The 121,896-nt window shown below is 49.4% G+C and overlaps 3 protein-coding genes and 1 long non-coding RNA gene across 8 annotated transcripts; 3 read left to right on the top strand and 1 right to left on the bottom strand.

The window, feature by feature from the left end:
• Positions 1 to 1,624: 1,624 nt before the first annotated feature.
• Positions 1,625 to 47,399, bottom strand: SAFB (scaffold attachment factor B). Of its 4 annotated transcripts, none has more exons than XM_009252634.3 (21): positions 46,976 to 47,399; positions 43,902 to 43,986; positions 28,753 to 28,817; positions 28,465 to 28,671; positions 24,710 to 24,772; positions 22,092 to 22,119; positions 20,636 to 21,146; positions 20,161 to 20,210; positions 19,059 to 19,153; positions 16,870 to 17,019; positions 16,709 to 16,791; positions 15,960 to 16,099; positions 15,704 to 15,792; positions 12,837 to 12,943; positions 8,346 to 8,633; positions 5,953 to 6,090; positions 5,674 to 5,716; positions 2,944 to 3,062; positions 2,659 to 2,762; positions 2,219 to 2,285; positions 1,625 to 1,943 (listed from the first exon to the last, which is right to left on the bottom strand). In XM_009252634.3, exons 1-21 carry the CDS (start codon positions 47,162 to 47,164, stop codon positions 1,814 to 1,816), a joined length of 2,751 nt encoding a protein of 916 aa, XP_009250909.1. In that variant the 5' UTR covers positions 47,165 to 47,399; the 3' UTR covers positions 1,625 to 1,813.
• On the top strand, positions 20,826 to 21,742 carry LOC129051852 (uncharacterized). Its single transcript, XR_008516355.1, has 2 exons — positions 20,826 to 21,332; positions 21,540 to 21,742. It is a non-coding gene; the product is annotated as an uncharacterized LOC129051852 (long non-coding RNA).
• SAFB2 (scaffold attachment factor B2) lies at positions 47,392 to 83,460 on the top strand. The gene is made up of 21 exons (XM_002828497.4): positions 47,392 to 47,833; positions 48,967 to 49,054; positions 54,187 to 54,251; positions 54,338 to 54,541; positions 57,154 to 57,216; positions 58,114 to 58,141; positions 59,049 to 59,559; positions 59,988 to 60,037; positions 60,581 to 60,681; positions 65,761 to 65,910; positions 66,002 to 66,114; positions 70,186 to 70,316; positions 71,560 to 71,651; positions 74,936 to 75,072; positions 76,258 to 76,545; positions 77,556 to 77,696; positions 78,671 to 78,716; positions 80,064 to 80,194; positions 82,494 to 82,606; positions 82,707 to 82,773; positions 83,058 to 83,460. Exons 1-21 carry the CDS (start codon positions 47,648 to 47,650, stop codon positions 83,212 to 83,214), a joined length of 2,862 nt encoding a protein of 953 aa, XP_002828543.1. The 5' UTR covers positions 47,392 to 47,647; the 3' UTR covers positions 83,215 to 83,460.
• Positions 83,461 to 101,368: 17,908 nt separating this feature from the next.
• Positions 101,369 to 111,461, top strand: TINCR (TINCR ubiquitin domain containing). 2 transcript variants are annotated; one of them, NM_001396449.1, is made up of 3 exons: positions 101,370 to 101,657; positions 107,427 to 107,556; positions 108,245 to 111,461. In NM_001396449.1, exons 1-2 carry the CDS (start codon positions 101,398 to 101,400, stop codon positions 107,428 to 107,430), a joined length of 264 nt encoding a protein of 87 aa, NP_001383378.1. In that variant the 5' UTR covers positions 101,370 to 101,397; the 3' UTR covers positions 107,431 to 107,556; positions 108,245 to 111,461. The 2 variants fall into 2 exon arrangements, with proteins under 2 accessions (XP_054394482.1, NP_001383378.1); XM_054538507.2 differs by lacking the exons at positions 107,427 to 107,556; positions 108,245 to 111,461 and adding an exon at positions 106,705 to 107,019 and having other exon boundaries at positions 101,369 to 101,657.
• Positions 111,462 to 121,896: the final 10,435 nt, after the last annotated feature.

Here is a 121,896-nt window from a genome sequence, read left to right as displayed (position 1 = left end):
GGTTGCTGGGGTTTACCACTGGGTTCCTTCCTGGATGTCACATCCCTTCTGAAGAGAAACATTCCGTCTTCGCCAGGGACGGGTTGCAAGAAAGGCGAGCACAGGACCGAGTTCTGGCTAAGGAGCCTCAGGGGTAAGTTTGCCAAGAGGCCTGTGAGTTCAAGTCCCTGTTCCTGCCCTTCCTTCTCCTGTTGGATAGCCCCGATGATGCCCACACTGTGGATGGATAGGATTTTTGGAGCTGTTTCAGCCATCCATCATCCATGAGAGCCCCAAAATCCTCAGAGAAACGGAGCCTGAGGTGGGCTGTAGTGAGCCCCGGGAACTACCTACCTACAAACTTCCCGTTAAGGCAGGGAAGGGCCCCCCCTTTACCATCTAAGCCACCACCAGTATTGGTGGGGTCATCTGTCCTTTGCAGCTGAAGGGACCCTAGAGCGTCACTGGGGCTCCGCCATCTTCCTCTCTGCTGGACACTGCTTCCTCCCCGCTCTCCACTACAGTGAGGCTTACAAAATGGGGGAGGCACTCGCTTCACAGTTTGAGGTATGTCCCAAGTCTGGCCTGGCTTCCTGGATTAGGACAGGTGCTGGATCCCAGATGCCATGGCTCCAGCCTGCTGTTGGTGTGTGGAGGGTTGGCGTTGGGCTTGTCCCTTCCGGCTGACGCAGAGGCCAGCCCTGGGCTGATCAGAGCCCCATCCTGGCACGAGGGGTCAGAGCCCCATCCTGGCACGAGGGGGCTGAGCCTGCGCACAAGCACACCTCAGGCCTGAGATGCTGCTGCTGACCTTCAGCCTTCACTGCTTCCACCCGACTCTGCCATGAAAATAGTTTGTCCTCTGAGTAAAAAGGTAATGCGGAAGCATCCACATGATGATGGGGGCTGGGCTTTGGCAAGTCAGTGTGGAGACTGGCAGCTGGAAATCTTCGCAGGCTTGGTTCGAGTGTGATCCACAGGGGAAGCATCCGCCAGTGTCCATCAACAGGGTTTGAGACCCCCACACCCTGACAGGGATGCCACCCAGTACCCAAGAACAAAGCAGCCCCATCTGTGCTAACATTAAAGGAGAGCTCGCTGACTGACAAGCCAGGAAAAACCTGCACCGCACAGGCCCATTATGCGAAAACCAATCATTGTCTCACTGGAAAGCCTCTTCCACACTCGGATGCCTTCCCAAAGGTTTTCTGTCACATGCGTTTCATACATATTTAGAAATAAACAGAGTTGGCCTGGCGTGGTGGTTCATGCCTGTAATCCTACCACTTTGGGAGGCCGAGGCGGGCAGATCATGAGGTCAGGAGTTCAAGACCAGCCTGACCAATATGGCGAAACCCCGTCTCTACTAAAAATATAAAAATTAGCCGGGTATGGTGGCAGGCGTGTGTAGTCCCAGCTACTCGGGAGGCTGAGGCAGGAGAATCACTTGAACCCTGGAGGTGGAGGTTGCAGTGAGCCAAGATCGCGCCACTGCCCTCCAGGCCTGGGTGGCGGAGCGAGACTCCATCTCAAAAATAATAATAATAATTTAAAAAAGAAACAATCAGTGTGTATCGATACAACTAAAAGACAGTCTAATTTCGTTTCATTTAAAGAGGTGGAAATAAAGAAATGACACTTTAAATAAAGGGTATGTGAACGGAAACACATTTATTACAAAAAAAAAAAAAACCCCAAAACGAAAAACAAATTCACATTGTATTGAGCTACAATATGGCAGCAGATTAAAAAAAAATATTTTTACACAGTTTAAGGTAACTCCTAACAGAACATAGCCTTGTTGCCACGTAACAGGACACAGGATTCCAAGTACTCAGTAGCGGCGAGTGAAACGGGCGTCGCTGGGCCTGCTCCCCCGGCTCTGGCCTCCAAACCCGCCCTGCATGCCACCGTGTGGGATGGGGTGGCCCCGGGAGGCCCCGCCTGGGGCAAAGCTGCCGCGCCTAGGAACAAATTCACACTGGTTTGACTGCGAAGTACTCCTGCTCCCCGGCCCATCCCAGCCTGCATAGCTTCCCTGGGTGTTGCCTGCAGGCAGGGCCCCTTCCTGATGCCCTCCCCTCCTGAGTGGCAGCAGCCTCCACAGTACCCCATGCCTGGCCTCACGTCACCCTTGGGGGAGGGGGCGTTAGCTGGAAGGACTTGGTTGTTAAGCCTCCTGCAAGGTAGGCCAATATGCAAAGCAGAGGGAAGTGGCGCCGCCCCCAGCATGCCTTACCCTGACATTCCTCCTCGGTTCATCATGTGGCCAGGCCCAGAGTGACCGGACATGCTTCTTTCGCCACCTGGAAGACAGACGTGCTTTCACACAGGGAACCTGCGCACATGGCGTGGAACCCACAGCACATTTAGCCCACTCCACTCCCTTTGGTGAGGCCCCCAGGTACCCGGAACTAGCAGGTCCCAGGAGGACACTTGGGCACAGGGACCATAGACATCCAGCTTCCTCCCAGCAGAGAGGACTCGGGAACGCCCACTGTCCAACTCCTGGGCCAGACCACCAGAGAGCAGGCGGTGTCTGGAGTGCTCTTCATTCCTCATTCCAGCACTGAGGGCAGAGCACCTCCTGTGCTCCCCCGAGGAGCGAGAGAAGGCGCGGCCTCCATCTTTCCACCACTCCCCAGCACATCCTGGTCCCAGCCCAGAGCTGCTCCTCACCTTGCCACCTCTTGTGATCCCTGTCCATCATGCCCCCGTCAGCCGTGCCCTGCCATGCCCGGTCATCCTCTCTTCGGCCATGGTCCCCCCAGTCACGTCTGCCCCTTGAAAAAGAGACATCTCTGATTTGGATTGCCCCCATCTCTGGCTCTTGTGCTAATAAATGTGGTGGCTTCTGGAGGGTGAATCCCTCTGTGTTTCCCACCCTGTACCCACATCCCAGCGACTTAGGGGCCCCCTTGTGGGGGGGTGGGGGACAGGTACTGTGGGGTGTGGGACACAAACCTGGGGGGAGGAGGCAGCCCCCGGCCCTCACTCATCCTCTTGTCAGAGCCATAGCCCCCCCAGCCATCGCGGGAGTCCCGGCCGTGGCGCTCTGGTCCTCCATGCCGTTCTGGGTAATGCTGGACATCACAGAGCCAGAAGGGAAAAAAAAGCTTCAGTGTCAGCCCCCAGACCCCAAGGCTTTTCAGGCAACATGCTAACGATGACAACGACAGTCACTCGGGACAGAAGTGCTGGCAGGCTGTATTGGTTCACACAACACAGCTGCCTCCCTGAAATCTGCAGCCCAGAGGCCCTGTGCCCTAGGCTCATGGCCTGGTACACAAAAGGTACTAGTACCAAGGCATCTCCAAGGCAGGTCCCCACAGCACCACCAGAGCTGGGAGGGCCACCAGGAGTCACCCACTAAAGATGATGCTTACGAGAGAGATTCTCTGGGTCCCACAGCTCAAATGGTTAGTGCCCAGAGCCAATAGTATTCTTACTGTCCTCTACTAAGGAAAGGTCAGGTTTATAAACCTTTAATGTGTGCATATTCTGGAAATAATTTTTACAAATTTCTTCCTTCCACAGTGAAGGAAGTATCAAACGGAGCCCTTCATCCGACCAATTGCTAGGCAAGCATCCTTCCTCACAGTCAAGTTTCTCGGAAGTTTCTGCTGGGTGCCCAGTCCAGGGCCTTGCACCTTGCTCTGCTCAAGATATAAGACACAGGACACTGAGAGATAAACGGCTGGCCGTCCGCTTGACCAGTCCCACCTTTCCCTCTTCCGTGTCATTGTTTTTGTAAACCACGTGGCTAACACAGACCAGAAGTTCTTGACCCTGCTATTTCAGAGAAGACCAAGAGAGAGCAAGTCACACTCTATGCCTCCTGATTTGATGGCCAAGGTTAATATTTACACCCACAGCCTATTTCTGTGGCTGGAAGCACTTTCCAGCCTGACTTTCACAAAAGCTAGTGAGGTAGCTTTGGCTCCACAGTCCTGTTCTTTCTCTTTCCACCAATACATATGTGGCCTCTGGGGTTTTTGCCCCATGACCACACTGTAGGTGAAAGGAAACTAGAAAGGAGTCCTGGTAAGGAAACCCCCTTGACGCAGGCTGGTCGTTGTCCATGTCCAAGTTCACCTCCCCGTTCAATGGAGAGCTCTGCCAGGGTGAAGGCAAAGATGGCAGCATGCTCCACCACGTGCAAGGTGTCCCATGTTACCACTGCCTGCTTCTCTGGCCTATTCTCTCAGCATGTGCTCTGATGCCTCCCCTCAACGAAGTAAGAAAAGGGACTCCTGAAATAAGCTCTCCTTAGTATTTGAAAATTGAACCAACATTTTTCTGTCCAACCAACCCACCTAACTGTTCAGTGAGGCCCATAAATTCTGTGCTAGTTTTCTCTACAGGGAGGTGTCACCATTTCCCTTTGGGTTAACTCTGATGACTCATTTATGACTGTGTATGTGAGGAGAAAGGATCAAACCACCTTCCACTGTTAGGAGAGCATATCTGACACCTGCAGGAAAGTAGCTGGTGGCCAGGTGTGCTGGCTCACGTCTGTAATCCTAGCACTTTGGGAGGCCGAGGTAGGAGGATCACTTGAGCTCAGGAGTTCAAAACTGGCCTGGGCAACATAGTGAGATCCCGTCTCTATTAAAAAAAAAAAAAAAAAAAAGTAGCTGGCAATGATAAACACGTTTGTACAGACGCTCCCACCTCATGTAAACCCCCCACCACCCCACCCTTTATAGGAGGAATATTACCCTCATTTCACTCTTGGGGAGACAGGCTCAGCAGGAAGGGGTGACACCAAGGTGTGACTCCAGGTCTGATTCTGGAGCCTGTACATGGAACCATTGGTGTATGCTCCTCCACCAAAGAAACCACAAGACTAGTTCTACGTTTTGCTGCATATAATTTGCCTCCAGGAGCAGGGAAAAAGGAACCCCACGAGGCTGATGGAATTCCTGAGGAGCCCGAGACAGAGCCAAGTACTTGGCTATGCTCAGCCACATTAAGGAACCAAGGGGGACAGAAGCGGGAAGCTTATGGTGGAGTCCAGAAAATGCTGGCAGGAGGAGGAAGGGCTCATGAGTGGAGTCCCCAGAGAGGAGGCATCTTCCACACAGCAACATGCTGCCCCCAAGTTTATAGGGAAAGCCACTAGAGGTCTAAGGCTCTCCTGGGAAGTATCAGTCTCAATGTAAGATGGAAGGAGAAAATGGAGCTTAGTGTTCTAACGTGCTAGCCCCCCGAAGACAATGAGCACAGACCACAGACCTAGTTGTTTTCCAAGGCTAAGCGGGGCCCTGGGGTGATGAAGGATGTCCTTACTTTCCAAAGAGGGCAGGCACTCGAGGACAGACACAGCAACCACAGCCTCCCCAGATGCACCTGTCTGAGTCAGCTGTGCGGCTCACTAGACACTTCCCAGCAGAGCCAGGTCACACCTTAAGGTTCCCTGGCACTGTTGCACGTGTGTGGTGAGTGTGGCACACACAACCCCGGGGTCAAGGCTAAAAACAGCTTCAGAGTAACTGTTCGGACTGACAGCCAAGACTAACCCCAAATAATCCCAAATTTCCATCCCACAAACCTAGACTTTTCTAGTGCTATACTTTTCTCTTTCCTCATTTTGCCTCTTGCTCAAGGAAAGGGCAGGAAGAAGGCACGCTGAAGGGAAAAGAACCCATTCTACGGGAAATTCTGTGCCTACCACTGTAGCTTCAGACTTACCTGTCCTTCTCGTTCTCCCATCATTGACCTTGAACCTTCTCTCCTGAAAAGGAATTTAAATCAAACCGTAAGGGGAAGAAGAGGCTTGTTCACAAAGAGAGGACCATCAGGCCCCCAGTGAAAAGCATGATTTCCCTAACTGAAGGCAGGAGACCTGCAGGTCTGACTCAGCATACACCTGATGAACGGAGTGGGTTCAGAGAGCCCAGGAGTCCTTGTTCTCAGTCAGAATGAGCCAGGAAAAAGGAAACCCGCATGCCCAGCAGGGGCCCAACTGACCTGTCCACCGAGTGGTCGGGGTAGCGGCCACGGTCCCTGTGGTCAAAGTCATGGAAGCGGTCCTGGCGGTTAAAGTCGGAATGGTAGCGCTCATCCAGGGCGGCCCGCTTGGCTTCCGGCCAATAGGCATCATCTCGCCTGTGAGGGGACATGAGACAGAGATAGAGGGATCCCCCACCCCAAATGTATCTATCACCTTTGTGGGAGCTGGCCCCTGCACTTCACAGAACCAGGATGACTTTCACCAAGAGTGTTCTCTGCTATAGGAGGCAAGATCTGATTTAACCCCAGTGACTGCACAGCTGTTTTGTTTTGTCCCACGCACCCACCTCCCCTGATGCAAAGCGGCCTCGGTTTTCCAAAGAGGGAGCCATTAGTTAAGCAGTCAGTCCTATGGGCTGCCTGCAGATGGCTTCTGGAGCCCTACACAGCCACCTCCGCTCAGGAAGGCCACGTGAGCCTCCACCCCTAGGGTCTCTGTCAAGTGCACCTGAAATCTCTCTCGCCCCAAGGCTGACCTCTTGCCCTGCCAGCAGCACCAGCCATGTACTGCTGCAATACACAGATGACCATAATGAACTATCATCAGAAGGATTTCGTACCAAGGCATAATAGATCCTAGAACAGTTTACAAGGCCCTTTATAGAAGTTGCATTGTATATGACCTGGGCTCCTCTTCAACCCATGCAATAGAAAGAAACAACAAACAGCAATTTTTGCCAGGTTGCAGTGCACGTGTAAAGCCTGACACAATCACTGCTGGAATTACGCACCTGACTCCTCATAGCAGCCATGCTCAGCATTTTGTGTTCATATCTCCTCTTCAGTATGTTTGAGAAATTAAAATTAATCTTACTGCCGGGTGCAGTGGCTCATGCCTGTAATCCCAGCACTTTGGGAGGCCAAGGTGGGTGGATCACCTGAGGCCAGGAGTTTGACAGCCTGGCCAACATGGTGAAACCCGGTATCTACTAAAAATGCAAAAAATTAGCTGGGTGTGGTAGCACATGCCTATAATCCTAGCTACTTGGGAGGCTGAAGCAGGAGAATTGCTTGAACCCAGGAGGCGGAAGTTGCAGTGAGCTGAGATCACACCATTGCACTCCAGCCTGGGCAACAAAAGCAAAACTCCATCTCAAAAAAAATATATTTTTAAAATTCTTTCTTTTATTTCTAGAATAAGCAAAAACAAATTACAATGTGATTTAAAAAGCCAGGACAAGGCCGGGAGCGGTGGCTTACGCCTATAATCCCAGCATTTTGGGAGTCTGAGGTGGGTGGATCACCTGAGGTCAGGAGTTCGAGATCAGCCTGACCAACACGGCAAAACCCCATCTCTACTAAAAAAACAAAAATTAGCCGGGTGTGGTGGTGGGTGCCTGTAATCCCAACTACTAGGGAGGCTGAGGCAGGAGAATCGCTTGAACCCAGGAGGTGGAGGTTGCAGTGAGCAGCGATTGCGCCACTGCACTCCAGCCTGGGTAACAGAGCGAGACTATATCTCAAAAAAAAAAAAAAAAAAAAAAAAAAAGGAAAGGGCCTTAAAGGAGGTGCAATTAGGCACTTGTGATGCTCTACATGCCTGAGCTTCCCTCCTCAGGAGGTCTGTGCCACCCTTGAACCTGATTAGTTAACCAGCACTATTTTATCCAGCCTCCTGTCTCTAATTTTTTTTTTTTTTTTTGAGACAGATTCTCACTCTATTGCCCAGGCTGGAGTGCAGTGGCACGATCTTGGCTCACTGCAACCTCTGCCTCCTGGGTAACAAGCGATTTTCCCGCCTCAATCTCCCGAGTAGCTGGGATTACAGGCGCCTGTAACCACGACTAATTTTTTGTATTTTAGTACAGACGGGGTTCTGCCATGTCGGCCAGGCTGATCTTCAACTCCTGAGCTAAGGCAATCCGCCCACCTTGGTCTCCCAAAATGTTAGGATTACAAGCGTGAACTAGCGGACCCGGCCTATGCTTCCTTTGAATGAAAGATCTCAAGCTGGCCGGTAGCGGTGGCTCACACCTGTAATCCCAGCACTTTCCAGCACTTTGGGAGGCCGAGGCAGGCGGATCACGAAGTCAGGAGATTGAGACCATCCCGGCTAACACAGTGAAACCCCGTCTGTACTGAAAATACAAAAAAATTAGCCGGGAGTGGTGGCGAATGCCTCTAGTCCCAGCTACTCGGGAGGCTGAGGCGGGAGAATGGCGCGAACCCGGAAGGCAGAGCTTGCAGGGAGCCAAGACTGGGCCACTGCACTCCAGCCTCGGCGACAGAGCAAGACTCCATCTCAAAAAAAAAAAAAAAAAAAAGAAAAAAAAATCTCGAGCTAGCTCGACTGTGAGGTCCCTAACACGATTCTGAACGCCATGTGCTAAGGGCAGCGTGGATCTGCTTACCGGTCCAGGTCGTAGGGTCGCCGTACCGCGGGCCGCCGCTCCTGCTCGTAGCGCAGTTCCTGCTGGCGCCGCAGCTCCTCGCGCTCACGATGGATGCGCTCCTGCTCGCGCCTGCGCTCGTGCTCCACGTGCATGCGTTCGCGCTCCAGCCGCTCCCGCTCCATGCGCTCCCGCTCCAGCCGCTGGCGCTGGAAGGCCAGCCTCTCTCGGGCAATCTCCAGCCGCTCACGCTCCTCGCGCTCCCACTGCGCCTGCATGCGTTGTTCGCGTTCACTGCGTTCACGCACCCTGCTGCACAACAGTAGCGCTGTAGAAGAGGACTTAGACACCCCCAGCCAGGTCCCAGGGCTGACTTTAAGTAAGACGCTGGGTCGCACAGACTCCAGGGCTGTGCGTCCACTACGTGGTCTGCAGAACCGTACACTCCAGCGGGGAGAAGGCTCTCGGGCCCATGGGAGGAGCCCATGAAGATCTCAGGAGTGAGGCCCAGGCTGTGTGTGTGTGATCAGAACTAGGCCTCCTTTCTCCAACATTTCCTGGAGCTTGACAAGTAAGTGATTTCAGGAAACAGCCAGTCAAAAATAAGCAACAGGCTGGGCGCGGTGGTTCACACCTGTAATGCCAGCACTTTGGGAGGCTGAGGTGGGTGGATCATGAGGTCAAGAGATCGAGACCAGCCTGGCCAACATGGTGAAACTCTCTCTCTACTAAAAATACAAAAATTAGCTGGGCGTGCTGGCACGCATGCACCTGTAGTCCCAGCTACTCAGGAGGCTGAGGCAGGAAAATCACTGGGGCCCGTGACGCAGAGGTTGCAGTGAGCCACTGCACTCCAGCCCGGCAACAGGAAAAAAAAAAAAAAAAGCCACAGAGTATATGCTTCATAGCGAGTGAGTGTGAATTGGAACCTTCACTCACTAGACCACAGGATGAAATGAGTCTGTGAGGTGGGGCTAGCAGGCCCCCCAAGTGTGAGGACATTAGCAGCTGTATCTTTTGGATACAGATGACATAGATGACATTTTAGTGCATTACTCCAGTCTTTTCATATAGAACAGAACAGACAGGAGCCAGACTTTTTTTTTTTTTTTTTCTGGTAGAGATGGTTGCCCAGGCTGTTCTCGAACTCCTGAGCTCAAAACAATCCGCCAGCCTCCACCTCCCAAAGTGATGGGATTACAGGCATGAGCCACTGTGCCCAGGCTCAGATTTTCTTCTTTTGATCCTTTACCTACACAGTTATAGATATACAGCCTGGGCAATATAGTGAGACCCCGTCTCCAGAAAAAATAATATTAGCCAGGTGTGGTAGTACTTGGGAGGCAGAGGTGGGAGGATCAATCACTTGAAACCAGGAGGTAGAGGCTGTAGTGAACTATGATTGCACCACTTAACTCCAGCCTGGGTGAAAGAGTGAGACACTGTCTCAAAAAAAAAAAAAAAAAAAAAAAAAAAAAAAAAAAAAAGGTGTGTGCAGGGAGCTACTTAAAAAAAAAGCACCTCAGTGCAGTATACCAACTACTGACACAGCATTTTCATTGTATTAGAAGTTATCTAGAAGTGATTTAAAGTGTACAGGAGAATGTACATGGGTTATATGCAGAAATACCACACGGTTTTATATCAGAAACTTGATCCTCTGCAAATTTTGGTATCCACAAGGGTACTGAGGCCAGTCGTCTCTGGGACAACTGTGTGTTTCTGTCCCAGCAGAAATGTATAATCTTGCCTCATAGTGTTCTGGACCCAAATGACTACAACTTCCTTAGTTCACCCAACATGTCTTGGATCCTCCCACGCCTGCCTCTGTGGATCTCAGCACTTCCCGGAAGAGCCCCTAGTATGAAAGGGCTGTGGTTTATGGGAACTTTTCAGTTGTGTCCAAATGCTCACAACCTGACGGGACACCCAAGCCCACACTTCCTTGTTCATAGGTTCCTCTAGGCCAGATATGGAGAGGGGCCTAGGGTCTGGAACACTCTAGTGTTTAGCACGGCAGGCTCCTGTGGGGGCCCCCCAGGCTGCCCGTGTTCATTACTCCCCCAGCAGAAATGCCACCTGCCAATGCCTGCATTCACAGGACTATGGGAGACTTTTTTTTTTTTTTTTCTTTTTAAAGGAATAGGCCGGGCGCAGTGGCTCACGCCTGTAATCCCAGCACTTTGGGAGGCTGAGGAGGGTGGATCACAAGGTCAGGAGATCAAGACCATTCTGGCTAACACGGTGAAACCCCGTCTCTACTAAAAATACAAAAAATTAGCCGGGCGTGGTGGCAGGTGCCTGTAGTCCCAAGCTACTAGGGAAGCTCAGGCAGGAGAATGGCGTGAACCCGGTAGGCGGAGCTTGCAGTGAGCCGAGATCGTGCCATTGCACTCCAACCTGGGAGACAGAGCAAGACTCCGTCTCAAAACAAAAACAAAAACAAAAACAAACAAACAAAACGGGAATAAAAGGGTGATTACTTTATAGGCAGAGCAGTGCCCTCCCCCCCTCCTTTTAAACTAATCGTCCTTATTTTTTATTTGCGACGGCGTTTTGCTCTTGTTGCCCAGACCCAGGCTGGAGTGCAATGGTGGGATCTTGGCTCACTGCAACCTCCACCTCCCGGGTTCAAACGATTCTCCCGCCTCAGCCTCCCAAGTATATGGGATTACAGACATGCACTACCACGCTCAGCTAATTTTTTTTTTTTTTTTTTCCGAGACGGAGTCTTGCTCTGTCGCCCAGGTTGGAGTGCAGTGGTGCAATCTCGGCTCACTGCAACCTCCGTCTCCTGGGTTCAAGTGGTTCTCCTGCCTCAGCCTCCCAAGTAGCTGGCATTACAGGCACGCACCACCATACCCAGCTAATTTTTGTATTTTTGGTAGAGATGGGGTTTCACCACGTTGGCCAGGCTGGTCTTGAACTCCTGACCTTGTGATCTGCCCACCTCGGCCTCCCAAAGTGCTGGGATTACAGGCTCACCACCGTGCCCGGCCCCCCGCCCCTCCCTTTTTTTTTTGAGACGGAGTCTTGCTCTGTCGCCCAGGCTGGAGTGCAGTGGCGCGATCTTGGTTCACTGCAAGCTCCGCCTCCCGGGTTCACGCCATTCTCCTGCCTCAGCCTCCTGAGTAGCTAGGACTACAGGCGCCCGCCACCACACCCAGTTAATTTTTTGTATTTTTAGTAGAGACGGGGTTTCACTGTGTTAGCCAGGATGGTCTCGATCTCCTGACCTCGTGATCCGCCCGCCTTGGTCGGCCTCCCAAAGTGCTGGGATTACAGGCTTGAGCCACCGCGCCTGGCCTACACGCCCAGCTTATTTTGTATTTTTAGTAGAGACTGCGTTTCACTATGTTCGTCAGGCTGGTCTCGAACTCCTGACCTCAGGTGATCCGCCAGCCTCCGCCTCCCAAAGTGCTGAGATGTGAGACACTGCGCCCAGGGGGTCCTTACTTTTAAAACTAAAGTTAGCAAAGTATTTCTTCATAGAAAAGATAAATTAGCTGTAATTCGCCAATAACGTTTGTGTTTAGTTCTTTCTTGACTTATTTAAGAATGAGGCCCTGTTGGTCCTGGAGCAGTGGCTCACGCCTGTCATCCCTGCACTTTGGGAGGCTGAGGCAGGCAGATCACTTGAGGTCAGGAGTTCGAAACCAGCCTGGGCAACATGGCCAAACCCCATCTCTACTAAAAATACAAAAATGAGCCGGGTGTGGTGGCTTGCGCCTGTAGTCCCAGCTACTCGGGAGGCTGAGGCAGGAGAACTGCTTGAACAGGGGAGGTGGAGGCTGCGGTGAGCTGAGATCATGCCACTGCACTCCACCCTGGGTGACACAGACTCCATCTCAAAAAAAAGGAAGCCCTCTCAGTGCCCTCGCTGGGTCTACCTCACTGTCTCTTTTCACGCTTTCACACCTTCTGGAGCAAATTTGGTATTTTTTTGTTGACGAGCACTACTGACGCTGGAAGGCATTCCATCTCCCTGCCTTTGTTACCTTCTACAATCTTTGGGAAGAGACTTATTTGAAAAGAGCTGTAGGTAGGCCGGGCGCAGTGGCTCATGTCTGTAATCCCGGCACTTTCGGAGGCTAAGGCAGGTGGATCACCTGAGGTCAGGAGTTTCAGACCAGCCTAGCCAACATGGTGAAACCCCGTCTCTACTAAAAATACAAAAATTAGCCAGGTGTGGTGGCGCACGCCTATAGTCCCAGCTACTCAGGAGGCTGAGGCTGGAGAATTGCTTGGAGGCGGAGGTTGCAATGAGCCGAGGTCACACCACTGCACTCTCCAGCCTAGGCGCGACACAGCAAGACTGTCTCCAAAAAGAAAAGAAAAGAAAAGAGCTGTAGGATGAAAGTTAAAACATAACAAGTCTATGAACTGAAAGCTGAAGGAGCAAAAAGGTTCACAGCTCTATCCCACCCCAGGGAACTCTGCAAACGTCCTTCCAGAACAGTCATGACCACCATTCTAGGAAAAACACCAAACCGTTCCTGGATCCCTACTCACCTATGAGACTCTGAGTCTCTCGACTTCCGAGGCTCCTTGACCTTATCAAAGGACACAACAGACCGCTTCTCTCTGCTGGCTGATTTGCGATCCTGGCTTTTGGAAGCCTAGTTCACCAAAGAACATTAAAAAGTTAAAGCAGAGGCCGGGCACGGAGGCTTATGCCTGTAATCCAAGCACTTTCAAAGTTCAAGGCGGGTGGATCACTTGAGATTGAGAATTTGAGACCAGCCTGGCTAACATGGTGAAACCTTGACTCTACTAAAAATATAAAAATTGCCGGGCGCCATGGCTCACGCCTGTAATCCCAACACTTTGGGAGGCTGCAACGGGCAGATCACGAGGTCAGGAGATTGAGACCATCCTGGCTAACACGGTGAAACCCCGTCTCTACTAAAAATACAAAAAAATTAGCCAGGTGTACTGGTGGGAGCCTGTAGTCCCAGCTACTTGGGAGGCTGAAGCAGGAGAATGGCGTGAACCCGGGAGGCGGAGCTTGTAGTGAGCCGAGATCGTGCCACTTGACTCCAGCCTGAGTGACTGAGTGAGACTCTGTCTCAAAAAATAAATAAATAAATAAGAAATAAAAATTAGCTGGGCATGGTGGCGCATGCTTGTAATCTCAGCTACTCTGGAGGCTGAGGTGGGAGGATCCCTTGAACCTGGGAGGCGGAGGTTGCAGTGAACTGAGGACACGCCACTACACTCCAGTCTGGGCGACAGAGCAATACTCTGACTTAAAAAAAAAAAAAAAAATTGCTGGCGCAGTGGCTCACGCCTATAATCCTACCACTTTGGGAGGCCGGGCGGGGCAGGTGGATCACTTCAAGTCAGGAGTTTGAGACCAGCCTGACCAACATGGTGAAATCCTGTCTCTACTAGAAGTACAAAAATTAGCCGGGCATAGAGGCAGGTGCCTGTAATCCCAGCTACTCAAGAGGGTGAGACAGGAGAATCACTTAAAAACCCCCGGGAGGTGGAGGCTGCAGTGAGCTGAGATTGTGCCACTGTATTCCAGCCTGGGCCACAGAGTGAGACTGTCTAAAAAATAATAATAAAAAATAAAAAATAAGTAATAAAATAAAAAAATGAAAAAAGTTAAAGTAGGTGTGATAGGGGAACAGGAAGAATCAGGTATATATATCCATGCCTAACCATCAGATGTGGAGGTCCTACGTGATGAATAACTTTCAGTGAAAAACAGATAATGAGCTGTTTAATCCAAACAAGCCTTACATCTTGCTTATCATAATTGAAAGACACAGAATTTCATCAACATTTAATGCTAAAATATGATCTAACAGTACATTTAATAGAGAAAAAAATGGAAATGAGTATTGCCCCCAAAAACTTCATATAAGATCAAAACACCACTTTTTTATGTCTTTTGCTTCAAAAATAAATTTCTTAATTTTCCTTTTTCCTTCATAATTAAACACACAATGAGTTCCCAAATGAAGCACTTCTGGTACACTTGACAAGTACCTTATTTGTGCCGACGACATTTTTAAGAGACCTACTCATCTTATCCCTAGAACCCACACTTTCCTTTTTCCATTTTGCAAAGGTGTTTTATAGAACAAGGGTAAAAGTCTATGACATATTATAATACTGGCACACAGAGACTGAAAGCTCCTAAGCAATCCGCTCCATTCACCAAGTGAAATGGTTCCTCCTCCGTGCAGCTCAGGGTTGACCAGGCAGGTCCAAGGTCCCTCTGCTTCCTTAAGGAGGGGCTGCTGGCAACATTGGTCCTTGGCTGGCAACTGGAAAGTTGGCTCTCAGAGTGTCCCCAGTTGACAGTTAACCAGTAAGGGTGGCTCAGTGTGCACAGACCATGCAAATAATGGGTGTTTTTTTTTTTTTGAGATGGGGTCTTGCTCCTCTCCCAGGCTAGAGTGCAGTGCAATGAACGTGGCTCATGGCAGCCTTGACCTCCCAGGTTTAAGTGGCATTCTCCCACCTCAGCCTTCTGAGTAGCTGGGACCACAGATGCATACCATCGAGCCTGCCTAATTTTTAAATTTCTTGTGAAGATGGGGTCTTACTATGTTGCCCAAAGTGGTCTCCAACTCCTGGGCTCAAGTATCCTCCCAGCTCAGCCTACCAAACTGCTGGTATTACAGGCATGAGCCACCATGCCCAGTTCACACTGCAGCCCAGCAAGAAGACAAGAGTACAGGAAGGGGTCAAGGTGGAGAGCAGGCTAGAGGGAGGCTGGCAAGACGGACCAGGTCACCATGGCATGCTCCACACTGCTGGGTGTAGGAATACATCATGGGGAGGTGCTGACACTTTCAGGGTAGACAGGGAACGCGGACCGCCACACACCAACTCAGGGAAAAGCCAACACTCCCATATGTAAATTTTAAAGTTAGCTTTAGAAAATAAGTTAACAGTTATCAGAGCAAAAGTAAGGATAAAGGAAAGCTTTCTGCATTTCTTAAAATAATTTGAGGCCAGGCGCAGTGGCTCATGCCTGTAATCCCAGCACTTTTGGGAGGCCGAGGCGGGCGGATCACCTGAGGTGAGGAGTTCGAGGCCAGCCTGGCCAACATGGTGAACCCTCTTTCTACTAAAAAGATAATGGCGGGCGCCTGTAATCCCAGCTACTCGGGAGGCTAAGGCAGGAGAATCGCTTAAGCCTGGGAGGCGGAGGTTGGAGTGAACCAAGATCGCACCACTGCACTCTAGTCTGGGCAACAGAGTGAGAACCTGTCTCAAAAAAAAAAGTTTGAGATTTCTACATTTTCGAAACAGCAGACAAAAGCTTTTTTCAAATGAAGCTTAGTAATTCCCTAAGACGCACACAGAAATACAAACTGAAAAGAAAAGCAAAATACCCTCGTTAGAAAATTAATACTCACTCTCTCTTTGGACCCGGATGTTTTTACACTAATCACAGGCACCCCTTTGGATTTATCCATTACTACAGTCCGTTCAGTCCCTCGACTTCCTACAGAAAAGACGGGGAAAGTGTAAGTGGAAAACCATGAATACCCAGATGAGAAAAACCCTCTGCAACATGAATCCAGTTTCCGTTGCCAGCTAATGACAGCAAACTAACAAACCCCACCAGGCACAGAAACAAGACAGAATCTCCTGGGCTCATCAGCTGCCCACCTGACTTTGTGGCTCGAGATCGCTCTGAGGGGCCAGGTTTCTGATCATCTTGGTCCTTACTCTTTTCTCCACTTCCGTCGTCACCCTTCTTAGCATCGTCTTTTCTGTCACATTTATCATCCCTCTTAAGGTTTGCAGATCTATAAAAAACAGACGTGTTGGCTGGGCGTGGTGGCTCATGCCTGTATTCCCACCACTTTGCGGGGATGAGGCGGGCAGATCACATGAGACCAGGAATTCAAGACCAGCCTGGCCAACATGGCGAAACCCCATCTCTACTAAAACCACAAATGGGCATGGCTATAATCCCAGCAAATCGGGAGGCTGAGGCACGAGAATTGGTTGAGCCAGGGAGGTGGAGGTTCAATGAGCAGAGATCTTGCCACTGCACACCAGCCTGGGCAACAGAGTGAGATTCTGTTTAAAACACCCTGCCCCGGCCAGGCACGGTGGCTTACGCCTGTAATCCCAGCACTTTGGGAGGCCAAGGCAGGCGGATCACAAGGTCAGGAGTTCAAGACCAGCCTGGCCAATATGGTGAAACCCCATCTCCACTGAAAATACAAAAATTAGCCGGGTGTGGTGGTGCACACCTTACTCCCAGATACTCAGGAGGCTGAGGCAGGAGAAGCGCTTGAGATCACACCACTGCACTTCAGTCTGGGCGACAGAGCGAGACTCCCTCAAAAACAAAACAACAACAACAAAAAACGCCCTGCCCCTTTAGTTTAGCCAGGGAGGAGGGGTACCTGTCACTGTTGCTCGACTTCTCCTTTTTCCCGTCACTGTCTCTTTTGTCAGAGGTTTTCTTTCCCACAGGTTCATTTTTGGCCTGAAAAAGAGAATCAAGTGCGAGTATTACCTCATTTCCTAACGTGGACTATATCCTGGGAAGAAAACGGCCACTCACTTTCTCCACAGAGATCATCTTTCCGTGGAGCTCCGTCTTGTGCAGGTGGTTAATGCATTTTGTGGCCTCTTCTGCTGTGGACATCGTGACAAAACCGTAACAGCGAGCTCCAGGACTCCGGGCATTTGTCACAACCTTGGCGCCCACCACCTCAAAGGAAAGCAAGCAAATATGACTCAGACATGAAGCCCACTGAGCGGGGCATGGGGATATGAACACCCCACAGGGAAGTCTGCTCATCAGGGGTCTGACAAATGTTAGACTGGGGAGGACAATGCTACTAATGCTTCTGTTTCACTGTTGTTCCTCCAAGGACCTCTGGCCAGTTCTAATCGCTCATCTAGTTCCTCAAGGGGGCCAGGAGGGCAGTGTAGGGGAACAGACAAAAGGGAAATCAAACAAGGTTCTGCCAGTGTTCCTTTAATATGGTCTAAAACTTGTGAAGAAATGATTCCAAATATACAGTCATGCTACGTAGGTGGTAAATTACGAAGTGATGTGGGCAAAAAACAAAAACAAAAACAAAAAAAAACAAAACCAAAAACGGCACAGACTGATGCAAGGAAAGGTCTGTAAGCCGCGCTCTGGAACTCAGATCTGCCCTATCGACTGTAACAAAACTCAGTGACGTGTTTCAGTTACTGTAGACAAGTTCTTTCCAGTCTACTTGGTTCTCTCAACTCCAGCAGGATGCAGTAAGGGTCGCCCTTTGACGGCAGAAGACACCACGGCTCAGGAAAAGCCCCGCAGCAGCCAGTGGCCGAGGCTGGTAATCACGCTCATCATGCCACATGGAATTCTAGTCCCAGAGGACATTCCCAGAAAGGCCCGGTCCTCTAATTAACCCAAATCAGGCCTGCTGCGCTCAAGACACTACAGTCTCCAGGGCAACACTTCCCTACTGAGCACACCCACCCGCTGGGGGAGTCAGGAAAGGGGTTCTAGTAGGGGAGACTTGGCACAGGTGTTGCCAGCCACACACCTTTTATCACTGAGGCCCAAGAAGCCGTTAGTTATGTCCGTAATAATGACAGAATTAGTTTTATCCTTTTTTTTTTTTTTTTTTCCTTTTTTTGAGATGGAGTCTTGCTCTGTCCCAGGCTGGAGTGCAGTGGCACGGTCTTGGGTCACTGCAACCTCCACCTCCTGGGTTCAAGTTGTTATTCTGCCTCAGCGTCCCAAGTAGCTGGGATTACAGGCATGCGCCACCACGCCCGGCTAATTTTTGTACTTTTAGCAGAGACAGGTTTCACCATACTGGCCAAGCTGGTCTCAAACTCCTGACCTCGTGAGCCACCCACCTCGGCCTCCCAAAGTGCTAGAATTACAGGCATGAGCCACCACGCCCAGCCTGTTTTACCCTCTTTTAAGTTCTTCGAAGTCAGTATCAGGGAAAACACTTGGTTTTCTATATTGCAATGTGTTGAACCCTCACTGTGTAACACAAAGGATTGGACTCCTTCCTTTGGCGGTCCCCGAAACTGACTCTGAGAGAGACGAGGAGCCCTGGATGCAGGAGGCTGTTTGGGAGGCGAGTCTGGGAAACACCAGGGAGGAGGGGAGTGAGAAAGCACAGGGAGGAGGGCCAGGCAGTTGCGCTGGGAACTGCAGGTAGGGGGCTGGTGCCATCAGCCCCACCTTCACGGGCTCAGGAAAGGCAGGTGCTGCAGACAAGAGGCGGCTAGAACTGCCCCCAGTGGTGAACTGAGGCAGCAACTTTGAGAGCCCCCAGCTGCTGAGGTGAGGTTCAATGGACGCAAGACACCCGTGGTGAGGACCCCTATCATCAGACTCCAGGGTCCCTGTTCTGAGTTCTGAGTTCCAGCATCACGAACGCTGTTCTAAGAACACTGCTGCCTCCCAGACATGCTGACCAGCACCCCCACCAGCCAACCCTGGCAGCCCAGCCTGAGTGCGACGTCCTGAGGACACAGAAATGGATCCACGAGCCATCCCAGGGAAGGGGGCAAGCTTGCAGAGAAGGGGGGGAAATACAGCGGTGATGTGGGCTCTGGAAGCTTCCACACCACTCTCACCTCTACCTGTGGAGGGGCAGACCCTCCCCAGCCATTAGCAAGTGTAAGCTCCTGGTATCTCTCAAAGAACTCACTGAGGGGAGAAGATCTGCATGTAAAGGTCACACAATGCTGGTTTCAAAGTATCTTCTCCAGAAAAGCTCTGGCACTTACCTTCCCATATTTGCTGAAAAGATTCTTCAAATCTGTAGCTCTGGTTGTAGAAGAGAGTCCACTAACCCAGAAATTTCTACCACAACTGCTGCGACCTATTTCAAAAGAAAATTCTAGTAAAAACCCAAATACCCACAAGATCTCAAGTCTTACAGACAACCTTTCCAAACCAGACATGGTTCCCACTTTTCCTGAGGCAGTGGCAGCACTAAAAGCCAAATGGGGCTGTGGGCCTGACCACTGTCCTCACCAAGACCCCCCAGTGCAACACCAGGCCCAGCAGCACTACCACAGGGCCCATCACAATACTGAGTGGGCCTATTGGGACAATGTGAGGTTTCCTAAGAAAGTTAGCAATCGCGGGCCGGGTGTGGTGGCTCATGCCTGTAATCCCAGCACTTTGGGAGGCTGAGGTGGGCGAATCACGAGGTCAAGAGTTCGAGACCAGCCTGGCCAACATGGTGAAGCCCCGTGTCTACTAAAAATACAAAAAATCAGCCAGGTGTGGTGGCGGGCGCCTATAATTCCAGCTACTCGGGAGGCTGAGGCGGGAGAATCTCTTGAACCCAGGAGTCGGAGGTTGCAGTGAGCTGAGATCACGCCACTGCACTCCAGCCTGGGCAACAGAACAAGACTCCATCTCAAAAAAAGTTAGCGATCGCTTAATTACTGGAGGAAGTGCAGTGTGCAGCGACCATGTAGCAAAACAGCCAACCCTGGTGTCAACAATGCACCGTTTCTCTTTCCACCTATAGCTCTGTATCTATCCCATGTTTTTACTCCTTTAGAACACTGATTAAAGAAGGAATTTGGTAAGGTAAAATTATTTCTCAGTTAATGCATTTAATGAAGCGTTACAGGATGAATGTGCTCCCAACACAAGGATCTGCACCAAATCAGCCTGTTAACTCTTAGGACCTGGTATGCTTCCTACAACCCAGAACCTGTAGAGGTAACAGCAGAGAAGGAGAAAGACTGCACAAAAGTCTCAGGAGTCTCCTGTGTAAGGAGCATAGCACGCGATGAACCAGAATCAAATACCCGCCACTGCCCAGGCCATACATGCTCCAAGGGACAGACTGGTGTCGCCGAGGTGACCTACCCTTTTCCTCTTTGGAAAGCCTTTTTGTATCCGAGTCATCTTCGGGAGAACTAGAGACAAAAGACAATGTCACTCCACAAGGAAGCAGCATGGAGGAAACAAACTCAAAACCATAAAATTCGTGCTGAGGTTGCATACCTACCCGAAATTTAGTTCTGAAAAAATGATACCCCGACAAACTTGTATTGAAAATCTGACCTAACCATAAGATTTCAGACCCACAGGAGTTAATTAATTCTGCTGGGCTAAAGGTAATTAGGAAGAATTAAAGAACACAACCATGGTAGGTTGAGAAAAGAAAAAAGATTATGTAATCAGTGTAAAATACACAAAGAGAAACGAAACATTCTTTAGAAGCACAACTACAATTTCGTCAGTCTGGCTGGCCAATTGCAGAAAAAAACAGCTTATGTGTGTCATTAAATGACCAATGAAAAGGAGATAGCGTCTGGTCTAAAACTGAGAAAAAACAAACCTCATTTTCTGATCAGCGCCCTCACTGGTTGAGGACTCTTTAGGAGCCGGAGGGACTTCATTACAAGCGTCAAAATCAAACTTCCTCCCGTCTTCTTTGCTATCTCTGGCTTCTGGGCTTGGGGCTTCCGTGGGTGCTTCCGCGAGCTCCTCGCTAGAGGCCTCCGCGAGCTCGGAGGCCGCACTACTCTGCTCAACTGCCGGCTCTAGCCCTACAGGCTCACAGTCCGTCCTCTCGCCATCGCCTGGCTGCTCCGCGGGCTCCCTTTTCACTACCGCTAACAGGCTGTCTGCCTTGCTCGACTGAGCGTGTGCTGTTGACTCGCTGGCCAAATCTAAATCACCCTCTTCCGGATGGGCGCTGTCAAATAGGTCCTCTTCCTCCGCAAGCTTTCTGTCTGGCCCCACGCTACTTGTGTCCTGTGCAAATGGCTGCTCCAGCTCGGAACTTTCTTCTTTTACTGGCTCAGATTTACAAGTTTCCCCCAAAATGTCGAGTATTTTCTCATTTTCTACGGATTTAACAGGAATAGAATGGCACAAGGTTTAATTACCAGGGAAATAAAGCAATCACAAATGTGGAACTGGCACGGTTGCCACACTAACACGAAGAGAACTGCTAGCTACACAGAGATTGGAAAACCCGCGGGTACACAAAGTTATACTGGTTACACTACCTGCGCTGCGACCGCCTCTAGGTAAGCCTCTACGCTACACGGAAGAGAAAAGCATCCCAGAGATTTAACCCCCAAAACCTTCTGGCTGATTCTTGACAGTCTTCATTCTGTCGTCGTTTAGATATGACTCTTCCAAATTTAGCTTCCAAAGTCCAAGTTGCTTAACTGAACGTATCACCATTCACTGAACAGCTCAATTTCCAAATTTCTTTGAATTTCTTTTAACAGAACAGTCCAACATGAAAACCAGAATCTCTTCCATCCGTGCTCTGAGATATTTGCAGTCCAGAAAGTGAACAGTGTTTGGAATTCTCATGAAGACACTCTTTCCTCTTCTGGAATCCAGTTATGTCTCAAATTTATGTTTTAAAATGTATCTCCCTACCACTACCTGAGCTGCCTCAATTAAAAACCACAAAATTAAGCTACTGCCCAATATCACAAGATCTGTTTTGTGGGTGCAGAGGTATTAGCTCTCAAGAGAGGCATCTAGAACTCTTTCTCTATGTATGATTCAATGCTGTTGATATTCAAAAAAGCATGAGATACTTTCATCTCACCAATACATTTTGTAAAATAAGAAGTGAGCCACTTTCACAGATCTGGTGATATGGCTGGGTTTCCAATCTCTATGATCCTGGTAGGTTTTGGATTGTAAACCTTTAGAACAATGTATACTATAGTAAGGTAACTTTTAAAAATCAAAGAATTCAAATTAGAGAAGGTGGAAAACTAGAATGGTTCCAAACCCCCGCTGGTAAGTTTTTCATTTAACAGTACCTGGCTCCAGGGATGGCTCTTCAATTTCCTGCAAGAAAAAACGTAAATAAGACTGTGCCAGGTGAATGACACCTATAGTTTATTCAAATGAAAACCCAGAATAACTAAAGAGGGAATTTTAAAAATCCAGGGCGGGAAACTCACAAACGCAAGAGGTGGAGAACCTGCTTGTTCTAGGAATGGCTCCATAAGAGTGGCATCCACTTCACTCAGCCCACCCTCCATTCAGTTCCCCCAACAGGGGCCTGGAACTGGTCTCACTTCATGGTGAGGCACTCATCATAAGGATGCCTGACCCTCTAGATTGAACTCTCAAATTCAAGGAGAGTAGTGTTTTCATTTTTCTACTGTTAGCATCTAGAGGAATGCATGGCACATTAACAGTCACTTTTTCACTCAATGAAGCTACGATAACTTTCTGATATTCAAAAGACTGAGGGAATATGGGCCCAGGTGGTATGACTCCTGCTCTTACTTGGCATGGTGGTGCCAGCATGAATACCTTTGTAAATACCCTCCCTCCTTCATCTCCTTTTCCAATCAATGTCCCCACCAGGCCAGTTCTAGAAGTCATTCAGACTCTTCCCAGGAAGCCCTGTCCACTCAGGCTGGTGCCATCCTTGCCTATTGTGGCATCTGGTTGTATTATCTCCATCCCATCTCTCTGCATCGTGTCCACCGTAAGCTCATGTCCCTCTGTGGCCTTCAGCCTTCAGCCAATGGATCCCTATGCCATCTCCCTCCCTGACAGGCCCAGCCCTCCCCTGCCCCGTCCAGCCAAGTCATCCACATCCCTCAGTATCCAGCTCAGTGGCATCTCCTTTCAGGAAGGCTTTCCCTATTTCCCTCTAACCCAACTCCAGCTGTGCCCCACTAAGCAAAGGAGCTTTTCCCACATGATGTGATCCCCCAGCCTTTTTATGTTTCCTGTGCACACAAGGTTCACTCCTTTGGAATTCCAGTCAACTGATGGGCACTGACTAGGTTCCAGGCACAAATGTAAGCACCTTACATACACACAGACTCGTCATCAGTCGCAGGAGGTCGGTCCTAATGGTAGCACCCTTCTTTTTACAGAGTAACAGACTGTGACCAGACAGACTGAGTAACTTGCCCAAGGACACACAGCAGGTGGGAAGCAGAGACAGGCTCTGAGCAAACGCCGTGTATGAGTGTGAGTCTGCACTGTTAACCATCAGGCCAGGCCCCACGAGCATGGGGACCACCCTTCCTTCTATCTATGTAATGCTGGTAGTTAATGCCTCACCTGACACATCACAGGGGATTCACATATACCCAATAAGCAGGTGTGACTGAATTATAACTTCCCCTGGGAACTGCCCTGCCATTCCAGGATGCTCTATGAAACTGTACACTTTCCTCATGGTTTCACTTATTTTTAATCAGTTTTTTCCCCACGTACCCTACCCCATGCTGGGAATTCAGACCATATGACTGAAACCAATCATCAATGTTGGCAGAATAATTCTTCCTCATTTTCTCTAAAGAGAAGCAAATACATTCCTATTTGTTTAGGAGAGACTGTAGGTTTCCCATTTTAACATGGCCGACTGTGACCAAGAAAGACCCAGGGGAAAGTGACAAGATCTGGCTCCTCCTCTCCTTTCTGAGTCGGGAATGGCTGTGTCAATTCGCAGGTGGAGAGACGGCAGCTCTAAAAGCGAACTGGGTTTCACCACGTTTTCTTGAGATTTGTGCCCTCCTCAAGGCTGGAGCTCTGGCTTTCCAGTATCTCCCTTGCCCTTGCTTGGCAGAAGCAAATGGAGATCTTTTCCGAAAGGTGATTTCTAATTACAATAGCATAGATGACATTTAAAAAGAAGACGGGGGGAAGAAAAAGGCCGGGCAAAAGCTGGCTCTATCTTCATTTCTCCACAAAAAGTTCTCCTAAGAATTAGACAGCTACCTAGGTAAGTGTGTTCTAACAATTTATATCTATGTAGGCTGGAAAAAAAAAAGGAAACTCAAGACCCACAAATATAAAAATCATACCTGGAAATTCTCAACTCATCTGTTCTCATCTAAGATTTAATATTTACAGAGATGCCAATGAAACAGGTAGGATGACACAGTCATTAAACGAAATCTGGGTGATTTCAGAAAAAACAAAAACAAAAACAAAACAAAAAAAACTTCCCAAAGACAAGACCAGAACCCCTGAGACCCCACCTTCCCCAACAGGGCTCTGTCAACCCTCAATCCCCATCTGGGCCCTATTCATCTTTCCCAGGCAGTCATGCCCTCTTGCTGTCTCATCAAATCATCTTTCTGCAGGGGATGCCACCCAGAGTAGATGAGACAGGCTGCCTTCCCCCAACAAGCAATGAAATTAAGAATGCCACAAAACATGTCTCTAATGACTGCTGGTAAGCCACAGCGCTTGGAGGCCACTCGTTGAAGCCTAGAGTTAAGTCCCTGGCAATGCGTACATTATATTTGGAGGAAAGCAGAAAGCAAACACCCACTAACGATCCTGACAAAGGAAACAACCCTTGTGGTGATTATTCGCTGGGACTGGCGTATGGTGTCTGAAATGGTTTCCAGAAATTGTGGTCTGACCTTTCATTCTAAAAGTACTGAGACATACAACAGTTTACCTGTAATATAGTGAAGTCAGATGATGAAGTATCTAAATTGTTTATAGTTTCTTTGTCCTCTATCTGTAAAATAAATGGAGAAAATACAGTTCATCACACCAATAATAATGTAACATAATGGTACATCTGTACAATGAAAAGTGAACAGCTATGAAAATAATTCACAACAGAATTTTAAACCCAGGGCAGAAATCAAAACACTATTATAGTATAATTGCAGCTAAACTGAAAAAAAGTTGTATGTAAATGTCCACCTGCACACAGACTAGGAAATCTACTAATATGGTATCTATGTAGGTTTTAAGATGCAAACCAAAGAAAAAAAGTCTAAGTCAAGCAGAAAAGAGATGAAAATGAGTGCACAGACTCTAAGTGGATCTGAGCACAGGGTGAGGGCTGTTCTTCCAGGAGCAATGGCTAGAGTCCTGCTGAAGTGGAGCCTTCAGCCACCGCTGCTCACCCAGCCTGGATGCTGATGATGTGGGACCTGCTGCCCCTGGGGTAGGTACCTCCCTCAACGGAACAGCATCTCCCAGCATGAGGGTGGGGACAGGAGCTCGAGACTGGCAATATCCTATGCCCTACTTGCAGGGGAAGAATAGCTTTTATTCTAAGAAGTAGGCTCTGCCCAATAAGGCAAAGGATTCTCCAAACAAAGAAAGGGGGTTCAGATTATTTGTGACTGAAACCAATTTTGGCTGTCTGCTCTAAAGCCCTGAAGTTTGAGATATACTTAGGGGGAGACGTTTTCAGATATTTTATAACCAGCATGTATTTTTATCATAATATTTCACTAGGAAAGACACACACATGATCAAAAGATTCAAAAGGTACAAAAGCCCATTCACTGAAAACCACTCTCCACTACTCCTTTCTTCCTGCCATGCAGCTGTCATCGCATATGCTACACACGTGTTTCAGCACCAAAGACCATCTCCCCTTCGACACCTGCACGAGGGGCAGCACATCATTCTGAACCCTCCCCAAGTGTCACTTCTCTTTTGGAGATTGTTTGAGTTCACACAGATGTGCTTAGTTCATTTTGATGGTTACACAACAGTAAGAACTGTATTCGTGGTGGTACATTTCATAATAACTCTACGGTGCTTTCTAGATGCTAGGCATTGAACTAGGCTAGGGAAACACTTTGTTGGAGCTGCATAGTAAATTCTTCAGGAATTGCAGAACAGATGAGTCAGGACTCCTCTCTGACACTAAAGCACAAAAGCAGCCATAGACAACAGTATCAATAGGTGTGGCTGTGTTCTCAGAAAACTTCATTTACACAATGAGACCCTGTCTTGAAAAAAAGCAAAACAAAGCAAAAACAAAAAAACCCCAAAACAAAACAAAAAAAATCCAGGTGACAGCCAACTTGACGACTTCTGCTTTAAGTGTATAATAAACATCCATCCATTGAATCTTCCGAAAACCTCTTGCAAGTGAGGAGCAGAGGTTAAGGAGTTTGTCCAGGGACACACAGAAATTGATCCATCTCCAGAATCTACCTCTGAACTCTTGTTTTTTTTTTTTTTTTTTTGAGAGTCTCACTCTGCTGCCCAGGCTGGAGTGCAGTGGCACAATCCTGGCTCACTGCAACCTCCGCCTCCCTGGTTCAAGTGATTCTCCTGCCTCAGCCTCCTAAGTAAATGGGATTACAGGTGTGAGCCACTGTGCCCAGCCAAGCCACCGCACCTGGCCTCAACTCTTAAAACTATACTGCTTCCAGGCATTTAGGATGTTTCCAGCTTTTGTTACAGAATGTATTATTTTCTACTTAGGAGGGAAAAAAAAACAGCCTTAAGAAGATGCAGCCATTCAGGAAGGGTAAGTAACTCCTGCTGCTGTGCAAGTGTTTCTGCTACTCCTGTTTAGAAGCTGATGAATGGGACTCACCAAAAATTGCACAACCCATTTGTATCAGAATAACTCTCAGCCACTTCTCAGACTCAAATCCTCCATTCAAATATGACAATCTGCTACCTCTAAGGATACTTGGAATCAGTTCCAAGAGGAAATGCAAAAGTATTCTGAAGAAATGCAGAAGCGGATTGACTGGCATACAATAAGGCTTCTGTCCACCAAGACTGCTTGAGAAGCGCTCACTGCGGAAGACCTGAGGACCAGGACAAGAACAGGGCCCCCCCACGAGCCAATACAGAAAGGGCCCCACAGAGATGCCCCACAGCTTCTCATATGCATCACTTTTTCTGTCTGACAAACATTAATCACCAGGTAAATGAAATTAATATCAAATTAATGGCACCAAGACAACGTCATATATAAGTTAAGTACATGGCCTCTGGAATTAGCCTGATCTTAGTTCTTATTCTGTTATGAGCTGTGTGTCATCTGGAGATATTTTTTAGTTCTTGCCTTCCCAATTTCCTCAACTGAAAATGGGGACAACAGCACCTCATGCTGCTATTAAAAGAATTAAAGGGCACATGCTGGGTGCGGTGGTTCACACCTGTAATCTCAGCACTTTGGGAGTCTGAGGCAGGCGGATCACCTGAGGTCAAGAGTTCAAAACCAGCCTGGCCAACATGGTGAAAACCATCTCTACTAAAGATACAAGAGGCCGGGCGCGGTGGCTGAAGCCTGTAATCCTAGCACTTTGGGAGGCCGAGGTGGGCGGATCACGAGGTCAGGAGTTCGAGACCATCCTGGCCAACATGGTGAAACCCCGTCTCTACTAAAAATACAAAAAAATTAGCTGGGCGTGGTGGCGGACGCCTGTAGTCCCAGCTACTCAGGAGGCGGAGGTAGGAGAATGGCATGAACCCGGGAGGCGGGGCTCGCAGTGAGCCGAGATGGTGGCACTGCACTCCAGCCTGGGGGACAGAGCCAGACTCTGTCTCCAAAAAAAAAAAAAAAAAGATACAAGAAAATTAGTCGGGCTTGGTGGTGGGCGCCTATAATCCCAGCTACTCACTCGGGAGGCCAAGGGAGGAGAATCACTTGAACCCAGGGGGCAGAGGTTGCAGTGAGCTGAGATCATGCCACTGTACTCCAGCCTGGGCAACAACAGCAAAACTCTGTCTCAAAAAAAAGAAAGAAAGAAAGAAAGGGCATAATGCCAATGCCTGGTAGGTAGTATTTAGGAAATACTACCCACTATAATCTTACTATCCATTTGATATGTTTCTAACAGGAAAAAAGTTTAGGTTTAAAAACAACATCCAGGTTAATACTTGAGGTTAACTCTTAAGATAGGTATCAATTGGCTGTTTTTTTTTTTTTTTTAAACAAGAGATAGGGTTCTGTCAGACTCTGCCACCCAGGCTGGAGTTCAACTGCACAATCATAGCTTAGTACAGCCTTGAACTCCTGGGCTGCTCCTTCCACCTCAGCTTTCTGAGTTACCGGATTACAGGAGTGCATCAAGGCACCCAGTTCAACAATTGCTTCCTAACAGGAAAACACCAACTTCTAACCTCTTCCTAGTTCAATGCTTTCAAGGTACCTAGGCCATAACACCACAGATCAAGTCCTGCAACAGGAAGGGTCTGAATGGTTGTCCTCAAAATGTCTCATACTGTATGTCGCAAATGGATGGCAGGTACGTGTGAATGTTATAAGACATCACCTTTCAACAAAACAAACTGGTTCAGAATCATCTGAACCAACTGACCCTTATTCTACTGAACTGGCATTACAGAACAACTTACTTCCCAATATGAAACTGATCACCTATTTTAATTGTGGAACTGATACATTCAGGGCACATTCTAGAGACATTGCCGGTTACCTACAGCATGTTCCTGAAGCTGCTCCGGAAGCTCTTTCATTTCCCCCTCGACTAGCTCTCTACTATCCGACAGGGACTCCTGAAGGTTATCAGCATCATCGTCTTCGACACAATCTGCAACGCTTCCATTATCAATTTCTGCTTCATCCAACACACTGATATCCATGATGTCGATGTCCTGCAAGTTCTCCAAACTGGTCTCAACATCCTCCTGTGACACAACCAGACCAAACCATCATGTGACCGCCACTGGTCCATCCACCACGCTACTCACTCGCAAGGCTGCACATACCTGTCCATCCCCAGAGTTTTCCTCCAGCCCGTTATCTTCCACACCCTCTTCTTCTGGTTTGCGCCCTGAAGACAGAATCATTTACAGCATGAGATCAAATGATACGCACTTTACAGAAGCAACAATGCCCTGAGCACTACACAGGTGGTCACTTTATAAACATCTGAGACACCTCACTACTTAGGGACACTTCCTAATCCAGGAATGAGGCCATTCCGGACAAGACAGCCCTGCCCCACCCCCAAGCAGAAGAGGTTCTGTTCTTGTCTGAGCTGTGCAAGTAGAAGTGCAGGAAACAGGTTCTTAGTAAAATTGAACAGGATCAGACCTGTCCTCAGCTCTGCCCTTCTTCCTATCCCAAGTGTCCTCGTTTGAGGGAAAAAGTATTTGTTGCAAATGTGCTGCCTTTTAGTTAAGGAACGTTTTCCCACTGAAACTGCGCATGCCCGAGTATGCACATTTTTAATGCTTAAAAAGAAAAAAGAAGGGCCGGGTGCGATGGCTCACGCCTGTAATCCCAGCACTTTGGGAGGCCGAGGCGGGCAGATCACCTGAGGTCAGGAGTTTGAGACCAGCCTGGAAAACATGGTGAAACCCCGTCTCTACTAAAAATACAGGACAATCACTTGAACCCAGGAGGCGGAGGTTGCACTGAGCCGAGACTGCGCCACTGCACTCCAGCCTGGGCCACAAGAGCGAAACTCGGTTTAAAAAAAAAAGAAAAACAAAAAACCCACATACTATCAAGATACTCCAGAGGGGCTGGGCACGGTGGCTTATGCCTGTTAAGTCCAGCACATTGGGACGCCGAGACAGGTGGATCACTTGAGGTCAGGAGTTTGACACCAGCCTGGCCAACCTGACGAAACCCTGTCTCAATTAAAAATACAAAAAACTAGCTGGTTGTGGTGGCGGTTGCCAGTAATCTCAGCTACTCAGGAGGCAGAGGCAGGAGAATCGCTTGAACTCTGGAGGTTTAGGTTGCAGTGAGCTGAGATCGTGCTGCTGCACTCCAGCCTGGGTGATAGAGCAAGACTCTGTCTCGAAAACAAAACAAAACAAAACAAAACAAAAATTGCAGAGGAAGGTTTTTTTTTTTTAACTTATACATTTCCATCAACAGCGAATTAAAAAGTGCCAATCTCGTGCGCTTGTAGTCCCAGCCACTCGGGAGGCTGAGGCAGGAGAATCGCTTGAACCCGGGAGGCAGAAGTTACGGTAAGCCAAGATCACGCCACTGCACTCCAGTCTGGCAACAGAGCGAGACTCCGTCTCCAGGGAAAAAAAAAAAAAAAGGCCAATCTTTCTTGAATCTCTGTTAAAAATCTGCTATTTTTCTTTATCTTTGCCAATATGCTAGGTAAGAAAAGGAATACTGTTTTAACACGAATTTATCTCCTGACTACTCAAATTGCTTTGAGTCATTTGCTTTTTGTTGTTGATCACCTGTACTTTTCTAAAAATTTCTGATTTACACCCCACTATTTAAAAACTTCGGCTCTGGCCGGGCGCGGTGGCTCACGCCTGTCATCCCAGCACTTGGGAGGCCGAGGCAGGTGGATCACCTGAGGTCAGGATTTCGGGACTAGCCTGACGGACATGGAGAAACTCTGTCTCTACTTAAAAAAAAAAAATTAGCCAGGTGTGGTGGTGCATGACTGTAATCCCAGCTACTTGGGAGGCTGAGGCAGGAGAATCGCTTGAACCCAGGGGGCGGAGATTGTGGTGAGCCGAGATCGTGTCGTTGCACTCCAGCCTGGGCAACAAGAGCAAAACTCCATCTCAAAACAAAACAAAACAAACAAACAAACACTTCAGCTCTATCCCCCATCATTTGAAGTTTATATATCATATGTACAAAACATATTTTCCCAGTTCTTTAATTTTGTTTACAGGTTTTGAGTACACTTCACTTTTTTTTTTTTTTTTTTTGGGACGGAGTCTTGCTCTGTCACCCAGGCTGGAGTGCAGTGGCCTGATCTCAGCTCACTGCAACCTCTGCCTCCTGGGTTCAAGTGAGTCTCCTGCCTCAGCCGCCTGAGTAGCTGGGATTACAGGCGCCTGCCACTACACCCAGTTAATTTTTGTATTTTTAGTAGAGAAGGGGTTTCACCATGTTGGCCACGCTGGTCTCAAACTCCTGACCTCAGGTGATCTACCCGCCTCAGCCTCCCAAAGTACTGGGATTACAGGCATGAGCCACCGCTCCCCGGCCCATTTCACTCTTATGTGGCCAAGCTATTAATTGTTTTTAAAATATAAGTGGTTTATACCTTCATGTTTGGATGTCCTCCTCCATACTGAAGGCTAAATAATATACACCTGTATTCAGTTCTTTTGAAGTTTTAAACATTTATTCTCTCAGTTTCATGTTAAGTGAGACTATTTTCCCAATAGTTGTCCCATTTGGAAACTGATTTCCCAGCACCACTGACTAAATAGTACTTGCCCCCGACCAATTTGAAATGTTGGCTTCCTCAATATTATATTTGTATTTATGTCTGGGATTACTTGTTTCCATTCTCTTCCACTGATCTGTTATTCTTGTTCCAGTTTTAGATATGTGGCATTACCATGTTTTTCTAAATAGAAAATACTTGCTGGGCGTGGTGGCTCATGCCTATAATCCCACCACTTTGGGAGGCCAAGGCGGTTGGATCATCTGAGGTCAAGAGAAGAGTTTGAGAACAGCCTGGCCAACATGGCAAAACCGCGTCTCTACTAAAAATACAAAAAAATTAGCCAGGCGTGGTGGCAGGCGCCTGTAATCCCAGCTTGGGAGGTTGAGGCAGGAGAATCACTTGAACCTGAGAAGTGGAGATTGCAATGAGGCGAGAACACACTACTGCACTTGTGACAGAGCAAGACAGACTGTCTTTAAAAAAAAAAAAAAGAAAAGAAAAAGAAAAGACTAAGATTAACTATAAAAAAAAGAAACTAAAAAACGATTGGAAGGTATGGCTTAACCCCAGGTTTTTCTTCAAGAGTTTAGTAATTTTAGGCTGGGTGTGGTGGCTCACACCTGTAATCTCAGCACTTTGGGAGGTCAAGGTGGGCGGGTCACCTGAGGTTAGGAGTTTGAGACCAGCCTGGCCAACATGTTTCTGAAACCCCATCTCTACTAAAAATACAAAAATTAGAAGGACATGGTGGCAGGTGCCTGTAATCCCAGCTACTCGGGGGTAGGGGGGAGGTTGAGGCAGGAGAATCGCTTGAACCCAGGAGGCAGAGGTTGCAGTGAGATGAGATTGTGCCACTGCACTCTGTTGTGGGTGACAGAGACAGACTCCATCTCAAATAAAATAAAAAGAGTTTAGTAATTTTAAAAAATGTGAAAAACATCAAGAGGCTGCATACCTTCTTAGGTTCATATTTCTCCTGTCAGCCAACAATGCTAAGAACAGGGAAGTCATTTCCCCAACTCCCCTTGCGCAACCTCCCAATTTTTCTTACTAATTGATGATTTATAACATTTGCAACAGTTCACAGGGGCAGGCATGCTGGCACCTTCATCCAAACAGCAGTATTTATATAGTCATTTGCTTTTTCATACAAATGATAAAATGAGTAGAGAATAGAAAAATGTAAACGATGATAACAGAAATAACAGAACTGAAGCAAAAATGGAAGTCATTAGGCATGGCAAAAATGAAATTTCTGGTGTCAAGAATAGGCGTGCTCAAATTAAACTCTTTGACTGTCTTCCATGTGAAGCATAAAATCACATGCATGAAATCCATGAAATAGACTCTGGAAGACCACATCTCAAAGGCAAGGCATAACGTAGCATCGTTTCGTGTTTTAGAGCTACTGTCAGCACAGCTTCGTAGCGTTCCTTATAGAATGAGGTGCTCAGCTTTTTGAAGAACATGGGAGAAAAGCTGATCAAACACACAACTTTGGGAAAACTACTTCCTACCAGGCCTCTTTCCCAATGTGAAGAACAGTCTCTTTTTTTTGGAGACAGGGTCTGACCCCGTCACCAAGGCTGGAGTGCAGTGGCATGTCTTGGCTCACTGCAGCCTCTGCCTCCCAGCATCAAGGGATCCTCAAGGGATCCTCCCACCTCAGTCTCCCGAGTAGCTGGGACTACAGGCACATGCCACCATGCTCAGCTAATTTTTGTATTTTGTGTAGCAGTGGGGTCTCACTATGTTGCCCAGGCTGGTCTTGAACTCCTAGGCTCTCAAGTGAGTCTCCTGCTTGGGCCTCTCAAAGTGCTGGGATTACAGGCACGAGTCACCACATCCAGCCTGAAAATCAATTTTTTTTTTTTTTTTTGAGATGGAGTCTGGCTCTGTAGCCCAGGCTGGAGTGCAGTGGCATGATCTTGGCTCACTGCAAGCTCCGCCTCCCGGGTTCACACCATTCTTCTGCCTCAGCCTCCCGAGTAGCTGGGACTACAGGCGCCCGCCATCACGCCTGGCTTATTTTTTGTGTTTTTAGTAGAGATGGGGTTTCACCGTGTTAGCCAGGATGGTCTCGATCTCCTGACCTCGTGATCCACCCGCCTTGGCCTCCTGAAGTGCTAGGATTACAGGCGTGAGCCACCACACCCGGCCGAAAATCAATTTTTTTAAGGCTAAGTGTTGTTTCAAGCAGTATTAAGGAAACAAGGTCTGACACCGTGGCTCACACCTATAATCCCAGCACTTTGGGAGGCCGAAGTGGGTGGATCACTTGAGGTCAGGAGTTTGAGACCAGCCTGGTCAACACGATGAGACCGTGTCTCTACTAAAAACATAAAAATTAGCCAGGTGTGGTGTCAGGCACCTGTAATCCCAGCTACGTGGGAGGCTGAGACAGGAAAATCACTTGAACCCAGGAGGCGGAGGTTGCGGTGAGCCGAGATTGTGCCACTGCACTCAGCCTGGGTGACAGAGTCAGATCCTGTCTCAAAGAAAAAAGAAAAAACATTAATTTGTCTACACTAGAAACTATTCTTGTAACTGGATAAATATGTAACATCCTGGGGGGAGAGAAAAAAAAAAAACCAAAGACAAAAATTCCAAACCTAATTATTTGTACTGTAATTGAGGTTTAAATATTCTAATTTCATTCATATTTTTAGAATTACCTTATTTACAAAGATAGGGGACTATCAAACTGATAACAGAATTCAATACATGATGTTTTGGTCAGCTGGCTGGGAAATCCATCCCCATTTTATACCATTATTTCTTTGGCAAAACATACCTCGAGGTCTAAAAAACAGCTGGAACTCAACACAGTGGTCTCTGTAAACATGCTGGGAAGAGATACCAGAGCACTGCCACAGAATGATTATATTTGATAAAGTTGCTACAATTCTATGATACATACGTTGGTTTCTGTCCAATCGTATTCCAGATAATAGGAAAAATCTACTAACTTATCAGAAACTTGCTGCCCTACATACAGTGTTCTCTCTTCCTCAGGAGGGGTACTAGATTTTCATCAAACAGAATCAGGGTTTTCCACTTCTATGACCACTTTTCTCCCAAGCAGATGTACAGGTACACTGCAGCCAAATCCTTCTCAGGGGAAAGCTCCCCCGAGGTAAAAAGTGACTGGAAATGTCGAGAACATGCAATCTTCAAAATGTTTAATCTTCAACGTATAAAGCACATCCCTGACTGGAATGTTTATTAATCATCACTACTTGAGGAAAGACAGTATTCTCCAGAGAAGAAAAACAACGTCTAAAAAAACCAAAAATGAATGCAAATGGGAAAAGTATAACCCTCTGGCAAAAACTGAAGAGCCATTGATTTGTCTTTAGTATCAAGGCCAATGTGCCCCTCGAATCCTTCTACCTCAGCTCTTCACCCTAGTTTGTGGTCTCAGCTATGGGCATGACCGTCGTCGCCTCTATCGCCTGCTCGTAGCTCCCTGCCTGGGATTCCATCTCTTCCCTTCTGTTAAGCTTCTGCCTCAGAGACTGTCCAATCTCACCGCTGACTCTGCTGCCCTGGACTTCTGCTGGGATGCTCCCATAGTACCCAGGGCTGCATGTGGGTGGTTCATTACTTTCTGATTTGATTACACAAACACACTTCCCTAATTATGCAAATATGCCCATTAAACTTTACTGCAGTAACAGAAGATTCATCCTCCTAAGTATAGGAAGTATAAAGCTATAATACCTTCCCTTTTCCCTACTGTCCTCTTAAGAGGTTACCAACGTTCCCAGCTTGGTGGTGCTTCAGGACATCGTCTTGCGTCTACATACATTATATGATACATATGGAAATAAGCTTGTGATGAGATGAAATCTTATTGTTAGTGAGCAATGACACAAGTTACAGAAACTACTAACAGGCCTTGGACATTTTTATGTACTACATATTGATCCACCTCCATCTTTGACTCCATGCTACGGCAGTTCTCCACGTTAGCTGCCTTCTCAAAAAGGCTGTAGCAATTTATTGTCTCCAACACCTACACCTTCCCCAATACCCTTGCCAATGTGGGAGAACAGGAACTGAGTAAAAAAAATTTTTTTTCTGAGATGGAGTTTCGCTCTTGTTGCCCAGGCTGGAGTGCAATGGCGTGATCTCGGCTCAACGGAACCTCCGCCTCCTGGGTTCAAGCGATTCTCCTGCCTCAGCCTCCTGAGTAGCTGGGATTACTGGTACATGCCACCACGCCCGGCTAATTTTGTATTTTTTTGCAGAGATGAGGTTTCTCCATGTTAGCCAGGCTGGTCTCAAACTCTTTATCTCAAGTGACCCACCCACCTCAGCCTCCCAAAGTGCTGGGATTACAGGTGTGAGTCACCGCACCTTGCGCAACTATGTAAATTTTTACCAGTCTGATAGGCAAAAATCTTATGTCATTTCAAAATTTGCTATTCTGCAACTACCAGCAAGGGAATCTTTTGGTCTCTAGGCCACATCTGCTTTTTCATTTATCTGTGAATTGCCTGTTCATAGTCTCTGCTCCTTGTTGACTGGGTTGCCTGTTTTCCTTACTGATTTGTCAGAACATTCAATGCTTTCTGGATATTAGTTTCTTCCTTATTCTGTGCTATAATATTTTCTCCCAGACTGTTGCATACCTTATGGGTACCTTTCTTAACAGAGGCTTAAAACTTTTATGTAGCCAAATTTCTCTTTCTTTGTTGTTTCTCAGTTTTATTCTTACTTCAGGTCTTTCTTATTACTATATTATAAAAAGTACTAAACTAGCTGGAATTTCTATTTTACACAAGAAGGGATAAGATTAGAGCTTTCCCCCACCATCAAATGAACAAACCCTCAAACGTTCTGTTGTGTGCAATATCGTATCATCAAAATTAGAGGAAATCCCTGTATTTCCGCCCCCAGAATTTTAGTTATTCTTGTACATTTTCTTTTTAGACTATTATGGAACACATTATAAAATTTCCTTTTAGGTTACTCTGGAGAAAATTGACAATTTTCTGATAAAAAGTCATCATATCTAGGAAAATTTTCTCTAATAAAAAGTCATCACATCTAGGAAATTTTTCTCCAATTAGTGATTCTGCAGGACTTGAAAATTTCCTGTTAATTGTATTTACTATTTAAGAATGTTATGTACATTTCAATGTCAATCTGGCAACATGCTTAATTCTTTGATTCACTAATGATATAACTGTCACCTAAAAAATCCTGGAGAAGTGATTAACAATTTTAACCAGCTAGCAAGTTTGCCAAACTGTTCATGAGGGCTTTGTCACCTTTCTTAAGCTGTTTTTGGCTTGCTTCGGATTGCTTTAACAGTACTTAATTTCCTGAGGTACAATCAGCCCAGCAGATCTCACAAACCAAGTACTGGCCCAGGAGTTGACATCCTAGTAACAAAAGTACATCTAAGTTCCAAGACCCTGGTTTCTTTTTTTTTTTTTTTTTTGAGATGGAGTCTCGCTCTGTCGCCCAGGCTGGAGTACAGTGGCGCAATCTTGGCTCACTGCAAGCTCCACCTCCCGGGTTCACGCCATTCTCCTGCCTCAGCCTCCTGAGTAGCTGGGACTACAGGCGCCCGCCACCACGCCTGCCTAATTTTTTGTATTTTTAGTAGAGACGGGGTTTCACCGTGTTAGCTAGGATGGTCTTGATCTCCTGACCTCATGATCCGCCTGCCTCGGCCTCCCAAAGTGCTGGGATTACAGGCGTGAGCCACCGCGCCTGGCTCCAGACCCTGGTTTCTAATAGCTCTTCTCTAAAAGGCCCAGGGCACCTGGAAGAAATGGCTGACTCCGGGGAAAGGGTAGGAAAAGCATAAGATGAGACTCAAGTACCCTGCCATTCCAGAAGGTAAAAAAGTGTCCAAAGAATGGCATGAACATGTGGAAATGACAGGGGAGCCTGTCTGACAGGGTTCCCAATGGAACGTTTTGCATGTTGTAGTAAATAAGCATAAAGGCTTTCAACCTATGGAATAAAATAATCTAAGTTCACACAGATAAATGAGGGCGAAGGGCAAGCTATTCCTTATGTCAGTAAACCAAGTAATAAACAAACAATAACAAAATTAAAAAATCACCATTTGGCAACCACCAGAATAAATGAACAGACAGGAACTGGTGGTTGCTGAAACTAATGGAGGATGAGCAGGATATTTACAAAGTCTCAGAGTATCTTCCCCACAAATGTAACTGTGAAAAGGAAAACAGTAACTTTCCAGTGGAGAAACCTGGCCAATAGCATTTGAAGTCAGCTAACATGGCCAGTAATGGCTCAAACTGACACCATGTGCCTCTGGATAGTATACTCTGTTGACAATATAGGCTGGGCGTGGTGGCTCATGTCTGTAATCCCAACTCTTTGGGAGGCCAAGGTGGGAGGATCGCTTGAGCACAGAAACTCAGGGTTGCAGTGACCTACGATTGCACCACTGCGCTCTGGCCTGGGCAACAGGGCAAGACCCGGTTTCAAACCAAAACAAAACAAAAAACAGGAATACAACATGTCTGGTGTATTTCTAACTTGATCCTTATTATGGGGCAGGGAGAACCCAAACCAATTCAAATAGAAAAACAAACTACAAAATAAGTGTAAGTGTTCAAGATTAAAGAAAACTAAGGAAACATGACAACCTGATGCAATGCGTGACTCTGGACATTTTTTGTCTGAGTTATAGAGAATATTATCGGAACAAACTACTGCATCTAAATGAGGACTAAGACGAGATGGCAGTATTGTATCAATGTTAACTTCCCGATCTGGACATCTACAGTTAGGTAATATCCTTACTTTACCGCAGTATGTAGGGCAAAGGGGCATATGCGCCTTGCAACTTACCAAGCGGCGTAGTAAAAATATACGTACAAGGAGAGAAAAGGACAAGGCAAATGTAGTCAGATGGCAATATTTAGGGACTCTGGGTAAAGGGTATATGGGAATTCCTTGCATAAACTTAAGTATGAAATTGCCAAAATGAACAAAAACTAAACAAAACAAGCCAGCAGCACAGGATTGGGTAATACTTAACCAAGCAAACAGGCCAACTTTGCATCTCCAGTTACAAAAACATTCTCAAACACCATAAAACAACCTATTAATTTGTACTTTGTGATGACACTACAAATAAATTTAGTTTCCTGGTAATTATTTTTTCAAGACAGAGTCTTGCCCTGTTACCAGGTTGGAGAGCAATCACAGCCCAATCATGGTTCACTGCAAGCTCAAATTCCCGGACTCACGCGATCCTCCCACCTCAGTCACCTGAGTAGCTGGGACTACAGATGCATGCCATCATACCTGACTAATTTTTCTAATTTTTTGGAGAGATGGGGTCTCACTATGTCACCCAGGCTGCTCTCCAACTCCTGGGCTCAAGTGATTCTTCCGCCTCGGTGTCCCAAACTGTTGGGCTTACAGACGAGAGCCATCTCGCACAGCCCCTGATAATTATTTCGAGAGTCTGCTAAGATGGTGAGAGTCATGTCATGTGGAATGTGACTTTTGCTGTATAAGCAGTTTTTAAAAGAAATGTTAAAGTGACAATTCTGTTTTGGCCAAGTGCTGTTTAAAAGGGATGTTATTTTCTCCAAGTCCAAGCAATAGGAGGAGTACTGAGATTACTTGACATATGCTTTCTGGAATTTTAAAGCATTTTGAATTCACACATTACAGCAGTCCCTCTATTTTCGGTTAAAATCTTGATAAAACCCACTGATAAAGTAGTTGAAAATAATTCAAGAAAATTTATAGACCTGCCCTATCAGATATCAAAATGTACTGTAAATTCCTAGAATAAAACTGATTACAAGAAGCAAAACAAAACAACAAATGAGACACAAAAGAGCTAGTATTGCATGGCTCCATTTTACATGAAGTTCTAGAATGGGTAAAACTAATATCTGGTGAAAGTAATCACAACAGCGACTTTTATTTTTGCAGGGGCTGGGAGGGGAGACGCACTGGGAGGGGCAGAAGTGATCTTTCTGATGACAAATGTTTCTTTTTTTTTTTTTGAGACACAGTCTTGCACTGTTGCCCAGGCTGGAGTGCAGCGGCATGATCTCAGCTCACTGCAACCTCCGCCTCCCAGACTCAAGTGATTCTCCTGCCTCAGTCTCCCGAGTAGCTGGGATTACAGGCATCCGCCACCATGCCCAGCTAATTTTTATATTTTTAGTAGACGGGGTTTCACCATGTTGGCCAGGCTGGTCTCGAACTCCTGATCTCAGGTGATCTGCCCACCTCAGCCTCCCAAAGTGCTGGGATTACAGGTGTGAGCCACCATACCCAGGCTAAATGTTTCATATTTTGATCCCTACCTACCTCACACCACATGCAAAACACATTCTAAATTAATTAAACCTTCAAATGTAAAATGTAAAAATAAAACCATAAATATTATTCTTTCTATATATAACATAGAGTTATATATACAGTTTTTTAATTTTTTTTGAGACGAAGCTTCACTCGTCGCCCAGGCTGGAGTGCAGTGGCGTGATCTCGGCTCACTGCAACCTCTGCTTCCTGGGTTCAAGAGATTTTCCTGCCTCAGCCTCCCAAGTAGCTAGGATTACGGGCGCCCGCTACGACACCCAGCTAATTTTTGTATTTTTAGTAGAGACGGGGTTTCACCATGTTGGCCAGGCTGGCATTGAACTCCTGACCTCAGGTGATCCACCTGCATCATGGGATTACGGGCGTGTGCCACCGCACCTGGCCTTACAGTCATATTTTTTATAATTTAAAAGCAAAGAAGTCCTTTTAAAGCATAACATAAAATCTAGAAGCCTAGTGATCAAAATATCACAAGTTGAATCAAATGACAAATTAAAACAATAGAAACATTTTATATGAGTCCTTATAACTCAATAAGACAAACAACTCAGCACAGAAATCGGCAAAGGGCATGAAAAGGCCATTCAGACAACACAAATGTCCAATTATCAGAAGAGTATAATCTGTGAAGAAATGCAAATGAAAATCTCACCTGCAGAAAAATGCAGATAAATACAATGAAATACTTTTCTTCTATATAACAGGCAACAAGGTAACAGGCAAACAAGGTAAGTTTGATGTTGAGTTTAGTGAAATAGGCACTCTCACCCATTGTTGGTAGGGTACAACCTGTTGGGACAGCTTTTTGTTTTTGTTTTTGAGACAGCCTCACTCTGTCGCCAAGGCTGGAGCACACTGGCACTATCTTGGCTCAATGCAACCTCAGCCTCCCAGGTTCAAGCTATCTTCTTGCCTCAGCCACCTGAGTAGCTGGGATTACAGGCACCCGCCACCACACCTGCAAAATTTCTGTATTTTTAGTAGACGTGGGGTTTCGCCATGTTGGCCAGGCTGATCTTTTGATCTGCCCACCTCAGCCTCCCAAAGTGCTAGGATTACAGGCGTGAGCCACTGAACTTGGCCAGGACAGCTATTTGTAAACTAGCTATGTGAAAATAAAAGGCCATATCCTTGGAGTCTAAAATTCTCCTTTCACTAAGTTATCAAAAATTATATTACTTTGACCACACAAAGGTATTTATTTATCTCTGGTTCGTGCAAACACTGAACATTGGAAGTACCGAGTGATAATTGGAAACAAAAATCTCCAGACGTCTAGTAATAAAAAGACTGATGGGCTAAATTGCGGTATATTTATTCATACAGAAGATTATCAGCCGGTTAAAAAACAATGAGATTTTGTATAGCAAGATCACAGGTTTTTTTAATGAAAAAAATATATGCATACAGGTGTGTGCACATACCTACATATTTACCTTTTTCCCCCCTCACTCTGTGCCCAAGCTGGAGTGTAGAAACACACTCATGGCTCACCGCAGCCTTGACCTCTTGGGCTTAAGCAATCCTCCTACCTTGGCCTCCCTAGTAGGTGGGACTACAGGTGTGTGCCACCATGCCCAGCTCATTGACTTTTATTTAACTTTTTGTTTTTCTAGACACAGGGTCTTGCTCTGTAACCCAGGCCTAAGTTTACTTTTAAACATTGTACATACACACACAGTCTGGAAAAGTATGCCTAACTTTTAGTAGTGGGCTGTCCCGACTGTGAACAACTTCTGCTTTTTACTCCCATGCACGTATTTTAAAACCTGCCGGGCGCAGTGGCTCACACCTGAAATCTAAACGCTTTGGGGGGGCTAAGGTGAAAGTACTGCTTGAGGCCAGGGGTTCAAGGCTGCAGTGAACTATGACTGCGCTACTACCCCCCATCTGAGTGACAGAGAACTCATCTCAAAAACAAAACAAAAACGGCAACAAAAGCCTGTAGTACAAGTATTTGCTTTTATCAGAAGAAAAAGGAAAACAAAAAAGGAGATCCACAGGCTCTGTTTTTTGCTTTTATTATTTTTCTCCATTGATTTTCCAGGACTCTTTGCCTTGGCAGAAGTTTACTTGAGTAAAGGCAAAAACACACAATGTATCATGAGCCACAGAAGTGACTTCATTCTGCTGTTCTCCCAGCACTTACCCCAAACACTGTGGCTGACACTGGGGCCTGACTCTCAGATATTTAAACCCAATACTTCACCACCAAGTATTAGTTATTATCTCATTTAGTTTTGGGCCCTGAGAACCAGGCCTTCAATGACAGGTTGGGCAACCCTATCGGAAACTCTGACATCTTCTGAGCACTGACATATTGCAACAAGTAGAAAATTCCACACCTGATGTGTGGTGGGTTACAGTCAAAATATTAGTGAAAGTTTTGTTTCATGCACAAAATTATAAAAAATATGGTATTAAATTATCTTCAGGTGTATAAGAAACAAATTTCTTGTTTAGGTTTGGGCCCCAATCCCAAGATTATCTCATTATGCGTATGAAAATACCGCACAAAATCCAAAAAACGAAACCCTTCTGGTCCAAAGCATTTCAGATAGGGAAAACTCTACATGAACCAAGAGAACATTCGTTCTACAAGCCCAGCTTCAGCTGATTCTTTTTTTTGGAGGGATGGAGTCTTGCTGTTGCCCAGGCTGGAGTGCAGTGGTACGATCTGGGCTCACTGCAACCTCCATCTCCCAGGTTCAAGCAATTCTCCTGCCTCAGCCTCCCGAGTAGCTGGGATTACAGGAGCCCACTACCATGCCCAGCTAATTTTTATATTTTTAGTAGAGACGGGGTTTCATCATGTTGGCCAGGCTGGTCTCGAACTCCTGATCTCAGGTGATCAGTCCGCCTCAACCTCCCAAAATGCTGGGATTACAGTTGTGAGCCACAGCGCCCTGCCTCAGCTGATTCTTTCTGAAGCCAATAGTTGAGTATTACCAAGTTAAACCATTGAAGGGGAAAGAAAGATAAACAAAACACAGCCCTAGTCCTCATCAATCTGGTCTTGACAGAAGGCAAGATGACATAAATATTAAACCAAGGTATAAGGAACTATGCCACGGGACGACAGAGGACCCAAGGAGACGAGCTGCTATTGGTGGGATGGATCAGTTGTCTTTTGAGGAACTAGGTCTCTAAGGCAGACAGATGGGGAAGGGTGGGCGGAGCGAAGTCACAGAGAACCAGGAGAGTAAATCACGTGTTTGGGGCGTGACTAAAGCACAGGGTGTGGGGGATGGGCAAGAGAGATTTCGGTAAGATGGTGAGAGTCAAGTCATGTGGAATGTGACTTTTACTGTATAAGCAGTTTTTAAAAGAAATGTTAAAATGACAATTCTGTTTTGGCCAAGTGCTGTTTAAAAGGGATGTTATTTTCTCCAAGTCCAAGCAATAGAAGGCTCAGGCAGTCCTAAATACTTTTTGGACTCCATGTTGGAGTTCAGTGGTGCCATGATAGCTCAATGCAACCTTGAACTCCTGGGTTCAAATGATCCTCCCGCCTTAGCCTCCCAAGTAGCTAGGAAAACAGGCATGCCTCGATGCCTAGGTACTTTTTTTTTGGCGGTGGATAGAGGCAGCCCAGGCTGGTCTCAAACTCCTAGATTGAGACTATTCTCCTGCCTTGGGTTCCCAAAGTGCTGGGATTACAGGTGTGAGACACTGTGCCCTGCCTCCCCCCGCCCTTTTTTTTTTTTTTTTTTTTTAAAGAGAGACTGGGTCTTGCTCTGTCACCCAGGCTGGAGTGCAGTGGTGCAATCGTTAGGCCATAGCAGGCTTGAGCTCCTGGGCTCAAGTGATCCCCCTCCTGAAACTCCCAAGTAGCTGGGACCACAGGTGCATGCCACCATGCCTGGCTAATTTCTTTTTGGTGGAGATGGGGGTGTCCCTATGTTGCCCAAGCTGATCTCAACCTCCTGGGGTCAAGTAATCCTCCCGGTTCAGCCTCCCAAGCAGCTGGGACCACAGATGCATGCCACCACACCTGGCCTTTAAAAGTTTTTTTGTAGAGCTGGGTTTTGCTATGTTGCCCAGGCTGGTCTTGAACTCCCAGGCTCATGTGATCCTCCTACCACAGCCCCGAGTCGCCTGGGATTACAGGCACACGCCACTGTGACTGACTCCCGAAAGACTCCTTATTTAAGGACCGCTGACAATCTACAGAGGAAAATGAATAAAGGACAAATACTCCTTCCATCCTTCGTTGGAATTCCCAGATACCAAGAAAACAAAACACAGTAGAGAGATCTTGAAAGAAAATGCAAAGCCTCACTGAAGGCTCCCAGTTCAGAGTGCTTCACAAGTCCAACACACAGACAAGTAAACGAGGCACATTAGCAATGTATTCGTTTTGAAGAAAGCACTTAACACGAAACTTGCTTATGAAATCCTCCATACCTTTGCTAGACCTCTTTGATGTTTTCTTGTTTCCCTCGGAGGTAATTTCAATTTCGTCAGGATTACCACCTTCATCTTCAATTGCCTAAAAAGAAGGGAAAAGTAAAGTTGATCCAAAAAGCCAGCACACACACTGCTTTCAGAGAGCCTTCAGGTGACAAGGAAACTGTATTTTTAAGATCAAAAAGCTGCTGCCGCCCTCACCACCCAAGGCCTGTGGCCCATCCACTCATCTGTTATCTTGTCTACACTGGAGACCGACTGACGCCACCAGTTCTTAGCTGGGTGGTCCCAGGCGGGTTTACTTAGGTGCTCAGTTTTTGCTTCTTCCTCCGGAACATGCGGCTAATAATAATATAGTACTTACCCTGGAAGGCTGTTGTGAGGACTCTACTAGCCATGAAAAGGAAGCACTCAACAAACAGTAGGCTTATCTGGTTCATCTTCTTCCTAAGCCCAGAAGAACTCAAAAAGGGAAAGGCACACTCTCCATTTCCTCTGACTTTACTCACAAAATACTCTTTAACCCTCCAGGGACTCCTTCTACGCCGTGCCTGTACTCAGTACTGTGTGGACAGAATACTAATGCTCGCTGGCTGGGATCCTACTGTGTGTTACGCACCAGACCCATCACGACATGCATGACCTCATCCGATCCCCATCACGTACATTCACGACCGACTCCAATACCTCATTCTCAACCACTACATGATTGTGCCTCATCAGATATTGAATTATAAGAATTTCTTGGCACGCCCAGCCTCCCACCCCAGGACTCTGTCATTCACTTCAACTATGCCCATCCGCAGCACAGTGCCTGGCATCAACTAAGCCATCAGTACCGAACACGTCAATCACGATGACATCCCTAGAAACTTAGCTTCAGGTTAAGTTTTACTGATAACTTTTCCAGTCTTTACTCTCCTGTCCCATGAGCACAAGTTTTGTTTACATCATTTCACATACTGTGTTTTATTTGCAGAGGTTTGGAAGCCTCAAAGTTTCCCAGGTGGGTAAGTCTGAATTGAGATAGGGCCTGGGGGTTCCACACCTCATCTTTACCATCAGCAACAAAAATCTCTCCTCTCAGAAGCCAAAAAAGGGACTGAAGTTCTTTCCTGGGATCAAGGAAAAGTACAATCACCAAGTCCCTCACCCTTTTCCCAGGGACAGGCAATTCTGAAACACCACCAGAAGAGAAGCAATGCCCTAGGCAGGTGTCCTGTTTCCCCTTTTTGCTCTTTTGCCCTTCCTGGAAAAATAAACCAAGAAAGGGACACCAACAGGATGACAGAAACGGGAAGAGAATGAGATCAGGAACTCCAGACTGGCTTGGGTGAGTAGCAGACAGGGATACGGGCTGGTGGTATTCTTGTTTTGGGACCAGATCTTGAAGCAAATAAAAAGGAGAAGGAAGAAGGAACAAATCTGTGCTCTCAGAGATGACAGTGAGTGATGGGAAGCCTCAGTCACCAGCTTGACAGGAAGATCACAGCAGCTTTTCAGGCCTATGGACCGTCCAGGGAGAAAAAAAGGATAAAGCCTCTTAATTTGGCTTAGCTGATGGGAGGCCCTGGTGGCGGGGCACCACACCTGACCAGCCGCCAATCTCCACTCTCTGCATTTTGTCTGGGTAAATATGTAGATCAATGGACTTCCTGCCTTATCTGAATAAAGAGAGAATCCATAGTGAAAAGAAACACAAGCTGGAGCTTTTAAAAGGCCTATGTGACTCTGGCCGAGACAACTATCCACCGTTGAGCCCAGGGTTTCTCATCAGGAAAAAAAAATAATCCCTACTTCTTCTCATCACTAATTAATAATAAAGTCCTGTGATCTCCGTAGTTCCGGAGCCAGGATGGTGGGATGTGTCACCAGCCCCACTGCCTGCAGGGGCTGGGGGGGTGGGCGGCCAGGCAGAGCAACTACAGGGGAGCGGTCCCGGAGTAGCCAGGTGGAAGAAAGGCAGAGAAAGAAACCGACAGGAATAAGGAAACCGCAGGTGGCTAACCTTTACTTGCCTCTCTGCTTTTCCTAGGGATCCCTTTGAATCCCCCAAGGTAGGCGTTAGAGCCCCCGATCTGCGAATGAGGACTCGCGGTGACATAGAGACGAAAAGCGAATCGTGATGGCAACCACACACCGAGTGTTTACATGCGCCAGGCAGCACGCCAAGCCTGCTCCACGCAACCTTATTTAATCCCCAAACCAAAGTCCTATTGCTTTTTTTCTTCTTACAGGAGGAAAAAAAAAAAGAGGACTCAGAAGGGGTTCAAGGTCTCCTATGGCCAAGATCCGGCCACTGAGAGCTGGCACGGTCCCCGAGTCCAGAGACACTGACCGAGCTGGGGGAGCCCAGGCTCTGCCCGCCTCCCAGGCAGTTCTGAGGCCGGTTTTAAAGTCCACCCCGGGTCTCCCCTCATTTCACATTTCGGATCGCTACCGTCAACACCACTTTTCCTTCCTGCCATGTTACTTCACCGGGCGAGTACCGGCAAACCGTGAAAACTGGGTTGTGGTCGTTTTTTTTCTACTTTTCCCTTTGAGTATGTCCTACGGGTGTTTCCTTTGTAAATCAGCCCCGATTCAGGCTGGTCGGTCCCCTGTGGGTCACAAGGCATCTTCCCTGGGGAAACCAAGCAGCCGGCTCAGGAATCCCAGGGCCTGGGTTCAAATCCCGACGCTGCCCGTCCTCGGCCGTGTGACCTTGGCCGAGTCCCTTCCCCTCGCCTACGAAGTGAGGGTTTCAGGGTCTCGCCTCCAGGTACGGAGGCGGGGACGAGACGAGGGGAGAACCCTCCTCTCAGTGGACGATGTCACCCGTCACCGTTTCTCCTGCACGCGTGCCGTTTTTCTGGTTCTCCTGGCCCCAATGCGGCGTTAGGATTTGAACCGAGGCCCAGCCGGCCAAGGAACTCTCGCCGGGGCCTCGGAGGAGCCGGGAGACGCGAGAGCGCCAGGTCCGGGGAGGCCGCGAACGGGGCCGGGGGCGGACGCCAGGGCCCGCGAGCCACCGTCGCGGCCAAGAGGACCCCAGACTCACCCAGTACCCGCCCTCGGGGCCCCAAATGCACCTTCTTCAGCCGCTCCATCAAAACGCTCTTGTTGCCGCTCGAGTCCACATTCCGTTTCCTCAGCTCCGCCCGCAGATCGATCACTCGCAGGTCGCTGAGGCGCCGCGTCCCGGTCTCTGACGAGGCGGAGCTCAGAGCCGCCGCGCCCGCCGCTCCAGAATCGCCCAGGCCTGACAGAGTCTCCGCCATTCCAGGGACCCTGGCTCCGCCGCCCACTTTCCACAGAACCGGGCCGGTTTTATCAGGCTCCTAGCACAAAATGGCGCCGCCTGCGAGGGAACCGCTCCAGTCGCCCCGGCGCGCCTCGCTTCTGCGCAGGCGCACCAAGCGCAGGGTCTACTATCCCGGTTGCAACTGCACATGCGCAGTGAGAACAACGCGGGGATGTGCGCAGACGCGTTGCATCTCGTCAGCCTCCCGCCGGGAACTGCCGGGACGCATGCGAGCTGCAGAGTCAGCGCCTGCGCGTTGTGCCGGGGAACGGGCGGTTGGTCGACGCGCGAGCGTCCTTGCTGCTAAGTACGCTGGTGGGGCGGTGCGCGTGCGCGGCCGCAAAGCGGGGCGGGGGGAAACGAGTGCGTTTTCCTCTTAGACGGCGCCATTTTGTGTTCAGAGCCGCTACAGCTGCCGGCGGTGTGCGACTGAGTCGGTGGCGAAGACGGGAACGCGACGATGGCGGAGACTCTGCCCGGGTCGGGCGACTCGGGCCTTGGCACGGCTTCTCTCGGCCCGGGCGTTGCGGAGACTGGGACGAGGCGGCTCAGCGAGCTGCGGGTCATCGATCTGCGGGCGGAGCTGAAGAAACGGAACCTGGACACGGGCGGCAACAAGAGCGTCCTGATGGAGCGGCTCAAGAAGGTGAGGCGGCGCGGGGCTCGGGGGTGGCGCAGGAGGCCCGGGCACGCCCCCGCCAGCACCTGTCACCGTGGTTCCCGGACCCGGGGCGCCCTGGGTTCGCCACGCGTCTTGGCCGACCCCGGCTCGAGGTGTCGGGCACCCACGGGGCCGGCTGTGTGACCTTGGCCCGTCACTGCCACTCTCTGTGCCTCCCTTTCTATCTTCCTTCCACCTTTTCTCCTCAAGCGCGCTCAGCGTCCGGTCTTCTCGGCTACCATGTGGCCCCAGGACCCCTCCTGGGGCTCCCGATCGAGCCTTGGCTCTGTGACCTTGGGCAGGTGCCTTTCTCTCTGTGCCTCAGTTTCCTCCTCCGGAGAATGGGTGTCTGGTGGACTCCAGAGCATTTACAGGAAAGGGGGCGGTGCTTGTTCTTGCCCCAGGGCGTTGGCCTTTATGAAGCTGTCCACCCGGGTCCCCCAGATCTTCTCGTGGCCGGCCCCTTGTTGTCATTTTGGGTCTGCCTGAGACATCACCTTCCTGAGCGCCCTCCCTAATGCGCTGCCCCACCTCCTTGCCAGCTCACCCTGCGTTTGTGTCGCGTCTCGCTGAAAGCAGGGGCTAAATGCAAAATATTAAGGGGTTGGGAATTGTCTGTCTCCGCAACTGGAACAAACAACTTGAGCATAGGGAGGGAGCTTGTGGGTGCCCAGTCCTGGACCCGGCAGGTGGCAGGCACTGAGGGACCTGTTGAATCTCCCCAGGCTGGCTGCTGTTCCTCCTCACCAGCGGGGTGGCCAGCCCTTCGCCGAGGCCGGCCAAGTGCAGCCTCTCTGTTCTAATTTGTCCCATCATATAACTTTAAAGTCGAAGGTTGGGCAGTGTCGAGTTGAGTTGCCATTTTGGAACTGGTCCTTGACCCCAATTCTGGAGCTCCTGCTCACAGCCTCCCTCTCCTTTGTCATTTGGACCCAGAGAGACCCAAGTTGTGCGGGGTTCCTCCTCCGCCTTTTGGGCTTGCGGCCCAGATAGCTGACCCGGAGTTGCTCTTTGCAAGGACGGGTTTGCCTTTGTTTCATGGGAGGTTGTTACTTGTAAGGAACAGTGTGTGCCCTGCAGCTCTTAATGATGTTGTAAAACTCATCTCTGCCTAATAGGCGGTTAAAGAAGAGGGGCAAGATCCTGATGAAATTGGCATCGAGTTAGAAGCCACCAGCAAGAAGTCAGCCAAGAGATGTGTTAAAGGTATTGTACATATGCTGCTTGGGGCTTGAGTGTTCAGAGAATGTAGAGAAATGGTGTGTAGTGCTCTTCCCGCCCTCTAGGCTGGGAGAATTTCTCTGGTCCTCGGTGTCCCCCCACTAAGAGTTAGCTTTGGTCGTCACAACCTAACAAGTAGCTCTGTCAAGGGCACAGGGAGGAGGAAAGATATAGGTGCCAGGTGCAATTAAAATACATGAAAAACGTTTCAGCTTCTGCCATTGGGATTAAAAGTCAACTAGAGAAAGACAAGCTCTTAAAGCTACTTCTACGGGTCTGAGGAACCAAATGTACCTACTTGGCTTCCTTCCTGGTTCAAAAAATAGGTCTTAACCCAAAGAAAAGGACACCAACCCGAGACCGAATAGAACTCAGCTTTGCTAGGGTCCAAAGTAGATTGTTGTAGTATTTGCACTCAGCCTATTTTTTACTATTACGGTTTTTGAATGCGAAGATTTAATTCACAGACCGTTAAATTCATCAGGTTAAGGTGTACAATTCAGTGCTTCCTAGTGTATACACAAGGCTCTGCCACCACCACCACCGTCTCCTGGATTTTCATCACCCAAAAAGGAAACCCGGTCCTCATTAGAAGTTAGTCGCCTTACTTTTCTCCCTCCAGCCCCTGGCAACTACTAATCCACGTTCTGTCCGCATAGATTTGCCTATTGTGGACGTTTCATGTAGATGGAATTGTACAACATATGGCCATTTGCATCAGCTTTCACTTAGCATAATGCTTAAAGTTCATCTGTGTTGTAACATGTATCGATATTTCATTCCTGTTTATGGCTGATACCAGTTATTTTTGGAAGCATTGAATTCCATAAAACTTTGAAGCTTTGACTACCCCAGTTGGTATTGTTCTCATTGTTAGGTTTTATGGTGATAAGGATAATATAATTTAGGTTTCCTGTGCAGGGGGCCTGTTTTCTTGGAAAAGTGCTAAATTCAGGCAGTGGAGGATCATTGCTTAGAAAGTAGAAAGAAATTGTAGCATTTTTAACAATTTCATTTTGTTTTTTAATAGCTTTTTCTTCTTAATGTGTTTCATAACACATTCACTGTTTAAAACGAGTGCATGTGGTTTGAAAGATTAAATTTTTTAGTTAGGTTGCATAAGAGCTTTAAGTTAAAGTTTAATTTTGAAACATGGATGTGTTTTTACTGTTCTTGTGACTGTCTGTATTTCACCTAGAAGGCCCAGCCTGAGCAGATTCAGAGTGTGAGAGACTGATCTACAGCCGGAAATATAGTTTATCTTCTATTTAGGTGTTAACTTATGCATGATGTGAATTTTCTTTTTTTAATGGTTGGGAAAACTGCTTAACAATAAAGTTTAAAAGTTTTGTATGTAGGTGCTCATTTTAAAACTGTAAAGTTCAAGACTTGCCACTCAAAATATCCTTGGCTTTTAGCAGGAATTTAACAGGGATTTTTTTTTTTTTTTTTTTTTTTTTTGCGATGGAGTTTCGCTGTTGTTGCCCAGGCTGGAGTGCAGTGGTGTGGTCTTTGCTCACTGCAACCTCCGCCTCCCAGGTTCAAGCGATTCTTCTGCCTCAGCCTCCCGAGTAGCTGCAATTACAGGTGCCCGCCGCCATGCCTGGCTACTTTTTTATATTTTTAGTAGAAACGTGGTTTCACCATCCATGTTGGCCAGGCTGGTCTCGAACTCCTGACCTCAGGTGATCCACCCGCCTAGGCCTCCCAAAGTGCTGGGATTACAGGCATGAGCCACTGCGCCCGGCCTACCAGGGATCATTTCTAATGATCTTTGCATCATTAGAAAAACTAAACTTAGCTGAGTGCTTTGAAGACCTGCCTGAATGTCTAGATTAAAGCTTAGGTGGATTCAAAACTACTTGGAATTAGTGTTTTGTCAGGAAAGCTTGGATGATAAAGTTCTTCTGTTGCTATAAAAAGGACTTTTGTAGCCTCAGCTCTAGTGAGGATTAGAAGGGCTTCTGATCCCTTCTCATTCCTTTTTCAGAGAAGTAACCAAGCCCAGAGAGAGCCCAGGTCTTCAGGTGGTGCTTAGCCCCTGCAGGCCTCATCTTCCATCCTGAGCTGGTGATGTTCTCTAGAGGTGTCGGGGCACGTGGCTAATGGATAAAGCACAAGAGCCTTAGGACTTTGTGGTTGCAGTTAGGGCCTGTGATTACATACAACTGTTAGATCAGGAGGAATTCACCAGTTAATTTTCGTTTCAAGCACTATGCAGCAGTGTTCAGTTGAGTCCAAAGTTGGACTCATTCTGGGAACTCACCAGTAACTGCTTCCTTGCAAAAATTGAAGTAGCCAAACTTGTTGAGGGAAAAGCGTCCTCATTATAAATCAGAGTAAGAGTCTTCACCAAAATTAGGAGTCCTAGGCAACATTGTAGGTGGGTTTGGAAAAAATAAAACTTGGATTAAAAATTTAAGTTTTAGATGCCATGTGGGATTAAAGTTGGATTTTCTTACATCTGTGTCCCCGACAGTGGCAGCTTTTCGCTGGCCAATGCCAGGTGTCGGGGATTGGGGCGTTGCCTGTCTGCGCCACATTAGCTTTTCGGTGATGCTTTTTGGTCAGCATTTCTCCAGTTTCCGGCCTACGTGGGCACTGCAGGCTACTATTTAGGGGCCTAGAAATTGGGTGCAATTACCAAACATTTTTAGACAACGTATTTCAAAAGGATATGCTGTGTTTAGATATAATGGGAAGTGGGACAGCTGAGTTTTAGAGTGCCAGCTTTGGAGCTCAGCCAAATTCTCATGTGTCAAATGCAGATAATAAAACCTGCTAGCGTTGTTAGGCATCTTAAATGATAGACTGGAAAAAGCTCACGTTGCAAGACATGCAATTAAACTGCATTTCTTGAGCGATTATTGATAACAGTGGTGAGTGAGACTCTTAAGGTGTAGACCCTGCAGGTTTTTTATGTTTAATTTTCTTTCCTTTTTTTGAGACGGAGTCTTGCTCTGTTGCTTAGGCTGGAGTACAGTGGTGCTGTCTCGGCTCACTGCAAGCTCCGCCTCCCGGGTTCACACCATTCTCCTGCCTCAGCCTCCCGAGTAGCTGAGAGTACAGGCGCCTGCCACCACGCCTGGCTATGTTTCTCTATTTTTGGTAGAGATGGGATTTCACCATTTTAGCCAGGATGGTCTCGATCTCCTGACCTCATGATCTGCCCGCCTCGCCTCCCAAAGTGCTGGGATTACAGGTGTGAGCCACCGCTCTCAGCCTAATTTTCTTTTTTAAACAATTTATGGAAGTAATACTTTTAGATAATTTGGAAAATGTAAAAAGTATGCATGTGAAAATAAAATTCTCATCTTAGCCCTGAGTATTTTAAGTCTTGTTGATGATTATTTTAGGCATATTCACCTGGATTTTATAAACATATCCTTGCATATACACTCGCATGTATACAAATAGACACTGGGTTTTAAGAAAAGTATATATATTTTTTATGTTTTATTTTTCTTTGTGGGTGTGTATGTTAGAGAGACTCGATCTTACTCTGTTGCCCAGAGTGGAGGGCAGTGGCATGATCGTGGCAGCCTCAAGCTCTCGGCTCAGAGCATCCTCCCACCTCATTCTCCCCGGTAATTGGGAGTACATGACATAACACCATACCTGGCTAATTTTTGTATTTTTGGTGGAGATGGGGTCTCACTTTGTTGCCCGAACTTGTCTCTTAATTCCTAGGCTCAAGCGAGCCACCTGCCTTAGCCTCCCAAAATGCTGGGATTACAGGCGTGAACCACTGTGCGTACACTGTGGGCATTTTTTTCTGTTTCATTAAATATTCTTTAAAAGCATACATTCTTTAAATATTGTGAGACATTGGATGGTGTCCCACAGGGTTTCTCAGCATTGGCACTGTTGACAATTTGGGCTGAATAATTCTCTGTGGTTGGGGAGTATCCTGTGCATTGTAGGGTCGTGACCAGCATCACTAGCTACTGATGCTAATGGCATTCCCCCAAGTGATGACAACTAACAATGTCTCCAGACATTGCCAACCATTCCCCCCCAGTTGTGAACCATATCTGAATGAAAATGTGCTGAAATTTGTTTCCCTTTTGGGTGTTTAACAGGTATAATAGGACAGATATCTATGTTTTGAACTCCTTGTCAGATATGCTAAAACTCAAATTCCTGGAACAAAGGGTATGCACATTTGTAAGGTTTTTGATACATATAGAGCCTCAAGTTTATTCTCAAGGTTTCCACTTTTGATCTCCTCCACCCTCCTTTTGCAATTCCTAGCAGAATTCTATCAAATGTTATTTTGTGGTCACAAAACCCAGGATGATTCTCGACTTTATGGCAGCCTTTGCCTTTTTGCCTTGGGGGAAAAAAAAAAGTTCTTGAGCTGCAAAATGACAAAGACCTACTTGAAATGGGTGGAATATAGGGAGAGCCAGCAAATCACTAACTCATTATGTTATTTTATGTTGCAGTTCTTTGCTTACTAGATGGGTATTGCATTTTTTTGTTGGTTTGTTGAAAATGCCTGTTTTTATCCTTTGCTCATTTTTTTTGTGATTTTTTTCTTAGGTTTGGAGTGTTTTTGAAATATTTGGAAACTTTTAGATATTTTGTGGAAAATCAGACTACTCTGAATCTAACAGGAATCCTAGATTTTCATCTCCCTGTTGATGGCTTACTTAGAACACCAGTTGAGGTCGGGCACCGTGGCTCACGCCTGTAATCCCAGCACTTTGGGAGACCGAGGCTGGTGGATCACGAGGTCAGGAGTTCGAGGCCAGCCTGGCCAATATGGTGAAACCCCATCTCTACTAAAAATACAAAAATAAGCTGGGCGTGGTGATGCACGCCGGTAGTCCCAGCTGCTGAGGAGGCTGAGGCAGGAGAATCGCTTGAACCCAGGAGGTGGAGGTTGCAGTGAGCCGAGATCGTGCCGCTGCACTCCAGCCTGGGCAACGCAGTGAGACTCCATCTCAAAAAAAAAAAAAAGAAAACAAATTGAGACAAAATTATGTGTGACAGGAGAGGGGAGACTTTTAGTTTATCTTGTAATGTGTTCTAAGATTGAAATCTATTCTGCATAAACTAATTATGAGGTAGAACTTGAGTGTTATCTGATTGAACAATTATTCTGTAATTAGGACTGAAGATGGAGGAGGAAGGCACAGAAGATAACGGCCTGGAAGACGATTCCAGAGACGGGCAGGTAAGTGATGTCAGGGTAGAGACGACAAGCAGCAGCTCCCTGTCCTGGTCCAGGTGGTCATTAACGACTCTTCTTCCTCTTTACAGGAGGACATGGAAGCAAGTCTGGAGAACCTGCAGAATATGGGCATGATGGACATGAGTGTGCTAGACGAAACTGAAGTGGAGAATAGCACTGCTCCAGATTTTGGGGAGGATGGCACGGACAGCCTTCTCGATTCCTTTTGTGATAGTAAAGAATACGTGGCTGCACAGCTGAGACAGCTCCCGGCTCAGCTCCCAGAGCATGCTGTAGGTAACTTGGAGACACGGCAGGATGTGCCCATAGCCCCGAGGCACCTGGCGCTCGCATGCTGCTCATGTGAGGGAGAACACAGCTAAACCGCCATGAACACATAGTTCGGTTTCTAAACCCTGGTGTTAAACCATGTCCATTTAAACACTGTGTAGGTCAGGGATTTACTAATAGATAGTTTTTCTGTAGTACTGGGGAGTGTTTTTATAATTGGCTGGGAGACACTTTCAAAGCATGTGGTAAGTCATAAAATAGAAAGCTCTGACATAAAAGATTTTTCTCTTCTGAGATGAGGTCTCAACTGTTAACCCAGGCCGGTCTTGAACTCTTGGGCTCCAGTGATCCTCCTGACTAGCTGGGCTTATTGGCACAGTCCACAGTGTCCATTTAGTTTTTTCCTTTTAAAATACAGTTTTAAGAAACAAAGATGGTTTGTTTATTTAGAGACAGGGTCTTGCTCTGTTGTGCAGGCTGGAGTGCAGTGGTGTCATCATAATTCACTGCAGCCTCAGCCTCCCAGGTTCAAGCAATCCTCCTGCATAGCTGGGACTACACAGTGAACCACCACGCCCAGCTAATTAAAAAAAAATTTTTTTTTTTTAGAGGTGGGATCTCACTAGGTTACCCAGGTTGATCTTGAACCCCTGAGCTCAAGCAATCCTCCTGACTCAGCCTCCCAGAGTGCTGGGATTATAGGTGTGGTCCACCGCGCCCAGCTCAAAAATGGTTTCTAATCTCATCATGTAGATATTCCTCTTAATGTTGTGTTTTGTTTGTTTGTTTGTTTTTGAGACAGAGTCTCGCTCTGTCACCCAGGCTGGAGTGCAGTGGCAAGATTATGGCTCACTGCAACCTCCGCCTCCCTGATTCAAGCAATTCTGCCTCAGCCTCCTGAGTAGCTGGGACCACAGGCATGCGCCACCACGCCCAGCTGATTTTTTTGTATTTTTAGTAGAGATGGGGTTTCACCATGTTGGCCATGATGGTCTCCATCTCCTGACCTCGTGATCTGCCCGCCTTGGCCTCCCAAAGTGCTGGGATTACAGGCTTGAGCCACTGTGTCCAGCCACCTGGCTAATTTTTTATATTTTTGGTAGAGATAGGGTTTCATCATGTTGGCTGGGCTGGTCTCAAACTCCTGACCCCAAGTGATCTGCCTGCCTCGGCCTCCCAAAGTGCTGGGATTATAGTGGTGAGTCACCATGCCTAGCCTGTTAATGTTGTTTTAAGCAAGGTTAGGCAGTTACATTAAAAGATGTAAAGTACAGTAAAGACAACTACCAACCCTGCTCCCCAAAGGGACTGACTGTGAGCATCCTTGTATGTAAAGGAGGAACTTTGCTCTGTTAGGGCTTTCCCAGCTTTTCACTTCTAGTGTTTCGGCGTAGAGCTCTCTGGTGGGGCTGTTCAAATACCACAAGCTGTCACTGTCTTCGAGCTGATCTTCATTGTAATCTGACTGATGTCACGTGCCCAGTAAGTGGTTTTGTTTCCTTAAGGCATTGCAGCTTTCAGCTTAGGGGTGGAAATGCCTCCGTAGGACTGAACCTTAAACCTTATGGTCAAAAGTCATTGCCTCCAAATTTACCATCCTTTGACCTAGGGCAGCACTGAGCAACTGGTTAGCCGCCTTTCTCAGTCTGGTACTGCTGTGTGTTTATTGTTTTCAGAGTGTGTACTTCTCAGTTAATGGAGGCATCCCAGGTCATGAGTTCAAATCTAGAAAGAAAAAAGAAAATATTTGGGAGCGCTCTTTTTGTAGTTCACTTAAAAAGAGCTTCAAATTTAGTAAAAGTTGGTGTTAACAGTTTTTCTTTTATTTGGCATGTAGTAAAGAGAGAAAATGACCAAGTTAGATGTTTGTTTTTAATAAAGTAGGCTAGGAGGGCCAGGCGCGGTGGCTCACACCTATAATCCCAATACTCCGGGAGGCTGAGGTGGGCGGATCACCTGAGGTCAGGAGTTCAAGACCAGCCTGGACATGGTGAAACCCCGTCTCTACTAAAAATACAAAATTAGCCGGGTGTGGTGGTGCATGCCTGTAATCCTAGCTACTCGGGAGGCTGAGGCAGGAGAATCGCTTGAACCCAGGAGGCGGAGGTTGCAATGAGCCGAGATGGCGCCATTGCACTCCAGCCTGGGCAAAAGGAGTGAAACTCCGTCTCGAATGAGTGAATGAATGAATGAATGAATAAAGTAGGCTAGGACAAAGTGCCCGGTTAGTGTTACCTTAAGAGTATTGCTACCAGGTGAAATTGGAGGGGTGCAGTTTATCATTTTGAGTTCTGCTTTGGAAATCCTGTGGTTGGAGGGGTATGTGGTAGTCACCAGTACTTAGAAACTGCCTGGGAAATTCATTCGTTCATTCACCCAGTACAGACAGGGCATACCCACCTGCAGGCCGCTGCCAGAGGCGCTGGTGGAGCAGAGCCACGGGGTGTGTGTTCTGGCGGAGAGGCAGGCGCTGAACTGAATGACCCAACAGTAGACTTGTAGATCGCAAAAGGTGCCGTGAGGGAAATAGACACACAAGTTGCCTAAGCGAGGTGTCGGCCTTGGTTTTCACAGCTCTAGCCTCCACGAAGTCATCTTCCATTTTGTTTTTCAGGTGGATGGGGAAGGATTCAAGAACACTTTGGAAACTTCATCGTTGAACTTCAAAGTAACTCCAGTAAGTTACCATCTGGTTCTGCATTGCTGGAAATGTTAATCGAGTGGTTGATTTTCCATAATGAAAGAACAGTGTATATGTATATGGAAATGACTGGATACTGTGCTGGATGCTGGGGTTAAGAGGTTAGCAGAACAGAAACAGTCTCAGGGCTGGCCATCTAGCAGGGGCAGTGGGATCAAACCAAGTATGTAACCAGAAGGGAGAAAGAAGTGTGATGAGGGAGCGGTTCTGGTGGTTGGACTTCAGAAGTGCCTGGAACTCTTCCCAGAGGTCTGACGGATAGGTTGAAGAGGGAAAGAAGAATTTGGAGCAGAAAGTTTGGGTGGTGTCTCTGATGCAAAAGAGAGAGGGGAGCACACAGGGTTGGATAGAAGCCAGAGGTGTTGCAGAGCAGCTGGGCCCGCCTCGCTGAGTCTGGGCCACCAGAAGGATTGGACCTATTGTCCTAAGTGAGCCAGATGTCGGAAAAGGTTTTCAGCAGAGTAGAGAGATCATTTTGTTATGACAGGTTTCAGTTACAAATAAGTTTATGTTGGGAGAAGTATTTTTTTCTTAAATCCACTGTGACCTCTTCTCTGACAAAGGGGGTCTTTGCCAGCTGCAGCAGCCACTAGGTCAGCTTGGTCATGGGGTGGGTGACATGGCAGGGCAGGGCTCAAACTCGGGAGAATGGGACAGACTGTTATCATTAGGGACCTGCGGTTACCAGGGAAACTGTTAAAATGAGCTGGTTTTCATCAAGTTATTGTAGGATGGAATACATTTTTTGGAGACAAGAAAGTTTTGTGGAAACAGGCATTTATTCACAGATGATTGAAAGCCATATTTGCTGGTGAAATGTATCTGCCCCATGTTTAAAGTGACTTGTGGATTTGCTTTTTCTTTTTTAAATAGGACATTGAAGAATCCCTTTTGGAGCCAGGTACTGATAAGAGAAACGCGACAGTTATGGTTTGAAAGTTTTCACACTATTATTTTAAAGCTGTCTATATTTTAAGCTGTGTTATGATCTTGTAAATTGCTCTAATGGTGGACAATCCAGATCATACAAGGATCAGAGATTGGAAACCCACTCGTATCACCAGATCTGTGGAAGAGCCATTCTGGCTTCTTGAGGTCAAATACATTTGGTGCAATGTAGTGATTCTTTTCATCTCTAACCACGTAGAGTGGCATTTAATTCCCCCCGTCCCCATGATTCCTCCATGTGTTTCTACACATGAAACAGATCTTGTGATATTTTGCTGCAGTCGTTTTGATTAACGCAGTTAAGGCAGGATAAAGCTGTTGTCAGGGCACTTACCACCTGAGAAGTGACTGGATTCCAGAAGAGGAAACAGAGTTTCTTCGTGAAAATTTTCAACATATTATTCCCCTTCCGGACTGCGTTTATCTCCCACCGTCAGAAGAGATTCTGATTTTCATATTGGATTGTTCTGTTAAAAGAAATTCAAAGAAATTTGGAAGTTGAGCTGTCATTGAATGGTGATTGCATTCGGTTCAGCACCTTGGACATTGGAAAATCAGTCAGAAGACCCAGACTTGAACAAAAACTGGAAGAAGACTATTGAGAAGCAGCCGCGTGGTTGTAGGTGTTTAAATCTGTGGGGGCCTTTTCTCTTCCGTGTAGCGTAGAGGCTTACCTAGAGGCGGTCGCAGCGCAGGTAGTGTAACCAGTATAACTTTGTGTACCCGCGGGTTTTCCAATCTCTGTGTAGCTAGCAGTTCTCTTCGTGTTAGTGTGGCAACCGTGCCAGTTCCACATTTGTGATTGCTTTATTTCCCTGGTAATTAAACCTTGTGCCATTCTATTCCTGTTAAATCCGTAGAAAATGAGAAAATACTCGACATTTTGGGGGAAACTTGTAAATCTGAGCCAGTAAAAGAAGAAAGTTCCGAGCTGGAGCAGCCATTTGCACAGGACACAAGTAGCGTGGGGCCAGACAGAAAGCTTGCGGAGGAAGAGGACCTATTTGACAGCGCCCATCCGGAAGAGGGTGATTTAGATTTGGCCAGCGAGTCAACAGCACACGCTCAGTCGAGCAAGGCAGACAGCCTGTTAGCGGTAGTGAAAAGGGAGCCCGCGGAGCAGCCAGGCGATGGCGAGAGGACGGACTGTGAGCCTGTAGGGCTAGAGCCGGCAGTTGAGCAGAGTAGTGCGGCCTCCGAGCTCGCGGAGGCCTCTAGCGAGGAGCTCGCGGAAGCACCCACGGAAGCCCCAAGCCCAGAAGCCAGAGATAGCAAAGAAGACGGGAGGAAGTTTGATTTTGACGCTTGTAATGAAGTCCCTCCGGCTCCTAAAGAGTCCTCAACCAGTGAGGGCGCTGATCAGAAAATGAGGTTTGTTTTTTCTCAGTTTTAGACCAGACGCTATCTCCTTTTCATTGGTCATTTAATGACACACATAAGCTGTTTTTTTCTGCAATTGGCCAGCCAGACTGACGAAATTGTAGTTTTGCTTCTAAAGAATGTTTCGTTTCTCTTTGTGTATTTTTAATGGGTGATTCAATCCTTTTCTTTTTCTCAACCTACCATGGTTGTGTTCTTAAATTGTTAATTGTTATCTTCAGCTAAATCGAATTGACTTTTACAAGTCTGACATTGTATTTTTGGGGTCAGATTTTCCAATATAAGCTTGCAGAGGTGTCTTAAAATTTTATTTCAGACTAATTTTCTGGTAGGTATTCAGTTTTAGCACATAATCATATTTTTAGTTTTGTTCTCTTTCGTTTTTTTCCTGTATGAGTAACATTAACTTTTGTCTCTAGCTCTTTTAAGGAAGAAAAAGATATAAAGCCAATCATTAAAGATGAAAAAGGTATGATTTAACTTAACGTGGTAGGGAGCCATGTATGGTTCCCTTATTTTGGGAGGAGGGGCCTGGAGATAAACACACTTTGGATTCAGTAATTCGTTTTATTATGGGTTACTGGAATCAACCACCTAATGGTTTCTTGAGAGACTAGTTTTAGAAATTCGCAAGCACCTGCATTTTATGTTTCTCTTGTGGTTGTCATCTATGGGATGGTGAAAAGCACATTACAAGAAAGGAATAATTCTGCTCATTGAAGACTGTTTCAAGGATTTTAGAGACTGCCGTCTTGGATGAGATCTGATCATCAAAAGACATTTCAGTTCATAACTGACATGGGCATGATTATTCCTTGAGTAAGGAAACTCAGTTTTTGCTGTCCAGATTTTCAGCCTTCTGTGTGTTGGCATGTGTGTGTGCATTAAGTTCTTAAGTCAGCAGTTGGGATTGGGCGTCGTTAGGGTTTTTAAAGAGGGCTGCGATCTTAAGAATGGTTGTGCTTCCTGTTAGGCCTTGGGGTGATGCCTAAGAATCTCCCTCTCGTGCCAGGTCGGGTCGGCAGCAGTTCTGGTCGGAACCTTTGGGTCAGCGGGCTGTCCTCCACAACACGAGCTACGGATCTCAAGAACCTTTTCAGCAAGTATGGGAAGGTATGCCTTCCCTTGCCTCATACCATCCACTGTGATTCAGAGTTAAAAAGGAAGCTCTGCCGGGCGCGGTGGTTCACGTCTATAATCCCATCAGTTTGGGAAGCTGAGGCAGGAGGATCGCTTGAGCCCAGGAGTTCAAGACCAGCCTGGGCAACGTAGCAAGATGTTGTGTTTACTAAAAAATCAAACGACAGCAGCAAAGCTCGCCCAGTCTTGTGCAGTGCACCTTGTTTCCTGACTCACAGTAACTAGGGTGCAGAGCAGGGCAGGTGGTTGGTCATATCATAGCAGTGCTCAGAACAGCTGTATGAACAGCTGTATAAACAGCTTCTCTCTCAATGTTCTTGGGGTTCTTTCTAACTGTTCTCAAAGAGACTGGTGGTCTTTTGTCCTGTGCAAAACTTAAAGCTTACATGATGAGACTTTTCCCTTAAGAATAATTTGGGAGGCCGAGGCAGGCAGATCACCTAAAGTCATGAGTTGGAGACCAGCCTGGCCAACATGGCAAAACCCTGTCTCTACTAAAAATACAAAAATTAGCCAGTCGTGGTGTTGTGTGCCTGTAGTCCCAGCTACTCGGGAAGCTGAGGTGGGAGAATCACTTGAACCCAGGAGGCAGAGGTTGCAGTGAGCCAAGATTGTGCCACTGCACACCAGCCTGGGTAACAGAGCAAGACTGTCGTTTAAAAAAAAAAAAAAAAATGAAGTGAATAATTGACTGTCATCAATTAGCATTTTAAGTATATAGTCTGATAACTAGAAGATGATTGTGGTTCAAAAATAAATCACTAAGATGCTGCTCATGGGGGCTGGAGAAAAGTAGTACAATTCAGCAGCTTTCCAAAGGAAGTTGAGGAGGACAATTTAAAATGATTCCACTGTTTGAAATTAATTGAGTTTTCTTTTTTTGTTTGTTGTTCTTTTTTTTTTTTTTTGAGACTGTGTCTCGCTCTGTTGCCCAGGCTGAAGCTGAAGTGCAGTGGTGTGATCTTGGCTCACTGCAACCTCTGCCTCCCTCCCAGGTTCAAGTGATTTTCGTGCCTCAGCTTCTCGAGTAGCTGGGATTACAGGCACCCACCACCATGCCTGGCTAATTTTTGTATTTTCGGTAGAGATGGGGTTTCGCCATGTTGGCCAGACTGGTCTCCAACTCCTGACCTATGTGATCTGCCTGCTTGGCCTCCCAAAGTGCTGGGATTACAGGCGTGAGCCACCGTGCCTAGCCAAGAGTCTTCTGGTAAGCAGTTGGCACTGCCATGGTCTCCTGGGTGCCTCTGGGGAGTGGCTTCCACGGGACAAGGTTCGGACCATTTAGTGTCTGGACGGTGCCCTGATTCCAGGCAGAGTGGGGCCTGTCTGACACAGCCTTCTGGGTACAGAAGCCTTCCTTTGTCTAGGTCTGTGTCACCCGATCAGGTGTTGGTTAATGTTTCATTGCTTAAGAAGCAGACAGGACCCGGAGAAAGCATGCTGTTCAATTTTTCTCTGAACAGTCTGTGTTCAGCAAGGGCTTAGGAAATTCTTATAGCCATGAACAACCTGTTTATTCAGTTACTTTGTTGACTTCACTCAGACACTGATGATTAAGCAGAGGTAAACATACATGGTCACTGTCATCACAGATTTTTTAGTCTGGCGGGAAAAAAACCATTTAAGAAATAAACACATATGATGTGTTGTGATGAGCATATTAAGGAATGTTAGAGCACGCCATCAGTGTGTTGGGGAGGCCGTGTTTAGATTCGGGAGGCAGCTTCAGCAGACCTCGCTGAAGAAGTGACATTCAGCTGAGGCGTGAGTGATAGAGTTGGCCTTACCTGTGGGGCTCAGCTCTGGACAAAAACAGAAGGACGTAGGAAGGCCAGAGGGGCAGGACACCACTCAGCTACTTGACTGAAGTATGCAGAGGCTCCAGGGCGGATGGCACAGCTCAGGCATAGGGACATACAAGCTTAGTATGGTGCCTGCTCTCATTTGGGTTTTGTCTGTCATCAGGAGAGATGTACTTGTAAGGATGATTACTTTGATGGGAAGGTAGAATGACCCCATCATTGGCTTCAGCTCTGATATGGGAAGGGGCAGCTGTGTTTCTCTCAGGAGAGTCTTCTGTCCCTTTGGCCCTGGACAGATTCAGGCAGAGCCTTGACTCCTCCATTTGTGTGGTCAAAACCAAGGACGTCAGAGTCTGATGGGAACCTCAAGCTTGTGGGTTCCACCTTGTCATTTCACAGTTGGGGCCATGAGGTCCAGAGACGGGGAATGCCTTGCTTAGGTTGACGCACTGAGTCAGAGATGGGGCAGAGACCAGGACTCCTGTGTCTCAGGGAAATGTTTACTCTGCGTGCCAATGGTGGTGGGCTTGGCGTTAAATCTACTGTCTTGCTCTCTGTTTTCTGTTCATGTTTGTTTATTGATCTCTTTTTCCCATTTATCTGCCTTCTTGTGGGTCGAGTCCTTTTTATGACTGATGGCTTATTTGCTCTAACTCTGTGTCATTGTGGTTTTCTGTAGGATTACAGTACACATCTTCCCTTACAGTCTGTCTGCAAGTGGTGCTCTGCTGGTTTCAGTGTAGTGCAAGAACTCTGCGGGAATATACTTGCATTTCCCCTCCCGTCGATCTTTGTGATGTTATTGTCATGCAGTTTACTTCTCTTTAAGAAGTCACCCAATATTTTACTGGCTTTGACTTGTTGTGGTTTGGCTTTTTTGCTTTGAACAGTTGTGTTTTTTTGTTTTTTGTTTTTTTGTTTTTGACACGGAGTCTCGCTCTGTCGCCTAGGCTGGAGTGCAGTGGCGCGATCTTGGCTCGCTGCAAGCTCTGCCTCCTGGGTTCAGGCCATTCTCCTGCCTCAGCCTCCCAAGTAGCTGGGACTGCAGGTGCCCACCACCAGGCCTGGCTAATTTTTTGGATTTTAAGTAGAGATGGAGTTTCACTGTGTTAGCCAGGATGGTCTTCATCTCCTGACCTCGTGATCCTCCCGCCTCGGCCTCCCAAAGTGCTGAGATTACAGGCGTGAGCTACCACGCCCAGCCAAACAGTTATATTTTAAAGAGACCCAGAAATGAAAGGAAAAAATCATGTTCACCTCACCAGGTGCTCTTCATTGCTTTTTGTTGTATATCCAAGTTCCCATCAGAGATCATCTTCCTCCCTCCTGGAGGAATTGAATGTTTCTTGTAGTGCAGGGTTGCTGGTGATGCGTTCTTGTTTCTTTTGCATGTCAGAAGAAGTCTTTACTTTGTCTTCATTTTGAAATAAATTTTCACTGGGTATAGAATTCTAGGTTAACTTAATCTTTGTTTCTTCAGTTCCCAATTTGTGTCTTTTCTCTCTCTTTTCCTGTGGCTGCTTTTAAGTTTCTTCTGGTTTTTTTGTTTTGTTTTGTTTTCCCTTAGAGACAGGATCTCACTGTGTCACCCAGGCTGGAGTACAGTGGTGCTCACTGCAGCCTCGACCTCCCGGGCTCAAGCGATCCTCTCACCTCAGCCTCCTGAGTAGCTGAGACCACAGGCATGCACCACTACACCCAGCTAATTTTTAAAATTTTTGGTAGAGATATGGTTTCTCTGTGTTGCCCAGGCTGGTTTTGAACACCTGGCCTCAAGTGATCCACCCGCCTTGGCCTCACAAAGTGCTGGGATTACAGGCATGAGCCACTGTGCCCAGCCTGTGCCTGGTAATTTTTTACTGGATGTTGTGAATTGTATTTTTTTGGGTGCTAGTTGTACTTGTATCTCTACAAATACCCTTGAGCTTTTTTCTGGTACACAGCTGAGGTACTGGACACACACTAAGGCAGGGCCAGAGTAGCCTTCAGTTTGGGCTGATTTTGTCTCACCACTGGGCAGTGCCCTCTGAGTAGTGGGTCTGATGGCCTGTGAATTACCAGCCTTTCCACCCTGGCTATTGGGAAGAGCAAACCATTTGTGGCCCTGAGTGCCCCTCCAGTGGTTGTTCTCTCTGTTCCTGGTTGTTCCCTCTGCTCCTTATGGGTGGTGCTGTCCCAGCCTCTGGTTTCCTTGCACACACGTGCACTGGGCGGGAGGAACCCTCTGTGGGTCTCTTCAGCTTGCTCTGCGTGGCTCTGTGTGGCTGTGTCCTCTCTGATACTCAGTTCTGTGATTTCTCTCTGTCTTGGTCTCAGAATCTCAGTGCTGTCTTACCCATCCCCCATCGCCTGGGAACTCCAGGCAGTGAGCAGAGGCAGTCAGGGAGCTTTCAGGGATTGCTGTCTTGGGCAGCCTGATGTCCAGGATCTGAAAACCGTTATTGCCTACGTTTCATCACATTTGTTAGTTGTTTCAGGCAGGAAGACAATGCTTAGTTCTCCCATCTCAGCCAGAAGTGGAAGTCCTTTCCCCATGGGGACATGTCCGACAGTCCATGTCTGTGTCAGAGCTCCTCAGGCCCAGCTGGAGTGGATGGGTGCATTTCTTAGTAGCCCCACAGCTGTTTGTGGGCACAGTGGAAATAGAGAAAACAATGTGGATGGGTAGGACTTCTGGTTGTTAGTTGTGAGTAATGAAGTTTAATGGTTTTGTAACCTTGCATGTTTGTGTGTTTTCCTTGTGATGACTGATCTTGTATTAAAAGCAATTGTATTTAGTGGCTGGGTGCGGTATCTCATGCCTGTAATCCCAGCACTTTGGGAGGCTGACTTTGGTGGATCACTTGAGGTCAGGAGTTGGAGACCAGCCTGGCCAACATGGAGAAACCCCATCTCTACTAAAAACACAAAAATTAGCCACGCGTGGTGGCGGGCGCCTGTAATCCCACCTACTTGGGAGACTGAGGCAGGAGAATTGCTTGAACCCAGGAGGCGGAGGTTGCGGTGAGCCGAGATCACGACACTGCACTCCAGCCTGGGTGACAGAGCGAAACTGTCTCAAAAAAAAAAAAGCAATTGTATTTGGATAGGTCGGGATTAATTAGAACCAATTCAGTAACTAAAATGGAAAACTACCAGTATGCGGAGAGGTGACAAATAGTGAAAATGATTCTGATTGCCAGGTAATAACTTTAGCAAGTTGTGTGGTCATTTGTATGAGAGAGTAAGAGTGCCCTTTTTCATGAAGGTTGTCGGGGCCAAAGTGGTAACGAACGCCCGCAGCCCGGGGGCTCGATGCTATGGATTTGTCACCATGTCGACATCTGACGAGGCGACCAAGTGCATCAGCCATCTCCACAGAACCGAGCTGCATGGACGAATGATCTCCGTGGAGAAGGTGAGGCAGTTCTTGTCTATGGTAGCTCGCAAATGGAGTTTGCAAGTGAGAAGCCCTGGGCCACACATCATTTCTGTCTATTATATTTTAGGCCAAAAATGAGCCTGCTGGGAAAAAGCTTTCCGACAGAAAAGAGTGCGAAGTGAAGAAGGAAAAATTATCGAGTGTCGACAGACATCATTCTGTGGAGATCAAAATTGAAAAGTAAAGTGAATTTTCAAACCTCCTCTTGGAATCCCTGGGAGGAGGGCAAGGGCAGCCACCGTGGGCCTTGAAAAACACGCATCTGTCCTCACCTCTACCCACGCAGCCTTGCCAGCTTCCTGCTGGAGTCTCAGCTGATTTTTGTGTTCTGCTGCCACTTCAGTATTCAGCTTTTATTTATTTTTTGGAAACAGGGACTCACTCTGTCGCCTAGGCTGGAGTGCAGTGGCACTGCAGCCTCCACCTTCCGAGCTCAAGTGATTCTCCCACTTCAGCCTCCCAAGTAACTGGGACTACTGCAGGCATACACCACCCAGCCAGGCTACTTTTTGTAGAGATGCAGTTTTGCCATGTTACCAAGGCTGGTCTCAAACTCATGAGCTCACGTGATCTGCCCGCCTTGGCCTCTCAAAGTGCTAGGATTACAGGTGTGAGCCACCACGCCCTGCCAATCTTCAGCTTTCTGTGTAAAGCTATTTAACGAAGTAGCCCATGTCTTTAAAAAGTGGATACAGTTGATCTTCAGCATGTATTTGTGTCCTGATAACTGATTCGCCTTTTGAAAAAACAGTATACACAAAATGTCGTTCTCCATATTCTGGTCCCTTGTACAGCCTCTCAGACCTTGGAATTATTTCCTCATTCACATTGATTTTCATGCAGTTCTCACTTACTAATCACAGCAACTGTCATAAACCCAGTTTTTCAAAGATAAAGCATCATCCAAAGGAATGTAGCCTGGTCTAGTGTTGCAGTGAATGACCTTGAGTGAGTAGTTGGTGCTGTATCTGACAGATGGCAAGCATTGCTGTGTTTACTTCAAAATTAAAAATATTCCAAGGCACCCTGTGAGTTCACGGTGGCACCCTGGGGTACCTTGGCGTACTAGTTGGGAACCATGGGTCTGAGGTTCTATTTTTATAAAGGGGTGATTTATATCTTTAATCAAAATGGAGGTAGGGACAGATCTTTCAAGGGAGGTGTGGGTTATTTATATTTTTAACACAATTGTAGGCTTCTCTTTTGAGAAGGTAGATTTCGGTGGTGTATCTGATCATGGCAGTGTCTCAGGCTGAGCGTCTGCCTTAAGTTTACGTTGTCAGCGCAGTTTAGAGGGTAAACATGTCTGTGGACATAGTTGAACTGGGTTTTTGAAGATGTAATTACCAATTTACATCATGGCCAAATCGGAATTATTATTTTTAATTGGAATTATTATTTTTAAAAAACATTTTACTTTTTGAGACGGGCCACCCAGGCTGGAGTGCAGTGACGCAGTCATGGCTCATTACAGCCTCGACCTCCCAAGCCCAAGTGAGCCTCCCACCTCAGCCTCCCTAGTAGCTGGGGCTACAGGTGTGGGCCACCACGCCCAGGTAATGTTTAAATTTTTGATAGAGACAGGGTCTTGCTCTTTTGCTCAGGTTGGTTTCCACCCTGGCCTCAAGCAATTTTCCCCCCTTGGCCCCGAAAAAGACTGGGATTATAGGCATGAGTCACTGCACCTGGCCCCAGACTGAAATCAGTAGGCCCCTGAGTAATGGGTGTCAGATGAGCCTTCATGAATTTGGGGTGGGGGGGCAGGGGGGTGAGCCCCCTAATTTAATCAGCAACTTCAAAAAGACACATCCCATCAGTATTGCTAAGAAAAAAAAGTCTGTATTGGTGGAAGATGGGGAACTGTTGTTGCAGGTTTGCGGTGTTCTTGGTATCTTGCGTGTGTCATTGTTTTTCTGTATTTGTGGGAAAGGTGCTAACAGTATGGGGTGGTCCTGTGGCCAGCACTGGGAATGCAGCAGTTTCCTCGGTCCTTGTAGTAGCCGTGTGAGGCACTTGCTCTATGTAGGAGAGGATACAGGCCTAGAGAGGGGAGCGCGCCCTGCCTGAGTTTTGCTGGGAAACGGCAAGGCTGGGATTCAACCTATGAAGGTTGCTCAGAGCCCCATGGCTCTTAACTGGGTGATGAACTTGATTTTTTTTTTTTTTTTTTGAGACAGAGTCTCGCTCTGTTGCCCAGGCTGGAGTGCAGTGGCGCAATCTTGGCTCACTGCAAGCTCCGCCTCCCGGGTTCACGCCATTCTCCTGCCTCAGCGTCCCGAGTAGCTGGGACTATAGGCACCTGCCACCACGCCTGGCTAATTTTTTTTGTATTTTTTAGTTGAGACGGGGTTTCACTGTGTTAGTCAGGATGGTCTTGATCTCCTGACCTTATTTTTTTCTTCAAATTAACACCTTCATTAGCCTTCCCTTCCATTTGAAGGATTTCTAGATTAGTGGTTGGCCTTGTGAAATACAGAAGCTTTCCAAAGAGGGGAAGAAGAGGGGCTCGCCTTTGCCATCTTGGATGAGTGGTGGTTTTTATACAGTTGTTATACAGAAAGCACATGTAAATGTCAGGTGTAATCCCAACACCTAGGGATGATGCTTTTTGTTGGATATCCTTCCAGTCTTTTTTCCAGCATATATATTTATCTACTAGAAGGAAAGCAGATGAATAAACACAGAATTTTGTGCAGCAGATGAAAGGAGTCAGACCCTTTTTATTCCCCCTAAGTTCTGTCTCAGGATCTAAAGGTCCTTCTTATTTATTTATTTATTTATTTATTTAGAGACGGAGTCTCTCTCTGTCGCCAGGCTGGAGTGCAGTGGCGCGATCTCGGCTGACTGCAACTTCCACCTCCTGGGTTCAAGCAGTTCTCCTGCCTTGGCCTCCTGAGTGGCTGGGATTACAGGCATGCGCCACCACGCCTGGCTAAATTTTTTTGTATTTTTAGTAGAGACGGGGTTTCACAATGTTGGCCAGGGTGGTCTCGAACTCCTGACCTTTTGACCCGCCTACCTTGGTCTCCCAAAGTGCTGGGATTAACAGGCATGAGCCACCGCGACCAGCCTAAAAACCCTTCTTTAAAGCATACCATGAGGTGACAAAAGTAAGCTGTAGAGCAGTGTATGAAATATGGCCTCGTTCATGTGACTCCTAAGACACTCTATAAAACGTCACTGTAGATTACTGCGGTCAGGCAGACCCAGTGATCGACAATAAGGCCACCCAGGTGGTTGTCGCAGGGATGAGGGAGATGAGATGATTTACAATAGTCAGTTCTGGGATGTACCATCAATTACTATGGTGTGTATTTAACATTTTTCTCAAAATGGTTGTTTTTTTTTTTTTTTTTTTTTTTTAAAGACAACTCCATGATGTGGAGGTTGAGAAGGGCAGAGGAGACGGGGCAATCAGAGAGGCTTCCCTGGCGTGGCTGGAGCTCTGCCGGGAACCCTGCCTGGGTCAGTTGGAGGAGAGGCCAACAGGTGCTTGCTGGAGGGCCTTGCAGAGGCCTGACTTTCCTGCCTGGACCCTGGCATGTCGTTGGTGTTGAGTCAGTGTGCAGTTTAATTGCCTGAGACAAATGGCATTAGGGAATGCAACAGCTGAGTTTGAGTGGCGAAGATGATTTATTTCACTGCCTAGAAGAAAGTTGCCTTTGGTTGAAATGGCACTTAATACCTTCCCGTATTCACTGGCACATAATACATCATTTTAACTCCCTAAAAGTATGCAGCAGTTACCGGTCGAGGGGTGTTGGCCTCACGGGTAAATGGCCTGCCGCTCTGTGCAGTGGGGGCTTGGTGTCCTGCCACTGTGCCTCCATCCTGTTGAGGCTGTATTGGGAAGAAATGCTTTTGCCTATAAAGCTTATAAACAGTGTTCCACACATACATGATGAAACATTAAAATAAACTTTTTAGAAGTGTTCTCATGTAGTTGGCGTGTTTCTCATGTCCACCTGCACACCAGTCTTGCGTGCCAGCCTGACATTTTGGAAACGCATCCGCAGGAATTTCATTGTGCATATCCCTCGATTTAGCACATAATAGAAGTGGGAACACAGCCTGTATCTAAAGAGAAGTATTGTTATTACTATGGTTTTCAAATAATTTTTCCCACCTAATTGCTGCCGGGGTGATTTGTTTTTTGTGGATGTCTGAGTATGTGTGAGTCGAGGCTCTGGGTGAGCCGTTCCTGTTACAGAGTCTTGTGAACTCAAATTTGATAACCATGTCTTTAAATAGAACCGTAATTAAGAAGGAAGAGAAGATTGAGAAGAAGGAGGAAAAAAAGCCTGAAGACATTAAGAAAGAAGAAAAAGACCAGGATGAGCTGAAACCCGGACCTACAAATCGGTCTAGAGTCACCAAATCAGGTGATGAGAGCCTTTTAAGAGCTGTGGAAGGGGAAGGCCTGGCACGGGTGGTGACTAGGTGGGGTTCCGAGGGGAGGCGAGGACAGCAAGCTCTGGTGACGTGGCTGTTTCGCTGTTCATATGTCACTGTTAAAGAAACAAGAGTCTGTTGATGAAATGGCTTAAAGGAGTTTCCATACAACATCGGGAATCCAGAAGTGCTTGGGACTCAGGGCTTATGTGTATTGCTGAACTCAGCTGCCTGAGTTCGGGCTTTTTCAGGGCCTTTGGCTGATTGTAGTGTGGGATTTGCAAGAGTGAGTTGTCCGAGTTTCTTGTAACTAACCTGATGTTATTTTGCAGGTGTGCAGTAAAGTTTTTCCCACATTATGTTAAAGCTGGAGGTAGTAAAAACACAGAGAAAACTGAAACCTCCAAGCATCTGTTGAAGTGGTTCTATTTGGACGATGCCACTTCTGTTGTCATTTTATAAAAGTTCATTGTGCTTTACACCTTTGAATCTGTATGAGACTCAGAATGTTTTGTGGCAAAAAAATAAGCCAACTCCACCTCCCCCATCAAGGAAGAGAAAAACAGAGACACAACCCAACCATCTGGAGCATTGAAATTTGGTACAGCACATTACAAGCTGGATCTTCAGCTCTCGGACTAATTTACCCCGAGTCTCACGAGGAACGTGTTTTTAAAATGTTCCTCAAGTATTATAAATCTCCCCAAATAAATCGTTCCAGTGGTTAGAGCCTGGTGGTTCTGTCGTCAGGAGAGATAATTGGTTTGGAAGCCTTTATTGCTGGAGATGAATGGAGGGAAGCCCACCCATCTGGCAGGGCACTCCCTCAGAGCTGCAGTGTGATTCCGAGCATGGGCTGGATACTGCGGAGCTTCATAGAATGTCAGGGAGGAGTGACAGCATAGACCAGCTCCGGAGCTGTGTGGGTTTAGAGTGGAGGGTCACAGAGGGCTCTGCAGGATGGCTGTGCTTGTGTGCATGCTGCAGGTTTAAGCTGTAGGTTGGGAACAGGTCCCTCTAGTTGTGTAAAGACCTGTGAGGGTGCCCCCATGCTGCTGTGCCCGTGTTACCGTGTTGCTCACAACAGATGAGAAATAGAGGCTCCAAAGGCTAGTGGCAGTCACTTGACTCACGCCTTGTGTGTCCAAAGCCCGGGGTCCATCAGAGTGCTGTTTACTGTGGGAAGTTGGGGCGTCCACAGGTTTTGATGGTTTGCTGTGTTTTTTCCTGAAGGAAGCAGAGGAATGGAGCGGACAGTCGTGATGGATAAATCGAAAGGAGAGCCTGTCATTAGCGTGAAAACCACGAGCAGGTCCAAAGAGAGAGTGAGTATTGCCTCTGCCATCTCAGGGCCAGCTGTTTCTCATGATGGCCCCATGGCCCGTGTGATACACATTATGAAAACAGCACTGTTTTGCCTTTAAAACTGAAGTTTGTAGGAGGCACGACAATTGTGTAGATGGTGGATACAGACACACACATGAATCCCAGTGCTTTCTGCAGAGCAGTGCCCATCCATGTTTGCTTCCCTTACTGGCTCCTGACCGGGATGTGCCGCCTTCAGACAGAGCATTGGTTCACATGGCAGCTCACCATAGGGTGGGATGGACCAGACCCAGGCTTTTTGAGCCGGAAGGCAGGTCCTACTCTTTGGTTGACTTAATAGCAGGTTACATTCTTTCACTGGTTTTCTAGTCTTCTATTAAATTAACCAAAAAGGTAGAGACCAACCTAGGACAGAGTGCTGATCATGTTATCAGATCAAGAGCTGCACCTCTCAAGTTGTGCACACAACTAGACGAAATAGCGTCTCATTTGCGTTTTTCACTCTGGGAAACAATAAAAACCTCTGCTTCCCAGTCACAGGTTCTAGCTAAGATATTCATGAGGTGACAGTACTTTTTTAATGAATGCAGAGTTCGCCATATTCAGCCAGGACCACTTTGTGTTGTTAAGACTTAACTTTTTTTTTTTTTTTTGAGATGGAGTCTTGCTGTGTCGCTCAGGCTGGAGTGCAGTGGCGTGATCTCTGCTCACTGCAACCACTGCCTCCTGGGTTCAGGCGACTCTCCTGCCTCAGCCTCTCGAGTAGCTGGGATTACAGGCAACAGGCACACACCACCACACCAGGCTAATTTTTTTACTTTTAGTAGAGACGGGATTTTGCCATGTTGGCCAGGCTGGTCTCGAACTCCTGACCTCAAGTGATCCACCCGCCTCAGCCTCCCAAAGTGCTGGGATTACAGGCTTGAGCCACCGCGCCCAACCAAGACTTAGTTTTTAAAATGAACATTTGGATTTTATAAAGTATCAGTTCCTAATGTCATTTTTCACATGAAAATCATAACATACAGAGAAATGTAGAGTAGAACATTGAAAAAGACCCATAATCCTACCCCCATGTAACTATGATGTTGAAAATAAGTAGTGATGACACGTGTGTGATTAGAACATCTGGTCAGCTTGGGGAGATGCAGCACGGGCGTACTAAAGCCTCCGTGTGTCCAGTTGGGCTCCTCGGCTTCCTCTGCACACACGTCCCCTGTGCGTGCTGTGGGACCACAGACAGAGGATGTGCTGGAGCTTGCACTTTCTGTGTAATATGCCTTGGAGGTCTCTACATACAGACACATACAGTTTGGCTTTTTTCCTTTTTGCTTTTTTTTATTTTAGCTTTTACATATATTTTTTATTTTATGCATGATATTTACCTATTAAAAAAAAAAAGGGTGGGGGTGTCTCACTTTGTTGCTTAGCCTGGCTTCAAGTGATTCTCTCGCCTTGACCTTCCAAACTTGCTGGATTACAGGTGTGAGCCCTTACTCCCAGCCTTTTTTAACTTTTAAATTTTGAAATAAAGTGCTGTTCAGAAAGGTTGTGGAGGGGACTTAAATTTCCTGGGTGTGTTGCACCTGCCAGGTCGCTAGTAAGTGGCTAAGCTGGCCTGAGCACCCAGGAGTCCCGTGCTGGCACTGTTGCCTGCTGTGCTGCCCACTGTGCGGTGGTATGTGGGCATCTGTCTCCTCCTTATTCTACTGCAGTGTGTGTAAGACATCTGCCCGTCTCATAGGCAAAGCTTGCCATCAGAGTGCTGGGTGATGTGTGTCTCTCCTGTGTGTGTGTATGCCCCTTTCTCCCCAGCCTGCATTTTATTAATAATTGGTGTAATGTCTCGTCTTGACCTTTGCCTGTCTTTCTGTTGGGTTGGTTTGTTTTTCATTGCTCGCTCTTTCTCTCCTATGGGAGCTAATTAGGAAAATAAACTGAGTAGCTTTTTAAAAATATCATTTCCCAGGCCCCTGCCCCAGAGATTCTGTGTGGATCAGCGGGAGGCCTCAGGTTCTGTGTTGTTTAAAAGCTTCCTGGGAGGGTCTGCTGTTTGGGTGAGACCTTGGAGAACCTTGGAAATGGGAGTCAGTTGTTACAGCTCTGAGCTTTATGCCACAGATAGAAAATGGTGAATATAGGCTGGGTGCAGTGGCTCACACCTGTAATCCCAGCACTTTGGGAGGATGAGGCAGCACATCACTTGAGCTCAGGAGTTTGAGACCAGCCTGGACAACAGGGCAAAACCCTGTCTCTACAAAAATACAAAAATTACTCAGGCATGGTGGTGTGCACCTGTGGTCTCAGCTACTCAGGAGGCTGAGGTGGGAGGATCACTTGATCCTGCAGTGAGCTGTGACTGAGCCACTGCACTCCAGGCTGGACAACAGAACAAGACTGGGTCTCAAACCCAGAAACCTACAAAAAATAAATTATGGAAGTTGGCTATTAGTGTTCTGTACCTTATTAGGAGCACTGTTTTGCATTAAAGCATTTTGGCATATTCTCTTTGTTTATTTGAGATGGAGTCCCGCTCTGTCGCCCAGGCTGGAGTACAGTGGCACAATCTCGGCTCACTGCCACCTCTGCTTCCCAGGTTCAAGCGATTCTTCTGCTTCAGCCTCCTGAGTAGCTGGGATTATAGGCATGCGCCACCACGCCTAGCTAATTTTTGTATTTTTAGTTGAGATGGGGTTTCACCACGTTGGTCAGGCTGGTCTCGAACTCCTGACGTTGTGATCCGCCCACCTTGGCCTCCTGAAATGCTGGGATTACAGGTGTGAGCCACTGCGCCTGGCCTGGCATATTCTATTTAGAGCTGTCTGCCTGAGTCCTGAGCCAGCAGTTGAGACGTGAAACATGCAGTCTGCCCTCCAGCTGTCCAAACGGCTGGCCTGACTGCTGTCCCCCTCTGAACTAATGGCCACAGTGGCCCTGTGCGGATGTGCCCTGTGGCTCTGAGAGGCCTAGGTTTGCTTTGGATTATGTGAGTCCTTGGCTGTGCTATCCTAGAAGAACTGTGCCTGTAGGTTTTCTGAGGCGTGGGCCAACCTCTTCTCTTCCATGAATGCCCCTTGACATCTGAAAGCAGGATTCTGGATTAGGCAGTAAAACGCAAACTTGGAGGGAAGCATATGCCTGGGCCTCTGGTCTGGAGACCACAGCCTTCCATCTACACCATGTGGGGCCAGAGAATCTTAGTCTCACGCACACGTGCATAATCTCCATTGTGTGTTTGTTGCAATCATTTTCTTGACATTAATAAACCAGTTTTGGTAAACAGAGCTCCAAGAGTCAGGATCGCAAGTCAGAAAGCAAAGAAAAGAGAGACATCTTGTCGTTTGATAAAATCAAAGAACAAAGGGAGAGAGAGCGCCAGAGGCAGCGGGAACGGGAGATCCGAGAAACGGAGAGGCGGCGGTGAGTGGAGCTGGGCGGGGCAATGGGCTGGTGGTTTCCTCTCAGGGTGGCTGTCCTTCTCCCAGCTGTACTTGGAGTGCGCAGTCTGTGTGCCCGAGAGCCAGTGCCTGGGCTGGCGGGTGTCGTGCTTCACCTGGTTCCTCGAGGCAGGGGCCAGCACCTGTTCACACATGAGCCGCCAGACATGCCAGGTGGCATGAAAGTCATCAAAGGGCCAGGTGCAGTGGCTCACACCTGTGATCCGAGCACTTTGGGATGCCAGGGCCAGAGGATCACCTGAAGCCAGGAGTTCAAGACCATCCTAGGCAATGTAGCGAGCCCCCACCTCTACAAAATATTTAAAAATTAGCTGGGCATGGTGGCGCCCACTTGTAGTCCCAGCTACTCAGGAGGTTGAGGTGGGAGGATCGCCGGAGCCCAGAAGCTCAAGGCTGCAGTGAGCGGTGATCACAACAGTGCACTGCAGACTGGGTGACAGAGTGAGACCCTGTCTCTTAAAAAGAAGTCATCGAAGCCCTTTACAGTATATGGGGTTTGGCTATGTTGCCAGGCTGATAACTCCTGGGCCCAAGCAATCCTCCTGCGTCAGCCTGCCTAAGTGCTAGATTACAGGCTGAGCCTTCTGCTGGCTCAGAGTCTATTTTCGCCCCTCCTCTGGTGTTGGACCTTGGCCCGTGCGGAAAGCCCAGCCGTGTGTGGCTTTGATGGGATGGGATGGTCCCTGGGTGCTGAGGCCTCAGTCTTCCCTGTTGAAACCTTTCACATAAGGTCAGAAACTGCAAGCAGAGTCCAGTTGTCATTTTGCCGCGGCTCCGTTCCGGGCTGTGGTCTTGAAGGAGGCTTGTCCCTCTGCCTTGACATTCGGCCTTTTCATGTCGGGATGCGCGGCGTTCTCTTGTCACTTTTCCTCAAATATTGCTCAGTAAAGCAAAAGCTGTGCTCATAGCGTTTGGAGAGTGTTCTTGAGCTAACCTAGAAATGTTGCCAGCTGTGCTGCCTTTGCTTTTCTTAAGGTAACTTTGTTAAGTAAGGTAACCCCCTGCACGCGCAGCTTTAGGGAAGCCCGGTGAGCTTTTGGATCCATTTTTTTTTTTCTGCTTCCAACACACACCCAGTTTTGGGCACCGGGCTTTCTCCGTGGGGGCTCACGCAGGGAGTTCAGGGCAGCGTCGCCTGTCCCCGCAGGGAGCGCGAGCAGCGGGAGCGGGAGCAACGCCTCGAGGCCTTCCATGAGCGTAAGGAGAAGGCCCGGCTGCAGCGGGAACGCCTACAGCTGGAGTGCCAGCGCCAGCGGCTGGAGCGGGAGCGCATGGAGCGGGAGCGGCTGGAGCGCGAGCGCATGCGCGTGGAGCGTGAGCGTAGGAAGGAACAGGAGCGCATCCACCGCGAGCGCGAGGAGCTGCGGCGCCAGCAGGAGCAGCTGCGTTACGAGCAGGAGCGGCGGCCCGGGCGGAGGCCCTACGACCTGGACCGGTGAGTCCCGCCCAGAGTGTGGGCAGGACGGAGGCCAGCGTGGCAGCGGTGTTCACCCTTCAGCAGAACAGCGGCTTCCCTTCCATCCCTGTCGGTGGGGAGAATGAAATTTGATATGGAGCATGCGCCCTGGGGACCCCCTGCAGCTCTCACTGCGCTGCTGCAGGTTTATTAGTTCGCTGTCCCCAACGGAGGCTGTGTAGCATCTTCTCAAACTTGAGTTATTCTGGGAAACTTGATGGCTGCCACTTGCTGAAGGGTTTGTGATGCTTTTCCTCTCCACTTACCCGTGGAGCATAGCTGTTCTCTGTCCTGCGAGACAACCGAACGCCCATTAGGCCCAAGTTGGCCACCGCTGTCTCTGCCGGTCTCATGTGTCCTTGTAGACAGAGAGGCAGAGCAGGCGCTGTGGAAAAGGAAATTGCCTCTGATTTAGAAAGTAGGTTTATTGGTCTCTAGCTACCCCGGGCGGCTTAATTGACAGTCACCCTTCACCCCTCTCTCCGTGAGCCTAGTTTTCTGGTAAAAATCAGGAAGAAGATAATTGGATGCCATCCAGAGCTGTGTGTAGTTCGCTATCACCCCATCTAATTCTCTTTGCTTTTGCAAGAAACTCAGAGGGAGATTCAGGCTCCGGTGGAAGGCAGAGAAAGTAAAAGTGTGGCAACTCGAATGCCATTCCAGAAGAATCAAATATTTCATTTCAGTTGCATTTGTGCTCATGAGGGGGGATCAAGGTATTAACAGCCTCACGAGACAATGAGCTCACAGCAGTGCTCCTTTCGGGACTGTTGGATGAGAACACAAGTGTGCCTCTCGGCTGTTAATGGCGGTTTTAATTTATCAAATCAAAGCAATGATAATCGAATGTTTAGAGATTAGCCCTGCAGGACATTTTAAGCGATACTGGGTCTGGGGAGAGAGCTCCCCTCCCCACCTCCACCTCCTCCTTTTTTCCTCCTCCTCTCTCATAAATGGAATTTGCATTCTTTTAAAATAAAAACCAACAGACGAGATGATGCCTATTGGCCAGAAGGAAAGCGTGTGGCGATGGAGGACCGATATCGTGCGGACTTTCCCCGGCCAGACCACCGCTTTCACGACTTCGATCATCGAGACCGGGGCCAGTACCAGGACCACGCCATCGACAGGTCAGCGGTCCCGTCCCCTCCTTTAGCTACAGTCATTGTGGGCACCGGGGCATCCAGCTGACCTCGTTCTCAGCCCAGTGCAGGGGTTCCTGTGTGCTCTGAAGCCTCGTTTGCTTCTGAGATCCACAGTGGATGACTTTGGCCTTGCACAGAACTTGAGCGAGTTGAGCCTTGCACAGAACTTGAGCTAGGAATCCCTAGCTTGCCTCATAGGAAGGCATCTCAGAGCTCGTTCCATCCACCGACTCTTTTCATAGGTGGGCCAGGAGGGGCCTGAGTGCAGGGCCATCTACACCGAGCTCTCTTGTGAGGCAGCAGTGTTTGTCAGCACAACCTGGTTGTGCCCAACAGCTACCAGAGAATTGATGGAGGACGTGCAAAATTTCTCATGAGGCCTGTTTTGTATTTTGAGGGTCTGGGTGGGTTTTTTAGCCTTTTAAAATGAGGAATACATCTAGCTTATTAAAAAGGCAGCCCTTGGTTTTCCTGTGTAAGAATCCTGTTTTCGGGCTCCTCTCGGCTGCACGTCTCTGACCCGTTTCCCCATTCATTGGCTCCTTCAGTCGGAATGTCAGAGCAGGGAGAACAGGAAAGGGAGGCTGAGAGGCCACACTCTTAATTCTGCTGGAGTTTGGGGTGGAGTTGGTGTGAATTTTGATGAGTCCCACGCATTGGGTCAGACCAAAGATGAGGGATCATTGGAGGCCTCTGTTTGTCCCTGTTCCCCTAACTGAGAGCTCCCCGAGGAATTTCAGTTCAGTGAGATTTTTATTCCCATCTCTTTAGGATCCGACTTCGTTTCTGCCCCCGGGGAAAAGCCTTTCGATTTGAGCTAGCTTTTTTCTTTTTTTCCAGGCCAGTTATAGTTTTTATGTGATGGGATGGGAAAAGTATCCCAGTCATGAAACTTCCTGACCTGCAGAAATGGGTAGTCGTGCCTGGCGCTCTTTGAACAGGATCTTTTCCTTTTGCAGGCGGGAGGGTTCGAGGCCAGTGATGGGAGACCACCGGGATGGGCAGGTGAGTAGAGCCCCGATGCCAAGCCCTGGGGCCACTGCACTGCTGTGCGGGCATAGCAGGCCATTTCTAGCCAGGCGGCCGCTTGATCCCAGAGAGGTGGCAACCAAGTCAGCACGTGTGGCGGGTATGCAAGTATGGGTTCTGGCCAGCGACTAGAAGTACAAATATTTAGTCGGACGTGGTGGCTCATGCCTGTAATCCCAGCACTTTGGGAAGCTGAGGTGGGTGGATCACAAGGTCAGGAGTTCAAGACCAGCCTGGCCAACATGGTGAAACCCTGTCTCTACTAAAAATACAAAAAATTAGCCGGACATGGTGGCGAGTGCCTGTAATCCCAGCTACTTGGGAGGCTGAGGCAGGGGAATCGCTTGAACCTGGGAGGCGGAGGTTGCAGTGAGTCGAGGTCACACCATTGCACTCCAGCCTGGGCAACAAAAGCAAGACTCCGTCTCAAAAAAAAAAAAAAAAAAAAAAAAAAGAAGTGCAAATATTTTATTGTTTTGTAATGCTCAAGTTTCTGTCATTTTCAAATATGTCGGGCTTGTTCTTCGTTTTATCCAGTAGAAACCTCAAGTGTCTCTTCATTGTCCACTTGCTCAGGGAGCCTTTGGGTCTTGGTGCCTGTGGGGTGCCCCCAAGAACCCAAATGGTGGTTGTCGTTTAGCCCACATGTGCCAGGGTTGGGGGGATGGGGGAGCCCGGGGTTCCCCATGTTTCAAGTCTGTGCTGGGTGGGCACGGGGGCCTGAAGACCACAAGAGTGGTCCCTGAGTCTCTGTGGTGCCGTGCGGGTGCCCCGTGCGTGGTGGCAGGGTGTGAGTTCTAAGAAAGCAGCAGCCCGGTGGAGAGGTGGGAGGTGGGCGGCAGAGTAATGGCCTATAACAGTAGGCAGCACCCGCCTGCTTCTTGGCTGCTGGCTCCTCTGTGCAGAGTTGGTTGGCCAGGGAGGCCGGAATTGTGGCCCTGCCAGAACACAGGGGGGCTGACCCGCCCGGGGGCCTTCCTGTTATCGGAAAGGAGACAGCGTCCAACGTCTCAGGGAAGACAGGGTTTGGTGACGTCTTAGTGGACCTTGAGCAGAGCTGTTGAGGGCAGTAATGCCAGGGTGCCGCTGGCTCCTGGGGCAGCTCAGGTAGGGCAGTGATGCAGCTGTAGGGGTGCGAGGAGGGGAGCCAGGGAGCAGAGGGTCAGTGAAGCAGGGCCCAGCAGGGCTGAGGCTGCACCCTGCAGTTCTCTCTCAGCTCCGCCCCACCTGCCGCCCTGGGGCCTGCGGTAGACAGGCCTCCCGGAAGGTGGGCCTATGTGGGTGACGTGGTCAGTGTCACCCTGTTCCTCTCCTGCCTTACAGCACTATGGAGATGACCGCCATGGCCACGGCGGACCCCCAGAGCGCCACGGCCGGGACTCCCGTGATGGCTGGGGGGGCTACGGCTCCGACAAGAGGCTGAGTGAAGGCCGGGGGCTGCCCCCTCCCCCCAGGTTAGTGGGTGAGCCCCAGCCGGGTGGGGAGCATCTGTCCTAACCTGGGAAAAGGTTGGTGCCTGGCCGGGCATGTCCCCAAGGTTTGATTCAGCTAGGGCAGCTTTAGGACGGGCTGCCAGGGGTCCTGCCATTTGAAACCCCTGACTCAGAAAGTCCAGGTTCTCAAGAAGAAAGCACAGAACAGGCTCTCAGGGATGGAGCTGTCCAGGTCGCCCAGAATGACCCATCCCCATTCTTGAGCTGGGGGTCGCCTGCAGCTGTGAATGTCTCGATCACGGGCTGCGTACACACTGGGAGAGACAGCGCTGAAGCTCTTAGTCCTGCCCCGTCAGTGGTAGAGCAGCCTCGCCCCTGCCTCCACGTTGCCTCTTGACACGTGTCTTCCTTGGGTTTTCTCTCTGACCCCTAGTTGGTGTGGGGTGGGGCTTCTCAACCCTGCCCTGCCTATTAGAATCACTTATGAGGACCCTCCACCCAGGACTCAAGGCTGAGGACACTGGGCCAGGTCCTCCACAGGTGTCCAAAGCCACCTTCACCAGCACTGCAGTGGGGGTGCTGTTCTGAGCCTCGTCAGCATTGTTGGGGTGCAGAGCTTGTCTGAGAGGACTCTAGGTGCCTCTCTGGTTTCTTTGGCCAGCTGCAGTCACCCCTGCCTGTTTGTCCTGTTGCTGCCTGGGCTGGCCGTGAGGAGGCTGGTGTCAGGATCGCTTTGCGGCTGCCGCCCTGCTTTCCTCTGTGAGCTGAGTGTCCTATCTTGTCTCCAGCCCCGGCGCAGGGCTGCCTCGGCCCCTGCCCTAGTGCCACAGGGTGGGTTTTGGCCCCATGTGCTCCCCCGTTCCATCCCTCCCTCCGCGCTGAGAGGCACTTCACCTCTGCCAGGGACTTTGACTCGGAGCTGTGCCGAGTGTCCCAGGACACCCGAAGCTTCTCCTGAATCTCTGGGCAGCACAGACAGTGGCAGTGCTCTGATCAGTTGGTGTGAAGTGTTCTCTTCTGTGAGACTTCATTAGCACTCCTGTCTTGTCACTTGGTGGGTTTTATGGTAAATACCTCAGGAGTGTAAACGGGAAACTCATCCACAGTGAGAAGCGGCTGGGCGCCATTGGGTCACCGAGGGCAGGTTCCACATGGGAGCTTTCCACTCCTTCCAGGGCAGTATTGCACTTGCCTGGCGGTGCGCACTGGGGGCTCTGGTGGCCCCTCTCGGGCCTGTGGGCTGGCTCACTTGGCCTGACTGTCACTGCAGCCGGCAACCCACAGCAGGCAGGCACTCATGCAGATGGGTCTGGCTGCTTTCCTGCACAGCCACTGTGACTGCTTGGCCACTTGGGACTCAGGACACTGGGCTCGGATTTTCATCTCCCAGAGTTTCTGTCTGAAACTTTGAACAAATAGCTTTTTTTAAGTATAATTCACACAACACACACTTCCCGTTTCATGTGTGCAGTCAGTGGAGGTTTGCGTGTACGTGGATCTGTGCAGCCATCCCCACGGCCTTTTCTGAAGCATTTTCATCACGTCAAAAGAAACTCTGCCCCTTTAGCAGCCGCACCCCTTCCCCCTGCCCTTGGTAGCCACAGGTCCCTTTCTGGCTCTGGATTTGCTGTCTTGAGTCATTTCTTGGCCTGCGCGGTGTGCCTGCGGGCCTGGCTTCTCCCTAAGCCTTGTGTATTCAGGGCTCATCTCCACATGCTGCCTGTGCCAGTGCTTCCTTCCTAGTTAAGGCTGAACACTCCATGGTCCAGACACACTACATAGTGTTATCTGCTCATCAGTTCATGGGCGTTGGGGTCCTTCTCCCTTTGGCTGTTAGGAATCCTGCCGCTAGGAACATTCATGCACAGATGTCTTTGGCCATGTTTTCATTTCTGGCAGGTAGGAATGGGTTTGCTGGGTCATGGTAATTCTGCGCTTAACTTTTTGAAGAACCACCAAACTTTTCCACAGTGGCCACACCATTTTACATTTCCACCAGCAGTGGACGAGGGTTCTTCCCTTTCCTCGCACCCTCCACAGTGTGTGTTACTGTGATTCTAGCATCCCAGCCAGGGGGAGGTAGCATCTCGGCGTGGCTCGGATTGGCATTTCCGGGTGGCGCTGAGCACCTTCTCACGTGCTTACTAGCACATCTGTCTTTGGGGAAATGTCCCTTCCCATGATTTGCCCACTTGACATGCAGCCCTTGCTGTGTGGTATGACCCACCATGCAGCTGAGGTCAGGGTGGGTGCGCCTGCTGCTGACACAACCCTGGAGGCTCATCAGGTGGCTGCATGTCTGCTTTTTCTTTTGGCAAAGGGGTGGCCGTGACTGGGGAGAGCACAACCAGCGGCTGGAGGAGCACCAGGCACGCACCTGGCAGGGAGCCATGGACGCAGGTGCGGCCAGCCGGGAGCACGCCAGGTGGCAAGGTACGGGGCTGGCTCCAGGGACGAGGGTGGCTGTGGCCCCCACATGTGTCCAGGGGCTTCCCCAGGGATGGAGTGTTTGCAGACCCTTCTTCTCTTCTAGGTGGCGAGAGGGGCCTATCTGGGCCCTCGGGGCCGGGGCACATGGCAAGCCGTGGTGGAGTGGCAGGGTAAGGCGTGTTGTCCGTGGAGGATGGTAGTTCGCTCCTGCTCCTCACTTCCTCTCCCTTTTTTGCATGTTTGATGTTTTGAAAACAAAGCAAAAAGCAGCTCTTTGCAATTTATGCAAATAACGCTTTTAAAGTTACCTGGAATACAGTGTGTGATGGTGATTTTTCTCACCTGGAAAAAAAACCCAGGCACTCTAAAGCCTGCAGGACCGTTACTGAACCCATGTTACGATGAAAACGCTGAGCACTTCAAGGGGAAAAAAAATGTCTGACTTTGTTCCTAGGCGAGGCGGCTTTGCACAAGGTGGACATTCCCAGGGCCACGTGGTGCCAGGTGGCGGACTGGAAGGTGGCGGAGTGGCCAGCCAGGACCGGGGCAGCAGAGTCCAGCACCCACACCCCCATCCCCCCCCGTACCCCCACTTCACCCGCCGCTACTAAGTCCCACTCACTGCGAGTTTTCAGGTGGGCAGACGCACTGTTGAATCTGGTAGCCAGGGTTCCCTTGAACTTGGGGGATCTTTTTAAAAGCAAAGTAAATCTTGCCACCATGTTGTAGCTCAATGCAATGTGAACTCACTTTTTTTTTTTTTTTTTAAATAAATGTGTTCTTGTTCTGCCATTTTTAAATCAAGGTTTCTGTTAACAAGGCATTCCATTTTCCATTAATAAAGTTTACCATTCGCAGTCTTGCGTGCGTGTGCACGTGCGTGAGTCCTGGTGGCCGTAGAGCTCGGGATGGGACCAACCCTGGGCGCAGTGGTGTGACCACATGGTGACTGTTGGCTCTGCCAGGCGCTGCCAAAGTCTTTTGCCTGCATTATCCTACTGAGTTGTCATAACCACCCCAGGAAGTGGGCTGTCCAGGTCCCCATCATGGGATGAAACTGAAGCTGGGGAGTCAGGAATTCTTCAGGGGGTGCACAGGAATTCTTCAGGGGGTACACAGGAATTCTTCAAGGGGTGCTGTGCACTGTGGGGCCCTCAGACCAATCCCTTTACCCCGAGCTTGTCTCTGCGTGGGTAGTGGTGAGGGTGTGCCAGGCCCTGGGGAGCCCTCCCCCTGCCACCTCAGTCTGGGGCTGTGTCGCGTGCTGGTGTGTGGTGGGCTCTGTCGGGGAGGGTCCGTGTGTGGTGGGCCCGCCCTCCCCTGGCTGCCAAGTGTGTCCTGCTCAGTGTCTGCTGCCAGCAGCTGGGCAGGAGTGGGACGGCGCTGACTCGGTGATGGACCCAGGTGGTAGAGCTAGTCCCTCCGTTCTTCTGGAAATGTCCATTTGTTTGCAAAAGTGCATTTGAATGTGATGCCCATTTTCTTCCTTAAAGACTGTGCCAGATGAGGCACTTCGCTGGCCGGGGTAGCCCGCAGGCTGCCGGCCCATGCGCGCATTCCTCCATGCCAGGGGCCGGCCACTGTGAGGCGCAGCTGTCCTGTTCAGAACTGCTGGTGCACGAGTGGAGCTGGTGCTGGCCAGGGGTGGGGGCTGCAGGCATCTTGGGGCAGACGATGGTGCATGGGGTCGGCCTAGTGCCCTCTCGGCGGGAGGGGCAGCCCAGCCCAGTGTGGTGTGGTGAGAGTTAACTGGCAAGGCCACCTGCTGGGGACCTCTTTCCCTCCCCTCCGTTTCTAGGACAGCCACCCGCAGGCCCCTCCTCCAACTGCCGGTTCTGCTGGAGTTCCCCGCGCCCCCGCTGGGAAGTTAGGTTTTTAAAAAGCCATGTTAAAATCCATCCCAGCTTGCCGCAGACACCGGAGCATGAAAGGCAGGTTGGCCCTGGCCCTCGGCGTCCTGTCTGGGCCTGAGCCACCGTGAACGCATTCCGGAGCCTCCCCCACGGTGGCAGCTTCTGGAGTCATTTTCCAGTGGCAGGTGGACTGGACGCCACGCCGTCTCCGTGTTGCACACGGGGTCTTCGCGGCTTGCCTGTCTCCCTGACAAGCCAGAGTCTAGAAATCGGGGTTGAGAGCTTCCCTGTTGGGCAATAAAAGGCAGGCTTAGCCTGCGTTGAGGAGGCAGCCTGGGATTGGGAGCAGGCCCTGTTTTCAGACCTCTGTGTCTCAGACGTCACGGAGCACCCATTCCTGGAGGTGGGTGTGGCCTCCTGAACTATGAAGCAGGGGCTCAACCACTGCCAGGCTGCCCCATGGGAGCTGGAAAGGGAACCAGTCCCACTGGACATCCTATGGGGGCAGAAGAGCCCTGCCCTTTCCAATGAGCCGGGCCTGGAACCAGCTCTGTTCCACGCAGAAACAAAACACTCAAGTTACCAGGACGGCTGTCACAAAGCACCATAGACTGCCTAAGGAAGCTCATTGGCTCTCAGTTCTGGAGACCAGGAGTCTGAGATCTGGGTGTGGGCAGGGCTGCGTCCTTCCCAGGCTCCGTCCTGAGCCTCCTGGCTTCTGACAGCTGCCGAGTACCTCTGGGCATTCCTTGGTTTGTAAAAACATTGCCCAGTCTCGGCCTCCATCTTCATCATGTGGCCTTCTTCCTGCAAGCGTGTTTGTGTCCTAGTTTCCCCTTTCTTTTTTTTTTTTTTTTTTGAGACACAGTCTCACTCTGTCACCCAGGCTGGAGTGCAGTGGCAAGGATCTGGGCTCACTGCAGCCTCCGCTTCCCAGGTTCAAACGATTCTCCTGCCTCAGCCTCCCAAGTAGCTGGGACTACAGGCGCCCGCCACCACGCCCGGCTAATTTTTGTATTTTTAGTAGAGACGGGGTTCCACCATGATCCGCCCACCTCGGCCTCCCAAAGTGCTGGGATTACAGGCGTGAGCCACTGCGCCTGGCCTGTTTCTTTAATAATTGAGTGTAGGTACGTTATATTAACTCAACTTTTATTTCAAGAGAGAAAAGGTGGGTGGAACAAAATATGTGTTATGAAAAGGAGATGCTGATGGACGTGTGGGTGGTTCCCCCCTTTGGGCAATTGTGTGTGAATCACGCTGCTGTGAGCATTTATGGATGTGTATGTGTTTGAACACCTGTTTTCCATTCTCCTGTGTATATACCTGGGACTGGGATTACTGGGTCCTATGCTGACTTGTAACTCCCTGTGTTTTACTTCTGGAAGTATAGCCAGACTTTTCCACAGTGGTGGTACCATTATGCATTCCTACTAGCACTGTATGAAGATTCCAATTCCCCTTTTTTTACGAGACAGGGTCTCGCTGTGTCTCCCAGGCTGGAATGCAGTGGCACAATCATAGCTCACTGCAGCCTCGAACTCTGGAGCTCAAGCCATCCTCCCACCTTGGCCTCCCAAGTTGCCAGGTCTACAGGCATGAGCCACCATGCCTGGCCTTGGTATACCATTTGGTGGTGAATTTTGTTATGTATCATTTCCCATCGTTTTAAAGACATTTTTAAAGGGGAGGGGGAGCTGTGGGGCATCACAGGAATGAGAGCCACTGGGGCAGAAACAGGGAGCTTCTTGAGAGCGAGTTTAGGAGCCAACTGCCTGGCACCCGGCCTTCTCACTACCTGCCTGCCCACAGGCAGGTCATCATTACTGTCTGCTTTAGCTGCTTTAACTGGAAGGAGGGAGTAATCATTGTAGTTGCCATATGGGATCTTTACAAAGATTAGTTAATCCACATAAAAAGCCTGGCATACAGTAAATGCTTAATACATGTTGGCAGGCCCTGGGGAGTCCTACAGGAATAGAGTCTCGGGTGCTCATGTTTCACAGGGGCCCTGGCGAAATGCAATGCCAGAGGTCTGGAGGGGGTCCCGGTGAGGAAATGACCAACTCCAGCCATACAGAAAGAAAACAGCAGAATCAGAATTAAGACCTTATGGCCTGGTGCGGTGGCTCATGCCTCGAATCCCAGCACTTTTGGAGGCTGAGGCAGGTAGGTCACCTGTGGTCAGGAGTTCGAGATCAGCCTGGCCAACATGGGGAAACCCCCATCTCTACTAAAAATACAAATATTAGCCAGGCGTGGTGGCGGGTGCCTGTAATCCCAGCTACTCGGGAGGCTGAGGCAGGAGACTTTCTTGAACCCTGGGGGGTGGAGGTTGCAGTGAGCCGAGATCGTGCCACTTCACTCTAGTCCCAGGTGATAGAGCGAAACTCCATCTCAAAAAAAAAAAAAAAAAGAAAAAGTAGAATTAAGACTTATGAAATGTCTCCACAGCTACCAAATGTGTCAACTTCACCAATTGCTAAATTTTGTATTCATAAAGATTTCATTACATTTCAAAACAGCTCCTAGGTTAGATTTTCTCATTCCCAAGGAACTCCCAAGCCTCCACGATGATTGCCAGTCTCAAATTGCATGCATGACTCCTAGTCACATAATTTCAAAGGCAAAGTTAGAACAGGGCCTTTTGATTCCAAAAAAACCCAACAGCCATAAAGTCGACGTTTAATGGGGATGCCATGCCTTTTAACAGGTTTGCCGGATTGAGGGGCAGGGCTTCCTTGAGTCCCAGTCTTTGTTTTTTGAGATGAAGCCGCGCCCTGTCGCCCAAGCTGGAGTGCAATGGCGCAGTCTTGGCTCACTGCAACCTCTGCTTCCTGGGTTCAAGCGATTCTCCTGCCTCAGCCTCCCAAGTAGCTGGGATTACAGGTACCCGCCACCATGCCTGGCTAATTTTTGTATTTTTAGTAGAGATGGGGTTTCCCCATGTTGGCCAAGCTGGTCTCAAACTCGTGGCCTTGGGTGATTCTCCTGCCTTGGCTTCCCAAAATGCTGGGATGACAGGCATGAGCCACCACGTCCAGCCACGAATTCCTTCACCTTAATCACATCTGCAAGGTCCCTTTGTCTTGGAGACCAATGTGTTCATAGGTCCCAGGGATTAGGACGTGGGCATCCTTGTCCGTCACCCTGGGGTACAACAGAATCCACTTTGGGAAGCACCCGATGTGCTTACCAGTCAAGCAAGTTAGACATCTCTGGTACCCCTGGCCAGCCACCGATTTATACAAGGACACCTACGGATGCTACACAACATCACCAAACCCAGACATACCCCGGTGCAGCTTCTTGGGAAACCGGAGTCAATTCCTGGGAAAGTCAAGCGCGGAAGAAGGTTCTGAGCCCGAGGGAGGCTGAGACCCTCCCAGAGGTAGCGAGCCATGGAGCTGAGGCTGCAGCCCGGGGTCCCTTCTCCTCAGCCTCCCCGGGTGGCAGGGCGCCCCATGCCATGGTCACACGGTGGTGAAGGGATAGGTGTTTGGGGCACCAGTGAGCAAGCTGCGTACATGAGTGTTCACATAATTTTGCACATGCACTTGGCCTTTAGAGTTGACCCCAAGGATAACTCTACACGTCCTGCAGTGCTTCCAGAGACAACAATACTGGGCCAGAAACTGCCCCTAAATTACTCCCCGGAGCGCCAAGAGCTGCTTCTCCGTACTCCTCAAATCCTCGTGAGATGCAGCCGCCCTGTGTTTGCCTCTACCTGCAAATATTGACACAGCAGCTGCCGGGTTCAGTGGAGCATAAGGTACTGAGGACCCAAGACACTGCCCTCCTGGGAGAGCTTCCTGGGCGGTCTTTGAACCAGGGCCCGGTGGCTCACGCCTGTAATCCCAGCACTTTGGGAGGCTGAGGTGGGAGGATCACTGGAGCCCAGGAGTTTGAAAGCAGTGTGGGTAATGTAGCAAGACCCCATCTGTACAAAAAAATAAAATTAGCTGGGCTGCTGCTGTACGCCTGTAATCCCAGCTACCCACGAGGCTGAGGAGGGAGGATCACTTGGGCTCAGGAGGCAGAGGCTGCAGTGAGCTGTGATCACACCACTGCACTCCAGCCTGGGCGACAGGCTGTCTCAAAAAAGAACAGTGTGGCACTGGCTGTGACTGAGGAGACCAGCCACACATGCCCAACCCCTTCAAATTCTGCCCCCTGCAAGAGGTCTCCTCTGACCACTGGATCAGCAGCGCCTCATCACCCTCTGCCTTGTCCCTGTCACACCTGCCTGTCCTCGTAGCTCTGACCACTCGCTAAAGCATTGTTTACTGTCGGCACTCTCCACCACATAAGCATCGTTGGGGCAGGCATCTGCATCTCCCCAGTGCACAGCCTTTTAAAATACAGGTTTTGGCCGGGCGTGGTGGCTCATGCCTGTAACCCCAGCACTTTGGGAGGGTGAGGCGGGTGGATTACCTGAGCTCAGCAGTTTGAGACCAGCCTGGCCAACATGGTAAAACCCCATCTGTACTAAAAACACAAAAATTAGCCGGGCGTGGTGGTAGGCACCTGTAGTCCCAGCTACTCAGGAGACTGAGACAGGAGAATCGCCTGAACACAGAGATGGAGGTTGCAGTGAGCTGAGGTCGCGCCACTGCACTCCAGCCTGGGTGACAGAGCGAGACTCCATCAAAAAAAAAAAAAAAAAAAAAAAAAAAAAAAGCAGGTTTTGGCCGGGCACGGTAGCTCACGCCAGTAGTCCCCGCACTTTGGGAGGCTGAGGCGGGCAGATCACCTGAGGTCAGGAGTTCGAGATCAGCCTGGCCAACATGGTGAAACCCTGTCTCTACTAAAAATATGAAAAGCAGCTGGGCATGGTGGCGCATGCCTGTAATCCCAGCTACTAAGGAGGCTGAGGCAGGAAATCACTTGAACCTGGGAGGCGGAGGTTGCAGTGAGTCAAGATTGCACCACTGCACTCCAGCCTGGGAGACAGAATGAGACTCCATCTCAAAAAAAAAAAAAGTGCTTTATGCAATATCTGGCATACAGTAGGTGCATAGCAAGTGGTTGTGGTTCTTTGAATTTTTTTAGCAAGAGACAGGTCTAAACCAGGGCTTCCCACTCCTTGCCCAACAGAAATCCCTCCTCTCTGCCCTCTAAGAAATTAAGTGTGGCCCACAGACTAAGGGAAGGGGAATCGTTTGGGCTCGGTTTCCATTGCAGCTGTAATCTATAATGTTGCATTACAGTTTTTAAAACAAGAGGCCCCGCTTTGGCCTCTCAAATGCTGCACGCTGTGGAGTTAAGTGCTGGAAGCCACTGATGGTGTCTCTCGGCTTCTTCCAGTCTTGCAATCATAGCCACCTCGTGCCAACGAGCTGTGAAACTACTGGGGTGCCCCGTGTACCCAGCCACAGAAAACGCACATCAGGCCTCGCGGGGAGCTCGTAAAAGGCACTGAAGCTTTCCCTGCATGGATGCTGCCGGCCACAGCAGACCAAATATTTACAGACTCAGTTGAAATGAAACCCAGCAGGGTGGATCTCACAAGTGGTCTGAGAAAGGTCCCCATTGCTGGGGAAACAGTGCACAGAGCGGGAAGGAAACCCACTTGGCCAAGGCCCCCTGCCAAGCAAGTCAAGATGAAATCCAGTCTCAAGAGCTGGGCTCTGAGTCCTTTGTTTTCTTGCTCATTTAGCTTAGCAAATGCTTCTTGGGTACTTACTGCGAGCAGGGCTCCATGGCAGGGATGCAGCCATGACTGAGACAAGCCTGCAGGTTCCTGCTGTCTGGGGGTGGAATGAGACTGGCTTCCTGGAGGAGGGGACTGGGCAGACCTAAGCCATGAGGAGTGAAGGAGCCCCAGAAGGGCTTTCCAGAAGAAGAAACAGGATTTGCAGAAGCCCCCAGGAAGGAAAGGACATGCCTCCCACCCTTTTTTTGTTTTTCGGAGCGATGGGGTCTTGTTCTGTCGCCCAGGCTGGAGTACAAGGGCGCGATCATAGCTCACTGTAACCTTGAGCTCCTGGAAGTAATCCTCATGCCCCAGCCTCCTGAGTAGCTGGGACTCCAGGCATGAGCCATGCACCCGGCCTAGCACCTTTGAGCAACAGAGCAGGCAGGAGCATGGGGACCTGGGGCCGCAGTGGCTGATCAGGGATGGGACCACCAGCCTGTAGGGTTTCTTCTTCTTGAGAAGAAGAGAGCCAGCCCTCCTCGAAGGGTTTGAGGGTAACACTCAAATGTCTCTCTTCAGGCCTTTTCTTGCTTGAGATCTAAATCCTCACTGTCCCCGTGCCCCCGGTCTCCCCATGCCTTGAGCACTTTCACCTCCAGGAAGCTAGCACCAGCCAGCCCTGGGGAAGGAGGGGCGAGCCACACTGGACTCAGGGTCCTGGCTCTGTTTGGACAAAGACACAGCAGGGGGCCACAAGCTGCCTCCAGTTTTGGGATCCCTGCTCCAAAGACCAGAACATAGGAGCAAGCAGGCTGGCAGAACTGGTGGGCACAGCTGGGCATGGTGCCTCACACCTGTAATCCCAGCACTTTGGGAGGCCGAGGCAGGCAGATCACTTGAGACCAGCCTGGTCAAGATGATGAAACCCCATCTCTACTAAAAATACAAAAATTAGCCAGGTGTGGTGGCACACGCCTGTAATCTCAGCTACTCGGGAGGCTGAGGCAGGAGAATCACTTGAATCCGGGAGGTGGAAGTTACAGTGAGCTGAGATCACACCACTGCACTCCAGTGTGGGCGACAGAGCAAGACTCTGTATAAAAAAATAAATATAATTAGCCAGGCTTGGTGGCTCATGTCTGTAATCCCAGCACTTTGGGAGGCTGAGGTGGGTGGATCACCTGAGGTCAGGAGTTCGAGATCAGCCTGGTCAACATGGCAAAACCTTGTCTCTACTAAAAATACAAAAATTAGCAGGGCGTAGTGGCGGGTGCCTGTAATCCCAGCTACTCGGGAGGCTGAGGCAGGAGAATCTCTTGAACCTGGGAGGTGGAGGTTGCAGTGAGCTGAGATTGTGCCACTGCACTACGGCCTGGGCGACAGAGTGAGAGTCTGTTGGGCATCACACCCCGACCCACTCAGCCCCTGGCTGAGCAGGTGGACACTCATGGGGACCAAGATGCCGTCGAGGGACAGGGCCCAAGAGATGCGGCTGTAAGTGGGGTGTGCCGGGTCACTGGAGATGCCTGGCTTGCTTATTGAGGAAGCCTCAGGCTCGAGGTGGGGGAAGCCGTGGGGGAGGGAAGGGGAGAAAAAAGAGGGATGGAGAGAGAAAGACACCGAGACACAGAAAAAGATAGATTCAGGGAGAAGAGAGACAGAGACTGAGACACAGAGTGAAACAGACGCACACACACAGGGACGCAAATAGACACAAAAGCAGAAACACATGAACCCAGGACCTGCGGAGAAGTGGATCTGCCCTTGGGGCAGCCGGGCCCTCTATTCCATGTGCCCACTAGGTGGCGCCCAAGAGCCACGCTCTGCAACGCAGCCGACCCGGCTGGGCCCCTCCTGCTGCGGAAGCCCCCATCTCTCTGCCCGCCCTGCGTTTCCCCGACAGGCCCAATGCCACCTTAGTGGGAGGCCCTGGAGGCGCAGGTGGAGGCTGGAATGGGGGCTTCCTCAAGGGTCGAGGGTCTCCAGAGCCTCTCAACCCGGCCCCCGGTAGGCGAAGGCCCTGGTTGTGTGTGTGTCTGTGCTTCTCTTAGAGCTGAGTTCGTATTGGTTTCAGGAGTGGACGTGCCTGCTTCTGTCTTGGGGTGTGAATCTGGTGAATCTCCGTGTGTGAGGCTTAAGGCTGTGTGTCTGTCTGTGTGCATCTGCGTTTGTCATGGGGCGTGTGTCCCTGTGTGTGTCTGTGTCTGTGTGACTGACTTCTCCTCGTGCTGTGTACATTTTGGTGTATAGGGGCTGGCGAGTGACTTGATGTGTGCCTCATGTCTCCACGCCCCTTGGAAAGCTGCCTCTCCCGCCCCTGCTCACCTTTCCTGGTGGATCTGTATAGAGTCACCAAAGAATTCAAGAAATGAAACATTTACGAAGTGCTTCCTGGGGCCCCCTGGAGAGACAGGAGCGACTGTTCTTGGAGCTGTGTGTCTGTGGGTCTGACCAAACGAGGTTTAGATACTGCTCCAACTAAGCACCCACTATGTGCCAGGCCCTGGCTCAGGTACTGCCTTCATGCTATGCATTCAGTTTCCTTATCTGTAAAATGGGCCTGATATTCGGCCGGGCGCGGTGGCTCACGCCTGTAATCCCAGCACTTTGGGAGACCGAGGCGGGCGGATCACGAGGTCAGGAGATTGAGACCATCCTGGCTAACATGGTAAAACCCCGTCTCTACTAAAAATACAAAAAATTAGCGGGGCGTGGTGGCGGGCGCCTGTGGTCCCAGCTACTCGGGAGGCTGAGGCAGGAGAATGGCGTGAACCCGGGAGGCGGAGCTTGCAGTGAGCCGAGATCGCGCCACTGCACTCCAGCCTGGGCAACAGAGCGAGACTCTGTCTCAAAAAACAAAACAAAACAAAATAAATTATTAAAAAAAAAATGGGCCCGGTATTAGCACCTAAGAGTTGAGGTTTGTAAAACCTTGAACACTGCCTGGCGCATGCTAAAGACTCAGTGTGATAAATTATCTCAGGTTGGGTGTGGTGGCTCACGCCTGGAATCCCAGCACTTTGAGAGGCGAAGGTGGGCAGATTTGTTTTGAGCCCAGGAGTTCCAGACCAGTCTGGGCAACATGGCAAAACCCTGTCTCTACAAAATAATAATAATAATAATAATAATACAATAATTAGCCACGCAGGGTGGTGTGTACCTATAGTCCCACCTACTTGGGAGGCTGAGGTGGGAGGATCACTTGAGCCCAGGAGGCGGAGGTTGCAGTGAGCTGAGATCACGCTGCTCTACTCCAGCCTGGGTGACACAGAGCCAGACCTTCCCTCAAAGAAAAAAAAAAAGAAAGAAAAATCACCTCATTTAATTCTAATAACTACAAGCACATCTATTAACCTATGGGTCAGTGGGGAGTCCCTGAGAATTCTTCACTCACTGCTAAGAACTTGAGGGTTGTCAAAAAGGCCTAAATAGATTGGATGCTTGGATGTCTGTCTGCATAAAAACTTTCGTTTTAGCTTAGCTCAGTAGTTCTCAAACTTCAGAAAACTGAGTAGACGGGATCATGCTTGGTATAAAAATCAGGGGCATGAGTTGTTTCAGCCATTGGGAACTCAGCGGTGAACAGAACAGACAAAATAGCTGTTGAGGAGTTTCTGTTCTGATGGGGAAAAGATAATAAATGAGGTTGTCACTCAACAAATGTGAGTCATTATGGTTATTTTCCATCAAAGACTTTCAATATACTTTGCCATTTCGCCTTCCAGAAAGATGGTACTTGGCACTAACTTATCCCAGCAATGTATGCAAGTGCTCACTGCCTTGTAACTTCACAAAAACTATTATTGGATCTTTTTGTCAAATATTAGAGTGGTGAAATTCTTTTTTTTTTTTTTTTTGAGATGGAGTTCACTCTTGTTGCCCAGGCTGGAGTGCAATGGCACGATCTCGGCTCACCGCAACCTCCACCTCCCGGGTTCAAGCGCTTCTCCTGCCTCAGCCTCCTGAGTAGCTGGGATTACAGGCATGAGCCACCGTTCCCGGCTAATTTTGTATTTTTAGTAGAGATGGGGTTTCTCCATATTGGTCAGGCTGGTCTCGAACTCCCGACCTCAGGTGATCTGCCTGCCTCGGCCTCCCAAAGTGCTGGGATTACAGGCGTGAGCCACCGCGCCCGGCAGTGAAATTCTTTTTTATGAGTCTTTTACAATTTCCCACCTATGTCTTTTGTGTGTCCAAAGTGTATGCACGTTCTTTGCACATGTTGCTTTTATTTTTATTGATTTCTAATAACTCTTTTTATATGAGGAATGCTACTTTGTTTAAACATGTTGGTGGCAGATAGCCTTTGTTTCTAATAGAATGAGGCTAGAAAAACACAACTTGCCAACAGGGACCACCATAAACCTTCATTTGCCCAACAAACATCCTGGAAGTGAATCAATCAATCCCTTCCTTCCTTCCTTCCTTCCTTCCCTCCCTCCCTCCTTCCTTCCTTCCTTTCCTCCCTCCCTCCTTCTTTCCTTCCTTTCCTCCCTTCCTTCCTTTAGATGGAGTTTTGCTCTTGTTGCCCAGGCTAGAGTGCAGTGGCAAGATCTTGGCTCACTGCAACCTCCGCCTCCTGGGTTCAAGTGATTCTCCTGCCTTAGCCTCCAGAGTAGCTGGGATTACAGGCACCCGCCACCACAACCGGGATTACAGGTGTGTGCCTGTAGTCCCAGCTACTCAGGAGGCTGAGGTGGGAGGATCACTTGAACCTGGGAGGCTGAGGCTGCAGTGAGCCATGATCATGCCACTGTACTCCAGCCTGGGCAACAGAGTAAGATCCTGTCTCATAAAGTAAAATAAGATAAAATAAAAGAATAACACAGGCCGGCTGGGCACCGTGGCTCACACCTGTAATCCCAGCACTTTGGGAGGCCGAGGCAAGTGGATCACGAGGTCAGGAGATGGAGACCATCCTGGCCAACATGGTGAAACCCCGTCTCTACTAAAAATACAAAAAATTAGCTGGGCGTGGTGGCGGGCGCCTGTAGTCCCAGCTACTCAGGAGGCTGAGGCAGGAGAATGGTGTGAACCCGGGAGGCAGGGCTTGCAGTGAGCCAAGATCGTGCCACTGCACTCCAGCCTGGGCAACAGAGCAAGACTCTGTCTCAAAAAAATAAATAAATAAAAATAAATAAATAATAATAATAACATAGGCCAGAATGCCTGTTCATCAGAGGCTGGGCAGCAGGGAGAAGTGTGGGTGGGGAGGCCTGCATATTCCACCAATCCTGTAGGCAAATAGGGAAGGAGGGTGGGTGCCAGGCCCACTTGCCCCCATCTGTAACATATCCACTGCCCTTAGCATTGCCACATTCTGGAATTATAGATACTTTGCCTCTTCTAATGTAGAAGAGATTTCTTTCTTTCTTTTTTTTTTTTGAGAGAGTGTCTTGCTCTGTTGCCCAGGCTGGAGTGCAGTGGTGCAATCATAGCTCACTGCAGCCTCCAACTCCTGGTCTCAGGTGATCCACTTGCCTCAGTCTCCTGAGTAGCTGGGACTACGGGGGTGCACACCACCACGCCCAGCTAATTTTAAAATTCTGGCCGGGCATGGCAGCTCATACCTGTAATCCCAGCACTTTGGGAGACTGAGGCAGGCGGATCACTTAAGGTCAGGAGTTCGAGACCAGCCTGGCTAACATGGTGAAACCCCGTATCTACTAAAAATATAAAAATTAGCCTGGCGTGGTGGCGCATGCCTGTAATCTCAGCTACTTAGGAGGCAGGAGAATCGCTTGAACCTGGGAGGTGGAGGTTGCAGTGAGCTGAGTTTGTGCCACACACTCTAGCCTAGGTGAAAGAGTGAGACTCCGTCTCAAAAAAAAAAAAAAAAAAAAATTGTAGAGTCAGGGCCTTGCTATGTGGCTTAGGCTGGTCTTAAAATCCTGGCCTCAAGTGATCCTCCTGCCTCGGCCTCCCAAAGTGCTGGGATTACAGGCAAGAGCCACGGTGCCCGGCCTCTGGCCCATTTTTAAAATCCTATTCCTCCTGCTTCCTGAACTTTCTTAAAAACTGACTACTGCATTTTTTTCCCCCTAAGACAGCCAAAGGGGATGTATGGTTGATTACCGCTCAGAGCCCCCACCCACCCACTAGAGAGCTCTGAGATTCCACAATGTTCAGGAGGACTGAACACCAGCTGTTTTAAGATCCTAAGTGTCTACATGTTCAGTGATCCCACGATTCTGAGCCTCCCAGACTCCAGAGCTCAGGGATTCTCTGAGCTTGTCACTGTCTGCCTGGGTCTTCCGTAATTGCCCACAACAGATAATACAGTGTCTCGAGGCAAAAACCATGATCCCTCTAATCCACAGACCCAGGCAGAGGGGCCGGTCGCCCGCAGCCACTGGGCTTTTCCTAACAGCTTAATGAGAAAGTCAGAATTAACTAGAAGTGGCACCTGGCACTCCCAGGGCTCAGCGTGGCCTCCCCGTGTTAAAGCCAAGTGTCTCCAAGCCTCCCTTTGACCTTCTTGGACACCAGCAATTATGATGGGTGAGGCCTGGAATTCAGCCTGAATAGGGAGGTGGCTGGGGCCATGGTGACCTAGTTCTTCAGGTTAAGCCAGCCCGCCCACCTTCCCCGGAGAGTGACCAGCCCAGCCTGGGTTCTCATTCTGCCACTACTCCTCTCCAGGCCTCAGTTTCCCTCCTTTGTTCAAGGAGGTCAGGGATCATGCCAGCCTCCTACTTTGCTGTGTTACATGTAAATTTCTTGGCACATGTATTATGTTATCATCTCTGTTTGTGCACACGGATACCTTCCCAGAAAGGACACTGCTGGCTTATACCTTTTTCAAACAGCTATTGTCAGAGAGCTTACACCATTTCACACTCTGAACCCCAACAGCATGAGGCTGCTCTTTTCCTAAAACCGTGAAAACACAGCGAATGCTCAGACTTTTTCATCTTTACCAGCCAGACAGATGAAAAGAAGAAAAAGATATTTCATGGTAGTTTTATTTTGTATTTAGGTTACCATGAGCGAGAATGAGCTCCCTTGCCTATGCCCAGAAGACGTTTGTATTTCCTTTTCAGAAAACCGTTCATGTGCGGTGGCTTATGCTTGTAATCCCAGCACTTTGGGAGGCTGAGGCGGGAGGATTGCTTGAATCCCAGGAGTTCGAGACCAGCCTGGGCAACATGGCGAAACCCTGTCTCTACTAAAAATACAAAAAATTAGCCGGGAGGGGTGGTACACAGTTGCAGTGAGCCAAGATTGCGCCATTGCATTCCAGTGTGGGAAACAGCAAGGCCCGAGCTCAAAAACAAAACAAAACAACAACAACAAAAATCCATTCATGTCTTTCACCCTTTTTTTGACTGGCTTGTTAATCCATATTGATTTCTAGATGCTTTTTACATATTAAGGATATCAGTCTCTTGTCTATCATGTTTTGGAAGATTTTCCCCCTTGATGTTGCCTCTTGATCTTCTAGTATTTTTTATTTGTTTTGTTTTTCTTTTTTCTTTTCTTTCTTTTTTTTTTTTTTTTTGAGACAGAGTTTCGCTCTTGTTGCCCAGGCTAGAGTGCAATGGTGCAATACTGGCTCACTGCAACCGCTGCCTCCTGGGTTCAAATGATTCTCCTGCCTCAGCCTCCCAAGTAGCTGGGATTACAGGCATGCACCACCACACCCAGCTAATTCTGAATTTTTAGTAGAGATAGGGTTTCTCCATGTTGGTCAGGCTGCTCTCGACCTCCCTACCTCAGGGGATCCACCCACCTCGGCCTCCCAAAGTGCTGGGATTACAGGCGTGAGCCACCGCGCCCAGCCTGTTTTGTTTTTCTTAAAACAGTCTCTCACTCTGTCGCCCAGGCTGGAGTGCAGTGGTGCAATCTTGGCTCACTGCAACATCCACCTCCTGGGCTGAAGCCATTCTCCTGCCTCAGCCTCCCAAGTAGCTGGAATTACAGGCATCCACCACCACACCTGGCTAATTTTTGTATTTTTAGTAGAGACAGGGTTTCACCATGTTGGCCAGGCTGGTCTCGATCTCCTGACCTCAGGTGATCCGCCCACCTTGGCCTCCCAAAGTGCTGAGATTACAGGAGTGAGCCACTGTGCCCAGTCTCTCACCCCTTTTTCAATTGGCTTATTAATCCTTATTGATTTCCAGATGCTCTTTACATATTAAGAAAATCAGTCTTTTGTCTGTCATGTTTTGGAAAACTTTCTTCCTTGATGTTGCCTGTTGATCTAGTATTTTTTTAATGTGCATATGTGTGTAGAAATTTTATATTTGTAGTCAGTTATTAATCTTTTAATTAAAGGTTTCTGGGTTTAATATGCTTTAACACAGTAAGATTATTTTTATTTTTATATTTTTTTGAGACTGAGTCTCACTCTGTCACACAGGCTAGAGTGCAATGGTGTGGTCTCAGCTCACTGCAAGCTCCACCTCCCGGGTTCAAGTGATTCTCCCGCCTCAGCCTCCTGAGTAGCTGGGATTACAGGCACGCACCACCACACCTGGCTAATTTTTGTATTTTTAGTAGAGACAGGGTTTCACCATATTGGCCAGGCTGGTCTCGAACTCCTGACCTCTTGGTTCTCTCGCCTCGGCCTCCCAAAGTGCTGGGATTACAGGCGTGAGCCACCGCGCCCAGCCCAGATTATTTTTATTTTTAACTCCTATGTTTTCTCCTAATAGTTGTATAGTTTCTTTCGCTGGGGGCAAGGGTTGACGGGGCCATCTGGAATTTAATTTGGTTTGAGTTATCTTTAAAATCTCCATCTGAAGAAAAAAAAAAAAAGACTGGACATGGTGGCTCACGCCTGTAATCCCAGCAATTTGGGAGGCCGAGGCAGGCAGATCACTTGCGGTCAGGAGTTCGAGACCAGCCTGGCCAACATGAGGAAACCCTGTCTCTACTAAAAATACAAAAATTAGCCTGGCGTGGTGGCACACACCTGTAATTCCAGCTACTCAGGAGGCTGAGGCAGGAGAATCGCTTGAACCCGGGAGGCGGAGGCTGCAGTGAGCCGAGATATTGCCACTGCACTCCAGCCTGAGTGACAGAGTGAGACTCCATCTCAATAATAATAATAATAATAATAATAATAACTAGAAACCTCCATCTGAACTCTCATGGTTGTATAAGAGTGATGTTTGTAGGCCGGGCGCGGTGGCTCCCACCTGTAATCCCAGCACTTTGGGAGGCCGAGGTGGGTGGATCACCTGAGGTCGGGAGTTCGAGACCAGCCTGACCAACATGGAGAAACCCCGTCTCTACTAAAAATACAAAAAATTAGCCAGGCTTGGTGTCGCATGCCTGTAATCCCAGCTACTCGGGAAGGCTGAGGCAGTAGAATCGCTTGAACCTGGGAGGCGGAGGTTGCAGTGAGCCGAGATCGCGCCATTGTACTCCACCCTGGGCAACGAGAGCGAAACTCTGTCTCAAAAAAAAAAAAAAAAAAAAAGTGATGTCTGTGTAATGAATGGATTACAACAAAACTGCTAATGCTAGGTGGCCTGGGTTCGAATCCCAGCTCTGCCACTTTTCTTTCTGTTTCCTCTGGGAAATCTCTTATCTTCTCTATGCCTCAGTTTTCTCACTTGTAAAATGGGAAGTTATAGTGTCATGAGAAAAATAAGAGATGCTTCCCCCACCCCAAAAAAGTACCTAGAAGACTGTCTGTCACTTAGCAGGTGCTCTTTTCTTTTCCTTTCTTTTCTTTTTTTTGAGACGGAATTTCCCTCTTGTTGCCCAAGCTGGAGTGCAATGGCTGATCTCGGCTCACCACAACCTCCGCCTCCTGGGTTCAAGCGATTCTCCTGCCTCAGCCTCCTGAGTAGTTGGGATTACAGGCACCCACCACCACGCCTGGCTAATTTTTTTGTATTTTTTGTAGAGACGGGGTTTCTCTGTGTTGGTCAGGCAGATCTCGAACTCCCAACCTCAGGTGATCCACCCACCTTGGCCTCCCAAAGTGTTGGGATTACAGGCGTTAGCCCCTGCACCCGGCCTCTCTCTTTTTTTTTTTCTCTTCTCTTCTCTTCTCTTTCTCTCTCTCTCCCTCTTTCTTTCTTTCTTTCTTTTTTTTTTTTTGAGACGGACTCTTGCTCTGTCACCCAGACTGGAGTGCAGTGGTGCGATCTCTGCACACTGCAAGCTCCGCCTCCCGGGTTCACGCCATTCTCCTGCCTCAGCCTCCTGAGTAACTGGGACTACAGGCGCCTGGCACCACGCCCGGCTAATTTTTTGTATTTTTAGTAGAGACGGGGTTTCACTGTGTTAGCCAGGATGGTCTCGATCTCCTGACCTCGTGATCCACCCTCGGCCTCCCAAAGTGCTGGGATTACAGGCGTGAGCCACTGCACCCAGCCTTTTTTTTTTTTTTTTTGAGACAAGTCTCACTCTGTGGAGTGCAGTGGCACAGTCTCGGCTCACTGCAACCTCTGCCTGCCGGGTTCAAGCGATTCTTCTGCCTCAGCCTCCTGAGTAGCTGGGAGTACAGGCACGTGCCACCACGCCTGGCTAATTTTTGTACTTATAGTAGAGACGGGGTTTCACCATGTTGGCCAGGTTGGTCTTGAACTCCTGACCTCAGGTGATCCGCCTGCCTCAGTCTCCCAAAGTGCTGGGATTCCAGGCATGAGCCACCGCACCTGGCCTAAAAGTAAATCTTTTTTTTTAAATGTAGGCTGAGCGTGGTGGCTGAGGGTTATAATCCCATCGCTTTGGGAGGCCGAGGCGGAGAATCACTTGACGTCAGGAGTTCAAAACCAGCCTGGGCAACACAGCCAGGCCCCGTCTCTACAAAAACTACAAAAGTGAGCTGGGCTTGGTGGCAGCGCCTGTAGTCCCAGCTACTCGAAAGGCTGAGGCGGGAGGATCACTTGAGCCCGGGAGGTCAAGGCTGCAACGAACCATGATTGACTGCGCCACTGCGCTCCAGCCTGGGCGACCGAGTGAGATTCTGTCCTTAAAAAGATCAAATAAAGTGGCCTCCCAGCCTCCCTGCCTGGAGCCTCCACCATGTAACCACCTGGACATTCGCGCGTTTCCTTGACTGGGACGACCTCGCTGATGGCTCTGTCCTGCGTGGCCACCCCGCCTCTAGACCCCCGGGCGCACTCTGGGGCCAGCAGTGGGGAGCGGACGCCTGAGGGGACCGTGGCACCCGCCCCGCCCCGCCGGGCCGGGCCTGCCCACTGCGTGCCGGGCGTGTCCGGGCGGGCGGAGCGCGGGCGCGGCGGGGGCGGGCGGCCAGGCTAGTCGGGCGGGTGCGCGGGGCGCGCGGGGCGCTCGGGGCCCGGGGCCAGAGCTGGAGCCGGAGCCGGGCGGGCGCCATGGAGGGGCTGCGGCGGGGGCTGTCGCGCTGGAAGCGCTACCACATCAAGGTGCACCTGGCGGACGAGGCGCTGCTGCTACCACTGACCGTGCGGCCGCGGGACACGCTCAGCGACCTGCGCGCCCAGCTGGTGGGCCAGGGCGTGAGCTCCTGGAAGCGCGCCTTCTATTACAACGCGCGGCGGCTGGACGACCACCAGACGGTGCGCGACGCGCGCCTGCAGGACGGCTCGGTGCTGCTGCTCGTCAGCGACCCCAGGTGGCCGCGGGGCTCGGGGTGGAGTGGGACGGGGGCGGCGGCCGGGGACCCCTGGAGAGCGGCGGGGGAGGCGGGCGCCCAGGGCGGCCTCCTGGGCCGGCACTGCTTTCCCACCTCGCGCTGCCCGCCCGGCCTCTCTCCTGACCCGGCCTTGCCGGTGTCAGGTCTTGCTTTCGGGCTCTCTGTCTGTGCCTGTTTCTCTGCCTGTTTCTGTCTCTGCTGTTTTTCTCCCTCTCTCTCTTTTGTCTCTGTTACTCTCATCTTTGTCACTCTCTCGTCTCTGCCTCTCATCTCTGTCTCTCTTCTTCTCTCTTTTGTCTCTGTCTCTCATCTCTCTCCCTCTTCTTTCTGCCTCTTGTCTCTGACTCTTTTATCTCTGTGCCTCTCTTTGTCTCTTTCATCTCTCTCTTTTGTCTCTGTCTCTGTCTCTTTTATCTCTGTCTCTTTCATCTTTGCCTCTCTCATCTCTTTTGTGGCTCTCTTATCTCCATCTCTTATCTCTGTCTCCCTCTTTTGTTTCTGTCTCTCGTCTCTGTCTCTTTTATCTCTGCGTCTCTCATCTTTGTCTCCTCAGCTCTCTCTCTTTTGTCTTTGTCTCTGTCTCTCTCCCCATTTTGGTCTCTGTTTTTTCCTCTCTGTGTGTCTCTCTCCGTCTCTGCCTCCGTTTCTTTCTTTCCCTGATGATTTAGTTGCCTGTGATTGTCTCTGTCTCTGTCTGTCTTCTCTCTGTCTCTCTGTGTCTCTGCCCACTTCTCTCTCTGCTGTTTTCCTCCCTGTTTCTCCCTCATCTCTGTCTCCCTCTCTCATTTCTGTCTGCCTCTCTGGTGTCTGTCTCTCTCCCCATTTTGGTCTCTGCTTTTTTCCTCTGTGTGTGTCTCTGTTTCTCCTCCCCTTTGTCTCTTTGTGTCTCTGCCCATTTCTGTCTCTGCTGTTTTTCTCCTTGTGACTCTCTGTGTCTGTCTCTCTGTCCATTTTTGTCTCTGTTTTTCTCTGTGTCTGTATGTGTGTCTCTCTCTCCCTGTCTCTCTGTCTCTTGGTCCATTTTTCTCTGTCTCTGCTGTTTTTCTCTCTGTGTCTCTCTGTGTCTCCGTCTCTGTGTCCCTGTCCATTTCTGTCTGTGTGTGTGCGCGCATCTCTCTGTGTGTCTCTGTCTCTGTCTCTCTCTGTGTCTCTGCCCATTTTGGTCTCTGCTTTCTTTCTTCTGTGTGTCTCTCCGTTTCTGTCTGTCTTTCTCTGTCTCTCTCCATTTGTGTCTCTGCTGTTTTTCTCTCTGTGTGTCTCTTTTGTCTCTCTGTTTCTCTGCGTGTCTCTGTCCATTTCTGTCTCTTCCCGCTGTGTATGTCCCTCTCTGTGTCTCTGTCTCTGTTATTTTGGTCTCTGCTCTTTTTCTCGCTGTGTGTCTCAACATGTGTGTCTGTCTGTCTCTCTTTATCTCTCTGGTGTCTCTACAATTTTCTCTGCTGTTTTTCTCTCTGTCTCTGAAGCTCTGTCTCTCTCTTCCTTCTCTGGTCCCTCCCTACCCCCTTATCTTTCCCACAGTCCCACTCTAATGGCCGTTACCCACACTCACACTTGGATATCTGTGTCCCCAAAGAGGTCCCCTGGCCAAGACAACCCGCAAGCGGGGGGCGTCTTCTGGCCCAAGGAGGGGTCTGCAGAGAAAGGCGCTGGGGCCACGGGAACAGCTCACTGCCGGCCTGGGGCAGCTCTGGGAAATGGGTCGAGGATGGCCGAGAGGTGGTGAAGATGGCGGGGCCTCGTCTCAGAGCCTGGGACCACCTCCTTGGAAGCGTTGAACAGGAGAAGGACGGGGGCCATGTAAATTATCCTGGATTTTATGGAGGTCACGTTCATCAGCCCTCTAGAGGCTTGAGTCACCGAGCCTGGGTTGATGTTTTGAGGGCAGGAGCCTCAGATGCCACCCTGTTGCAGGAGCCTGGGGCTGCAGTGGGGGCGGGAGAGGCCCCCTCCCCAGGCCCTCTTGAGGGAAGGTCTTAGTGGGGAGGGGGAGGCTGAGAGGATGATGAGGGATGGAGGTTCAGAGCTTGGGGCTAGGAGAGGGTGTTCTCGGCAGTGTACCTTCTATGAGGTCTGGGGGCTGGACGACCCTCAGACGTCCAGACTGTAATTATGCAGTAGAGAGTCAGCATTTATTGTGTGCCTACTGTGTGCCAGACTCCATGCTGGACACTGAAATTCAGCAGTGACCCAGAGAGACCGGATCTCGCCTTCACAGAGCCTAGAGTCAAATAATAGCACGGGAGAATGTCAGCTCGCAATTGGCTCTGTGGGGGACGCAGGGAAGGTGGAGAGGGGTCAGTGACTGGGGGACACCTCTCCGGAAAGGTGACATGTCAGGCTATGATGTGGAGGAGGTGGTTAAACAGAGAGTCAGGGAAGGGTGTTCCAGGCAGTAGGAACAGCCTGTGCAAAGTCCCTGAGGCAGGACTGCACCTGACATATTGGAGGAACAGCGAGGAGGCCCGTGTGGCTGGAGCAAGGGGGGAGAGAGGGAGGAAGGGAGGGCGGGGAGGGGCCAGGGCAGTTCATGCAGGGCCTTGCGGACTGCAGGGAGGACTTGGGACTTGACTCCGAGGGAGGTGGGAGCCATAGAGGGCTGTGGGCAGAGGAGGGACGGGACCTGACTCAGTGCTCACAGGCAACCCCTGGCTGCAGCGGGGAGAACAGACTGTGATGGGGGGAGGGCTGGAGACAGGAGACCAGGGTGAGGTTCCAGTGAGCCATGCTGGAGGCAGAGACCAGAAGCCTTCAGAGGAGACAGTTTTGGCTGGGCGCAATGGTTCACACCTGTAATCCCAGCACTTTGGGAGGCCAAGGTGGGTGGATCACCTGAGGTCAAGAGTTCGAGACCAGCCTGGCCAACATGGCGAAACCCTGTCTCTACTAAAAATAAAAAAATTAGCCAGGCATAGTGATATGCGCCTGTAATCCCAGCTACTTGGGAGGCTGAGGCAGGAGAATTGCTTGAACCTGGAGGCGGAGGTTGCAGTGAGCTGAGATCGCGCCACTGCACTCCAGCCTGGACAACAGAGTGAGACCCCGTCTCAAAACAAAAAAAAAGAGAGAGAGAGAGTCTCAACCTCCTCTGGGCTCCAACCCTGTCCTAATGCCCTGCCCTTTGCCCATCCCTGACCACACACACAGCTGGGGCTGATGGCGGAGTTCAGCTTTGTCTTCCCCAACAGACAGGGGCCCCTATCTGCCTTTGCTGTTCACTGGCTGTGTGTCCCGAGGCAGCTAACCCACCCTCTCTGGGCATCGAATGGGTTCTGAGCTCCCCAGACCACTCCCAGACCTCTAGAGGCAGAGCAGGGGCTACTAGTGGATGGTGCAACAGCAGCTGGGGAGGCTTCAGCTTCCCCATCTGAGAAATGAGAAAAACACTTGGGACCTGTCGGTGCAGATGGTACCCTAGGGTGAGAGAAGCTGTGTGGGCTGCTCGGGACAAACCTGCCAGGCCGTCTGTCACTTCCAGGTAGATAGGGCCCCCTCTTCTCCCTCCCCCAGCCTCTCTTGCCACCTCCTGTTTCTACACTGTGAAATGCAGTAGTGACAACATTTTCTGCCTCGAGGCAGCAGCGTTGCAGGGAGACAGGTCGTCATGGGAGCTAGCAGGCACTCAGTCATGGTCATGCTTTGAGAGCCTTTGAGATGCTAGGGGCTTTTCGTGTGGCCTTACCGCTGTCCCCTGGTGAGGTTGATTTTATTTATTTATTTATTTATTTATTTATTTATTATTTTTGAGACGGGAGTCTTGCTGTGTCGCCCAGGCTGGAATGCAGTGGTGCAATCTCGGCTCACTGCAACCTCTGCCTCCTGGGTGCAAGCGATTCTCCTGCCTCAGCCTCCCGAGTAGCTGGGATTACAGGCGCCCGCCAGCACGCCTGGCTAATTTTTTTTTATTTTTTATTTTTAGTAGAGATGGGGTTTCACTGTGTTAGCCAGAATGCTCTCAATCTCCTGACCTCCTCATCTCTCATGATCCGCCCTCCTCAGCCTCCCAAAGTGCTGGGATTACAGGTGTGAGCCACCACGCCCGGCCTATTTTTTTTTTTTTTTTTTTCAGACAGAGTCTTGCTCTGTTGCCCAAGCTGGAGAGAAATGGTGCAATCTCAGCTCACTGCAACCTCTGCCTCGTGGGTTCAAGCGATTCTCCTGCCTCAGCCTCCTGAGTAGCTGGGATTACAGGCGCCCACCACCATGCCTGGCTAATTTTTTGTATTTTTAGTAGAGATGGTTTCACCATGTTGGCCAGGCTGGTCTCAAATTCCTGACCTCAGGTGATCTGCCCACCTCAGCCTCCCAAAGTGCTGGGATTACAGGCGTGAGCCACCGTGCCCGGCCGGGTGCCATTATCATTGGCGGTTTACAGGTGGAGAAACTGAGGCAGAGTAAGATTAAGCTGGGAAGGGGCAGAGCCAGGGTTTAAACCCAGCTTTAAAGCCACGCCCTTCATCACTAAACCTTCTCCCTGCTCCATTAGTGGGAACAGTTGTTATTATTCTGATTTCATTAGCATCAGTCTATTCCTCTCTTCCCCCCAAGCCCCTCTATCTGTCCTTCAGCTGATTCCATCAGCTCCGCCTTCAAAGTCTAACCATAATCCTCCTACTTCTCAACCCCTGGCCCAGCCCGGTCACCCCCACCTAGGTCCGCAGCCCCTGTCCTTGTCCCCTACAAGTCTGTCCTCCCCGTAGCAGGTGCCAGAGGGCGCCTGTGAGCCCCTGAGTCGGGGCCTGTCCCTCCTCTGCCAGCAACCCTCCATGGCTCCCACCTCCCTCAGGGTCAAAGCCCAAGTCCTTCCTGAGGCTTGCAAGACCCTGGACGAGCTGCTGTATTCCCTCCCTGCTTGCTCCTCCTCCCTCTCTTCCCCTTGCTCACTCTGCTGCAGCCACACAGGCCTCCTCGCTGCCTCAGAGCCTCTGGACAGGCTGTTCCTTCAGCCTGGAATGCTGTTCCCTCAGGTCCCCAACTCCCTCTCTTCCTGCAGCCCTCCCTGACCATCCTGTTTAAAATTGCATTCCAGCGAGGCGCAGCGGCTCACACCCGCAATCCCAGCACTTTGGGAGGCTGAGGCAAGCAGATCACTTGAGTCCAGGAGTTCAAGACCAGCCTGGCCAACATGGTGAAATCCCGTCTCTACTAAAAATACAAAAATTAGCCGGGCATGATGGCGCATGCCTGTAATCCCAGCTACTGGGGAGGCTGAGGCAAGAGAATCGCTTGAATCCGGGAGGCGGAGGTTGCAGTGAGCTGAGATCGTGCCATTACACTCCAGCCTGGGTGACAGGGTGAAACTCCGTCTCTAAATAAATAAATAATAAAATTTTATTTCACGCCATCCCTGCTTTCTCTCTTTCCCCATCACTTGTCAGCAGCCGACTTCTCTACGTTTTACTTATTTTTTTCACCTGTCTCCTGCAGTAGACTGTAAACTCTGTGAGGGTACTGCCGTCCATCTTGTTCACTGCTGGATTCCCAGTTCAGTGCATGGCACATAGTAGGTGCTCAGTAAATATTAGTGAGATGTATTGTCTCTGGAGGCAAGGATTGGGCTGCTGAGAATATTTTTCTGGAGCTCTAGCGGTGCCTGGATGCAGGGGGAGGGAATTTCTGGGTCAGAGGTGAGCCCTGGCAGGGGCAGGAAGAGGCACCAGCCAGACACTGGGTAGAGTAGGGAAGCCTCGAATGCCAAGGCAAGGGCTGTGTTTTTCCTGCAACCTGTGTCTTTCTGTCTCCTCCTTTCAGGTAGTCTGGGTTGGAGGAGGCAGAGCCATGACCGAGGGGACCTGGGTACTGGCTGAAGGAATAGGCTGGGGTAGAGGGCACTTTTGGAAGGCACTTCTCCTGCCTCCCGGGAGCCTAGATCTCACTCCAGGTAAGTAATTGTAGTAGTTGAGAAAGAGAAAATACCTTAGAGATTGTGGAGACCATAGATGGGGAAACTGAGGCCCAGAGAGGAGAAGAGACAGATGTTATTGACCATCACCCCCCTCCATACACCTATGCTTCTGGCCACTAGGGTAGGGACATGGCCTTGGTGTCTCATTTCTTTTTGGACTAACACGTGGACCAGAGCCGTGTTGCCCCTGACTTGCTGGGTGACCTTGGGAAAATTGCTTCTCCTCCCTGGGCTCTGTTACCTGTCTCCTTACAATGAAGGATTGAGCTTTGATTTGGTTTTACTGCACTCTTTGCCTGCAATTCCTGTGACTGCCATCAGGTGGCAGAAAACAGCCAAGTTCCAAGAGAATCGCTTGAACCCAGGAGTCAGAGGTTACAGTGAGCCGAAATCACGCCATTGCACTCCAGCCTGGCGACAGAGCAGGACTCTGTCTCAAAAAAAAGAAAGAAAAAGAAAAGAAAACAGCCAAATTCACCAGGGGCCATCCCTGTTCCTCTTAAAGGACACAAGGGACATCCACAGGAGGGGATGACTGCAGATGTCACTGTCCGTGTCAGGGATGTTAGGTAAAAGGAAAGGACAAATGGCTGGAGAACTGGTGTTTCACCCTTCCCTGGGCCTGGATTGAAACGGGTTTACCCTTCCCCTCCTGTTGTTCCAGGGTCTGGGCTCCCAGGTGGACCGTGAAACCCTGGCCTGACCAGCTGATGCACACTACTTCAGACACTCCTGCTGGAGCCCCAGTCCCTGACATGGACCTAGGACATTTTTGCTCCTGCCCAGCCTATCGGGAGGGAGCCTTGAGCCTTTCAGCTCTGCTGTGTGACTTTGAGGTTGTTGCTCCCCTCTTGGGGCCCTGGGTGCCCTGTCTTCAGTGGAAAGCACTGTGCCACCTTGGAAAGCTCCCATGGGCAGCCAGAGGGCATCACAAGAAGAGAAGCACAGAGACGGCAGGAGAGGCACTCAGAGGCACTTCAGCTCTTGCCCAGGACATTTTCCCAGCCACACCTTTGCCCAAGCCGTGCCCCATGCCTGGAGCACTTTTCAACCTCTTCTCTGCAGCTCCAATACACCTGGGATTGCAGTCTCCTCCAGGAAGTCTTCTCAGATTCCCTCCTTCCCAGCCAGAGAGCACCTAGCCCTCTTTGGGGCCGCCACAGGCCCTTTGTGCAGTGAACAGCCCTGGCTGGGGGTGCAGCCAGTCCTGTCTGAACTCTCCAGTGACTAAGCGGGGAGATGCGGACATCCCAGCTCCTCAGGCCTCCAACTGCGCCCCATTTCCACCCCCAAATACCTCCCCAGGAGGCACCTGTGCCCACCCCCTGGGCGGTTTCCCCCTTCCCCTTAAATCCGGATGCCTCGTTGTCTGCATAGGGTCTTGGGGCGGCGGGGGAGGGGGTCTGAAGAACTCTGGCCAAGAGGACGAGGATCTGGGGGTGGGGAACTGGGCCTGGGCACGCGAGGTCATCGCAGGGCATTGCAGGGAGTGCGTTGTGGGAATTCCGGGTGGAGACCCTCAGGGCAGTGTGCCCGGCCTCCGTTGCACCTCTGACCTGCAGCCACGTCACCGTTGCGCAGCCCCCGGGGAGGGTCTCTAGGGAGGGGGTGCAGGGGCTACGCATGTCCTCGAGCGCCGTGTTAACATCCAGGCACCGTGGGCGGAGGTGCCAGAGCCTGGGAAGAAATAATGTTTTAATTAAGAGTACTGTTGGACACAGGACTCAGAGCGTGGACAGGTGGATAGTAAATCACCACCACGGGGACAGCCGCGCCCAGACTGTGCGTTTGCTTAGGTCGGGGACGGCACTTGGCCCGGGGGCGCCTGCTCACCTCCCCTCAGAGCATCTGCCAAACTTCGGGCATCTACCCTCCAACTCCCGCTTGGCCGAGAGGAGGGGGAGAAGGAGGGGAAGAGAGGAGCCCCACTTCACTCCGGCAGACAGACCTGCTGGAGCTGCTTTGCAGAATGACTTGGGTCTTGCTGGCCCCTGGGTGTGCCCGGAGAGGGGTCTTCCTATCCCCCTCCACCTCTCCCCTTGGTGCCTAACCCAGGACTTTGTCCCCAGAGACCCACTGTGTGCCCCCTGGAGCTCCTCCTAGAGCAGAGTCTTCTGCTGTCTGTTCTGCAGAGGGTAAACTGAGTCCCAAGGAGGTTGTCAGGGACACAGAGCAGGGGGAGGCAGCCCAGATCCCTGCTCATGCATGGTTTGGGCCTCTGTGAACAGCTGGGCCGCATGCCTGTATCTAGAGCCTGGGTCCCCTCTGTCCTCATTTCCCTGTGCATATTCAGGGACCTGCCTCCGTCAGGGTTTGGCAAGAAAATGGGGCATTTAATAATCTCCCCAGTTTCATTCCTTGGTCCTTACTCCGTGCCAGGACTTGTGCGCGTCTTTTTGGAGCCCTGTCTCACTCGATTGACAGCCAGCCGGGTGCGGTGGCTCACGCCTGTAATCCCAGCACTTTGGGAGGACGAGGCGGGTGGATTATGAGGTCAGGAGATTGAGACCATCCTGGCTAACACGGTGAAACCCCATCTCTACTAAAAGTACAAAAAAATAGCCGGGCCTGGTGGTGGGCGCCTGTAGTCCCAGCTACTTGGGAGCTGAGGCAGGAGAATGGCGTGAACCCAGGAGGCAGAGGTTGCAGTGAGCCGAGATCACGCCACTGCACTCCAGCCTGGGCAACAGAGCGAGACTCCGTCTCAAAAAAAAAAAAAAAGAGATTGACAGCCTCACTGCTCAGGGGCCGGGATAACAGCCCATTTTACAGATGGCTTTCCGCTTGCCCAATGTCCCCACCCTCTGGAGTAGTGCCCCAGTAGCCTCTGAACTGAGGCGTCCCCAACCCATGCCGGGAGCTGGTGGAGGAAGTGGGGAAGGGTTTCCCGCTTCGCGACTGGGGGTGGAGGTGGGAGAAAGCATTTTCAGGGCGTTTTGACATTTAACAAACAGTATGCAAATCACATGCAAATTGCATGCAAATCACCCATTTCTTAAGCCTCGACAGCGCTGGCATGTTCTGAAATAATAATGTTGGACCTGTCCCTTGGTGATGACCTGGGTGGGGAGGTGCACAGCCTTTTCCTTCCTCCCTCTTTCCTTCCCATCCCATCTGTTCTCCCTTCCTTCGCCCCCTTCCTTCCCTCTCCCTTCCTATCTTCCATTTTTCTCTTCTTCCTTCACATCATTTGTCCAAGGCCTCCCTGGCCTGAGATAAACATAAGCTGCAAAAGTGGCTTCCTGCAGCCCATTTTCCAGGTTGGGAAACTGAGGCATGGGCCTAAGGTCCCACAGCCACACCGAGGAAAGCAGCCCCCACTGAATGTCACCATGCACCTCGTGACACAAGGAGGGGAGATGACAGTGGCTGGAGTCGTCAGAGCTGCTTTGAGGAAGATCCAGGCCCGATAGGCTTGACAGAGCCAAGGGGAACTATTGTGGAATGTCTTGGCCTTGAATGACAGGCTGCTGATTTTGGATCTGGAGAAAGCTCACACTGACTCTTCCTGCTCCCCCAGTCTGTCTTTCTCCTGCTACTCCATCCACGTATCCCTGAGTGTGGGCCACAGTCCCTCCACTTGGTTTGCATGTCCCACCTTTGTTTGGCAAGCTCCTATTCATCCTTCAAAGCCCTAGCTTCAATACCCGCTTCATGCAGCCATTTCTTATCCTTCAAGAAGAGCCTGCTTCCCTCAAGGCCCCTGCTGCTTGCAGTCTCACCTTCTGACCCACTCAGGATCCACTGAACTGGGAGGTCTGTGTCTCCTCCCAGCAGAGTCATCACTACCTTTGGGGCCGCAGGATCACCCAGCTTGGAACTAGATACAGAAATGCTGTTTTGAGAGTGTACTGAATAAAAGATTACATGTTTGAAAACAAGATTGAGTTTAAGCTTCCTAACTTGACCTTGGAGCTCTCTTGGGCTTCATTTTACCCCATCTACAGTTTTGGGCTGAGCTCTTCTACCTTCCTCTCACTCCCCTCCAGGCCTTTGCACATGCTGTTACTCCAGGTGACACTGTTACTCCAGTTGATCCCAGGCCAGCCCCCTCCCATCTCTGGGCCCTGAAACTCAGGGAATCCTGCCCGCTCCCCGCCAGGGCCTCTCAGACTCTGGGCTCCACCCTGAGCAAGTCTGGGCTATGAGGAGTTTCGGGTGAGATTTGGCAGCTGCCGTCTCGCTAAGGCCCGCGGCGTTCCAGGGAGGGGCCACCTCCCGTCTTGGCCGCCCACCTAGTTTGTGCTCCAAGAAGGTCCAAGGGAATTCTCCTAGGGGGCAAGTGAGTCCAGGCGGTTCCCAGAGGAGATGTCAGCGGTTTAGCCAGAAACTGCCAGGACCTGGAATTGCCACTTCCGTCCTGCCCTGCCTGTATCTCTCTGTTCTCTTTCTGTGCGACTCCAGGCTGGGCTCTGGCATTCTCTTAACTCTGAGCATTCACTCAATGAGAGACATGAAGACAGATGCTGCTCCGGCTGCCACAGACAGTGGGGCAGGTTGTTCACTGCACAAGAGGACCCAGCTGCAGAGGTGAGAGGACCCCAGGAAGGGGCCCTTCTTTGTAATTCATCCAACAGCTCCCATACAAGTTAGTGCTGGTTCTGACCTTGCCATCTTTCTTTCTTTCTCTCTCCTCTCCCTTCATCTGTCTCTGTGTCTCAGTCTCTTATTTTATTTTTGTTGAGACAGGGTCTTGTTCTGTTGTCCAGGCTGGAGTGCAGTGGCACAATCACAGATCACTGCAGCCTCAACCTCCCCAGCTCAAGCGATCCTCCCACCTCAGGCTCTTGAGTAGCTGGGATTATAGGCACATGCCACCACACCCAGCTAATTTTTAAATTTTTGTAGAGATGGGGTTTTGCCATGTTGCCCAGGCTGTTCTCGAACTCCTGGGCTCAAGCGATCTACCCATCTCGATCTCCCAAAGTGCTGGGATTGCAGGCATCAGCCACTGCGCCTGGCCTCTTTTTCATCTGCTCTCTGTTGCTCTATTTCTGTCTGTGGTTCTGTTTGTATCTCGTTATCTCTCCCTCTCTTCAATGTCTCTCTCTCTGGGTTTCTCAGTTCATCTACATCTCAGTCTCTGTCTCTCTCCATGTCTCTGTATTTTTTTCCCAAATCTCCTGTTGAAAAAGACCCCTTTCTCCCTGGGCCAGGATCAGTGGCTCACGACTATAATCCCAACACTTTGGGATACAGAGGCAGGAGGATTGCTTGAACCTAGGAGTTCGAGACCAGCCTGGGAAACATGGCGAGACCCAGTCTTTACAAAAGCATTTAAAAATTATCCGGGTGTGGTGGCATGCCCCTGTGGTCCCAGCTACTTGGGAGGCTGAGGCAGGAGGATCACTTGAGCCCAGGAGTTTGAGACCACGGTGAGCTATAATCATACCACTGCACTCCAGACTGGGTGACAGAGCGAGACTCTGTCTCTAGAAAAAAAAAAAGAAAAAATAGGCTGGGCACGGTGGCTCCCTTTGGGAGGCTGAGGTGGGCGGATCACGAGGTCAGGAGATTGAGACCATCCTGGCTAACACAGTGAAAAATTAGCTGGGTGTGGTAGCGGGCGCCTGTAGTCCCAGCTACTCAGGAGGCTGAGGCAGGAGAATGGCGTGGGCCTGCCTGGGCGACAGAGCAAGACTCCGTCTCAAATAAATAAATAAATAAATAAATAAATAATAAATAAAAATAAAATAAAAAATTAAGAACTATAACATTAAAATTTAAAAAATAAATAATGAAAACAGTTGGCTGGGCACAGTGGCTCATGCCTGTAATCCTAGCACTTTGGGAGGTCAAGGCTAGAGGATTGCTGGAGGCTAGGAGTTCGAGACCAGCCTGGACCTGGGCAACATGGCAAAACCCCGTCTCTACTAAAAATACAAAAAACTAGCCAGGCGTGGTGGTGGCGCACACCTGTAGTCCCACCTACTTGGGAGGCTAAGGCAGGAGAATGGCGTGAACCCGGGAGGCGGAGCTTGCAGTGAGCCGAGACTGTGCCACTGCACTCCAGCCTGAGTGACAGAGCAAGACTCCATCTCAAAAAAAAAAAAGAAAAAAGAAAAGAAAAAAGAGCCCCCTTTCCTTCCGATATCGTAAGCATGACCTCTGGGGTGTCTTCAGAAGCTGCTGGGATCATGCATTCCACAGTCACTGATTAAGCACCTCCAGTTTGCAGGGCTCTGAGGAAAGCATGGTGACTAGGATACCCAGTCAAGCTCCCCACAGAGTTCACGGCCCAACAAAAGACGCAGAAGCTGCAGGGCAAGCGCATGGCCCCTGAGACTCCCCAGAAACCTCTCCCACACACAACCTTCCTCTGAATGACCTTGGGTGTTCTTTGTCCCTCGCTGGGCCTCAGTTTCCCTGCCTGCCCAAGGAGGGAAGTGTTTGGGATGGCCAGGCATTGGGTGTTTGCTGGCAGACAAATCCTGACTCATCCCGGTGCCCAAATGGATTTGAAAGAACCCTCAAAAAGGAAAATAGTCATAAGAAGAAAAAAAAAAAAACACCGCCAGGCGCAGTGGCTCACGCCTGTAATCTCAGCACTTTGGGAGGCTGAGGTGGGCAGATCACGAAGTCAAGAGATCGAGACTATTCTGGCCAACATGGTTAAACCCCGTCTCTACTAAAAATATAAAAATTAGCCGAGCGTGGTGGCAGGCGCCTGTAGTCCCAGCTACTTGGGAGGCTGAGGCAAGAGAATTGCTTGAACCCGAGAGGCGGAGGTTGCAGTGAGCCGAGATCACGCCACCACACTCCAGCCTGGCAACAGAGCGAGACTCCGTCTCAAAAACAAACAAACCAAAAACAACAACAACACAGAGCCGACCACTGACCTTGCAGGGTGACGCACCTGGGGCAGAAGCAGCCTCACTACCACCCCTTGGAGCATCATGGAAACTTACCCATCTCTTTCCTTGGTGGCCCCTGGCTATCCACTGAAGGCTGCTGGTCTCACTATGAGGGCTCCAGGCCTGGCCCTGAGGTCTCCTGACTTGGCACTGACCTCACACTTGTGCTTTAAGCTTCAGACCTACTAAACCCCTTGCTGGGCCCCAGCCACAAGGTTTTTTTTCACGGGCTATTTCTTTTCTTTTCTTTCTTTTTTTTTCTTTTGAGACGGAGTCTAGCTCTGTTGCCCATGCTGGAGTGCAATGGCGCAATCTTAGCTCACTGCAACCTCCACCTCCCGGGTTCAAGCGATCCTCCTGCCTCAGCCTCCTGAGTAGCTGGGACTACAGGCGCACATCGCCATGCCCGGCTAATTTTTGTATTTTTAGTAGAGATGGAGTTTTACCATGTTGGCCAGGCTGGTCTCAAACTCCTGACCTCAGGTGATCCTCCCACCTTGGCCTCCCAAGGTGTTGGAATTATAGCTGTGAGCCACTGCACCCAGGCTGCATGGGCTATTTCTGTATATGAAATACCCTCTCCCAACCTTTCACCTTTCACCTTTCACCCTGTGATTTGCAGGTTCAATGTCACTTCCTTGGGGAGGCCCCCAAAACAAGTTATGTTCCTGTTGTTTTGTATTCTCACAACATCTTGTTCTTTTCCTTTGTAGCATTAATTATTTATATTATTATTCATTCAATGTATGTTTTCCCCACTAGCCTGTGGGCACCATGAAGATGGGGAAGAGGTCTGGTTTGGTCACTGCTGCAGTACACAGCATTTAATAACCCAGCGCCAGGGAGCGGTGGGGAGTCAGGAACACCCTTGCTCCTTTCCCAGGCTCAATGAGGCCACCTCTCCACCCTAGTTCCTGCCACCACTGTGCCTTGGTCCAGGTGACCAAGGGGCACGGAGGCTTGGGATTGGGATTCCAGGCACTCTGGCTCCTGCCGCCGTGATAAATGGGGAGAATTCAGAATTAATTATTGACTGCTTCGCTGAGCCGGCCCGATCTGGGCAGATAAAGAGCGTGGGCGCCACTGCATCTGCTCAGCGCTTCTCAGGAGTTTATTAGAGGATGGGAGGCAGTTGGCTGATGGGAGAAGTCTGGAATGCATTGGAGCCAGAGCTGCTGGGTGCAAGGCTGTGGCTCTGCTGGGCCACTTGGGGCAACACGCTCTCCCTCTCTGAGCCTTGGTTTTCTCATTTGGAAAAAGGGAAGTAAAAAAGAAAATCCTACCCCAGCAGTTTGGGAGGCCAAGGTGGGCGGATCACCTGAGGTCAGGAGTTCAAGACCAGCCTGGCCAACGTGGCGAAACCCTGTCTCTACTAAAAATACAAAAATTAACTGGGTGTGATGGCAGATGCCTGTGATCCCAGGTACTTGGGAGGCTGAGGAACTAGAATCCCTTGAACCCGGGAGGCAGAGGTTGCTGTGGGCCGAGATTGCACCACTGACCCCTCTCAGCCTTGGTTTTCTCATTTGGAAAAAGGTAAGTAAAAAAAAAAAAAGAGCCGGGCGCGGTGGCTCACGCCTGTAATCCCAGCACTTTGGGAGGCCGAGGCAGGCAGATCATGAGGTCAGGAGATCGAGACCATCCTGGCTAACACGGTGAAACCCATCTCTACTAAAAATACAAAAAATTAGCCGGGCATGGTGGCAGGTGCCGGTAGTCCCAGCTACTCGGGAGGCTGAGGCAGGAGAATGGCATAAACCCGGGAGGCGGAGCTTGCAGTGAGCCGAGATCGCGCCACTGTACTCCAGCCTGGGTGACAGAGCGAGACTCTGTCTCAAAAAAAAAAAAAAAAGAAAAAAAAAGAAAAGAAAAATCCTTATATGTTGAGATAAGTTTTTTGGAGAATCACCAAGAGCAAAGAAAGCAAAGTACACAGTAGGTATCTAATAAATGCTGTAGCTCACGCCTTTAATCCCAGTAATTTGGGAGGCCAAGGCAGGCGTCTCACTGGAGCTCAGGAGTTCAAGACCAGCCCGGGCAACATAGTGAAACCCTTTCTCTATAAAAAATACAAAAATTAGCCTGATATGGTGTTGCACACCTGTGATCCCAGCTACTCGGGAGGCTGGGGTGGGAGGATCACTTGGGTCCAGGAGGTGGAGGTTACAGTAAGCCGAGATTGCACCACTGCACTCCGGCCTGGGTTACAGAGCCAGATCCTGTCTCAAAAAAAAAAAAAAAAAAAAAAAAAGCTGCAGAATCTGTGAGTTGACTGCAGGCCTCATTCTGTCCCCCACCTAGCAGGATAAAATGGTGTGAGGATCAGCGGCAGACTCCCTATCTCCAGGCAGATTTGTCTCCCTTAGATGCTGAAAGATGCCAGATGGCAAACGTGTCTCAGTTGTAAGAACTGATCTAAGACAACAACCACAAAGGACTGATTGTCAGCTTGAACTACTTTCTTTTCCTTCAGATTCCGGATTGCTTGATCCTGCCACAAGGGCACAGCACTCTCTGGTGGTCGGTGCAAAGGCTGCAGCATCTTAGAAATGCAAATGCCATCAACGTGGGCAATTAAAGATTTCCTGGTAGCCACAAGAAAAAAACAGTAAAAAGAAGGCTGGGTGTGGTGGCTCACGCCTCTAATCCCAGCAATTTGGGAGGCTGAGGCGGGCGGACCTCCTGAGGTCGGGAGTTTGAGACCAGCCTGGTCTCTACTAAAAATACAAAATTAGCTGGGTGTGGTGGTGCATGCCTGTAATCCCAGCTGCTTGGGAGGCTGAGGCAGGAGAATCACTTGAACCCAGGAGGTGGAGGTTGCGGTGAGCCGAGATCACGCCATTGCACTCCAGCTTGGACAACAATGAGTGAAACTCCGTCTCAAAAAATAAATAAAAAAAGAAAAAAAATAGTAAAAAGAAACAGGTGAAATTAGTTTTAGTAATATGTTTTATTTAACTCAATACAGCCAAAATATGATCATTTAAGCATGCAATCTATAGAAAAAATTGTGAATGAGCTATTTTTTCTGGGGTGTGTGTGTGTGTGTGTGTGTGTGTGTTCTGAGACAGAGTTTCGTTCTTGTCACCCAGGCTGGAGTGCAATGGTGCAATCTCAGCTCACTGAATGAAACCTCCATCTCCCAGGTTCAAGTGATTCTCCTGCCTCAGCCTCCCAAGTAGCTGGGATTACAGGCATGTGCCACCACACCTGGCTAATTTTTGTATTTTTAGTAGAGACGGAGTTTCACCATGTTGGTCAGGCTGGTCTTGAACTCCTGACCTCAAGTGATCCACGCCCCCCTCGGCCTCCCAAAGTGCTGGAATGACAGGCGTGAGCCACCGCACCTGGTCCAGTAGTCACATTTTAAGTACTCAATAGCTACGTGTGGCCAGTGACTCCCACGTTGGACAACGCGGGTTTAGGTACATGATCATCACTTTCCCAGACCAATGCAATCACCTCCTTTCACAATCTGTTGCTGCTGTAGCCCCCAGAGGGTGTCTGTGAGCACCTGGGTCAGGCAATGTCTCTCCTCTGTCCAGAGCCCTCCATGGCTCCCATTGCCTTCGGGATGAAGCCAGAACTTCTCACCAGTGCCTCATTGATCCTTGGCTGGCCCCACTACCCCTGTTCTTTCCACGCAGCCAGCCACATCCACCCACCTGCTTGCCTATTCCGCCACATCCATATTTGTTGCCCAGGTTGGAGTGCAATGGTGCGATCTTGGCTCACTGAAACCTTCGCCTCCTGGGTTGGGAGAGAGGATCACTTGGGTCCAGGAGGTGGAGGTTGCAGTGAGCTGAGATTGCACCTCTGCACTCCAGCCTGGGTTACAGAGCCAGACCCTGTCTCAAAAAAAAAAAAAAAAAAAAGCTTTGCACCCAGCTCCAATGTCCTCCCCTGCAAGGTCGCTCAGCACCACCCCTGACAATACAGAGCTTGGGTGTCTGTGTCCAGCTCCATCCCACAGTCCCAGCCTGGGGATCCTTGGGGGCAGGGTCCCAGGCTGAGTCCTCTCTGGAGCCTGTACCGTGAGGCAGCGGGGCAGGGTTCAGAAGGATGTATCACCACGCAACCTTGAAGAAGCTGCCTCTGCTCACTCATTCCTTCACTAATTCACAGATGCATTCACTTCTGACCTTAGCACCTGGGAGCCAGGTCAGGTGTTGGAGGAAGCCGAGAAACTGGAAGATGGGGAGTGGAGCTGAGCCTGGGTGAACGTGTCACTGTGAACAGGATGAACAGGATGAACAGCATGACGTTCAGGCTCCTTTTCTGGCCTTCAAGGCCTCTCCAGCTTCAAGGAGACAAACTTATTAGTCCCTGAACAGGTCACACTCTCCTTCACTTCTCTAGGCTTTTGCATACACAGTAAAGCCCTTTCAGCAGACCCTACTCATACCTAGAAAACTCCTATGGATGTGTCAAAGCCCCAGAACAAGTCCTCATACCTATGCTGGGCTTCCTTCAGCCTCAAGTCTCTCTTTCTATTGTAGTCCACATACAGGTGGGGGTGGCAGGAAGTGGGGAAGGATACTTGATAGATTAGTAGTGTCCCCCATAGTCTAGATAAGCGTGGTACAAAGTGGGGAAGGATACCTGATAGATTAATATTAAAGTATTTGTTGGGGTTCTCTAGAGGGAAAGGGAGTTTATCGGCTGGGGGCGGTGGCTCACGCCTGTGATCCCAGCACTTTGGGAGGCCGAGGCGGGTGGATCACCCAAGGCTAGGAGTTCGAGACCAGCCTGGCTAACATGGTGAAATTTCATCTCTGCTGAAAATATAAAAATTAGCCAGGTGTGGTGGTGCAAGAGTGTAGTCCCAGCTACTCGGGAGGCTGAGGCAGGAGAATAGCTCGAACCCGGGAGGTGGAGGTTGCAGTCAGCCAAGATCATACCACTGCACTCCAGCCTGGGTGATAAGAATGAGACTCCGTCTCAAAAAAACACAAAAAACAAAAATCAGCTGGGCATGGTGGTGTGTGCCTGTAGTACCAGCTACTTGGGAGGCTGAAGCATGAGAATTGCTTGAACCCGGGAGGCGGAGGTTGCGTTGCAGTGAGCCAAGATCACACCATTGCACTCCAGCCTGGTCTCAAAACAAACTAACTAACAAACAAAAAAACAAAAACAAAAACACTTAGAAAGGGTGCTCTGAAGCGGGTTGCATTGTCTCTGGATTCAGGACAGGCAGCAACCCCATCTCAGTGGCGTCTTGGGTTCAAATCCTGCCTCTGCCTCCCCTTAGCCAAGGAACCCAAAGCCAATGACTTGACCTTCTGGGCCTCAGTTTCTCATCCATAAAATGGGCCCAATAACAGGTTGTTCTCAGACAGTGGTGAAGCTGAAATGAGCTTCAGGTCTCAGGATGCTTAGGAGTTGCTGGCTTTGTGCATGCGTGGAGGAGTTGGGACCAGAATTAGGGTAAAGAGAGCAAGGCACCCACCTCAGTGCAAAATTTAAGGAGGTGCCGTTAAACTCAGTCATCAAGCTAAACAGTAGTTTGATGCAACATTGAAAAAAGTCATGAGGGGCCGGGCATGGTGGCTCACGCATGTAATGCCAGCACTTTGGGAGGCTAAGGCAGACTGATCACTTGAGGTCAGGAGTTCGAGGCAAGCCTGGTCCACATGGTTAAACCCCGTCTGTACTAAAAATACAAAAATTAGCCAGGTGTGGTGGTGGGCGCCTGTAATCCCAGCTACTCAGGAGGCTGAGGCCAGAATAATTGCTTGAACCTGGGAGGCAGACGCTGAGTGAGTCGAGATCACACCACTGCATTCCAGCCTGGGCAACAGAGCAAGACTCGTCTCAAAAAAAAAAAAAAAAGTCATGAGGAGACTGGGCAGGATGGCTCATGCCTGTAATCCCAGCATTTGGGGAGGCCAAGTTGGAAGGATTGCTTGGTTTCAGGAGTTCAAGGCCCAGCCTAGGAAACATAGCAAGACCCCCGTCTCTACGAAAAATACAAAAATTAGCCAGGTGTGGTGGTGCACACCTGTGGTCCCAGCTACTCAGGAGGCTGAGGCAGGAGGATCACTTGAGGCAGGGAGGTTGAGGCTGCAGTGAGCCATGATAGTGCCATTGCACTGCAGCCTGGGTGACAGAGTAAGACTTTGTCTCAAAAAAAAAAAAAAGAAGTCACGATGATTATGAAAACATAGACGATGAACAAAATATCTAAGTGTGAAGTGAATGACAGGCTCTGACCCTACGTTTGCTTGAGCCCGCCTCACTGAGCTCACCCTATTCCCGGTGCGGCTGTACACCTGGGAGGCTTTCCTCTCAGGCAACCTTCTGATTAAACCTTAATTCCTGATGATTAAGCCCAGGGAACTGGGGGCCTGGCGGCTCAGCAGGAGGGAGGCTCTGGCAGGGGCAGGCCGGGCCAGGCCTCCCTGGGGGAGAGGGAGGCCAGGAGGGAGGTTGCTGAGTGGCTAGAGAGGAAGCTGGAATTTAATTAGCCCCTCAGGATTAATTACTGGGCCCAGGAACAGGCTGAGAAATCTATTACTCTGAGCGGTTCCTGACTCCAGGCTTCCTTCATTCCCACCATCATTTTTCTCTAAACCAACTCCTCCCCCCATTGTTTTCTGACAAAATATATCTATTTCTAAAATGCACCCTTTATATCCTGCCACGAAAACCCAGATATATATCTTTTTTGAGTAGAGTAGATGCTGTATATAAATTTGGGGGAATATATACATTGAAATGAATATGTAACTGTTAAAAAAAAATGATCTGCACGGGCTTGTCTGGTGCCATGGTTGCAAAAGCTGCTCTGCAAGCACTGAGTATGTGCTGGGGGTTTACACACTCTCCTTATCTCATTTTATCCTTATAATAGCTCTGGGCAGGGGGTGCAAGCTATTATCAATCACCCCTATTTTGCAAGAGCTTTTCTGGCTGTGGGATTTGTCATTCTGAATGCACCGTAGACACCAGAGTGGGTTTCTTTCTTTTCTTTTTTTTTTTTTTTTTGAGATGGAGTCTTGCTCTGTCACCCAAGCTGGAGTGCAGTGGCGCGATCTCGGCTCACTGCAAGCTCCGCCTCCCGGGTTCAGGTCATTCTCCTGCTTCAGCCTCCCGAGTAGCTGGGACTACAGGCGCCCACCACCATGCCCGGCTAATTTTTTGTATTTTTTAGTAGACACGGGGTTTCACCGTGTTACCCAGGATAGTCTCAGTCTCCTGACCTCAAGATCCGCCTGCCTCAGCCTCCCAAAGTGCTGGGATTACAGGCGTGAGCCACCACACCTGGCCCAGAGTGGGTTTCTATATACTTTTATTTATTTATTTATTTTTGAGACAGAGTCTTGCTGTGCCACCCAGGCTGGAGTGCAGTGGCATGATCTTGGCTCGCTGCTACCTCTCCCTCCCGGGTTCAAGCAATTCCCCTGCCTCAGCCTCCCGAGTAGCTGGGATTACAGGCGCCCGCCACCACGCCTGGCTAATT

This window comes from Pongo abelii, chromosome 20 (genome assembly GCF_028885655.2).
Source record: "Pongo abelii isolate AG06213 chromosome 20, NHGRI_mPonAbe1-v2.0_pri, whole genome shotgun sequence".
Classification (NCBI taxonomy): domain Eukaryota; kingdom Metazoa; phylum Chordata; class Mammalia; order Primates; family Hominidae; genus Pongo; species Pongo abelii.
Note: the sequence above shows the minus strand (reverse complement) of the source record. Positions and strands in the feature narration are given on the sequence as shown.

Excerpts from the sequence above, each read along its gene's own strand:
- SAFB (XM_009252633.3), bottom strand. The coding sequence starts at position 47,164 with ATGGCGGAGACTCTGTCAGGCCTGGGCGATTCTGGAGCGGCGGGCGCG. Across the intron at positions 21,147-22,091 it reads AGAGCCATCCCTGGAGCCAG|AAAATGAGAAAATACTCGAC; the intron begins GTACTGTTAAAT and ends TTAAATCCGTAG. Across the intron at positions 12,944-15,703 it reads CATCCGGGTCCAAAGAGAGA|GCTTCCAAAAGCCAGGATCG; the intron begins GTGAGTATTAAT and ends TTGGTGAACTAG.
- SAFB2 (XM_002828497.4), top strand. The coding sequence starts at position 47,648 with ATGGCGGAGACTCTGCCCGGGTCGGGCGACTCGGGCCTTGGCACGGCT. Across the intron at positions 80,195-82,493 it reads GGGCTGCCCCCTCCCCCCAG|GGGTGGCCGTGACTGGGGAG; the intron begins GTTAGTGGGTGA and ends CTTTTGGCAAAG. Across the intron at positions 82,607-82,706 it reads GGAGCACGCCAGGTGGCAAG|GTGGCGAGAGGGGCCTATCT; the intron begins GTACGGGGCTGG and ends CTTCTCTTCTAG.
- TINCR (XM_054538507.2), top strand. The coding sequence starts at position 101,398 with ATGGAGGGGCTGCGGCGGGGGCTGTCGCGCTGGAAGCGCTACCACATC. Across the intron at positions 101,658-106,704 it reads CTGCTCGTCAGCGACCCCAG|CGAGGCGCAGCGGCTCACAC; the intron begins GTGGCCGCGGGG and ends ATTGCATTCCAG.